At 42.7% G+C, this 144,179-nt stretch overlaps 2 protein-coding genes and 1 pseudogene across 2 annotated transcripts in view; all 3 read right to left on the minus strand.

The window, feature by feature from the left end:
• CDH17 (cadherin 17) overlaps positions 1 to 13,961 on the minus strand; it is a 53,075-nt gene extending 39,114 nt beyond the window's left edge. Inside the window, exons 1-4 of the mRNA XM_032421997.1 lie at positions 13,914 to 13,961; positions 8,281 to 8,379; positions 1,125 to 1,259; positions 59 to 197 (exon numbers count right to left, since the gene is read on the minus strand). Coding sequence (XP_032277888.1) covers positions 59 to 197; positions 1,125 to 1,259; positions 8,281 to 8,379; positions 13,914 to 13,961 — 421 coding nt within the window. The remainder of the gene's footprint in view (positions 1 to 58; positions 198 to 1,124; positions 1,260 to 8,280; positions 8,380 to 13,913) is intronic.
• Positions 13,962 to 61,188: 47,227 nt separating this feature from the next.
• On the minus strand, positions 61,189 to 73,037 carry GEM (GTP binding protein overexpressed in skeletal muscle). Its single transcript, XM_032421968.1, has 5 exons — positions 72,938 to 73,037; positions 71,252 to 71,588; positions 64,832 to 64,908; positions 63,955 to 64,159; positions 61,189 to 62,543 (listed from the first exon to the last, which is right to left on the minus strand). Exons 2-5 carry the CDS (start codon positions 71,577 to 71,579, stop codon positions 62,266 to 62,268), a joined length of 888 nt encoding a protein of 295 aa, XP_032277859.1. The 5' UTR covers positions 71,580 to 71,588; positions 72,938 to 73,037; the 3' UTR covers positions 61,189 to 62,265.
• A 15,967-nt stretch (positions 73,038 to 89,004) lies between these two features.
• LOC116642922 lies at positions 89,005 to 89,266 on the minus strand (annotated as a pseudogene).
• Positions 89,267 to 144,179: the final 54,913 nt, after the last annotated feature.

Genomic DNA, 144,179 nt, shown 5'->3' on the forward strand with positions numbered 1-144,179 from the left:
CCCTTCTGCCTGATATTCTTCACCTTTCCATAAATATCTCCGGACTCCTGCCTTTTACCTGGACGAGAATTCTGTCTTACTGAGCCTTCATACTTTTTCTGGAGAAATGTGGGTCGATTGTCATTGATGTCCTTCACTTCTATGGTGATGGGAACTGGGCCCTCCACTATAGCTCCTTGAGCATCCAGGGCTGAGACCTGATGAAGAAAGGAAAAGGAAACCACCTTGATGAGTCTGATCTTCATATCACACACCCAAAAGTCAGTTGAAGGAAATTAGAGCTCAAAGACCCAATAACCTGGTGACTGTAAGGGAGAAAGACACCCATAAAAGCCCCATACTGTGAGCTACTAAAATAGGGACCCAATCAGTTAAACTCTGCTAATCACGTCTGTGTTCTCCAAGCAGTAAGGTATGCTGGACACTGGACATGCTTCTTTTCTAAATATAAGTCAATGAAATAAGAACATTTTGACCCTTAAGGCTATGGAGGTGCCATGTGCTCTGACAGAGCATTTTAGTAGTCAACCTGCAAAGCCAATAGAAGTTACCAGATGGGAAGTTTTGCTTGCCATTTTTTCTACAATTAGCTCTCTACCATTCCTATGTATTCAGATGCCAACCATAAAAAACTAAGGAGGACAAAGAGGGAGAAGGGTCTCTTTAGTCAGAGCCTCTGAACATTGGTTACTTCTGCTTCTTTCAAGGCCCACAGGAGTTCCATCCCCGCACTGATGCTGCCTTCTCTGTGGGTCCAAAACCCACACAACAGCCACAGGCAGATACCACTGAAATATCAGAGAAGCACTGGCTTGTTTTGATCCAGGTGTTTGAGCATGGCCAGACTTGAACAAGTAATGCCATCTGAGGGCTTTGGCAATTCAAATTGAGTTACTCTGGTTAAAAGGCCTGAGGAAGAGGGTATCTTTGCTATACCCAAAGGGGTATCCCTTCGTAGTTGGTAAAAAATGGACAAATGAGATTTGCAAAGCATGCCATTAACGTCAAGAGAGCTGTAACAGGATTCTACGGAAGAGATGAAGGTGCCAGTGATACTTCTAGGACAAAGCTAAAGGATGCTCAGAGAGGTTGGAGTTAGGTTCCTTTGACTCTTCTCAAGTCACCTGGAGTTTGTGAACAGCTCTTCTTTCTCTGTCCAAGGCTCCGTTATAATATAGAAGTCCATCTGGTTGTATCTGAAATATGCCATCTGTCTCTCCAGTTAGATTGAAAGTCACAGCAGGAGGACTGGCCTTAAACTGGGAAAAGGCAAAAATCAGATTAGGCTGTAAGGAAACACAATGTTGTAGAATTTGTAGAAAGTCGCCAATTTCAGGTAACATTTTCATTTGTATAATCACTAAATAAGATCTGAGCTTTTAAAGTGATACATTCTAGGGGGCCTGGGTGGTTCATTCGTTAAGCGTCTGCCTTCGGCTCAGGTCATGATCCCAGGGTACTGGGATCGAGCCCCGCATCGGGCTCCCTGCTCCACGGGAAGCCTGCTTCTCCCTCTCTCACTCCCCCTGCTTGTGTTCCCTCTCTCACTGTGTCTCTCTCTGTCAAATAAATAAATAAAATCTTTTAAAAATAAATAAATAAAATTAAGTGATACATTCTAGGGGCGCCTGGGTGGCTCAGTCAGTTAAGCGCCTGCCTTCTGCTCGGGTCATGATCTCAGGGTCCTGGGATTGAGCCCCACATCAGGCTCCCTGCTCAGCGGGGAGTCTGCTTCTCCCTCTCCCTCTGCCCCGCTGCCCCCCATCCTCTCTCTCTCTCTCTCTTTCTCTCTCTCTCTCTGTGTCTCTCAAATAAATAAATAAAATCTTAAAAAAAAATAAAATGATACATTCTAAAAATTTGCTTGAACATTAACTATTTAACCTTTAAAATACATTTCCTTCAAGAAACAATGTATGATATAATTTAATACATTGACAAAAGCCAATTGATGCTTTAAATTGTAGCTGGAGTTAGATGAGATTTTTTTCTGAGAATATCTGAGAGCTTTAACATTGCTAGCTTCTAAGAAACATTAAAAGAAATAACTTTATTGCTAGGATAAAAAAAGATGTCATCTGGTACTTCTAAACATTGTGACAAAGGTCAAGAGACATTTTAATATTAAAGAAAACAATTCCGAAGTGGCTTTAACTTGATAAAATTCTATATGACAATCTCTTAATTACGTTTTCAGAAGTGAAGAAAATATCAATAATTATTCATGGAAGAGTTATAGCACTTTTAAGACCACAAGGATAGAAAATTCACATAAAATAAAGCAGACATAAAAGTTTGTTCAACCTCATTAATAATTTTAATACACATTTATAATTTTTATTAACATTAAAAATCAATAACAGCCAATGTTGTACAGGACATAAAGAAACACATATATTATTGATGGAAGTGTAAATTAGCACAAATTTCCCTTTGGAAATCACCTGAGGCATAGAATGTAGTCTTTGATAGCAAACATCACTTAACAGAATTTATCCTAAGGAAATATTTCTCCAACAATAAACTACATGCTTGTAGTATAAGTAGCCTTATTTACAATGCTGGAAAGTTGAAAACTCCTAATGAACAAAAACTAAAGATGATAATATTATTACAGCACATAAAGTTGATAAAACATTAACCATTAAAATGTTCATTCTACAAATTATGAAGCAGCATAAGAAAAAATGATATTATGGAAAGTAACAAAAGGAGACTATAAGAGTAAATCTAAACTATGATTGTAACAGTACCAAAAGCATTCATGTCAGTGGGCAAGATATGGGAAAAAAACTAGTTAATGTGCTAAGTGGGTAGAACTGTGAGTGAATACTTTTTTGTGTTTGCTTGTTGATATTATGTTGTTTATATAATAAAGAAAAGTGTTACTATTTTAAGGATATCAGTGTTTTAAGTATATCAATGGGAAAGATGGAATAAGGATCTGAAAAAAAACTTTTCCTCCATAAAAGCAATGAGAAACTGGAAAAAAAATTATAAATAAATATCAACTTTTTCAGAACCTTGGAAATTAACCAAATGCTTGCAAGATCCAAGAAGTGTTTAATTAAGAAAATTACTATCAATAAGAACCAAGTTTTGTTATTACTTTGACTTGCCCTAATTCCATTGTCTTTTCTCAAGATATGCATTAACCTTGAAATCCAACAGCCTCACAGCCTCAGTACTATGGAGGGGGCAGAAAGGGTTTGGAGTTTCCCAAAATCCCCATTCCCAGACAACTGCTGTTATCTGACCTATCTGGAGTTCCCTGGAAACACCTACTCAAAGGGCTTGTCTTTATCTGACCTCAGAGTTCACTCACTGCAAATGGTTTTTCTCTTGGGGAATTTGTCAAAAATAATCATCAGCAATTGTTTAACATTGCAGCTACCTGAGGCAGTGATAACAGTTGATACAAACAAGAAGCTGACCAAAATACTTAAAAAGTTCATCTGGGAAGTAAGATGACCCTAGGGGGCATTGAAAATCTCCAATATAGGGGTGCCTGGGTGGCTCAGTTGGTTAAGCATCCAGCTCTTGATTTCAGCTCAGGTCATGATCTCAGTCCCAAGATTGAACCCTGCATCAGGCTCTGCACTCAGCGAGGAGTCTGTTTCACTCTCCCTCTCCCTCTGCCTATCCCCCTGCTTGCGCTCGCTCTCTCTATATAAAATAAATTAATAAATCTTTAACAATAATTAAAAATAAGAAAAAAACAAGATTGAAATAACTGAAATCAGGAATGTAAAAGGGAACATTGCTACCAACCTTACAGAGATAAAAAGGGTTAATGAGAATATGATAAGTAATTATTTCCCCCATGAATTAGACAACCTCAGTGAAATGGATGAATTCTTACACAGGCGGAAACTGTCAAAACTAACTAAAAAACAAATAGGAAATCTGAATAAAACTATAACAAGTAAAGAGATTGAATTAGTAATTAAAAACTTACAAAAGGAAAGCTCAGTACCAGTTGGCTTTACTGGTAAATTCTACTTAACACATAAAGAAAAAATAACACCAAATCTTCACAGATGCTACCAAAAAGTAGAGTAGGGAATACTTCCCAATTCATTCCAGGAGGATAGTATCATCCTGACATGCAAATCAGAAGAGACAACCCAATAAAACTGCAGACCACTATTTCTTATGAATATAGATGCAAAAACCTTCAACAAAATACTAGCAAACTGAATCTAGCCACATATAAAAACAATTATATGCCATGACCACGTAGAATTTATACCAGAATATGAGGCTGGTTCAATATACGAAAATCAATTAATTTAATACCCTATGTTGATAGAATAAAGGACAAAACCAAATGAATATCTCAATAGAGGCAGGAAATCATTTGACAAAATCCAACATTCTTTCTTGATTAAAAAAGAATACTCAACAAACTAGGAATAAAAGGTAATTTCCTCTGTATCTTTGGGTTAAATAACTAGTAGTGCAAAAATACAGATGTAGTGGGGCGCCTGGGTGGCTCAGTTGGTTAAGCGACTGCCTTCGGCTCAGGTCATGATCCTGGAGTCCCTGGATCGAGTCCCGCATCGGGCTCCCTGCTCGGCAGGGAGCCTGCTTCTCCCTCTGACCCTCCCCCATCTCATGTGCTCTCTCTCTCTCATTCTCTCTGTCTCAAATAAATAAATAAAATCTTTAAAAAAAAAAAAAAAATACAGATGTAGTGAAAAGAAGGGGCACATGCACCCCAATGTTCATAGCAGCAATGTCCACAATAGCCAAACTGTGGAAGGAACCAGGAGGCCCTTCAACAGATGAATGGATAAAGATGCGATACATATATATAATGAAATATTACTCAGCCATCAGAAAGGATGAATACCCACCATCTGCATCGACATGCATGGAACTGGAGGGGATTATGCTAAGTGAAATAAGTCAATCAGAGAAAGATAATTATCATATGGTTTCACTCATATGTGGAACATAAAGAATAGTGCAGAGGACCACAGGGGAAGGGAGGGAAAACTGAATGGGAAGAAATCAAAGAGGGAGACAAACCATGAGAGTCTCTGGATTCTGGGAAACAAACTGAGGGTTACAGAAGGGAGGCCGGTGGGGGAATGGGGTAACCGGGTGATGGGTATTAAGGAGGGCACGTGTGGGATGAGCACTGGGTGTTATATGTGACTAATGAATCATTGAACACTACAACAAAAATTTATGATGTACTACTATATGCTGGCTAACTGAACATAATAAAAAAAAAAAAAGAAGGTAATTTCCTCCACCTGATAAAGGGCATCTAAGAAAAACCCACACCTAACCTTATAATTAATGGTGAAAGAATAAAAGCTTTCCCCCAAAAGATTAGAAACAAGAAAAGATTTCCCAATCTTGCCACTGTATTCAAGGTCCTAGGCAAGAAAAAGAAATAAAAAGCATCCAGATTAGAAAGAAAGAAGTAAAACTATCCTATTCACAGATGACATGATTTTATATATGGAAAATCCTAAGGAATCTAAAAAATATATTACTGCTAATAAACAAGTCCAATAAGGTTGCAGAATAAAATATCAATATAAAAAATCAATTGTATTTCTACATGCAAGCAAAGAACAATCTAAAAATGATATTAAGAAAACAATTTCATTTATAACCCGATTGAAAAGAATAACATACTTCAGGATAAATTTAACCGAAGAAATATAAGATTTGTAAAGCGAAAACTATAAAACATTGTTGAAAAAAATTAAAGAAGATCTAAATAAATGGAAAAACATCCCATCAAAATTAAAAGCCTTTGTGCTTCAAATGGCACTATCAAGAAAATGAGACGAAAATCCATAGAATGTGAGAAAATATTTGCAAATCATATATCTGATAAGGAGCTTGTATGCAGAATATATAAAGAGCTCTAACAACCCAATTAAAAAATAGGCAAAAGATTTCTCCAAAGAAGATATACAAATAGCCAATAAGCACATGAGAAGATACTCAACATCATTAGTCATTAGGGAAATGCAAACCCAAACCACAAAGAAAAAAATAATACCATTTCACCCCCATGAGGATAGCTGTAATAAAAAACACAGATAATAACAAGCATTGGCAAGGATGTAGAGAAATTGGAACCCGTATACAATGCTGGTAAGATTGTAAAATAGTTTAGTTGCTTTGAAGAACAGTTTTACGGTTCTTCAACAAGTTAAGCACTGAATTAACTATGACCCAGCAATTCCACTCCTAGGTATATATCCAAAAGAGTTGAAAACATATGTCCTCACAAAAAGTTGTACATGATTGTCCATAATAGCATTATTCATCATAGCCATAAATGTCCATCAGTTGATAAATGGCTATTGAAAATGTGGTATATACCCATACAATGGAATATTATTCAGCTACAAAAAGGGAATAAAGTATTAATACCTGCTACAATACAGATGAACTTTGAAAACATGCTAAGTAAAAGAAACCACACACAAAAGCCCACATGTATGACTCTATTTACATTAAATGCCCAGATAGGCAAATCTACAGATACTGAAAGTAGATTTGTGTTTACCAGGGGCTGGGAAGAGAGAATGGGGACTGTTAATAGATACAGGGTTTCTTTGAGGCTCGTGAAAATGTTCTGGAACTCGATAGTGGTGATAGTTGCACATCTTTGTGATATATTAAAAATCCATGATTTGTACATTTTAAAAGAGTAGACTTTATGGTGTGTAAGCTAAATCTCATTAGAAAGGGAAAAACTGACCTAGCTCAGATTTGTATCATACTATCTTATGATCTGGAAACCCCTAGGGTACTGAGCTAGTTGTAAATCCTCAATGAAAGAAGTCTGTGGCTGTTTAATTCTTTTTTTTTTTTTCTTTGTTCTGTTTTTTAAGATCTCTTACCAACCCAAGGACCAGTCTCATGGGGCAATGAGCTCGCTTTGTGTCTCCCAAACTCCAGGCAAGAATACGTCAAGTGGTGCTAAAGGAAGGGATCTGTACAACTCCTCCCACCACTGTAATGAAGAGTTCAAAGTGCATCTTACTACTAAGTTTGCTGCATCCTCTCCACATACAAAGATGGAGAAGGCATGGTATGCTTGACTAGGAGTCACGAGACCTGTTTTCTAATCTCAGCTCTGCTATTAACTTATTTAAGCCTCAGTGTCCTTATCTGTAAAACAAGTGGTTGGTACCAAAAGTCTCCTAGGTCTACAGAGATTCTGAGATCTTAGGAAGGAAATCCCCTTCATCTCCCACTCCTCTACTCCAACACACTCACCCATAAATAAGAAATGTTCAGCCATGACAACTGGCCAAAAAGAGATAGGCTTTGTAGGGTGGTTAATGGAAAAAGAACAGAAAAAGAAGTAAAGCAACTCAAGGAATGGGACCCTCAGAGACTGAAATCATCCTATCCAGCCAGTTTCTAGGTCTGTGAGGTGTGCAACTTTGGGATTGCCTCTATGTGGTCCTGATTCCATTCACTGGAATGTGGACCTGTGCTCACAGAAAACCTATTCGATACTGCCCATCCTTGGTACATGCTTTTCCCTCTGGCAGCACAGGGCAGGTGTTCAGCAACCCTCCATTGCTCCCACAGTACATGGGGTGGGGGTCATGGGCACACCCCAAAGGCTCATCAAACCATCCTCAACCACTCCAAGGCCAAGTGGGCTCCCCCAGAAGATTTCTGGTAAATGCAGGAGTATGTTTTTCTCCCTCCCCATTATATTTCCAGGATTTTTTCAGTGTCCTTTATAGCTGGAGTCTCTTATTCCCATCTAGAGGCCACCCCTCAGTCTGATGCTTTCTCAGTTATCTAACTACAGAAGATGACCACCTCCCAGCATGGCCAACCCATAGGCAAGGGCCCAGGGATGGGTTCAGAGGAGGTACTAAGGAAAAGCACACCATTCCAGTGCTACTCCAAAGAACCTGCATCTTCCAATGCTTCAAGCAGCATACTCATTGGACGGACAGTCAGGTGGCCATTCCACTCCAGAGGCTTGTTCTCTTCCCACCCTGGGGGAGAAGCAGAACCTATAGGTACCAAGCTCCCCACCCCAGGGAAGGGAGCACTCCCCCCAGACACAGTTGAAGAAGTCTGAATGAGAATGTCATGCACAAGCCCTCACAAGACCGAGGCACCCATCTCTCTGTTTAACTTAGCTTCTGAAATCATTCTTGATAATGAGATCTGCCATGCCTCTATTTTATTTCCTTCTATACAGTTGATTAAGGAGTAAAGTCCACTGCAAGAGCCTGTAAAATCAAGATAACAGTGATCAAGAAGAGCCATTACCTGGAATATGACTTGACTCACTTCTTGGCCTTCAAAAATAGAAAATGTCTTGGGTTCCAGGGGTCCACTAAACTTCCCCTCTTGGCTATATCCAATTGTCTGTTAAAAAAGGAAAGACAAAGAGAAAAATTGGCATACCCATCATTATGAATATATACGTGCCTCTCGCTGATTTTATTAAGGCTTCCAGGACTGATATATGAAACACAAGATTCTAAACTAGCTCAAAACAATGCAAAATGTAGTCAAAACAGGTGGAAAGAGATTTTTGATATTCTTGAGCTTCTACTATGTCAAGATGGCTTGCCATGAGCCTTACACTTTCTCATTTGACCATTCCAGCAATCACCGTATGGGGAGAATATTAACACTGCCATGTTACAAGTGAGGCTCACAGAGGTGAAGCTACTTGCGCAGAGTAAATTCCACAAGTGGCTGACAGGGCACACACAGGGGGGTCTGACTGAACCAGTTTCTATCTTCCCACAGTGCCACTCTGCCTTCTAAATACCACACAGTTTTATACCAGCTTCTTAAAACACCTCTCCTCTACTCCAGTTAGTTTATAAGAACATTTCTGGCAGATTGCCAGCACCCCACAGTTTAGTCACTTCAAGGACAACTGAATTTATAAGGGAGAGAAATATGTGGATGTGTTGAGTCCAGTGCTTACTCTGCACACCATTACATGGTACATTTTAGTCAAATCTGAATCTGAATTTGAACTGTGACTTCAAGAAACACTTCCTGTTTTAACATTTGATTAGCAATCTATACTCATGTAGGAAAAAAAAAAAAAGAACAAAATGTTTACTTTAAGCAGTAGCCCTACGATGTTTCTAAAGCCCAAAGCCCCTGAACTTGAGAGGCAAGCAGCCTCTGCAGACCCCCAAATCCAGGGAAAAGAGAAATCAGTATGTGCTGAGCTCAGTCCTGAGCAGTTAATCCTGACAACAACTTGGGGACAAATTCTTACAGTTAGCTCCGTTTTACAGGCAATGAGACTAAGATGCTGAGAGGTGAAGCAATTTGCCCAGGTTGGGACGGGAAGCAGGATTCGAACCTACGACTGCGATGGGTGCTCTCAGCCACTGTGCCCCACTACCCACCAGAGGGAGCAAAAATGGCCAGGACAATCTGGCAGGAAGACAGGAGCATCAAGGATGTGCAGGAGGGTGTGACTCCCACTGTCCCCAGCCCAGGAGGATGAGGAGCCTACTGCAGCCCCTGCCATCCCTCCATCTTCCACCATGACTGTGCCTCTAAAGGAAGCTGAGCACAACGTGCGGCACACACAGCGACAGCCAGCCATCAGCCCACCCACAAAGGGCACCCTCTAGAACGAGGGACTTAGCACCCATACCCAAAGCTGGTGTCCCCTCCTTCTTGTGTGATTCTTCAGGTCTCCAACTTGTGCAGAAACCAGGGGTGGGATAGGTTAGGATCAGAAGTATAATATGAGAAGTAGATGGTTCGGGAGCTAGAGAGGTAAAACCAAGAAAGTAAGAAGAACTAGGGGGAAGAGAACTTGGTTTTTTCCACTTCTTTAGGGAGAGCAAGTACACTCTTGGGATGGACATACTGAGAATAATAATCGGGATAAGAGTATGGGGGAAAAGCTTCCACTATGCCCCTTGGTTCACTGAATCTCGATTAACTTGATACCAGTTATCTGGCAAATGAAAACACAGAGGGCTTTGGAATCTGGTCTCCTCACCCTCAGAGTTGTAGCAGGCCCATGGACTAGCTGCCCCCAGCCATCGCCCACCTCTCTCCCTTGGGAAGGCAAGATGTCTCTTTCCCAGACTCCCCTGCAGCCATCAGGGCAGCCAAGTGACCCAGTTTTGGCTCATGAAACAAAAGGTGAAATCTGCTGGGGGAGTCCTGGTCAAGCTTTTATTTTCCCAATGAAAAAAGACAGATGTGGCTGGATTTGCCACCCCCTTCTCTGTTGTTCTTGCTCAGACAATAGACCTCATGTCTATGGCTGTGGTTGTTGTCATGAAACCATGAAGGGACAAACCAACTCAAATAATGGGGGAGCAAAGAGAAAGAAGCTCAAGTCTCTGGTCACATCACAGAAATGCAAAACCTGCCTTGGGATGCCCACTTCGGGCTTCTTGTTATCTGAGGAAAAGAAACCTCTCCTTACTAAGCTGCTCCAAAGTTGAACTTCCTGTTGCCTATACTGAAAGCACTCTTAACTGACACAATAATTTTATAGACTTCTAGCTCATCAATTCCTTTTAAGGACTATCTTCCTCTGGGAGCTCTTTCTCCCTCATACTCCTTTTCCACATCTTCTCTGGAGGACGGGACACAAGAACTGGAGGTAGACGTCCAGGCACTGCCATGGTCGGTACAGGACAAGGGTGGTGCTTTTCTGTGAGGCCGCTACTTAACAGCAAACTGCCTTCGTCAACTTTGTGCTCACGTCAGCAGGGGCCAGTCTTTCAGCAGTTCACACCAGTGATGGCATCCAGAAGAAACCCCCATTAGTCAGTCTATCTCAGTGGCAAGGTTCAAAGTTGGGTTCTCATAACAGGACAGCAAATCTCCCTTTGTGTCATTAACATGGTTATCGAGGCTATAAAGATTTCAAAGTGCTTGTGCATGTCATGAGTCATCAAGCCATACCGCCAGAACTGGGAAAGACAGTGTGGGGGAACTGGTGAAACGAAAAGAGGGTCCATGCAGGAGTTGGAGGGATAATGCCCACCATCATGCACAAAGAGGTAAAAGGAAGGGAAGGGAACTGTCATTTTTTAATGTTTCCTGTGCAACAGCTGTGGGACTAGACCCCCACACCCACACACACCTATCATTTCTTCTGATCCTCAACAAGATCAGGAAAGTGTCTCCAGAGAAGTCCCACAGCTGAGACAGAGAATGTGGGATGAAGCCAGCTCTGTTGGACCACCAAGCCCCAATTCCGAGCCACACTGCTACCCTGCCTTCCAGGCCAGCAAAGGACACATGCAGCTGCCAGATGTGCCTGCCTGGTAGCCGTCCTCATCATACTTTCCAGCAAGACTTCTCTGCAGGGATAGATAGTATTTATGCCAAACTCTTATTCCTTTCCAGCAAGACTTCTCTGCAGGGATAGATAGTATTTATGCCAAACTCTTATTCCTTTCCAGCAAGACTTCTCTGCAGGGATAGATAGTATTTATGCCAAACTCTTATTCCTTCTAGAAAAAGTATAATCCCAGGCAAAACTCTAGAGTAGGTGGCTTCTCCTTGATTTCTCTGCCTCCCTATTCAGCACACTTTCCCAAACCCAGATCATTCACTTGCTTTCTCTTCAGGGCCCTTGCAATATATTCATGCAATGTTTCTCACTCTCTCTGGGAACCAGTGCTCAGAAAAGAACAGGAGAACCACTGGCAGTATGGGATAAATGACTGGCAATCACTTCACATCGCTATCTCTGCTGAATAAAGCCTTATGCTGAAGGAAAGCTTCAACTAAACTTCCAGTCTTCACAGGAGAGGGTCTGGAAGCAGGGGTGGGTGGAGGCAGGAGAGAGAAGTGGCTCCATCCTAATGCCCCTGCAATCCCACCACACAGGTAGCAACCCGCCCCCGCAACCAGACACAGCTGTGCACGTGGCTATCTCCTGGACAAGGCTCTTGCTGCCAGCAGGGGTTTGGGCATTATTTCTTACTCTAGGTAGAAGTCCCACTGGGCTGCGATTAGAGAGAAGGAAAAATTATATCCCACCTTTTATCCAGAAAAAAAACTATGCATTTCCCATTCTCAGACAAGATAAGCCCACTAATATCAAATTATCATGACAGAATCTTCTCTTAAATCTTGTTGTCTCCTAATATAAGTCCATAATTATATATTTAATTTCCACCCTACTCCTAGCATGGTGCTATGTGCTGAGGCCACAGACATGACTAAAAGATAGTCCTCCTCATGGAAGTCAAAGTCCATATGAGCGTAGACACTGAATATTTAAAATGCTATAGTAAGGGGTGCCTGGGTGACTCAGTCAGTTAAGTGTCTGACTCTTGACTTCAGCTCAGGTCTTAATCTCAGGGTCGTGAGTTCAAGTCCCACATTGGGCTCCAGGCTGGGCCCAATATATGCAGTAGTAATAACAGCCAATAATAAGAATAGCCAATAGACTGTGCCTGTCACCGATCCCAGGGCTCTATAAATGCATTATCTCACTTAATTGCCACAACTACCAAAAAGGCAAGTACTCTTATGAGATCCATTCCACAGGGCAAAAAACTGAGGTTCAGAGCTTAAGTAACTCACCCAAGCTCCTATCACTAGGAAGTGGCAGTGCCAGTTTTGTACCCAGGTCTGACTTCACTACCAGCCTGTGATAATATAGATAGCAAAGGGCATTTGAAGGATGAGAAGAGGAGAGAAGTCAAGAGGAGATGTCTGACCTAGTCCTTACACAGTCCTAGTGACAAGTTTTGAGCCCCAGGTCTGTGCAGAGGCACCTTGCTCATAAAATCTGAACTGTAGCTTCCCCTCCTCCCCCAAGAAGAAGGCTCTGGTTAGGTTTACAAGTCTGGCTCTATTTCATTCTGTAAATATTCTGAACTGTGAGGGTTCTAGAGGGCTCTCAGGAACTCAGAATTTGATGTTATTTTGGGGTCCCAGAAGAAAGGAACCAAGATCTGAGGTGTGAAGATCTAGTAACGTCCTTCTAAGGAGAAAACAAATGCTTCCCCATAATCTTGCTTCATAATACAACAGATTGTTGGGTCAGTATATGATCTTTTATGAGCCTCATGAATAAAACAACATTGGCACCCCACTATCTACCCAAGATCGAGGGCTGGGTCTCTCCAGGTTCCATCCAGCTCCAACTTGTAGAAGCCTGTCAATTGAGAGGGTTGGCTTAACAAATGGCTAAAGACAACTCTGACCAGAAAACTCCAAACCATATATGGGAAGAAAAGCACAGAGCAGAGCAGGGTTGAAAATAGAGAAAATGCTTTTCTTAATATTTCGGTGGTAATTTTTCACGGTCAAAGTAAAAAAAAAAAAAAAGCCAAGATTAAGGGACATAAACTAATATATACACATATACCTAGACTATATATACATATATACCGTATACAAAGACCAATATAGGCTTCAGTCTACTTTTCTTTCCAGATTTCCTGAGCTATACATGAAGGTCTAAATATGAATAGACAGATTTGTTTTAAACCTTGTCCATTAAGTGGTACTGGCTTTTAAGAGCTGAGAAAAAGTACTTCCCTGGTTGCAGGATAGACATATGACTTGTAGCCATTTCACTGGGCAAACTATGGGTCCTTTGTATACAATTTAATTTTGATAGACCTTTTTTAAGTCATGGTAATCATTGTTTCCCTGGTATGAGGTAGAAAATGTCAGAAAATATTCTAGTAAATAAATAAAGAACATCCTCGGGGCACCTGGGTGGCTCAGTCGTTGGGCGTCTGCCTTCAGCTCAGGTCGTGATCCCGGGGTCCTGGGATCGAGCCCCACATCGGGCTCCCTGCTCCTCGGGAAGCCTGCTTCTCCCTCTCCCACCCCCCCTGCTTGTGTTCCCTCTCTCGCTGTGTCTCTCTCTGTCAAATAAACAAATAAAATCTTAAAAAAAAAATAAAATAAAATAAAGAACATCCTCTTACCAAATACAGTATAAGGAGACACAAGCAATGCAGTTGGGCTTGCATCATTGCTGTTTTCTATATTGAAACTCCTGTGAATAAACCAGAGAATAAAAGTGATTAGTTACCAGTATGTTAAAATCCTGTCTTTCCAGCCAGAAAGGATCATTGGACAATATCCAGTTATAAGCCTAGTAGAATGGGATCACTAAAGGCCAGCTTCTTCTCTTTAGGGAACAACCCAGTCTTCCAGAAGCTTCATGATACCTCATCCAGAGGAACACACAAGTCAACATCTCAAAAGAAGCTCATGGTAATTCTATTTCTTTAACTGCTTCGCTTTATTATAATCTTCTCCACTTATAGGTCTTAAATGATAGAAAAGAAGTATAGTTTTCACTTTTATTATATGCATGGGAAAGATATGTTTGGGCAAATGCCAGGATAACTAGATATTAACATTTTAATGGTTCTGATTCAAAGCAGCAAATACATGAGATTCCTCAAACAGAAAGAACTCAAGAATGTTCACAGTCCTTCATTCAAAGACCTCACCAGCCAAACTTTGGTCTTCTAAACATTGTTGTTAACTAGGCAATATGCCTAAGGAAAAGGTATACTTTTTATTACTCCAAAAGCAACCAAATAAGAATACGAACTCTGTCCTTATTCTCTTCTGTTTGGTATTATTTTTCCTTTCTTTCTTGTGGCTTCACATTTTTTAGAAATTATAACTTTCACCCTGAGACACATCATGACTAACTGATTTTAAGATCTGATATAAATTTTCCACATGGCCTGTAAGGCAAGGCTGTTGCCTGTCATAATACTGGACTGCCAACCAAAAGATCAACAAAATGAAAAATGCACTCATTTCACTAAAATTCCAATCGCTTCATTATCTCTAGGGACTAAGGGTGATCCTGGTTTACCGTTTCATCTTTTTCTTTCTTTCTTTTTCTTTTTTTTTCTTTTTTCTACATTGCATTTATCCCACTAATATACTCAGCATGAAAAAAATGGTTACTGAAATTCTAACCACTCTAAAAATGTAGTCCCTGAAATTTTTTAATTCCTTACATTTGGATAGCTTATATTAGAACTTTAAAAAGGTAAAAGCACTATCCCATTTTAGCCTCACAAATGCTACAAATGCCCTGGGAGATAAAGATAGAAATAAGCATTTATTAAGTATCATCTATGAGGTAGATTTGGGGAGGGGCTTTTACCAACAGCGTAACAGTGGTGTAGACAATGGATTCTGAGTCAGAAAGCCTGGACCAGAAACCCAGCTCTACCTTTCACTAGCTGTGCGGGTATTACCACTTAATTTCCCTGCGCCTCAGTTTCCTCAAACAGAAAATACACCACAATTGGGGCGCCTGGGTGGCTCAGTTGGTTAAGCAACTGCCTTCAGCTTGGGTCATGATTCTGGAGTCCCGGGATAGAGTCCCACGTCGGGCTCCCTGCTCAGCGGGGGGTCTGCTTCTCCCTCTGACCCTTCCCCTCTCATGCTCTCTGTCTCCCATTCTCTCTCAGATAAATAAATAAAATCTTTAAAAAAAAAAAAAAAAAGAAAATACACCACAATTGCTCAATAATAAACATGTGAGTTTCTCACGGACAGGATGAGTTAGGAAACGTTATACTAATTTTATATAGGAGGACACGGAGATTCGAAGTTAAGCAATTCGCCTAGTACATAGGTAGGAAGGGACATTGCCATGCTTCCAGCCAGATCTGTCAGAGCCCAAAGACCCAGACCTCTTTTAACTCTTTCTACGGTACCGTAGGTAGCGTGGGAGCTGCTGAGATACGGATGTAGGCACAGAGAAACCGAGATATGAAAAATGTATATGTTGTTTCTACATGCTAAAGCCGGGAAGCAACCTTTCCCAAGGTTCTATAGCTATTTGAAGGAAGAGCTAGGATTAAAACCCTTCAGGACAGTCAGAGTCATAAACTCGGTGAATGTTTAAAAGTTAGCTTTTGCAACAGAGTTAATTTGGTCGTTGTGTATAAACATCATTTTAGAATTGGCTCATTATCCTAAACACAAGACATTTTTCTATGGCTTTCAACTGCTTATGTGGTGTGGAGACCCATGGAAATAAATAACAATGGCGGGCTCTAGCATACTGCAATATCAAATAGGTAAATGAATAAATTATTAAGTCTAACTCGGTTTTTTTTTTTTTTTTTTAATCTAGCGAAATGCACATGATCAGCTTGTAAGAGGAGAAATACAGACGATAATGGCGCATTTGGGGATCATTCTCCTCAAGCTCTTCAGCATTCAAGAGTTTTCAAGTACTGGTCCCCAACTTACTCTTCCAGCCTTATCTCCCACTCCCTTCCCACACTCAGTAACGCTGTCTACCCGGACGGACTCTGTACCCTGAGCCTTCCTGCCTCCACTCTTTGGCACTTGCTGCCCACCCCACCCAGCATGAGGCCAGCTGTTGGACAGTCAATATTTGCACCAGGAAGTTGGATGGAGGTTGTCCTTCCTCACCTCTACATGTACTACGGGTCATACCTTACCTTCTAGGTCCAAATTGTTCATTGATTTTAAAAGCACTGAATTACTATAAAAAGCTTCTCTCATATGACAGATCCTGTGCTAAGAAGCGGGATAACCAAATAAGGGGTAGAGAGTCTGCCTTCATGGAGTTAGAGCCCAAATCCTACTTCCTTCATGAAATCTTTCCTAATTTCCAGCCAGAAGTGTCTTCCTCTCAAAGCCCCTCCTGACTGCATTTTTTAAAATCATTTATTTATATATCTGTGTTATTGCCTGTACTAGAAAACAAAATCCTTCAAGGCAGAGGCCTTATTTTTAAAAGTTTTTTGAACCTCTCACAGTTTGTCAGGCGATGCTTTGCATATATTAATCCCTCAACAGATGTTTGTTAAATTCTAAAACATTTTAATTATCTAACAGTGATATCCTATGAATTTGTCCAATCTATAAGAGCTTTCGGAATAAACATAATATGTTCAAGGAAACTAATTTGAGATTTAAAGATTTGTTTTGATGCAAAGTAATAAATTTTTATTGTCGATGAAAAGGGTCTCTTCTCTTTTAAATACACTAACAGATTTCTGCTCAGTAAATAGGTTAAAAACTGGCTGATACATATCATCTCTTCTTAAACTGATTTTTTAGTGCTTTTAATCTCCCAAAGACATATACACTGAATGATAGAAAAACAAATAAAAATAAGATAAATGACTTATTTTAGTCAGATGCTCAGACAGGCCACCATCTGGGATGTTTTAAGGAATCTGAAAAGTGAAAGTAGCAATGCACTTATCCTTTATTTTGTCATTTACACTTAGTCTTATCCCTCACAGAGAGGTTTCCAGTGGGAAGTAGAAGTAATTGCTTTTTCCACCGCCATGCCTAGGGTTCCATGACTCATTTGCAGACCGATCTACCCCACGGTGCGGCTGTTGGGAGCACGGACCCCGGAGTTCAACCAGCTGGCTCCCCCACCGACCTGTGTCTACTCAACCACAAAGCAAGGATGATCAGAGAACTTACCTGTGAGATTTAGGAGGTTCAATGAGTTCATATTTTGAACAGTGTTTGTTAAATAAAAATTCATCCAGCCACCCCCATGTGCATCGTCTGAACTTTGAACATTGTCCTACAGGACATCTCCTTTCATAGTCCCTGGCTTTCAGTGGCCCCGATAACGAGACTGCTCAAGAAGCAGCCTTCCCAGCAACGTCCTCACGACCAAGTGAAGCGGTGAGGCAAAGCCTTTATACCCGTGCGTCCAGGCAAACCGCACTACTGCAGGGATTATGCCAGAAGGGGACTTTAGCCTCTCAAACAAGTCTTGCTTCTATTTCCTTTTTGCATGGACATAATTCCACTAATGACTATCACATCCTGGATCATACTATTGCTGGAGGGAAAGCATAGTTTATAACTGAAACTGCCTAAAACCACCAAGCCACACACACTTGATAGATTTCCTCATGAACACTACTTAGAAAAGGATTGGAGCACATTTCTAGATAATTCAGTGACATTCTACCTGAACTACCTGAAAAGGTTGAATACAACCATGTGCTTGGAATTTGTGCTATTTGTTGGGGTTTCCCTCAGGCACAAGGACTAAATTCAGACCGTTTCTATGGCAACTATCTGAGAGGCCAAGCACATCCTTAGCAACACAGGTCAAAGGTTTTTTGAGGGGCGGGGGGTAGGATTTTTGAAAAGCCACCACCACTTGCTTTTAACCGTGAACCACTGACAAATACAGAATCCGGGCTGCTGGCCTTGTTGCTTCGGGCTGATTCACCACAGCCCACAAAACACACCTCCCCCCGCACCCTGCATCTGTGTCCAGCTGGAACAACAATGCAAAGGCAGCTAACGCTTACTGAAAACAATTTGCCACACACCTGTTAAGACTTCTATATGCATTACCTTATTGATTTCTCATAAGAACCCTATGAAGCAGGTACTATTAAAATCTACCTCTTAGCAAAATTCAAAAGGTGAGGGTCAGAGAAGTCGAGAGATTTGCCCAAGATCACACTGCCTGGCTCATTCCATACTTATGCTCTTATTCATAAACATAATAAGACATCTAGTATCACTTCATCCATTACACATCTTCCCAAAAATTCAAAAAAGTTTTTCTTTTTTCTTTTTCTTTTTTTGAAAGAGAGAGACAAAGATAACGAGAGTAGGGGAGGGGCAGAGAGAGAGGGAGAGAATCTCAAGCAGACTCCACGTTCATGGCAGAGCCCAACACGGTGCTCAATTTCACGACCCTGAGATCATGACCTAAGCAAAAATTAAGAGCGAGATGTTTAACCAACTGAGCTACCCAGGGGCCCCATTTTTTAATTTTATTTATTTATTTATTTATTTGAGAGCGCAAGAGAGCACGAGCAGTGGGGCAGAGGGAGAGGGACAAGCTGACTCCCCACTGAGGAGGGGAAATTTGAATACTGAGACACACAGGGAGGGAAGACAATGTGGACACATGGGACAAGATGGCCATCTACAAGCAGAATGGAGGGGCCCCAAACAGACCCTTATGGCCTTCTGAAGGAACCAACCCCACGGACACCTTGACTTTGGATGTCCAGCCTCCAGAACTATGAGACAATACATTTCTGTTGTTCAAGCAACCCCATCTGTGGTGCTTTGTTATGCCAGCCCATCAATTTAAATACCCCAAGGAACACTGGTTTTGACTGAGAAAGGCACCGCCATTCCAGAATAGAGGTGGCCTCCAACAAGGCTATGTTCAGTTATTACACATGCAGTGCCCACAGCATCTCAGGGGTCCACTCGAAGCTTGATTAATTCTCCTGCTGGGTTCCATTTCCTCCAAGAGGCATTTTTAGACACTCCTGTCATTTCCCCATTTATCTGAGTAAGGACATGTAATTTCTAGGTCCCAGGTCTCCAAACCTTCAATAACTCAACACACAAGCATCGATTTCTCCCCCTTGCAAAAAGCTCAGTGATAGGCAAACCTTAAATAGAGTTAGTCATCTCTCATCCTTTAAAAAAAAAAAAAGGCATTAAGGTCTTTGAATTCAAATAATTTTCCCTGCTCAAAGGTTGAACTATGCACTTCCAAAGAACAAAGAAAGTGCAGGAGGAGAGGACTAGAAAATTTGTTTTCAAATATCATAGGTGATGTGGGCAGGAAAGGATGTGACTAGAATTCATAATACCGCCAGGACCAAACAGCGCTACATACCCTGTGTGCCCTTAATCATGCCTCTGCACTGTATATTGCTAAGAGCAGCATAAATTATAAAGCAAGGCCAGATATGAATAAAGATCAGATTAAAAGCCTGCTCGCACCATTGCTCAGCAAGTAATGTTCAGATCAATCATGCCCATCTTTTTGGTCTCGCTCGCAAATCTCTGGCACCAATTACATCTCTTCAGGTTTAGAAAAATCACAGGAAGATCTGACCGATTTGCAATCTTGACAGATTAGGGACCCAATTAAAGTGGCCATTAGTAAGCTAGAAATAAACAGGCAGGCATAAAAGCAAGGCTGCTGCCTCGTATTTCAGACTGATTTAGGAGGAAGGAAGGAAGACAAGGAGGGATGGATGTCCCCGACTCCAACACACAAATATAAGCACTCTGGTCTCTCACTAAGCTTTTGTAATGTAGATATGCCGATCTTTCAGTATATGCAAATCTGGATTTACACACATACAAAACTGAGGGTGATTATTTGTTGTATCGATGGGTTCATGGTCAGATGAATGGGCTCATGAGAGATACATGCCCCCCCCCACAGGACTTAAAAAGTTTTAAGTCTATATGATCAATTTAAATACAAATTACTACCGTAATTATTCTTATTAAAGAAAAAATGAGCTCTAAGGAATATTTTGAGACCTGTGTTTAAGCTTATTCCTGGCTAGCCTTCATTCCGCCCAACACTCCCCGGAAGTGAGTAAAGGAAGGGGGAGCTCCCCTCAGAGCCACACACAGTGCCCAGCCCTGAATGAAAAGGGGGGGCGGGGGGAGGTGACAGGGAAGGGAGGCCTCCTCATGAAGCAGGTGGCTATCTAGCCAGGGTGCTTCCCTGACGTCTGGAGCAGGCAGGCAGCAAGGACGTCAGCGCTGAATGCCCTGTGGTATCCAGGTTTACACCTCAGAAACCCCAGGAGGAAGGGAGAGAAGAGTTTGCTTTCGTTCATATCTGTCAAACATCATAAGGGCCTTCGCTGGCCTAAAGAGGAGCATAGGAATCACTATTTCTCATAAAAGATGGCTTAATTATTTTTGACAAAGTGTTTCCTCCTGTATTATACAACAGTTATCTGTGTCTTATAAAGCATACAGATCAGCATTTTGTCAAGATAATAAAATCACACATTCTGTCCTTAGAAATTCAGTATGAGGTAAATCTGAATTAGATTTCATCCCATCGGGTTTAGACACAGAGATTAAAACAAAACAAAACAAAAATCCCCCAAACACTTGCTGTAATACTAGCTCATTTATAAAGTAGCCTGGAGGCAAGGATTCTCATGACAAAAATGTACAGTTATGCAGTGTGGCAGGTTCACTTCTAATCCCTGTAGTAAGATCATAATTGACAATTGTGGCGGGCAAGCGAGTCAAAGAAAAATTAATTTAATTCTATCTTCATAAAGAATACCATGCCACTATGATATCTCACTCATGAGTTAGTTTTCTTTAGTTGAAAAAAAAAAATTTTTTTTAATTAGCTAGTATTTTATGAGCATTTACTAAGTTAAGCACTCTGGACAACTTATTTCATTTAAATAGCACGGCAGTCGTGTAAGGTAGGTCCTGTCGTCATCCTACAGGGAAGGAAACGGAGCTCAGAGAGGTTCAGGATGGGGTGCCTATCTGACTGCAGAGACCATGCACAGAACCCTCCCTGTGAGGAAGAGGTGTTCATCCTTAGTTTAAACATTCTTAAAGAGCACAAATCTACCATTTTGACTTCTCTTTGTCTCTTCCGCAAGAACACAAGTCTTAATGTTTGAAGATAATTAAAATATGGTAAGAAATTATTGATTCAGACTATCAGAGAACAGAGAATTCAGTATGTTAGTCTTCCAGAATCTTCTAAGAGAAATTGAGTTTTCTTTGTGCCATATACACAATAACCAGGTATAGCTTGGGCTGTTATATACGTTTAAGTGAAAAATCAACTTTTTAAAATATGTCAACCACCAAGTAAATATGTTTTTATTACATTTATATTTAATGTACCTCTGTAAACATTTCTGTTTGTTCTCCCATGTAACAGACAGATATTCCTGTAACAAACTAAGCTACTTTTCTCTTGTTGAATCAATGAGTAGACCACAGAATGAGCCCCAATCTAGGTTCGAGACCAGGGATTTCTGAATGAATCCAATTTTATGCCAACAATTAAATCTCTTTATGCCTATCCATGTAAACTAAGACCCATAAAAGCACTTGTTTGTTGGCCTTTGGAGAGACGGGCCTGATGATTCATGCTCAGCTCTCCTTCTCAGAGTCATCTCTCTTAATGTGGAAGAAAAGTGGGGGCACATTCTCCTTTCCAGAGAGTTCTTTTGACAACTGAATAGGAAGTTGAGTTTCTGCCACCATATATTTTGCTTTTTATAAAAGAAGGGAGGAGGGGGTGCCTGGATGGCTCAGTTAGTTGAGCGTCCCACTCTTAATTTGGGCTCAGGTGATGATTTCAGGGTGCTGGAATTGGTCGGACTCCATGCTCAGCAGGGAGTCTGCTTGAAGATTCCCAACTCTCCCTCTGCCCCTCTTCCCATTCTCATGCTCTCTGTCTCTCTAAAGTAAATGAATAAAATTTTTAAGAAGAAGAAGAGGAGGAGGAGGAAGAAGAAGAAGGGAGGAGGCACAGGAAATGCAAACTTCACCTGGAACAACAATGACTTTTCCCAGGGGTCATCTAGGCAAGTTTCAAAGGATGCCACACCCACACCTCACCAGAAGACTTATCCAGTTGTCCCTTAAACAACTCAAGGGTTAGGGGCACTAAAGCCCTGTGCAGTCAAAAATCCGCATACAACTTCTGACTCTCCGAAACCTTAACAACTAATAGCCAGCCTGCTGTTGACAGGCAGTCCTACTAATAACATAACCAGTCAGTTAACACATATTTTCTGTTATATGTATTATATATTGTATTCTTACAACAACGTAAGCTGGAGAAAAGAAAATCTCCATCTCCCTCACGACCCTGAGATCATGACCTGAGCTGAAATCAAGAGTGTGACACTTAACCAACTGAGCCACCCAGTTACCCCTAACACTTGAACTTTCTAAAGGAGAGAGCTAACATTCATTGAACATCTACCACATGGCAAGCAATATTCCGAACTTTTTACAAGCGTGTCTAATTTAGTCTCACAACTACTTGGTTAGGCAAGTATCTCCATTTTATAGATGAGAAAATTAAGGTTCAGGGAGCTTAAGCAATCTGCTCAGTGCTCGCTGGCTGGTAAGTGATGAAACTGGCCTAACCCATCTGCCCAACCCTGAAGACTCATAAACTCTACACCCTGCAATCTGCAATAAACCCTCACTCAGCAAAAGACACTTCGTTTCCTGGTGAGAGCTGAATATTGTCCATTTTCCTTGTCACCTAAATGTGCTTTCTTTTTCTTTTAAACTATTTTTCACTTGCTATCTAAGTTTTTAAAGAAAAATAAAAAGAAGAAAATATCAGAGGATGCACTGCCTTCCTAATCTCCTCCTGAGCATCCCCCATCACAGAGAGCATCTGTCCCCAAAAAGTCACCCATAATAAAGAAAAAACCAAGACCAAGGCAGAGACTGGACCTTTGAAGACACAATAAACTGTACACAACTTGACATCTCAAAATGATCACTTGTTAGCAAACGGCACATCCACCAACAAGCTGGAAAGAAGCACCAAAAGCTGACCAACACACACAGCAAGGCTTGCTCTCCCAATTGGGAAGGCAGGTCTGTCTCTCAGTTTTCAAGTCTTATATTCAATACTTTTAAGAAAGGGTTTCTTTTCTCCTATGCATTTCCCCTCCCCCACTGTGTCCCAGACAGTCCTAACAATCCTAAATTGAATCTCATTCTCTGAGAAATAGATAGAATGTTCATTTGTTGAAGACCACATCTGAGAGATGACACTTTGTAAGAATGAGATTCCAACTCTGATTTTTAGAATACAGAGCCCCAGAGCATCTTAGGACTAGGCACTTTTATATTTTAATCACAAAGAGTGGGTATAACACTCATTGAAACAACCCCAACTCCATCATTCCTTTATTTCCACTGTCAACCTTGATCCAACCGAAGTCACTTCGTTAAATAAATTTATAGAATGGGGAGTCTAGTGAAAAGAAACCAAAAAAGAAACTATGCTCCATAAGCAAATCTTATCACACCGAGAATAAACTTCCCTCCCCTTCCCAGCCACATAGCACCCTTCAAGGAATAAATTTGTCCAGCAACTTCTTAAGTACTCCCCCTCCACCATCTATTTTGTCATTCTTGAAGAAGTACATTATCAACATGGTTAAGACATGTCAACCCTTACCTTTCCGTAAGTAAATAACAAAATGGTTGTTAAAAGTTATTTTCTCCCATTCAGCTGTTGAGACTCTTGCTGGGGCCTGAGAATCTCCCCGGAGAACACTCCCTTTGCACTGCTCTGCTTCCCCAGCCTCTCCCTTCACCTTCAGTCAAACATTAACCATCAACTGGTTTTATTGATTCTCAGGAGCCATCAGATGTCATAAAAGGTATCATTATAATCACTACAGAAAAGAAGTGGGTTTGTACCAAAAGAAGCTAATTCACACCCAATACATCTCCAATCAGGTGTCTGAATTTTTGAATGCAGAGAAGTAAATTAGAGGACAAAAGGAAGTTATAGTGGGAAAACGTTCTATGTATTCACCTGCCTCTAGAGTTTTAGCTCCATGACATCAAGACAGTTTGTCCATATTTTGTACACCTGACATTTAGCATAGTGTCTGCATAGAAGACACAATTAACAAATATTTGTAAATTCCATCTCAAACACAGAGTGCAGGGCACGACGTCTGAGCAATGACGCAGTTCACTGATAACGACTGGAGAGACGTAAGAAATAACTCAGAAGGTGTAGCCAAAGATGCAAACTGGGGGTGCCTGCTTCTGAAGTTCAAGGGTCCTCTTCAAAGTCTGCATGAAACAACTAGTTGTCGCCTTCCCCGCAAACACACACAAGTCCTTCACAATTCTGAGAATAGATTTACCTATAAAGCAAGTTACTTACACTCAAAATGAGGTTTCCAATTAAACAAAGCCAATAGCCCCAGATTTCTGAAGTCAAGGTGTCCTTGAGACTGATTTCTGATTCCCATCTCTCAGTCACTCTGGAAATCCACACTGGAGAATCAATGGTACTTTTGTGTCAAATGTGTCACACTTCATCCTGTTTCTGTTGACCTTCTGATATTCATTTCTGGGCTCCTCCTGAGCTGTGTTGTGCTTTCCATTTGTCTCTAGGTGTGCATCTAGCATAGTGAAAGAACAAGAGCACAACCCACTGTCTAGATGGACTTCTTCCTTCTCAGATCCCTTAAGAAGACCAGGATTGCTCTAAGCCTCATTTATCTTGAGAACCTTGAAAGTGAAACCATCTCATCATATGCCAGTGGTTTAGCATACTCAGTGGATCAGCAGGGCTAGGAAAAATCATTCTCCTTTGTCTGACAGCCAACATAACTGTTTAAGGAAATGAGGTCAGTGAGGCTAAGCAATTCTCAAATTCACAACACCTCTGCCCTCCCATTAGTTAAATAAAAGGACCTTGTTCTATAAAATCAAATAGCTTCCCTTGTATGTTTCACTTCCTGAAATCAATGGCAAGACTCTCACCGACATTGTTCTAAAAGGAGTTTGCTTCTTTAGAAACTTTTAAATAATGTATGTAAAAAAGAACTTTTAAATCTATCAAGTGTTTTTTTAAAGATTTGTTTATTTGAAAGAGAGAAAGAGAGCGCACGGGCACACATGAGCAGGGGCGGCGGGGTGGGAGTGGGGGGGTAGCAGCAGACTCCCTGCTGAGCAGGAGCACAATGGGGGGGGTGGGCTTGATCCCAGGACCCTGGGATCATGACCTGAGTCAAAAGCAGATGCTTAACCAACTGAGCCACCCAGGCGTCCCTCTATAAAGTGTTTTTTTAAAGTATATATACATATGTATCACTTTTAGTCATCCTTTCTCAGCAGTAATATACAACTATGGTCATGACATATTGCTTTATTAGTTTAAAAATATGTTTTCTCATTTAATCTTTACAACATGTTCACAAAATAGATTCCATCTTATAGAGAGAAAACAAAAGTTTTACCTTTTGCCCAAGTCACACAGCCTGTGATTACAGAATTAGGACTCCAACCCTAGTCTGTCTGATTCAAAGTCCAACCTATTCACCACAACCATAGAATCTGCCAAATTATTGTCCTTCTAGTTCCATGTGAGTAATAAGGAAATCCATAGGAAGAAAGGCCCCTGTATGACACCTTTCCTGATGGAAGACAGCAAAGATCCTAAACTGGGTTTCCCTATACATTTTATGCTACTTCTAGCCTCTAGCTTCCAAGTCAGAGAAGCAGGTTGATTAAACTCTAAAAGGCCAAAACCACCCATCAGAAAAATCAACAGGTGATCGCATCTCTAAATTATAAAGGCTTTTCCTGTGCTCTCCAGGATAATGGTTTAGCATGGTCTGAGAGCTGTGTGTTTCATCATTATAAATTATATATATTTATAATTTATAAAATTGCCTGGATTTTATCATTCCATATGTTCTGCCTTTTGTTTCAGGATGAACACCACCGCATCTTAGGAATTCATTTTCATGCAAAAATGAAACATTGCTAGTTCAATAGTTTAATACTGACTCAGTAATAATGGGAATAAAGAAAATTTAATTGGTAAATTACTGATTCCCTTTATCAAAGCAAAGGAGATATAAATGATTTATATGACAGAAACAAATGAAGTATTGAAAAGATTTGGGCAGATACTTCTAACTAACAGATTCATGGTGTTTAAAACATTTTAGCACTTTTGTCTAATGTTTTAGCCATTCCTTGGACATTAGCCCTAGAAAATGTATCAGTAATGTTGCAATTTATCAACAATGCGAGTTAGCAAGGAATAAAGTTAGGATTGCCTCCCAGATAAAAACTCCATGAAAATTTGGAATTATTCTTAAAATTCTAAGTATGTTACATTTCTAATATTTTTACTCTTGACAACTCAAAGTAAATGAAATCTATGAATGCTAAGTTTTTCCATCTTTCATGCACTTGCATTTTAACATCTACTTTGTGTGTTACATAGCATGTATTTTGAGAGCATTTTATCATGAGTTTATCAACACACAAGCCTCACCAAAGAGAAGTGTACAAAAATATTTTTTAATTACTTATTTAATATCTGTCTTGCTCTTGTTAATGATGGCACAAACTTTGTCTTCCATGAGCACTCAGTAAATACTTTTTAGAATCGAACTCATTTCAGTTGCTTAATTCAATAATTCCAAATAGTCAGACTACATGCAGCCTCCACCAACGCTCACAGGAACCCAAACAAGTAAAGGATTTCACACCCTCTCACACCAATATTTTGCACCTTTTGTTTCAAATTCATTTAGTGAAACGAGGAGAAATTAATTTTCTGCTAGTGAATGTTTTAGGCAGAAGCAAGATTTTCCCTGGTTACTTTCACTGGCCAGGACAGTGTCCATTTTCTGATAAATTTAAGCAACACAGCTCTCTTTTATGTAGCTCGATCCTTGTCTCTGGGTTTGTTTGAGCCCGGGTTTTTGTGTTGTTGCTGTTGTTTACAGAGCCGGTGGAGGGGGGCAATTTTCCAAAGCAGAACACTTTCAGGAACTATTAAATGATTTAAGACTCAGCTCAAATAAATCACTAATTCCAAGTAGGAAACACTAAACCATACATCATGCTGTTGAAAAACTTAGCTGACAGCCACCTGTGCTCATCCTAAAAGTATTCAAAAAAGACAGTTTGAGGCTAACAAAGGTTGGTGTATTTCCCCTCACTACTTAGACAGATGTGGACCCAGTTTGCGGTTGTTTCTTTCAAGAATACTTTAACTCCATCTGTAGCTGGTTGCTCCAGGCAACGGCCCAATAGAAGAGGTCCTTAATCTGGCTCTAGTTACCGTGTTGTGAAACTGCTGACGAATCCTATGAATGGAATGGTTAGTAAATATCCCCATCATCAGCCATACAGTGGACAAATGTCTTATAGAGCTTTCTAAACCTGGAGAGCTTATTAAAACTGGGCCTTACACAATGAGATCCTAGTTCGGTAGGTCTAGGATGCATCCCAGGAATGAACACTTTTTAAAGCACTCTGGAATTCTGATGCAAGTGATCACAAGAACCCTTGTGTGAGAAACACAAGCTTAGGGATCCTGTGCTTTATCTGTTAGTAAATATTCTTTAGCAAAGCCCACAATTGAGATTAATTTTCCCCCATTATTTAGGATCCATTTCTGCAGGATCTGTCTCAGACAACAATGCCGTTGGTTTGATATTGTACCTGCAGATCGGATCCAGCAGATCCAAATATGCACATCTTCCCTCAGATACTTTTTCTCGATCTATGGAACTTTTTGTTTGACCTCAGATTTTCTTTAAATTCCAAGAAATTACAATAATCTTGTCGGTTTTCTGAGACCTAGCTCTATCTCCCTTATCAGATTTCACCAGTGTGAGTCTTTGCACATATCCAGTTCACCCTTCAGACTGTAGCGTCTGGCTTCCAGCTCCTCTACCCCACTCTAGCCCACCTCTATCGCCATTCTCTGTTGGTGGGTCTCTCATTAGACACCAAAGTGTTGGGACTGCCTCTGAAAATTTTGTCCTTAGGAAGTATTTCCTGGGGGTGGGGAGAGTAGTCTTTTTTATGGTAATCAAACAACTGGATATCCACATGCAAAAGAGTGAAGTTGGACCCCTACCTCACACCAAGTCAGAAAGACTAACTCAAAATAGATCAAAACACTAAATGTAAGAGCTAAAACTATAAAAGTCTTAGAAGGAAACAGTGGTAAATCTTCATGACCTTGGGTTTGTCAATGGTTTCTTCAAATAACAATAGAAATAAACAAATTGAACTTACTGAAAATTAAGAACTTTTGCTTCAAAGAACAGTATTAAGAAAGTGAAAAGAACTCACAGAATGGGAGAAAATATAGCAAATCTCTTATTTAAGAAGGAATTGTATCTAGAACATGCTAAAAAGATCTTTTTTCAAAAAAAAAGATTTTATTTATTTATTTGACAGAAAGAGCACAAGCACGGGGAGCTGCAGGCAGAGAGAGAGGGAGAAGCCAGCTACCTGCCAAGCAAGGAGCCCAGTGCAAGGCTCGACCCCAGGATCATGACCTGAGCTGAAGGCAGACACTTAACAACTGAGCCACCCAGGCGCCCCAAGAATATGCTAAAAAAAAAAATCTTACAATAAAAACCCAATCAACCATCAACAGATGAAGAGATAAAGAAGATGTGGTATATATATACCATGGAATATTATGCAGCCATCAAAAAGACGAAATCTTCCCATTTGCAATGATGTGGATGGAACAAGAGGGTATTATGCTAAGCAAAATAAGCAAATCAGAGAAAGATATGTATCATATAATCTCACTGATACGAGGAAATTCTTAATCTCAGGAAACAAACTGAGGGTTGCTGGAGTGGTGGGGGGTGGGAGGGATGGGGTGGCTGGAGGATGGACATTGGGGAGGATATGTGCTGTGGTGAGTGCTGTGAATTGTGTAAGACTGATGAATCACAGACCTGTACCTCTGGAACAAATAATACATTATGTGTTTAAAAAAAAAAAAAAGATAGTAGGAAGGGAAAAATGAAGGGGGGTGGAATCGGAGGGGGAGACAAACCATGAGAGACTATGGACTCTGAGAAACAAACTGAGGGTTCTAGAGGGGAGGGGGGTGGGGGGATGGGTTAGCCTGGTGATGGGTATTAAAGAGGGCACGTATTGAATGGAGCAATGGGTATTATATGCAAACAATGAATCATGGAACACTACATCAACAACTAATGATGTAATGTATGGTGATTAACATAACATAATAAAATAAAATAAAAAAAACAATCAAAATGGACAAAGGATTGGAACAGATATTTTTTTAAGAAGGTATACAAATAGCCAACATGCACATGAATTGAGGCTCCACATCACTCTGCATCAGCAAAATGGAAATCAAAACCACAGTAAGATACTACTTCACACCTGTTAGGATAGCTATAATAACAAAGGCAGACGATAACAAGTATTGGAAAGGAAACAGAGAAGTCAGAATCCTCATACACTTCTGGGGGGAATGTAAAATGATACAGCAACTTTGGGAAATAATAATGAATGTTTCCTCAAAAACTTAAACATAATGTTACCATATGACCCAGCAATTTCACCCCTAGGTATCTATCCAAGAGAGATGAAAACGTATGTCCACACAAAATCTGGTACATGAATGTTCACAGCAGCATTTTTCATAATAGCCAAAAGTGAAAATAACCCAGATGTCCATCAACTGATGACTGGTTCAAAAAAATGTGGTTCATCCAGACAATAGAATATTATTCATCCACAAAAAGGAATGAAGTAGTGATATGGGCTACAACATGGATCACCATTAAAAACATAATGCTAAAGTAAAAGAAGCCAAACCTATGAGACCAAATACTGTGTGAATCTATTCATATGAAATGTCCAGAAGAGGCAAATTCATAGAGGTAGAAAGTACATTAATGGTTGCCTGGGGCCAGGGGTCAGGGCATGAGGTTGGCGGGTTATAACTAAAGGATTTGGGGTTTCTTTTACTGGGGATAAAAATGTTCTAAAATTCTTTCCAGCGATGGCTTCACAACTCTGTGGATATACTAAAAACTATTGAATTCTATGCTTTAAATGTGAACTTTATATGAACTTTATCTCAATAAATATGTTACCAAAAAAGGGAAGTATTCCCTGCAACCAATCCCACCCTGATAGGAATAATCAAGACATGGGCTAAACATTTTCTGTCACCTCAATCCAGTCCCTTAGAAACAGATCATTTGGGTTCTACTATTGCAGATACTTTGGGATATTTTAAATAAAATTTTATTTTCATTTAAATATATCTGTTTTACTTATTATTTTATCCCCCCTCTTATCTCCCCCACAGGGCCCTTGGGTCGGTCTCCTAGTGTTTCGGCTCAGCCAGTTCAAGACTGGATAAACCTCCGACCTCACCACTGCCTTTCTACTAAGCTAGTAACTCCAGAGAGGAAGAGGAGAAAATTCTCCCTTCTTTGGTCTTCCCGCTCAGGATGACATTAAGCCTAGTCTCACTAACAACTCAGGAGAATTGCTGGAAAAAAACCCTATTATCTTAAGCCTGAAATTTTCCAGTTGCTATATGAGAAAATACAGGAACTGAAATCTCACATCTGTGAATCACTGAATGCCCCTGCGGAGAGCTGGGCACGCAGGAGTGGCCCACAGTGCAGAGGAAGGGCATGGAGGGGAGGAGGGAAGGATGGAATCTACTGGAGAGTCTCCGGCCTCATCAGCAAGTGCTCAGGGTGCCAGATCGCCCTTCTAGCAAAGCATGGAGGAGGCCCAGCAGAGCATCCTAAATGGCTGGAGCCTGCTTATCCACCTGCCCCTGGTTGAAATCTGAATGGCTTGACCACTCTGGGCGGGCTTTTCTACTCCTGGATCTCCCCAGTGCGGCTCCCTAAGCATGAGAAACAGGGAGAATTGCCTGGAACCAGGACTACAGCCAAGCAGATTTACGAGACGTAGCTGTACCTTCCGTAAGTGGCCACTTTATGCAAAAGAAAACCAGGAACAGTTAACAACACAGGGCTTGACATAAAGTCAACCAAAACCCATCATTCTTTTTTTTTAATCTCCCAACAGAGTTTTCTGAATACAAATAATAAATTTTAGGGTGCCTGGGTGGCTCAGTCAGTTAAGTGTCCCACTCTTGATTTTGGCTCAGATCATGATCTCAGGGTCCTGGGATGGAGCCCCGCATCAGGCCTTGCACTCAGCGTGGAGTCTGTTTGTCCTCCTCCCTCTGCCCCTCCCCCCACTCTCTTTCTCTGTCTCTCTCTCAAAGACGATTTTTTTAAAAAGAAAAAATAATCATAAATTTTTAGTGCAGGGGTTCTCACACCTAGCTGCAGAGAACCGCAGGGATTCTGATCGGTGGGTCTTTGGCGAGAGCTACCAGCGATCATTCTGGAAGTCGTCCTTGGTGCCAGGGCCCAGCTGAGGTGAAGCCCGCTGGCCTTACGTTTGCATGCCAGGCCCTGTTCTAAGTGCTCCCGCTCTCTATTAGCTCGCTTAATCTTCACAACAACCCTGAGGTGGCTATTACTATTACTTTACAAATAAAAAGATTGAGGAACAAAGAAGGTAAAAATAGATTCTCCACGGTTTGAATCCAGGTAAGAATAGAAGAAAAAATCCAAGCGCTTAACAGCTACCCTCGGCTGCCGGTTCCCACCTGCAGACCACGTCTCGGCACAGCTCTACTTACCCACAAGGTACAGCACTCAGACAGGTTCAAGTTCACCAAGCAGCCAGATCAGCTCACAAATCCACAGCCAAAATAGCAGCCCTTGCACCCCGATACAGTTCCCACCAGCTGTCCATCCCTTGCCACCTTTCCTGAGAGTTACTTCACAGGGAATCCTGTCCCAGCTGAGCAACCTGCCCAGGGGCCATTCCCATTAAGGGTAACACCGACCACTGTATCCCATAGAGCGTTTTCCACCTGAATCTTCTCCCTGCTGATGGCCTCTCAGGGTTCCTCCTGACCTCCCTTGTCGTGGAGCGCTAGTATCCCCTGGCTGACTCGGATTCAGTGGCTCTCTGTCAACTGCTCTGCAGGAAGGTCCCGCTCTCCCAGAACTAATCAGGAAGTGGTTAGCTTTTACTGTAGCTCAGCTCAGACAAGCCAGGCGTAGTGACCAATATTGCTCAGAGTCATACGTAACGCCAGGCCCACCTTGCCCCCAGCAATAACTGAATTATCCCTGATTCGGTGGGCTTTCTAAAATGTACCCTCCCTTCAGTGACTGAATATTCACGTGGCTCCCAATTCAACAATGCTGACTTGTGGACCTTCGTTCTGGAATCTAACATGAGTCTACAGGGACTATGGGCTCTGAAAATTAATTTTCTTCTACTTTGGAATACAAAGCTCTTTGGTTCTTTTCCTTTTTTGGTCATGAAGCAAAGGAATGTGGGGAGAATTCCCGGAGACCCATCCTGGGGTCACAGTGCCAGTGGCACATTTCCCAAGCCTGACACAGACAGTGAGAACTTACTTCTCATCTTTATCCAGCTCCATGATAAATTAGTGTACCATTCTTTAAGGCAGAGTGCTCAAGACTACAGACTTTGGAAACTGGCAATTTGGGATCTGAATCCCAATTCTAATGCTATTCTTTGACTTCTATATGTATCACCAGCATGAATTTGGAAATCTTAGACTAGACCCTTGATACCACACCCCCCACTCTGTGCTCATCACTGCAACGGCCCAATCAAGGGAGTAAAATGCTAAGGTGCACTAGGGGTCTTTGTAGAGAGCTCCAAACTGTCTAAAAATGGTACCACGATATTTAACTGTATATGGAAGGTGGAAAGAGGAGTTTCCCAATGTTTTCCATTAATTACTTTTCTAAGGAAGTTTTCAACTCCACCTGCCGTAAGTATCTGCTCCTCCCAACCAAACTTAGACCAGAAACTAAGAGCAATTAGCCCATCTGTCACAAACCTAAGTAACTAGGAGGCTAGTCACCGTGTCTCGTGGTAATAGAGGCTGCTAGACAACTAAAATTAAAATCTGGTGTCTTTACCACACCAAACCAAATACAAAGGAAGTCACAGAAAGTTAAGTTCAAATCTTCGTGTAAGTTTCAATTTTAACAGCTAATCTACAAAAAAAAAAAAAAAAGCTAAACTATAGCAAACATCAGTGAGAAAGCTTGAGATGAATCATTAGACATCAGATTGGACACGATTTGGACATAGCATTTCTCACCAAATGACTTCTGGAAGTATGGCAGGAACTTGGTTTCTATCGGTAGCTGATTGGATAGTTGCCGTGACTTGATGGCCCTGGAGCAACATCTTCATCTTTTGTGGAGCCTACAATTCTCCCCTTGAGGAACTTTGCACAATTTTCCCATGTAACCCATCTGATTAGTCCACAAGTTATTTGCCACCTGTTCATCTACTGAATTTAAATATGTTCATCTATTGGATTTAAGGATGAGTCCCAATTCTTGTTTAACTATTTACTCTGAGAAATAAACAGTTACTTTGATTATCTCTATATAGAGAATTATCCATTCTGTGCCAGGCATTGGACAAAGTGCTTGGCTTATGTTATTCTAATGTGCACAAGTCTGAAAAATAGATCACAGTCTCCAAGCCCTATCTACAACAAAGGAAATGGAAGCTCAGAGGAGTCAAATATCTTGTTCCAGGGCACATAGCTAGGTAGATGACCCAGCTAGGATTTGAACTCGGATGTGGTAACTCAAGATCTTTGCCACTGCGTACACTACTCCTGATTTATAGGGACGTCCTAGTCACAGCTTCTACTCTGGACACCATGACCACTCCCTTTCTCTTATCACCTGGCCTCGAAGTAGCTTTACTGCCATTAACCGGAAGAGGCCTTAGTATACAACCAACTCTGTTTTATAACAGTCTAAAAAGCAGCTCTGGGAAATTTATGCCAAAACTAGAATTGTTGCTTTTGGCAAACTCTCTGATGTTTAAGTAGGCAATGTTAAACCAGTCCTATTTATTCATATGTTGCTATATTCTGTCCAGGACATATTTATATAAGTTCACCCAGAGTACTCTGTCCAAATTCAGAGCTCTCCATTTCAGAAGCCTCCTGGGCTCACTAAGATCCTCCTGAGGTGGTAGCAACTGGTGGTCACTTCCTTTAGAGTTTTCCAAGCTTAAGTCATGTCTGCCATGCTGTGCAGAGAAGAACTCTAGGATCACAGGGAAAAGTTTCTCTTATAGACGTCTTTCAATAAATAAATGAAGTGAGAATGATAGAATTCAAATATCACCATTTTGCCAACCCTACTGAAATAATAAGTATAGGCAAATCACAATTAACTGGTCACTATATGCCTCTTGGTAGATCTGTCTACGCAGGATTCATGTTGAAAAAAAAAATGTACTTGAATCAGATCAAACCTCCAACTTTAGAGTGTATATCCAACAATGTAAGATCTCTTTGCATTGATTGTATAGAAGATGCAGAAACATTCTCTATAAAGACCTTTTTTATTTTATTTTTTTTTTTTTAAAGATTTTTTATTTATTTATTTGAGAGAGAGAGAATGAGAGAGAGAGAGCACATGAGAGGGGGGAGGGTCAGAGGGAGAAGCAGACTCCCTGCCGAGCAGGGAGCCCGATGCGGGACTCGATCCAGGGACTCCAGGATCATGACCTGAGCCGAAGGCAGTCGCTTAACCAACTGAGCCACCCAGGCGCCCCTATAAAGACCTTTTTTACATCCACCATTGATAAAAGCAAAGGATATGGCATTAAAATGTAACTTAATAAAGGCTTTCCTGCAGAGGTTTAAATTAATGAAATCCATCTAGGATCATCTTTCTGCTAGGATCATCTTTCTGCAATTAATTTGATTCACAGAGGGATGCAGAAGGCCCACAGGAGTATCTGTAGTCTATAGTCAGATACCAAACGCTTCATCCTGGCTGTGTGTGTGTGACATGAATTTTCTCATTTTAACATTTTGTAATAGAAAATTTCAAACATAAACAGAAGTAGAGAGAATAATGTAATGAACCCCATGTACCACCACCCAGCTTCAGCAATGATCAGCACATGTCCAATCTTGTTTCTTCTATGCCTCCCTTGAACCACATGATCCCCCCACCCCAGAGCACCCAAACTGGCTTCTTAGAAAAAGAAAATGATGGTCTTGTCTGGAAGCAGCCCTCTGGTCAACTCTGCTGAAGGTAGAATGGTCCTCCCTTACCTGGAATACAGGTCAGGCTTGTTAATTCATAAAATCATGTCAGCTTTGCCCTCTGCCTGACTACTGGCATCTGAAGTATAGAAGCTCTTTTGCTTATGGACAGGTTGGATTCTTGGAGGCTTTTTCCACCTCTGTTTTTGCTCAACACCATAAAAATTATTTTTAGCATCTCTAGTTTGCGGTAGACAATTTTGAGGAACTTTCGCTCTCTTAACTGCAGACATTGGTGAGTTTGGCTCTTAACCACCGAAGTTTGTGAGTTCTCGCTCTGAACCACAGAAGTTCCTGAGTAGAAAAGGCTGTATCAACAGCTCAGAATAACCACCTTCCAGGTCCTAACCAAATAGCTGAGTCTTTGCCTGGTGGCTGCTACGCACTTCTGATCAAAAATCTGCATAATGTGAGAAAGATCCATTCCTCACACCACCCAGCAGAATACATTTCAAGTAGATCAGAACTTTTTTTAAAAAAAAAATTTTTAAGGGAACCATACAAGTACTAGAAGGTGAATTCCTGTATGACCAGGAAATGGAAAAACTTTCCTAACTCAAAACCAGAAGAAACACTGAAAACACTGAGAAACTTAATAATATTAATTTATTAAAAAATTTTGCATGTACATGAACACCAAGAGGAAATTAAAAAGAAATGATAGATTAGGAAAAAACATATGCAACAATAATGGAGAGAAGGTTGATATATTTAATGTATAAGATCTGTTAAAAATAGAAACAAAAAAGACCCCCAAAAAGTAGACAAATGGACAAGCAATATGAACAACAGTTCATTAAAAAGGAATGCAAGTGGCCCTAAAACATATGAATAAAAAAACACTGTACCTCATTAAAAATGAGAAAAATGTAAATTAAAAACTATTACTTATCTGATTAACAAAAACCCAAATACAAGTCTTGTTGGAGATGCTATGGGGAAACAGTTACTCTCACACATTCCTAGTGGGGATGCAAAATGATACAACCCCATGGGTGGGAATTTGGCGATATTAGCAAAATTGCACTTACCCTTTGTCTTAGAAATCTCACCCCTAGGAATTATCCCATCAAGACACTGAAAAATTTTTCCAAAAATAAATGTACAAGGTTATTCACTGCAACACTAGTTATTACTAAAAACTGAAAGCAACCAAAATGTCAACCAATAAGGTTCTGGTTAAATAAAATGTGGTACATCCATTCAATGAACAGTTTGCAGCTATTAAAAGGAATGGGGATGATTTCTACGGAAACCATATAGAGCAAGCTCTAGGATATACTAAGTGAAAGAAGCAACATCTTTAAAAAATATATAGTATGCTACCTCTCATCTAATGTCTAAGAAGATACAAATATATATATTTGTGTGTAAAATTATGTACATATGTAAAAACATACATGCAAGCATTTGCTTATAGAGATCTTCCTTGATTTATGATATGGTTATGTCCTGATAAACCCATCATAAACTGAAAATATTATAAGTAGAAAATGCATTTAATACATGTAACCCACTGAACATCATAGCTTAGCCCAGCCAACCTTAAACACACTCAGAACACTGACATTAGCTTACGGTTGGGCAAAATCATCTCACACAAAGCCTATTTTGTAATAAAGTGTTAATATCTCATGTAATTTATTGAATATTGTACTGAAAATGAAAAACAGAAGGGTTGAATGGTTGCAGAATGGTTGTGAGTATATTGGTTGTTTACCTTCATGATCTCCAGGCTGACTAGGAGCTGTGACTTCCCCAGCCCAGCATCACGAGAGGATTGAACTGCATATCAGGAAAAAAATCCAAATTCAAAATTTGAAGTACAGTGTCTACTGAATGTGTATCACTTTTGCACCATTGTAAAGTTGAAAAAGCATTAAGTGGAACCACCATAAGTCTGGAACCATCTGTACTTTAGAAAATAGAAGAATAAACCACATTTGTTTAGTAGTTACCATGGCATGGGGGTACACCTGGCTGGCTTAGTCGGAAGAGCATGGGACTCTTGATCTCAGGGTCATGAGTTCGAGTCGTACATGAGGTGTAGAGATTACTTATAAAAGATTTTTTAAAAACTTAAAAAAATAGTTACCATTGGGGAAGAGGGGGATCAAAGTGGAGAGGACAAGAACAAGAGCTAGAAATTCTCTCAATGTAACTTAGTGTATAGATTTGACATCAGAACCACATCAATTCTTTACACAGTTAAAAAACAATCTTAAATCAAAATGAAAAGAAAGCAATTCCTAAACGTTGAAAACAAATGAAACAAATAAACCTCACTATGTATTGAGTTGGCAGCATAAACGCTGAGAGGAATTAATCCAAGTAACTTTAAAACGGTAATTTGAGTGTGTATCCCTAGTGGGATAGATCCTAAGGACAAAAATAACTTTAAAGAATCTTAAACTGTTTCAGATATCATACTGTTAGTAATGATATTATTATCATTATTCTGAAACATAGTAAAGCAGAAAGTAATTATGTTAATATTGTTTGGAACCAGGATTTTAGGCAGAAGAGAGAAACTATGCAAATACCAAATCAAAGAAGTTAAATAAAAAACTTTACATCACTAAATCCAAATTCAAAATATTAGCTGGAACTCATGATGTACTTTATCCTAATATTTTTTATCATTCTGTCCACTGAAACAGCCTGGGAACAATGACCAACTTGTAAGCAACGGCCAGCCCTACATCCAGTTTGTGATCTTTAAATATCATTTTTCACAAAAGGAATTACGCCTCCTTGGAGAAATTGCTGATTCTAGGTCTGCAGCAGGAAATCTACAAAATGTGCCTAGAACATCTGTCATAGCGGACAGCAGGGAAGTTATCAAAAACTACTGTGGTTGTATCAAAGATTGAGAAGCCAACAGGAAGAGGCTCTCACAGGCAAAAGATGGAAATTTTTGAGAACCAATAAGAATAATGACCACGATATGAAACACACAAAATATGTAAGATCCGTGAGATCACAACAAAAACGTATTCATCACCTTCAGAAGATGTAAAGAACCAATGTATTATTCTGAAAACATGTAAATACAGGGCAAGAATCAAGGATTGAACCTGCCCTTCCTATACAAATGAATCTCAGGGTAACCAAATAATTTTTAAGGAAAAGTTTCTCTTTAGAGAAGTCTTCCAGCTAATAAATGAAAGAATATTACCATTTTGCAAGCCCTACTGAAATAATGGATCTCCACAAAGATGATGAACTAGAACAGACAGATAACTGTTCTCTATGTGCCTCCTGAGGGAAGTTCTACAATACCACTTATGAAGACTTCTTTTATGAAAATGTGGCCCTGCGTCAGATCAAATCTCCAATTCTAGAATGTAAGTCTAACAACTCGTTTGTGGGAAATGCTGGTCAGAAGAGCAGGTTATGGATGAAATGACACCTCAGTTTGCAAAATACGAAATGTGAGAAACTACAGGACAAATGACTCTGGTTCTTCCATATATAAATTAAAAAGGGGATGGGGAGGAGGGAGAAGAAGCCTATAGATTAAAACAAATTTAAGAGAATTTTTGGACCTGGTTGAAACAACCAGTTCTTTCTAAAGAGTGGGGATAGGGGAATGGAACAATTAGGAAAATTCCAATGTTGTCCATTTTTAGGTTTGATAACAGTTATGTGGTTTCAGTTCTTAATGAGTCCTTATCATGTAGAGATACATACAGAAAGAGTTATGGATTAAGTGGTTTACTGTCTGGGGCTTGCATCAAAAGAATCCATTTGGGCTGTGAGGGTGGGTAGTGAGGGGGACAGAGGTGAAACAAGATCAGACATGAGCTGGTAACAGCTGGAGCTGGATGATGGTACATGGGAGTTCATTATGCTGTTCTCTCTACTTTTGTTTGCATTTGTAATTTTCTATTAGGAAATGTTAAGATGAAGCGCGCCTGGGTGGCTCAGTCGGTTAAGCATCTGTCTTCAGCTCAGGTCATGATCTCAGGGTCATGGGATCGAGCCCCGCATCGGGCTCCCTGCTCAGCAGGGAGTCTGCTTCTCCCTCTCCCTCTGTCTTTGCTCCCGCTCTCGCGTGCATGTGCACTCTCTCTCTAATAAATAAATAAAATCTTTAAAAAAAAAGAAAGAAAATGTTAAGATGAGGAAATTCAAGTCACACACAAACACACACACACACACACACACACACACACACACATACATCCTGACCTTCCCTAACTTCTTATTCTTGAGCAGAGGATCTGAGTCAATAATGGGTGAGTGGTGGGGTTTTTGTTCATTAAATAATCAAGACATTTCCTTCTTTAAAGAGAGTCATGAGCACATTCTAATTGGAAAGCTGCCTGAGAAGAGACTATTCAACCCTAACACCATGTGCTGAATCCTCTTGCTTCACATTCTGGATCTGGCCTTTTGGAAAATTTAAATGAAGACTCCTGAATTAGAAGGTAAATTTGGAGGTCAAAGTCTTAAAATACTAGTATCGAAACATAAAAACTGTTCTCCTTTGTTAGCATCTAAATGCAAAGCCTCTCGCGGGAGCCAGGATTCGTGGCCTAGTGGGTGCAGAGTGAAACAGAGCATGTGCAAACACAGGAGCCCGTGACCTGGGAGTGAGGGGAATGTAGCGGGGGCAAGAGGTAGACTGCCCACTGGAGACTAAGCCCCAGGAATCTGCAGCCACTGTGGGAATGTCTTTAGCCTTTCCCAGCATGATTTGGTGTTCCGTGTCTCCAGTGGTCAGAGAAATCAGAGCTGATGATAGGGAGGTTCAGAGAGGTCAAATAATTTTCTCAGGGTCACACAGCTGGTAAGTGACCTGGTCTGTCCTCTAACCCAGGGAAGTCTGCCTGCAAAACCCTTTCTCCACTGTCTGGGTCTGGCAGGTCCCTGGGCAGCACTTGGGGGATACTGATGGCTGGTGTCCCTGCAGGGGTCATTCACAGAGCATTTCCTGGGTAAAAATCCTAACCCTTGAAATAAAGGTAACAGCACCGTCTGGGACAGGATGAATACCTTGTTACAGAAGGCAAGTGAGTTCAGAAGACGGCTCATGCCTCGGCCATTTATCTAGGCAGCAAATGCAGGACAAAGGTGTTCCAAAAGCCTGGCAGGTGCTGGTGGGCAATGAGTAAAAAGGAAGTGTATCTCACAGCTCCTTTTTCCCATTGCCTTATATCACTTTTAAATAGATCATGAGTGATATTTTTATAGACAGATGCAGTCCCTTTTCCCCTGTGGCAAGTAACTCAATGAGAGCTCATTTGTTTAGCATTCTCTTGATTAGAAAGTAGTGATACAATACAATGAGTATCGATGGCTGTAAAGATGACCTAGAGGCAGCGAGATGTCCTGAAGAGGTTTATGACTCATCAAAATGCAATTATATTCCAGAGAGGCAGAGCTTTAAATATCTCTTATTGAATTACATTTATCTGATAAATGTTCAGCTGCATATGGCTATGTGAAATCTATATAACCAGAATCTTTGCTTCCCCAGAAAAAACATTCTCTGACCACGCTGGCTCTCCTGCCATTGGATCTAGCTAAATATGACCTCCGCCAAAATATTTACTCCATCACACGAAGGTTTTGTAGAAAACAGACTTAAAACTGAATTGGAAAGAATATGGTAGAAAATGATTGCCCTGTACATTGGGGGAGGTTCCCAAATCTGCTATCACGTGTAAGGAAATAACATACATAAAGTCCTATGTATGCCCATAATCGGTAAGGGCTCCTGGGTGGCACCTATTGTTATTATTGTCATATTGGAATTATTAATATCATACTCCATGCCCTGTAGGTCCTTAAAATAGAACTACATTGATGCAAACTGGGTTGTATCCTTAGAAGAGGAGTGAGTGTGTGTCTTCGGTCTTAGCTTGAGCTCAGATTCACTTGAACACAGTGCAATCTAATAACCACCGTGCTATTCCTCATTTACGGCTTTTAATTTATCCCAAATAAGCAAATACATATAAAGCAGGTACAAGACAAAAAAGACTATTCCTAAAATGCAAAATTTTCCTGGAAACATGCTGTGAGCTGGGTTGTCGAGTGAAGTCCCTCAGCTGATATAAAGCAGCAGAGAACACTGATGTTTTCATTGTCTCTCCACCCCTGTATTAGTCGGGGTCCTCCAGAGAAGCAGAACCAATATGATGTGTGTCTATACAGAAAGAGATTTCTTTTTAAAGAATTGGCTCATGCAATGATGGAAGCTAACATATCCAAAATCCTCAGGGGGAGCCAAAAGGCTTAGTACCAGGAAGAGCCAATGTTACAGTTCAAGTCCAAAGACCATCTGCTGACAAAATTCACTCTTGCTTGGGGTGAAGGGGGTGGGGGGGAATCAGTCTTTTGTTCTATTCAAACCTTCAACTGATTGAGCGAGGCCCACCCGCATTATGGAGCGCAATCTGCTTTATTCAAGTCCACTGATCTAAATGTTCATTTCACCCAAAAACACCCTCACAGAAATATCCAGAATATTGTTTGACCATATATCTGGGCATCATGCCCAGCCAAGTTGACACATAAAATTAATGCTCACAGTCTCTTTCTCTCTTACACATACATTTCTCATACATCTTGAGCAAGATTCATCCCAAAGTGAGGAAGGAAGCATCTAGGTTGTGATGCCAAGCACCAGGGTTCTTGTAGAAACCTCCAAAGAGGCCACAGGCCTGATGAGAGCATCAGTGCATCAATTCCAAGGTACGATTTTATCTCTTCTTTTCTAGTGAGAAAAATAATCCATTGATTGAGAAAATAGGCATTTTTTAAATCTAAGATGCTATTTTTCCAACCTGTGAGCTAAATACTGTTATGGTCCCATTTACAGATGGGGAACCTCTTTTCAGTTAAGTGATTTGCCTTAGCATCTGTCAGCTAATAGAAGAATCTAAATCTGAACACAGATCTTCAAATTTCATATGACTTGTGACTTCTCTTTATGCTGTGCCAGAAGTAAGGAAAGCATGCAGTGCAGACAAAATGCCTGTAACAGAAGGAACCTGTGACAGTCAGTCTGTCATACGACATGTGGTTCCACGGTTTCATCTGTGACTAGGGGAGCTGTGGGGAGGAACACTCATGTAGATATACATCCAAGCCGACAGATGGCAAACCATACCTCCTCTTCTAAAGAGATTTGGGGTTGCTTCTGGTAGCAAGACACACCCATATTTCTCAATCCATCACACCCTCTTGACGATCATCCTTGTTGCAGAGTCTCACTGAAGCCCTGGAAAGGCTCTCACCAGGCCATCTGCTGGGTCTCTTATCTCCTCCAACCCCAAACTTAGACTAATGGCGGCTCATAGTTTGGGCGGAACGATTCCAAAGAGCTGCTGAGAGGCCGGCAGCCAGGGGCAAGGCTGCACTTTGATCTCTTGCTGGCCCCTGCCTGCCTTTCCTTCCACGGTGCCTCTTGCAGCAAACCGTGGGCCAGTCCGTGCACATTTGCCAAAGCTCTGAAAATCATGGCTAAGGTGAAAAACAATGCAAGAGCGGGTAGTCCACACCAGGGCAGCCATGCGCAAGTAGGAAATTAGAGGAGATGAGAGGTAACGCCAGACTGTCCAATGCAATGATAATGACCAGAAACCAGGAAAGTAGTTGCCTTCTTTCAAAAAACATGTCACTAGCAATAAGGTAATACCCAGAGAGGATTTCTGTGAAGAGAAGAAAATAATACATTCACACATTCAGATCTCAAAAGACACTATGAGGTACATCCCACAGTCTTTATGACAATTTTTCTAGGTAAGGCAGTGGACCCAGAGCAGTTAAGTAAACTTGCACAAAGTAACACAACTAGTAAAGTGGTCCCACCAGGGTTCAAAACCAGGAAGTTTGATTCCCAACTTGAAAACCATAACCGACCAGTCTACTACACCACATTCTAGCTTTGTAATTGTTTTGTGTTGACAAGACAGTTATCAGGACTGTTGAGATTTATCATTTTTTAAATTCTCACAGTTTATTTTGCATGATAATATCACATACATGGGTTTCTAATAGAGACCATAATAAAATTGTGTATTTTCTAAATATTTCCTAATTTGGACTTTTTTACCACCAAATAAGATCTCGTCCATGCCATTCCTCCAGCATTTTCCATATATGTGGTGGGCCAAGTTTTAAGCCAAATTGTTTATGTAAAATGTGAGGATCATTCCACCATACTACATTGTTTCATTCAGGTCACATTATATTTTAGCTTCTTTCAAGAATGATTCCATTTTATCAGGAATTAAAACCTTAAATTGAGCTCTAATTTCTTTTTCACGTATCCATGAGTAAGACGGCAGGAAACTGAAGTGAGATTTGGGTTTTCTGATTTCACTTTTTGGAAAGTTTGTGGGTTTTGGTTTTTTGTTTTTGTTTTTGTTTTTTACTTAGGGTCTTCCTAAAACCATACCATGGAGATAATGTCATTTGGCATCTGGTGACAGGTGAGCAATCTGTTTCAAAGTGATAAAAATGTTATAGGAGTGTTTTAAAATGTTATTCCAGTGCCTTAAACTGTTTTTGTGGTGTCTGTCACAGGTTGTGCTGTGATCTCACTTCTTAGTTGCTGTGACATCTTAACTTCTTGAAGACTCTGTTCTCTCAGCTGCAAAAAGGAGCCAATAATCCCTACTTCTTGGAGTTACGAGATATAAGTAGTAAAGATAAAGCCCCAACACAAGCCCAGCACGAGGAGGGACACAATGACAGTTAAAATCCCCATGGTTCTCCCTGGTCTAAGCTCTACCAGTCACCAGTCATGTGACTTTGGATACGCCTGGTTCTTCTAGAATTCTATTTCCTTGTATGTGGGTCTAGATATCAAAGGGTCCCGTTGACTCTGACTCTGTGATTCCAAGATGTCCTTTGTCCCACCCATGCCCCTCATTGTGCTGTCTGCCCCCCACCGCACCCAGGCTGGCACTTGGACCCAGCCCAGACTGCTCCCAGATTTTCACATCCCTGCTCATACCTATTATCTCCAGGACATCCAAATTGAGCTAAATGTGCCAATTATGCTCTCCTCAAGTAATTGCACAAATTTGAGGCTGCCTCCGTTAAAATGAATGTTTGGGCTGAAGAAAACTCAGCTTGGAAAAGAAAAAAGATACCCAAGTTTGCCAGAGAATTTTCTTAATGCTTTTAATAATCTGGAGTTGGCAGAGCCGAGCGCTCCTCCAAGCAATGGAAATGTCTCTTTGCCTTCTCCCAACACGAGTATGCTCTAGTTAGTGCGCGAGCACCTCTCACTATCCATTGTCATCACATTTGATTTGGAAACTGGATCAAAGAGAAAGCAAACTGAGGTGAGTTTAGTAAACTATGGGGTGCTGAATAAATCCAATGATGATTACAGACTATCTGCCATTTATTGAACACTTACTTTGTGCCTGAGTATAATCATTAAGACATATTAAGCAATACCCACAATCATACTGAGAAATAAGTATCATTTATGAAGCAGGAATTTTAATTATCCTCATTTTACAGATAGGAAAACTGAGGCAGAGAGGTGAAGTGCTCTGACTTAGAGCCCCCATTCCTTACCACCACACTATGGTGCCCATGACGGCAACAGTCACAGTGGTGATAGCTTACATTTAGTGAGTGTGTGCAATGCACTGGACACTTTACAAATGTAATACAAAGGGGGAATTCGCTCATTAAAAAACAAACAAACAAACAGCCTTTTGGAATGCCTAGGTGGCTCAGTCGGTTAAGCATCTGCCTTCAGCTCAGGTCATGATCCCGGGGCCCTGGGATCAAGTCCCGCATCGGGCTCCCTGCTCAGCAGGGAGCCTGCTTCTCCCTCTGCCTCTGCCACTCCCCCTGCTTGTGCTCACTCTCTCTCTCTCCAATAAATGAATAAAATCTTAAAAAAAAAAAAAAAAAACAGCTTCTAAAATGTCCACATTTTAAGGAAGGAGCAAAATTTATCTCAGAGATACATGGTATTTTTGTTTATTCCAGTGGTTTTCTACCCTCATTATGTATTAGAACCACCTGGAAGCTTTTTAAAAATACCAATATCCAGGGGCGCCCGGCTGGCTCAGTCGGTAAAGCACGTGACTCTTGACCTCAGGGTTGTGAGTTCAAGTTCCACAGTGGGCATGGAGCCTACTTAAAATTTGAAAAGAAAAAGACTCACAATATCCAAAACATACCCCCAGTCCTGGGGGTGGGACTCAGGCATCACTCATTTTTTTTAAAAGAAAGGTAGGCTGCCACATGAAACACCTTATTTGGAAGCATCTGGAGTCTTGGAAGCTTGACTACCCTACATTCTCCTATGAATGGACCCTGAGAGCTTGTTTAGAGTTTCTAGCTGGGGAGCACCAGCTACTCATATACCCTTGACAGAAGAACAATCTTCTTCTATTGGGGAAGGTCATCCTCTTGGACCAAGCATGCAGCTTCTGGAGGGATGTACAAGGAGCCATGAGGGAGGAAGGGGACATCCACCTGGCCAGCCAAATCAACCATGGTGATCAATGGACTGACAGATGTCACAGCCAGATCACCCTCACATCCAGGCATCAGTCATTTTTAAGAGCTTTGCCAGTGAGTCTGATGCCCAGGCAGGTTGAGAACCACTGGTTTACTTTAATCCACACACTTAGGACCATTTTTGGTGTGAATTTGACTGGGAAGGAAAAAGATGTCAACAAAAAAAAACATTCTGCATAATAAAGGCAGGAGACTTTGGAGTCGTCTTCAGGTAGGAAGAAGAGTTGGGAACCCTAGAACAGGCAGAAGAGAATATTTAGAAGGAGCTCTAGACAGCTCAGGAGGAAAGACTAAAGATCCACCCACAAGACAGCAGGCAAGACCCTGAGGGAAAAGGTGGTGTGCTGGGTTACAACAAACTGAAACAACACTTCACTCTTCCCCAGATGCATACCCTTTGCAATATGATTTTGCAACTCCCCTCATCCAAAAGTAGAGTCCTTTCCCCAGGCTCTTGAGTCTGCACTGGTCCTATGGCTTGTGTGGAGCCGCACCGTGCAGCAGAAGTGACACAGTGCCCGCTGTGAGCCTAGATCTCAGAGACCTTGCGTGCTTCTACTCACCCCCACGCGCACAAGCCTAGTGTAATCTGCTGCAAGTTGAGAGACCACATGAAACAGAGCCTACATGTCCCAGCTCAGCTGAGATCAGCAAAATGACCCACAGCTAATTCAAGATCCACATGAGAATCCCGCTGAAACCAGAAGAACCACCTCATTGATCCTCACCTGCTAATGCACAGAATAGTGACCACAACGTTTCGGGATGATTTGTTATGTAGCAATAGCTAACTAATACAGATGACTAGGGGTATGGCCCACAGAACAGGGAAGGGCCACTAATCCTCAGTTTTAAGCTGTTGTCTGGTCTGTGCTGTAAACCCTCTTGCACCGGCCCAGCGAGGCCCGCATTTGCAGTAGACACCAGCACCTTGGTTAATGACACTCTTCCTAGTGAGTAAAGGGGCGGGGGTGGTGAGTAACAGGACAGTCACAGCAGGGGGGGTGCAAAGGAAATCAGAGTGGGGGGCCATTAGGAGAAAAACACCCCCCACCCCACCAAGAGCTCAAAGCTATGAAGGAGGAAGATGGGACAATGTGGAACGGGCCTCAGGTGAGCCTCCAGGGCTATCAGAGGAAAAGGTGAGTCCGTTAGGCTGGCGGGCTCAGGAGCATGCCTGCAGCAGACCCAGGGGTCCGTTGCTATTATTTCATCACATCACCCTACCGGGAGATGGTTGTGACCTTCGTATTGTAAGGGTAAGGATTACAAGGTTAAATAACCTCCCCAAGATGACTCAACAGGAAAGAGGTGGAACCGGTCTGCCTGACTTGAGAGCTCTCTGGGTAATTAGGTGGTGAGAACTCTGAACGCTTATTCCTAAAACTCCAAGCCTCCAGGCCGCCTGGGGTGTGGCCGATCATGGCCCACTGGCCTTATTTGAAGACGGGGTAAAGTGACCCCAAACCCCAGATTTAAATCCTCCTGTCCCACGCAAAGGCCACCCCAAGCAGTCCCCTGGGACTTTTCACTCCAGTGAATGGTTCCATTGGCTTCCCCCACCCTGTTCCCCCTATTTACAGCCAGAGCCAGTGTTTTGGGGTCCCTGTGACCACTTGGGGGGACCGGGCGCTCAGATCGGGAGCTGGGACCAGCCTGAAGTCACATCGGCATTCCCCGCTCACCCAGTCTTCTAATTCCGTCCCAAGGTGCGGCACTTCTTCCCCAGAGCCTGTCTGTGACTGTGACCCTGGGACCAAGCCTCAAGCACCCGGCGTGTTCACGGACCCTCCGCATTTTCCGGGGGGAAAAACCAAGACGTGGGCCATGCTAAAGCCAGGGGGTCACAGGGACTATCGGGCACCCAGAAAGAGCCCCATCCACGGCTTGTGTTTCTCTCTCTCTCTCTCTCCCTCTCTCTCTCTCTCTCTGCCAGTGCAGGGTCAAAATCATCTGTGTAGACTTGAAATTTCCCCCTTCAAGAAGTATGCTTTCTTGAGAAAAAATTGTGCCACATGACTTCTCTTTCAAATTCCAAAAGGACAGGCTAGATTTTACCTCCCTGGGTCTCCAGGGGGTGAGAAAGAAGACAGTTAAGCTCATTAGACCCCCAAGGGCTCAGCTTGCCCATCTCACAAATAAGACTCTCCAGTCTGGAGGGATCCAGAGCTGCAATCCCCTCAGTCCCGGGCAGAGAATGTCATCCTTTCAGCAGGAGCAGAGCCTTGCCTTAGGAGATCAGACACGTCAGATAAAAATTAATTGAATGTGAAGCACCTTCTCCTCATGCTAATTGCAAAACCAGTTTCAAGCCTCACATTTCTAAGAGGCTTTTATCATAATTAATCATGTATTTTATGGGAGGGCAACTGTGGAGAGAGCTTGTTTAGGATCCTGGGTTTCAGAGCAGACCTGTGAGTCTTTCCTGAGGTGACTCACACAAGCATGCCTCACACCCATCTCTGCAAAGGCCATGACTTTCGTCCATTAGCATCTGTCACCGGAGGGTGACTTCACCCAGAGCCCCCTTTCCTGGGGCCCTACCGCTTGTGGATTCATCTCCGGACTGCTCTGCTTACCCTACCCATAACTGTTCCCAAGCTGCAGGCTACCTTAAAAGGTCCCTAGGAGCCTCTGCACCTCCCACACACTTCCTGTTGCTAACAAATGAGTCTAAGCTTATCAGAACAGCCTGCAAGATAATTAAAATCCAGGGCCTGGAGGGTCAGCTATTGATGGGCAATTAGGACCCCAATTACCAGCCACCAACCATAAAGAACCAGCTGTGCTTCACTCACATCCAGGGAACTCAGCCTTCCTTTGAACCCTACATGTCTGGAGAATCACAGGTGGGAGAAGGGAGAAAAGGTACAGTGGGACGCAGTGGAGGGAACGAAAAGGTCTTGACTCTGAATCCTGCCCTGTGGCCCTCTGGCTGACTGGCCTTAGGCAAGTTACTTAACCACCGAGCTTGAGGCTCCTCCTCTGTAGAATGGAGACGGGCCTGCCTGCCTTGCAGGGTTGTAGTAGATAAGATAAAGTGCCTAAAAGCAAACACAGGTGGGAGCCATGTGTTGCTGGGCCAGCTCGGCATCCTGCCCTTGGAAACTGTAAGGTCAAGGCTTCAGGCCCAGTTCCCTCTATCAGTGATTCGTGAGGTGACCAAGTTCTCTCCCCTTTAAACCTACACTCCCCATCTGTGTACTGGGGTGCACCCCACTAGTTTTCAGCCTTCCCACAATGGCATGAAGCTGGGCAGAAGCCCCGAGGTGATGGCACTGCCCAGCGACAGGTTAATTTGTTTTCAGACTTCCAAGAGCTGGGGACAGGGAGCACCACTGGCAGGCTTTAGGAAGAGGAACGTCCTTGCAGTTGGCCTGAGGGTGGGAGCAGGGAGAACAGGATGGCAGGCATGCACCCCCAGAAGCAGCTTCCCCAGCCAGGGCATACCATCTCTTCTGGAAAATGACAGGGTGCTCGTGCCTTCCAGCTGACTCCTACTAGGACATCTAGATCTGTGGGACCTGGGATGTCTCTGAGGCTTTGAAGTCTGTCATATTTCCCCCACAAAGACTCCAAATGTAGGCCCTGGCCAAGGCCTCGTCACAACCAGCTCCCTGGAGCCTTCTGGCTCTCTCCCCATCCTCCAGTGGGAGCCCAGGAAGGATCCTACCAGCCTTCAGCTCTGCAAGAGAGAACAGAGCCCGCTCCCAGTCATCTCCCTCCACAATCCCAGAAGTCAGGACAGCACGGCAGCCCCAGAACAGACCTAGGATCAAACACCACTGACACGCTACTTGATGTCAAGGCCCTCAGCCTCCTTGACCCGGCTTCCTCCTCTGTAAGATGATAATAACAACAGAACCTAATGAGGTTGCTGTGAGATTTCCATGAGAACGCAGGGAGCAAGACCTAAAGTAAGTGCTTGGCAAATGAGAGCTATTTGTCCCCTGGGTGGAAAAATCTGGAAGCTGAGAGCATCATACCCAGTAAGGAAAGTCATAGACAGCAAGTTACAGAGCAGAGAGCCCAGGACTGAGAATCAGATCTGGATTCATCGTCCAGTTCTGCTGCTTCATAGCCGTGTGACCTTAGACCAGTCACTTGACACCCACGCGGTGGGAAGGACAGCCATCACACAGTGCGGTCATGATAACGCACGTGAAAGCACAGTGTGTGAGGACTGCTGTGGGCCAGACGTTATTTTAGAGACTCGGATGAGAGACCTTGGAAATCATCTTCACGATGGCATGTATCATGCTTTATTTAATGTCACATCCCTCTAGCAGAGCCTGGTGCCTAGTCAAAGCTCAGTAAATGTTTATTTTTGAATTAATAGATTTAGCCCAACCCTCTTCACTTGACCAAAGAAAAAATCCTGAAGCACAGAGGTGACCAGACATTCGTGGAAGAACTGAGGCAGGTCCCGTGTCTCCAGTGTCCTGCCACCAGGTTCACATTGTAAAGAATACCATTCTCAGCACCGGGAACATTCCCACTGCCCATTCTCATTGGTCCTTGCTTACTGCCCTCAGCATGCAGGCCCTTCATCCCCAAACCTGACCCTCTGGAAAGAGAGGCCAGTCAGAGCCTTGAGAGGATCCTACCAAAGCCCCAACCGCTCCTTCCTGAAACCTGTCTTCAGAGGGCCCCAAATCACCCTGCCAATTGGCCCTCAGTTTTGGAATTAAAAACCAGCCATTCCCACCTTACCTGGAGCTGATGGGGTTGCTGCAGTCCCGGTGAAGAGCTGCTCATTTCTGGAACACTAGGGTCTGTGACAGACTGAAATATGGATGCGTGCATGGAATCTGGGGAAGCAACAGAAAATGGCAGGCACTGCTTCTGAAAGTCATCAAGGATTCCCGAATCGGTGACTGCATTCCCAGCTATGCCCTGGGGAAGACAAGCCCCTGCAGCCCCCATATCTGTCTGCCCCGAATCACTTCAAGCCACAAGCCTGTCAGAAACCAAGAGTTAGCAAGCCAGGAGCCTGGCCAAGGTCATGGCCATGCCTGCGCGGCCACAATAGCCAGACTCTCCCCTCTGTGTTTACAGGGACTTCCAGAACACCACTCCCCGGGGGTGAGGCATGGCAAATCAATCAGAAGATGAAAATGGAAGCGTATTGGTTGTATGCTGTTGCCCCTTCAGAAGAAAGCCACTCTCCGTTTTTGGAAGCTGGGAGACCAGCGGTGGAGTTTCAAAGACCCGAGCTCTTTCTACCCCCAGGAGACTTGTCAGGCCTTTGTCACCAGGTCTAGGCCAGCGCTCATCAAAGTGTGGTCAGAAGACGTGCTGTATAAGCTGGGAGCTGGATCTGGGCCCCATTCTGGTACTGAAGCAGAACCTCCGGGGTCAGGGCCCTGGGATGTCTAAAACCCCCTGGGGGAACTGAAGTTTGACTAGCGGTCTGCAGCCCTCTGACCCCAAGGGTTGGTGCTGAGTCGCTATGTTCCACAGGAGGGGATAGAGGCATTGATGCTTTGAGGTAAGAAGCAGAAATGACTCGCTGTCTAATGGAATTGGAGTTCCAGAGCTTGTGGAGGAGATGGGGCTCCTGCAAGACGATCCCAGCCTTCCCCCGCGCCACCCCACAGGGTGGCGGACTTCAGTGGGGGTTTGGCTTCATGGATGTCTGCAGAGGCAGGATGCTAAGAGGTCTGGGGAGCCGCACAAAGGGCCCTGTGCCGAGCCTGAAGTCAGGGGAGAAGAATACAGAGGAGGGCATCTCAGGAACACACCCGGAGTGTCAGGGGAGAAGAATACAGAGGAGGGCATCTCAGGAACACACCCGGAGTGTCAGGGGAGAAGAATACAGAGGAGGTCATCTCAGGAACACACCCAGAGTGTCAGTGCTCAACACACGGTGGGACCAGCACCCAGGGGGGTACTGAGTAGCAGAAAGGACAATAGTGATAAAGGGAACCATTCCCTTAGGGCCAGGTCTTTTGGCCTCAAATAAATCCCATGGTGTCATGAATAGTCCAAAAGAGTGGAGGTCTCCCCAAAAAGACCAGCCCTGCTGAGGAATGTTACAGAGAAATTTGTACCCATCACACAGATAATATGTCCACCAAAATTCATAAACTATATTTCTGTGTAGCTTCTGTGAGGTCATCACCCAAGCTGCGAGTTTATGGGAGGATTCTCAAGTCTGACTCTAGCTTCCCAGCATGCACTTGGGAAGTCAAAACCCACCACAGCTCAGCGCCGGCACGTATGTGATGCGTGTTCTTGCCTTTTGCATAAGGTGGGTCTAATATACACACTGAAGGGCGCCTACGTGTCTCAGTCAGTTAAGAGTCTGCCTTCGGCTCAGGTCATGATCCCAGAGTCCTGGGATCGAGTCCCGTGTCTGGCTCCCTGCTCAGCGGGGAGTCTGCTTCTCCCTCTCGCTCTGCTGTGCTCTCTCTCTCTCTCTGTCAAATAAATAAATAAATAAAATCTTTAAAAATAATAATAATAATGTACACACTGAAGAAAAGACTCAACCAGGACTGAACTTGCTCTTGTACAAGTACAGAGTTCTTTTTATTAGCATATGAGAGCATTTCCCAAAACATGTTCTGTGGAACACTAATTCTGTAGGATGCACCAGAGTTGTCTTGGGCAAACAGGTATGAGAAACGTCACATACTCTGGTCCTCCCGACCTGAGATTCACAATGCAATATCAACAGCTCTGAGTAAGTTTTCTGTGAAGAAGAGTAGTGGGCACTTACTGTTTGGCCTGCCCAGTAGCCCTCCCCCACTCTCATAACAACACTCTAGTTTACCTTTGGGGAAACACTCCCTCCCTCCCACTTGCCCCACCCCAACCCTGCCTTTCATGTCATCTTGTTTACTGAAACCTTTCAGTGACAATGCTGCCTCATCTTCAACACACACACACACAAGATTGTTGGAGCTGAGACATATTCTGTATTTCCAGAGATTTTACCCTCAGATTTTCCCTTAATTCCTATGAACTATCCAGAATTATTCCAATTATGAGCCTATCTCGGTTTCTGTTGCTTGCAACCAATCAACTCTAGGTGATGCAAGAGACCTGTTCTCCACATGCAAAAACATGAAATTGGACCCTTACCTTACACCATATACAAAAATTAACTCAAAATAGATCAAAGGCCTAAACATAAAAGTTAAAACTATGAAACTCTAGAAGACACTTCTAGAGCATTGGATTGAGCAATGATTTCTTAGCTATAAAACCAAAAGCACAAGCAACAAAGAAAAAAATATTAGACTTCATCAAAATGAAAAATGTGCAGCAGACGACACCATAAGCAAAATGAGAAGGCAACCCACAGAATGGGGGAAGGGAGCGTGGCATGTCATTGCGCAATGTGGACAGGTCTCAGTGGGGGAAGATGAAAAAGTTCTGGGGATGGGTGGTGGTGATGGTTGCACAACCATGTGAATGTACTTCATGCCATTGAACTACACTTAAAAGTGGTTAGAATGGTAAATTTCATCTTGTGTATATTTTATCCCAATAGAAAAGAAGCCTATTTCACTTCCTAGAACCAAATTTTCCCTGGATATATGTGACCCTGGAATTCTCCCTTTCACCAGAACTCACATGAACACCACAGAAAGCAAGGGTCCCAGAGAACATACTTGGGGAAAGGTTGGCTCACAGTGTAGCTGGACCTTCAAGGATAAAATCCCACGGTGGAGTAGGGCAAGGGTCTCCCCTAATGCAGGGAAGAAACGTGGGCCAGTCATCTAGGGAAGGAAGATGCCCGCATGTCAGTAAACTAGGATTAAGAGGGAGAGCAGCCAGCTGCAGACTGCAGAGGAGGCATCCGTTCTCTGGGTCCTGAAATCAGGTTATCTATGAGGCAGTTCCCAAGTGGGAGAACTTAGAGGAACACTCTTCTGGAGGCAGGCGTGGAAGGCTGGAAACAAGAGAGCCAGGCAAGAAGCCTGAGATAATGCACCCCAACCTGCACCCCCAGGGACTAGGGGCTAATTATCTCCACCATTCTAGACTGTACTGTTTATGTGCGGAACACAGGTTGCTTAGCAACCTCAGGACTTAAAAAAGGCTTTTGGAAATTTTAGCCTGTTCTCAGCTGCTAAGTGGAACTCCCTTGGCAGGGAGTTTGGGCCACCCCTTGGCCAGGGCATTTGGGTGGAATTACCCACCAGAATGGCATTGAGACTGCCCAAGGGAAAGATGATAATTTAGGATACCAGGGTAGAAGAGTCTCTTGTTAAATAGCCCCTCCCTCGCTCCAGGCTTCCTCCTAAAACAAGTATTTGAAGGCTCTTGGTTTTCGTTTGAATAAAGAAAATAACAAAACATAGCTAAAACCTTTTGAGCTTTCATCACAGGCCAGTGACTGGGCTTTGTGTGCATTCTCCCATTTCCTGTAAAAAAAAAAAAAAAAAACAACTAAGAAGTAAATAACTTTTTAATTCATTTATTCGATTTCTTCATTCAGATGAAAAACCTGAGCCTACAAAGGATTAAGTTACTTGTCCAGGTTACCCAGCTGGGAATAGGTGAAGCCAGGATTTAAACCCAGGCAACTGGACTCCAGAACCCACCCTTTTCTCAGCCACTTCATCCTCTTTCCAGCCACCTGCGCACAGGGCTGCTCGGTCTGCATCTTCCCGCTCAGGCACAAAGGAAGCGGATTCTTTGTGTCCACTTCCGTCTTCTTTCTCATATGCCCAAGTACAACCGGAAGCACCTGTGAAACCCTCAAGTCCCCTTTATCTGTTGAATGCAGCACTTGTCTGCATAAAAGCAGGGGAACGGACAAGGTCACCATCAACCCGATTTTTTTATGAGTCAAACGTCCTCATCTTCAACACCTAAAATAGCATGTCTCATTGCCCAGTGTCTGTACAGAGACTCTCAAAGACACAATTAAGGAAATCACATTAAGAGTTCCCTTCTTTTGCTGCCAGAAGAAGTAGCATTGGCATTTTCCCAACTGCTAATGCTTTTTAACTGGCTTTATACATTCCAAGAGACAGGGATCAGGGCCAGTCCAATATATCAGCAAAGTAGGCGAGTGTCTACATGCTGGGATCCAAGAGGGAAGCCGGGAAGGAGGGCATTGAGAGACCCACCTACTTTAAAAGACCTTTCCCCGTGCCAGTCACTCTGTAATTCTCCCTCAAACACTGTCGAAGTAATTGATGGGCAAACAAGTCCTAATACCACCTCATTCGTGCATAACAATTTAATAATCCTGTGGAGATTTGAATATTCTTTAGGATTAAAAATCACTTTTACTTACCACATTTTGTCATCTTAAAAACCCTGTGAGGTTGGTATCACTTTTCTTATTTTATATGTGAGGATTTTAAAGCTCACTAGTAATTAGCAAAGGCAGGACTAGTACCTAAACCTTTAATACCAAGGCGTAAGATATTTACACTTACCAACACAATTACTCTTACACAATTCCTTCACCTGCCAGAAGCCTGAGCCTAAGACAAGTTTTCATAGGTGTCCTGAGAAGAGCCAAGTCTGGTTTGAATCGACCAATTCAGCCTTAGTCTGGGAACCCCAGCGCTCGAATGCTAATAAAGGCATATGCCCTGGGGCCTCCCTCTCTTTCCGTCTGCACCTGCCTTGAGCTCCCCGTGCACCTCCTCGAGGCCTCTGTGCTATGTACTTGGTCCAGGACTTGTGCAAAACTCCGTTTCAATTTCTCTTGTGGTCTCTTTTTGATCTGTGGCTCCCTACCCGGCACCCTGTACTCCACTTAACAAATGTTAACTTAGAAAGTGGTAACAAGGGGCACCTGGGTGGCTCAGTCGTTAAGCGTCTGCCTTCAGCTCAGGTCATGATCCCAGGGTCCTGGGATCGAGCCCCACATCGGGCTCCCTGCTAAGCGGGAAGCCTGCTTCTCCCTCTCCCACTCCCCCTGCTTGTGTTCCCTCTCTCGCTGTCTCTGTGAAATAAATAAAATCTTTAAAAAAAAAAAAAGTGGTAACAATTAGCACCAGCATCCTTATCGACACTAATCTGGGCTGTGACTCAGAGAATTCAGTTCGTAGTGACAGCTCAAATGGGCCCCTCTCGGGGTGCTCAGGGAAGGTACCCCCGGGCCGACTACCTAGCCCGCTCGCTTGCGTCGCATATTCATGGCGCTGCAGGTCTCGTCCAGAAGACATCTGTATGGCCTGGTTTCGCTTATTTTTTTCCCACCTCGGCTCAGAACTACTTTTGCCCAATCATCCCTCAGATAACCCAAGAGCCTCACGCTGCCATTTCCAAGTCGTGAAACACATCCAGGCAGGCCACCAGCTCCCTCTTATAATCAAATAGATGAATCACAAGGAGATTTCCTCTGGATTTTTTTAATAGGACTTAATAGGCTGTAATTCCCTCATCAGATTTTTATTCTCCAACACCTGCCCTCTGTGCTACGAGCACTCCCTGCCTTCAAACGAGGCTGGTGTAAATGTGTGTGTGTGAACCCACCCACGTGCATCTGTAGGTCTGGTCGTATATGCATCCATGTCTGTGTGTGCAGATGGGTATAAAATTGCGAACGCCTTTCCAGAAAGCGCCTTCCAAAGCTTTCAAATTCCCCACAAGGCAGCCGATTTCTCCAAGTCAAACAGCTGCCCTCGGGCCTCTGGGTGATACAGTAAGACACGGGGCACTTCTCAGTGCCCCCACATTTCCATGTTTCTAAATGCTGACCGTAAGGGGTTAGCTTCTCTACTTCGATTCAAGTAGTTAAAAACAGCACAGCCGAAGGCACGGACACATTATTTTTAAAAGATTTTATTTATTTATTTGTCAGAGAGAGAGCACAAGTTGGGGGGAGTGGCAGGCAGAGGGAGAAGCAGGCTCCCCGCTGAGCAGGGAGCCCAACGCGGGACTCCATCCCAGGACCCTGAGATCATGACCTGAGTCGAAGGCAGACGCTTAACAGACTGAGCCACCCAGGTGCCCTGGCACATTTTTGTCTGACTTCTTTGACCACAATCCCAGCAAACTTAAATGACAACTCGTCCTGAGTTTCAGAAAGGACATGCACCTCTCGAATACTCCATTCCCTTGGTGGACGCTGCTATAGTAAGACCGCCCAGCCCCATTTTTGGCATATACTGAAAAGTGGAGCAAGATGAGAGTCTAGTTGATGTTTGAAGTTCCTCTAATTGCAGTACTCTACTTCTCCTTTAACTGTGAGACCTCTCTTTCCCACCTGTACCCCCGAACATGCACGCGCGCACACACACTCAACGCATGCACTCGCGTGCACACGTGCAAGCCTCCACGTGCACACCCACGCAGAGCCACCTGTGCGCCCTGCCGGCCTTCGCCAAAAGCCTCCAGCCCTTGTTTGCATACATTTGTGCCTAGCCGTATTATAAGAAAAGCAGGTGTGCCGTGTTCCCTTCCTCGTTTCCCAGGAAGTGAAGCCGCACAAGGACTGATGGTTTAGGGTCTCTTGCCCCGGGACTGTTTTCCAGACAGTCGCAAAGTCAGAAGCCGAGCCCTGACTCCAGGGCGATCTTACTCCTGCGTTTGCCCCCCTCAGCGGCTGTCCCCCCGCTCTCTGTGGCATCCGCACCGCTGTCTGCTGTGGCCGGCGTCGGGCCTCAGTGCTCTGCGAGCCCTCCCCGTACAAAACCTGAACGCTGCCAGACGCTTGCGCCCCGGAAGCCCATCCTGGACTTTCTGGGGGGCTGCTGCCTCCGATGAACAGCGCCCTCGCTCTGCCTGCAGCGCATTCCCGCCTGCACCAGGCTCCGTGCCCGGTGGCTTCCTCACCGAGCTCCTCACAGGGCCATCTCATGCCTTCTGGTTCCTGCCAGTCAGCTCCCCTGGGCCATGTCCTGAAGCAGCGCCACTTGGCCCGTCACATCCTTGTTTGGAAACATTCGAGCGCCGGCATCGTCTTCTGAACCAAGTCGAACCTCTCAGTCTGGAAATCGACATATTCTGCAACTGCTCCCCATCTTCCCTTGCAGATTGCTCACTTCCCACCTCCTGGACAGATGATACATTAAACGCTTTCCAATTAATCCTCACAATAATCCTTTGAGATGGGTATTATCCTTGTTTTCCAGATGAAGAAATTGAGGCTTACAGCTGCTAAGTAAGTTGCCCTAAATAACCCAAAGTATTTCGTTTCCTAGGGCTGCTGAGCTTACCATAAACTTGGTGGCTTAAAAAACAACAGAAATGTATTCTCTTGCAGTTCTGGAGGCTAAACATCTAGAATCATGATGTGGGCAGGGCCATACTCACTTGGAAGACATTAGGGGAGAATCCTTGCTTCCCTTTCCAGCTCCTGGTGGTCCCGGGCATTCCTCGGTACTTAGTGGCTTACAGCTGTATCACTCCTGTCTCTGCCCCATCTTCACGCGGGCCTCTTCCCTGTGTGTCTCTTCTGTGTCCAAGTCTCTCTCTCTCTCCTTTGTGCATTCATTGGATTGAGGGCCTACCCTAACTCCAGAAAGATTTCATCTTGAGATCCTTAACTAATTGCATTTTACCTGTGGAAATCTTGAATAGCCTTCAAGATCAAGCTCAATGGCACTTCCTCCAAGAAGACATTCATGATTACACTGGCCAAGGAAGGAATTCTTTCTCCCACCCAAGCTCCAACTACCTTACTTCACGTCTCTGCTGCTCCTGCTTATCTTCTACATCCTATTCTGGGTTTTTGTGCAGTTGTCCTTGTTCACCACTGTGCCCACTTCCCACTAATGTATCACAACCTCCTTCTCGTACCATGTATTCTCCACAGCCCCTTGCACGGCAAGAGCTCCACAGATTTAGCCAAGTGAACTCATAATCATCTGCCTCTCCCTGTACTGAATAGTTCACGTATTAGCGAGCAACAATGTAGGATGCTTAAAAACCAACTCTTCCCCAATGTTCCCACTTCCCCAAAATGGAAATTTTTTAAATAGCCCAATTTACTTTCCCACATCAAATCCAATCATTTTATTAATAATGTTTTCCTTCATTTGAATCTTATCTAATGGCAGCAAATCCAGACCCTTCCTGGTATAACCCTACCATGGTTTTTTCAGTTTCTTCCCACCGCCAAAGCCACCTTCTCTAGCTTCTTGGGACAGGCAAATATACAATTTTGGGGGGCTCTGAGGACCTGGATAATGTCTTTGTCATTATATTCCCAGCACCCAGCGGTGCCCGGGTGCCCCATACTGTTGAAGGATGCACGAGGGAATGAAGGCATAAACGTCTCATTAGAAGTCCTCACGGGATGATAACCTTTGCAGGTCTCCACCATCCTCACCACAACCCTGTGAAGCGGGTGTCATTGTTATTCCCACGTCACAGATGGGAAACTGAGGCTGAGAGGATAAAGAAGTTCCTCCTGGTCACACATCTAAGTGATGAAACCAGAGTGAAACCAAGTCTGTCTGACTCCAGAGCTGTAGCTCTTCCCCAGAAAGCCTCTAAGACTGGAATGCACCCTGTATTGTCCTGCCCTGGTTCAAACTGAGGGAGGCCCCGTGGGACAATCCTCAACAGGCCCTTCAGCTTGAGTCTTGGCAACTGTTGGCCATTTGGCTGGGAAGGTTAGAAGTAAGTGACTAGGATGGTTGAATCTAGAATAGATAATAGCCTAAAGAATGTATGTTTAGGGTGTGTGTGTGTGTGTGTGTGTGTGTGTGGTGTTGTGTATGTGGGATGCGGGGTGAGTGGTGTGGGATATATGTGCTGTGTTTGCTGTATGTACATGTTTATGTGTGTGCTCTGTGGAGGGGTGTGTGCGGTGTGGGGGGTGTGGGTGGGGTATGGGATGTGTGGTGTGTGTGTATGGTGTGCATGTGTGTGGTGCATAGTGTGTGGGGGGGTGTGGTATTGTGTGGAGTGTGTGCTATGTATGGGGGGGGTGATGTGTGGAGGTGGTATCATGTGGTGTGTGTTGGTGGCACCTGGGGATGAAAAGAGCTGTGTCTATAGGAAACAGTTTGGGATCCTGAAAGATGCAAAGGACTCCGAGTCACATCTGGACTCTACTCCAAGCCCAGACACAACATCTGAACTGGGACAAGCCACCTATCCCCCTGAACTTGCTTGCTGTAAAATGGCCTGTCAACTTCATGGGCCATTTGGAAAGTCTATTCACAAAGAAACAGATAAAGGCCCCATATACACGAGGGACTGCATTGAAGAGTATAGCGATAAAAGGGAGAAATAGCCGTCCCTGATTTTAAGGAGTTTCCATTCCATCTGGGGGAAGGCAAACTTATAAAACTGATTTATGCAGAATGGAAGGTGTATGACGATGAAAACAGACGTCTCTTGAGCTCTTCACGTTTAGCAGATTAAAAGATGTTCATCTCACAATCTTACAGGTAGGTATTAGTAACAACCCCATTTTGCAGAGGAGAAAACTGATGGTCACAAAGGTTTCGCCTTTGCTCCAAAGACACACTGATGTTAAATGGCAGTGACATTGCCTGAATGTTCACTCTTATCCTCTCCCTGTACTGTTTCCTCGAGCACTGCGAAGAGGCCAAGCGCACAGAGATGGGCACCTCGTGCTCAATTTGGATTTGGAAAAAGGAGAGCGGGCCAGCAGAACTGCGTTCTAAGGCTGTGGCTTTAGGCGATATTCAGAAACATAGGGAGGGGAGGTGCCAGAAGGTACACGCAGGGGCCACTGATGTGAAAGGGGGACACCGGGTCATCCCACTCCAGCAAGGGGTCACACACAGCCACGGGCAGGTCAAACTGTATTAATGCCATCAGGGAGAATTTGGTTACAATCATGCTGGCTAGATTGCAGGCTGAAAACCACCTTTTTTTTTTTTTTCTTCTTTGCCCCCTAATCTAATTTCCTCTAATGCTTTAGTCAAGCTTAGGGGCATAAGCCTTTGGGGAGCAAAGGTCCATCTGTTCAGTCAGGAATTTGCCAAAGTAAAAGATCAATCTGGCTTTTATTGTGCTTAGCATTTAGAGGACCCCAAATACTTCCCAACTGTATTAGCCAAAAATAACTCTGCATTATTGTGAGTCATGGTTCTGAAGGAGAGATGTCAGGGATAGTCTTTGAAACAAATAACAATGGGGATACCACCAATGAAAAGAAGAAATAAAATAACAGGTATGTTTCTGTAGAGTGTGCTTGCTCTCAAAACAAATGGAAAGAATCATAATCGTCTTATTTGGGGAGGAAAAAACATTTAAGAATGCCTTTTTTTCCCAAAGATTTTATTTCTTTTATTGTAAGATATATAGGTAAAAACTTGCATATTCTGAAAAAGATAGAAAATGGTAATAAAATGGACATTTTTCCTATTAAGAAATATGTTCATAAATATGCTTTATCAAATGTTAAAATGGTTATTATTTTGCAAAATAACAATAAATAGAGCAGAGCTGTGGCATATAAGGGTCAACCCAAAGTACTGAAGTATTTATGTTTTGTGTTTTATAAAAATTCAGACCTTTGATTATATTTCAAAATTTGGCATTTTGCACTCCAGGTTATCAATAATTCAGATTTTTAAAATATATTCATGATGGCCCTAAGACTTTGAAAACAATGAAAACACAAAAGGTGGTTTGACTAAGTAGAATTTAAGTAATTTTCCCCTCAACAAAAAATTTAAGACACAAAAGCCAAGATATGATTTTTGATCCCGTAAGTGGTACCCCTATCAGTTCCCAATTCTACAAATTTCTGGATCCCCAACTATGGGCATGGAACAAAAATTGTTCGCTAAGCTTTAGTTTCCAGGAAGGTCCATCATTTCTTTTCACAGCTTGATGGAGCAATAATAGTCATGATTATGATGAGCCCGGTTCTACAATCCTAGCTCCACGAATATAAGGTACAGAGAAAGAAATTCTCCCTCCTTTGGATAAATCCTTTGACGGCTTTCCTGTATTTGTCTATGGCCCACTGGCCTCAAATTCATGTATCAGAACACTGGGTGACATTTTAATAACAAAAAGTTCTTGTTCTGAGCATTCTTTTGTAGGCTTCAATTCTCTACTATCCAGAGGAGAGAGCAAACGCATGTGAACCCCAAACATATCCTCTGATGAGTCTTGGGTGTTCAAGTAGCAAGGTCAGGCTTTTCCTGTAAATAAATACTGATTTTACAAAGATCTTTCGTTTCCCATGCATGATGTTGCCCTTGAGGCTAACAAGCTAATTCCCAGCTACAATGGGGGAAGCCTTATCTAATAATACTTAAGGATCCAATCTAATATAGATTATCAGTCCCAATGGTGTTCAACGATGTCCATAGGGGGACACCTGGGGTGACTGTGGGGGCCTAGAGCACAGAGAGGTCATGGCAGGATTTGGACTTGAGCTTGAAGGCCATATTCTTGTTGTTTTTGGCCACGATCTTGCCCCAGAAGCGCCGGGCTTTCCTGGGGATGCTCTCCCTCCTTTTCTGGTAGGCCAGACGCCGCTCGTTCTTTTCCTTGCTGTCCCGTCGGAGGCGGACCTGCCGCACGATGCCCTCAAACAGCTCCTTCACGTTGTGCTGGACGGCCGCCGACGTCTCGATGAACTTGCAGTCAAACACCACAGCACACGCTCTCCCTTCTGGGGAGGAAAGGGGGGGAGAAGAAAGTCAGAGGGGCTCCGTGGCCCAGGCCAAGCTAGCGGGCTCCGTACTCGGAGCTGTCGCCGGGCAACTCTAGGTCAGGCGGCCACGTGGTGGTGACGGTGTCCTCCCAGCACACAGGGAGGCGGTCACAGGAAGCTTCCCGCAAGCAGGAGAGGTGGGCTCTAGAGCTGGGCCACCACAGATGCACTGTGTGGAGTGCCACGGTAACACCAACTCAGTAAAAACCGCAGCCTTCACTTACTGCACTTACCATGTTACTGGGAAAACACATTCTCCCTCCCAGACAGATGAAGAAACTGAGGTCGGGGGTGACCTTTAAAAACACGAGGGAGTTCGCACAGCCTGTAAGCGGCAGAAGCGAATCCAGGCCTGCTTCATCCTCACGCTCGGATTCTTAACGCTGTCTGCTGACTCGGTTTCCCCGAATTGAAAAACAATCCTACTCTTTGACTTTCCTCTCTTAAAAAACGATGTTAAAGCTCTGATGAGGTTATTTTGAAAAAATGTTGATGATTTCACAAATGTACAATACAGTCTCCAGCAAACTGTATAAACAAGCTTTTCTGGAGTGGCCTCCGTGTCAAAAGTTCCGTTGTGTTCACTGACCACGTATCCAAGTTTGGCTTAGAAAAAAATGATCAGTGTAGACAGTCGTCTCCTAAGAGTAAGACATTCCCAAGCTAGTTGTAGACATTAAGTCTTCATCAGGTTTCTTTCCTCCCGAGTGGGGCCTGGCAATGCAGGGTTTTAATTTTTACCATTGTACCAGGAACCAAATCTGTATGTGGACAATAAAATCTCAAGGGCCCCCGCCCCCAGCAAATAGGCGATATCCCTGAACTAAGCATGAAGATGTCTAGGTGACACCATCAGATTGATGCCTTCACGGAAACTTAGGAAGCAAAAGGCAAGGGGCGGGACGGTGTTCCTAGGGTCTCCGGGAACCAGAGGCAGCCAGAGTGGAATTCTTATTCTCACTGAAACACCCACAGTGCCCCCACATCAGAGTTCCCATCCTTCTTACATAAAGACACTACTTCTATTTCCCTGAACTCCTAAGAGCTCCCCAGAGAAGAGAAAAGGACAAGGAGAAAAGGTTGGGGAGTGCCAGTAAATCCAACCCCCCCAGCATAATCTTTTCCCTCAAGCAATTCCAGGCTGGGGAAAACGGGAATCCAGCAAGTCGCCCAGATGGACAAGGGGGCGGCCATCAGCACAGGGATCATCTGCTGGGAACGCTGGCATCTTCTACACGATACTCCACAGAGCATTTTAATAATGAGTCCCTGGTGCCAGCTTCACGAAAGAAGAAAAAAAGAGGGCCCAGGTGAAGGAAAAGGAGGTGACCCCGAGAGGGTGTCCGTGGTGGGGCACCACCCCTCTCACCTGATACGGACACTTCCCGGCACCGCACCAGGTCACTTTTGTTGCCCACCAAAATGATAGGAATGTCCTCGGTCTGCCGGGCCCTGCGGAGCTGGATCCGCAGCTCAGACGCCTTCTCGAAGCTGGCATGGTCTGTGATGGAGTAGACAATCAGGTAGGCATCCCCGACTTGCATGCAGTGGTCCTGGAGCCATTCATTCTCCCCCTGAAAAAACGAGAAGAAACTCCTTGAGCTCGGGCGTGCCTGGGAAATGAAGCGTCCTTCGCAAAGAAGCGATCTGTGTATCCTAAGGTTTTTACTATCCAGTTCCTCCTACAGCTTGAGTTGATAAATTATACAACGACTTTGCCAAACCACATTTCCAATTTCTAGCTAATCTACCAAAAATGAGCCCTCTCTGACTTCCAACAACTCCCTTTTGCCTTTTCCCAACTGATGAAATTTCAAATCCTTCTGTGAGAAGAGGGTTCCCAACCAAGAGAAGGTCTAGCATAGAGGCTCAGAAGCCCCAAATCTTTAAAAAGCAAACGTTGAAGATGAGTATTAAGAATGTCAACTTCATATAATCTGGTTTTATATAGCTTTAAATGATCATCCATCCTTGGCACTTTCCCTAAAGCAGATAGACGTTTTTGTCTTTTTTTTAATAGAATTAAGGGCAAATCACTGCAACTTACTTATTATTCAGAGCTCATTTGTGAATGGCCTTTTCTTGAGAACAGTCTCCTACTTCAGAAAAAAAAAAAAAAAAGCTAATCAAGAAAATGAGCCCACCTCACCTAGAACACTGAAAAGGACAAGGTCACCCTTGCACCAAACAGCCTGTTGGAAGGCAAGCCCTGAAGGAATTTACGGAGAGCTACGGGCTCTGCGTACCTTATTTTCCCACATGTCCAGGAGTATAATTGTTGCACTCTCCCCATCAACAATCAGTGTTCGCTCGTACGTATCTTCTGGAAAAGAAAGAACAGTAATACTGGAGTCAGGAAAATAGGCAACACTTTTACCTGAGTGTCATGTAGGAAATTATGTTACAAAGAAAGCCTACTAAATATGCAATTAATTATGCAAATATGCAGATACTCACAAAGGCAAATTACTATTTCTTAATCACCTTCCACAACGTTCTACGTATGTTCCTCAAGTACTTCCTGAGCAGAACACCTATGTCTTCTGAATGTGTCTCACTGAGCCACTTGAAATGAAGACTTTCATTTTCATCATTCCTAGACCTTTGCTCTAGGGAAACCATCTATAAGGATAAACTCACTGAGAGCTTTTGACTCTGATTCAATGGATGATGGCTTGAGAATCACCCAAGGGAACCATAAGCCTCATTCGTAAGCCTTACATGGAAATCCACTGTACCTTTCAGTGGGGGGATTACTGGACATTCACTGGCAATTTCAGGAGCTCTGGGCTCAGAGACATTTTTCCTGTTTTGAGACACGCAAGAAAAAAACCTTGAGACTGTCCCTGTCTTGGCTGAGGTTTTCTCCCTTAAAAAAGTACAGTTCCCTAGGAATAAACAGGCTTTTCTTTTTCCATCTTAAGTAGAGCCTTAAGTGCAGCCTCCAGCTCCACTTGGTAATGGAAACTTTCCTCCCTGCACTTGAGCCCAGTCTGAGTATAGGTGAAGGGTGAGCAGTACGAGGGGCCAGAGCTGCTCCAGCCCACAGAAATCATTTGGGGGGTAGGGTTGGCTGAGTTAACTGGGATTTTGCAGAAGTGATTCCCATCAACTGCATACAAAGAAGCCCATCCCCACTCTATTTTCACAGTAAGGTTTCCTGTTTTGAGTTTCATCATTTGAAAATTATGATTTTCATAATGATTTTTTTTTTTTTTTTTTTACCATTTTTCTTGCTGCTCCTCTTGCCTTAAATCTGTTCCCTGGAAAATCCAAAAGGCTTGCGCCCTTACCTCCTTCCAGAAGCGCTCCCTCACCATCTACTTAAAATTGCAATACATTTTCCCTACCAATATTTTACTCCCTTCCAGTTTTTCTTCATCGTACTTAAAAGTACCTAACATGCAATCCATTTATTATTTTCTGTCCCTCTCACCCCCAGAACGTGAAGGCAGAGATCTGCATCTGTGATGTTTACTGCTATACCCCCGACCCCCCATGTAGGGCAGTGCTCAGCATACTTCAGGTGGGCAGCAAATGCTTATGGAATGAATGAATGAATGAGAACTATAGCACTGGGGATATAAGCACAAGCACACCTGATTAGAATCTGGATGCCATCCCTTTTTAACTATGTGCCTCTGGACCATTGAAGTGCTCTGGGCCTCAATTTCTCCATCTACGAAATGGGACTGATAACCGTATTCATGCCTTAAGGCCGCATGACCATTACCTATGTTAAGCCTGGGCACAAAGTAGAAAGGCAATAAATATTAGCTGCTGTCCTCACTTGTTCGGATGGAGGAAGCTGGTTCTTGCCACACGTGGCATTTCCTACCATAGCTAAAAGCCAGCTTAAAAGTGCCACTTGGGGAAACCAGAGCATTTCTTATTTTATAGGAATAAGGGGTTTATTAAAAGTAATGCTCCTGTTTAAATGTTTCTTCATCTAGGAAATGGAATCAGGGGAGGGAAAGGAAGGAAAACACAGACAAATGAGAAGAAAGTTAACCAGGGATGGGATGGCTCTGTCTTTCTGTCAGTCTCCCTGCCTCCACAAGGTATCATTCTAAGCAATGGTAACGGTGTCCCCACTGGGGGATTAAAAGTCTTTTATGCCCATCCTGTCTGCCATGCACAACTTGCAGCATGAATGGGATCACAGTGCGATGCACAATCTGGCTTACTGCACAGTATGACAGAGTATGACTCAACAGGCATATTTATACAGCCAAATGGAAATGGTCAGAGCCTGAGCAGCACAGAAGGGGGGCCGGCTGACTGCCCCTTGCTACCTTGGGCTTCTTCTCTTTTCTTTAAAAGCTTTCCCTGTGCTCAGGAAATCCAAAACAGCACTTTCTCTGTCCTCAGCCTACCACTCACCATCCAAAAGCAGGTACAAGGGATTCACCAGGGTCCCCAGCAGTTCAAAGAGAAACATACCTACCACACTGTTTTCCCCTAGCAATAGCTAGGGGAAAAAGCAAACCCAAACTTTCCCTTCGTTCACGAGGTATCAGAACATCAGCCTAGAGAAAAAGTGGTTTAAGGATTACACCTTAAAAAGTAGATGCCTAACTGCTTTGCTGTTCTGCCAAGATTCCTGGACTTACCCTTGCCTGAAAATCGTGCTGCAAACCCAGGAGCCGAAAACGTGTCTCCACCCTGCTTCACTGCGTGTGACCCACACCTAGGTTTACATACTGCCTCTGGCTACCAGGCCCACGGATTCTTCAGACACACTAAGCATCCTGCTTCCTGGCCCTCAGCTAACCAGGAGAGGGCCCTGCCTGCACCCGAAGCTCTAGTTTCTCTTCCTCCCCTTGTCACTCACTTTTTAGCCTTCTCAAGAGCTAATCAGGTGGGGAGAGGGGAGATAAAAGAATATGAATTCTAGGGGTGCCTGAGTGGCTCAGTCGGTTAAGCATCGAGTCCTTTGAAATTTGCCCTGGGTTGAGGTGTGTGGAGAAAGGGTTGAGGCCTATTGGCTTGTAGGGCTTTTCAGGATCCTGGGTCTGGGGAAGTCCTCTTTTCTCCCGTGCTCTGGGGGTGCACTTGCACACTCTGTGTAATGAGAGATCATCCTCGGGGGTAGGATGGAGCTTCGATGACTGGGTGACCGTCGCTATCGTCCCTGGACTAGCACACCTTAACCTTTCATTTGACCCCCACTGTGCGTGGAGGGCCCCCCGGCCCAGGACTGGTTCCAGTGCCGTGTGGGACCTGCACAGGCATTCTCTCCCACGCTGCAACGGGCTCCTGCAGCCTCTCAAAAGCTCTGAGGCTCCAACATCCCTCTCCCCCAAAACTCTCAATGGCTCTCAGCTTTCCTAGCCCAGGAGATGCCAAGGGGCCCTGAAGGAACACCTGCTCTAGGAACACTGTCCTCGCCTCCTGCAGCGTCTCACAGGACCCTGGCCAGGAGTAGGACGAGAGTGGATGGGGACCAGAGGTGACTGAAGCGCCAGTTTGAGAAGGTAAGTCCAGGGAAAGGAACGGTAGATTCAGAATCGGCTCTTTCATTCATTCCGTACTTCTACATGCCAGGCACTGGGCTACATGCTTAGTATATGTTCTCTCCTTGACTCCTCTAATGTCCTGTGAAGCAGGAATTGTCCGTTTCAATAACGGGGAAGTCTGAGGAGGGTCCGTCCCTTGTGCGAGAGCGCTCAGCTACGTCCGTATCCAAGCTGGGCTCCCAACCCACACCGACAGCCTGAAGCCCAGTGCTCCTTCCAGACTCTCCGTGGGCAGGTGCCGTACCTTCCCACCCACCTCAGGCCTTCCAAACCCCAGGCCGTTCTTAGGGTCCAGCTCAGAGACCGCCTCTTCCATGAACCCCTTCCTGATTTCCACAGCCAGAAGTAATCTTTCCTCCTCTGACTTCCCACAGCACTGTCCTTGTACCCCTTTCAAAACACCCATCACACCCGATCTTGGTGCACAGACGGGGTACATCCGTCTCTATCGCACATACTGTAAGCGTCTTTGGGGGGAAGCCCTAGGACTCTTTGCACGTCCCCGTAGTGATTCACTGAATTACATGGTGTATGTTCAGTAACTATTTAGGAATGAATGAAGGGATGAATAAATGAATGGCATTAAATGTGTAGAGAGAGTCATAAGATTATTGCAATATAGCTGTAACAACATCCATCTTTATTAGAAGAAAATCTGATGAGAGTATTGTATAGAGGATTTTTTTTTTTTTTTTATGGTTAATGCTGAAAAAAGAACAATGTGGGGGCATGCCTTGGAAAACCTTCTTCTTTGGAAACGTGAGGCCCCTAGTGATTCCAACAGCTGCCTACAGGTAAGAGATATTGTAATCCTAGACAGTATAAATTAAGTTATTCAAATAGGACACATTAGATAGGATGGGTCAATGGAGAAGCTTCTTGCCCAAGATTCTCTGAGGAGGTAAGCATTCTCCCTCTCCCTCCCCACTTTAAATAGAGTTCTCCCAAATACCGAAGCCTGCCTTCCCAGGTTCCAGGTATGAGTCGGTCTTCTTAACACTCTATGCCTATGGGGATGCCACCCCCCGAGAGGTACCACTCCACTCGAATGGACATTTTTGAAAGTCTGCTACCCACTAACTTTTTCAAGACCTCCCTCAAAAAACAAGACTCCTGGTTGATCTTTCTTCTGTCAATCTCCCGGAACACTTTCCTGTTACTTCTTACGGTATTCACCAATTTCACCCTGCTCTGAATTACAGCCACTGACACTTCACTCGTTCCTGAGAGGGTGTCCTGCATCTTACACGTCACTGGGTACCCCGGAGCCTGGCACAGAGCCAGGCGTGCACCTGACACTACCAGCATGTGGACGCTAAAGCCAGGGGTTGCTGGGCACAGTGAATGCACACAACCAGGTCCGGCTCCCGGCCAGACCACGGGCTAGCTTTATCACCCTGGGAAAGTGACGTCATGTCGTAAGCCTCCATTTCTTCACCTGTAAAATAGGGATTTTTTTTTTTTTTTTTTAAGATTTTATTTATTTGACGGAGAGAGAGATAGCGAGAGCAGGAACACAAGCAGGGGGAATGGGAGAGGGAGAAGCAGGCTTCCTGCCGAGCAGGGAGCCCGATGTGGGACTCGATCCCAGGACCCTGGGATCATGACCTGAGCCGAAGGCAGACACTTAATGACTGAGCCACCTAGGCGCCCAAAACAGGGATATTAATACAAAATTGGCTCGATTTTTGTTTTATCAGAAAAAACTCAGGAGAAGTACTTCGTAGAGTGTCCAGCACAGAGCAGGTCCCCTGTCAGTGGCAGTGTAAGGACACCACGGAACTGAGATGACAAAGGCCTGAGCTCTGATTCCAGCTACCCCACTGATTCTAGGGAAGCTACTTGGTATCCCTGAGACTCAGTTTACTCCTATGAGTACAGGAATTTTATAAGTACCAAAATTAACAGTAGCAGATAAAAGGTACCCAATAAAGCGCCTCTCCCATTGCAAACGTGCATTCTAGATATTCGTTCCTCCCTCCCTTTCTCCTATACCCACAGTCACCCACCAGCCTTTACAGAGAAAGAGAGAATCAGCCTTCCAATACTGACCCTATTTCTCCTTGACTCTCATTTAGCTATCCCTGAGATTCCAGAAGTGAGGAGAGAACTCAACGTTCTATCAATGAGTCATCATTTACAGTCCAGATCAGGAGCTGCCACGTGAAGCAGTGAACTCCCTGACCTTGGAGACAATCAAGAAGAAACGGTTGGCCAAAATGGGCTGACAGGAGGGAGGAAGGAGCAGGACTCCTGTGCGTCAAGCAGAGGGCAGAACCAACTCATCACTAAGGCAGTTCCCTACCCTGGGAGTCTGTGATTCAGCTGTGAGTTGCAAGTAAGAGTACAGACCATGCCACTCGGGCAAGCACTGGAAGGTTCTTCCTTTATGTCTACAGCTGCAGATAAGGATCTGTAGCTCCCCTTGTCACGTACGCTAAGATGGAAGCTGTGGCTGAAAGTCACTGTATGAATACCACTGATGATCAGGATCCTCATACATGTATCTGAGGAACACATGCATTTTTGTGACTACGTCACCTCAAATCCGTTTTGCAAACAGGCGAGTCTTAAATATTTTAAGTGAGATTGTACATGGAACATTGTCTTGAAAACCTGTACATATACAAACACATGTATCACCACTGTTATACTTAAAAAAATTTAATATTGCACTATTTCAAATATAGATATTAAACTATTTTATGCCCTCAAAAGCCTCTAATAATGGTGGAAACTGATGAACCTACCCTAATAGTTTTTCAAATCTGTTTGGTTTTAGGTATAACCGTGCAAAAAAGCTGTGTCCATACTGAGCTCTTGAAAAGTCCAGGTCAGAGTTGGCAAAAGCCAGAAGTGGGATCCTGACCCTCTGACTCTGCCCTCTTTAATTAGTCTACCCCCCCAGTCCCCACGGCGCTGGTATCTAAGAAATTCCCTTTCTGGCCCGGGTTCCATCTAGGAGCATTTTCATTTTCTCGTCCTAAGGGCCCATGCCAGGGCTCTTCTGGGGACTCAGCTTCCCCAGCCAGTGCCAGGGACGCATAATCACCGCTCCCAACTCTGCAGATAAACGACCCACCCCCTCGCTCTTTCGGACTGGACCACCGCTGATGGACAGAAGCCCACTGGGGCTGGGCCACCTACCTCCCAGGACCTCGCAGTCGCTGTCCATGCTGTCATGTACACCTGCAAAAATGTTGGCCAGAGTGGACTTGCCCACCCCCTGCTCCCCTATGAGCACCACCCGGTAGTAGGTGCTCCCCGACTCGGAGGAGATGACGGAGTCTGTGGAGTCAGAGGACCAGCTCCGGCGGCAGTGGTCCTCGGGGGCAGCGGAGTGGCGGCTGCGCTGGCTGCACTGGTGGGGCTCCTTCTGGACCATCAGGTGCCTGCCGTCGGCCGGGATACTCCAGCGCTGCTGCGGCCGCATGCCCACAGTGCCCTGGCGCATGGCGACATTGTTCAGGGTCATCGCTGGGTCCTGCAGAGCAGAGCAGCCGAGAGGCACGCATCAGTGAGCGGGAGCCTGGGGGGCTCACCACACAGTCATCAGTGGCATCTCAGCAGATGGGGTGACACCCAAGTAACCCTGACATCGGAACCCCAAGGAAACTGTCCCCAAATCCAAGAGGCTTTCAATTAGTAACCAGCTCCTCAGGCAGACTGTCGTTCACAAAAAGAAAGAAGTACCGTGAACAACACCCACGGCCCCCCTGCTTCCTCCATCCTTGAGCGAGCCTTCAGGAAGCCCACTCGGCACGGACACACAGGCAGCCCGAGCAAACCAGCAGCCTTCGGAGATGGCTGGAAAAGCAACAAGTTAATGGAGCTGGGGACCAGCCGGCCAGTTAGCTGCTCTTGTCTAAACATGGCTCTTCATTGCACCAGCGTCCAGCGGGCTTCCGTGCCTGGGTGGCAAACACGTGGCAATGACCTCACTCCCTCTGGCTGCACTGGACAAGCACTTATTGGAACTTCCATGTTTAGTAAAGTTGCCCTGATGCTCTCCAGCTGCCCGAATAAGCTATTATTTGGGGGCAAAAAAGAATTTCTATCTGAGGTTCATGCCTCAGCTCTGCCCTCTTGCCCACAGACATCATGTTTCAAAAATCCCAGCCCCAAGCCCTGTTGTTCCCGCAGGGAAATGACCTGCTCACGTTCGGACCTATCAAATTGGCAGAGAAAATGCTTCACTCTCACTAAACCACGTCCACTCCGAGAGTTCTTCAACCTTCCTGAGGAAAATCAGAAGGCCAAAGACCCTCCTAAATGCCATGGAACAACTTTGCTCCAACTTTCCCTTTGCAAGCCTCCATCCCCTTGCACGGAGATTTGTTCTCTCAGGCTACTTGAGATAAAGTAGAAGCCTTCTCATTTTTCATAAGCAAGATCATTCGTGAGAGTGAGAAATGCACACTCCTCTTCCCAAACTCACACCCACACTCCACACCCCAACACGCCCGGCCACTAACGGGGATGACCGGCCGGTTTTTCAATCTCATTAAGCCGTGCCTCAGTTGGCCGGCTGGCATTCGAACAACAAAAGCATGACGTATCAAGTGAGAGCTGCCCTCTGACCACAGAGTCTGCAGGAGGAGGTGACCCTCCTACTGAACTGAACTAAGGAACCTGATGACAAATGGCATCCTTTGCACCTTAAACTCTGCCCCCCGCCCCCGAACAGAAAACCACAGCGCGCACGGCAAGTTCCAGGGCCTCTTTTCTCAACTTAGAAAGTTGTGCGGGCCGGGAACGCCCACTCCGTGCCCGCGCACTCCACCCCCCCCACCCGGCGTCGGGGGGTAGCCCCTTCCCAAACCGCCCGCTTACTTCGCTCGGCCGGGTGGGCGCCCGCGAGGCCGCGTGTGCTGCGTGGGTGCGCGCTACGATGCCGGGGCCGCCGAGCGCTGGGTGCTCGCGCCGTGCCCGCCGTCCGTGCCGCCGCCCGCAGCCGCCGCGGCCCCGCCGTTTATAGCGCGCCGGCCGGCCCGCGCCGGGGCTTTTCCGTGACGTCAGCGCCCCCGCCGGGAGGGGGCGGCTCTGCAGCAAACTCAGACTTGCGGCCACTTCGCTGAAACGGTTACTCGCAGTCATGTGACCCCCCCTCCCCGACCTTTTGAAAAATAACGACGGTTCCATCCCGGGCTCCTTTATTTATTTTATTTTATTTTTACCAGGTGGGTCTAAGAAGCTGGAAAAATACACGGAGTGCCACTTTTTTTTTTTTTTAAGATTTTTTATTTATTGATTTGACAGAGAGAGACACAGCGAGAGAGGGAACACAAGCAGGGGGAGTGGGAGAGGGAGAAGCAGGCTCTCGGCCGAGCAGGGAGCCCGATGTGGGGCTCGATCCAGAACCCTGGGATCATGACCTGAGCGGAAGGCCAGACGCTTAACGACTGAGCCACCCAGGCGCCCCCACGGAGTGCCACTTTAATCGCGCTTCCCGGCAGAGCGCTGCCGAGCTGTCGGGACACAGGATGGAGAAAGAGGCAGGTTTGAGTTGGGACCCCGGCTTGGCCAGAAAAACGGGGATCGGCCGGGCGCCCGCGGAGACTTTAGCCTCCCGGAGGGGGCTGCAGCCGCCTTGCGTGGCCAGGGCTTGTGTGAGCCGCATCTGCTGCCCGGAAAGCTGCCTCTACCTGCCTCCTGTCTCCCTCTCTCTGGAGGACGAGGGAGGAAAGCCCGGCATCGCTTTACTTCCCTTCTCTGGCACGGGCCCACAGAGACGGGGCCGAAGAGAGGTGACGGAAGGGGACAAGACCTTGAAAAGGGCAGTTCTTTTCTTTTCTTTTTTCTTTTTCTTTTTTTTCTTTTTTTTTTTTTTTTTTTTCTTTGACAGAAACAGCGAGAGAGGGAACACAAGCAGGGGGAGTGGGAGAGGGAGAAGCAGGCTTCCCGCGGAGCAGGGAGTCCGATGCGGGGCTGGATCCCAGGACCCAGACGCTTAAGGACTGAGCCACCCAGGCGCCCGAAAAGGGCAGTTCTAAAAAACAACTTGATGAGGGGTCCAAGCAGATTGTGCTAAATGCTGCTGGCGCTGCTGTGGGCCAGGATGCCCAGGCTCCTCAATCAGGGGATTTAATCAGCGCTCCAATCAGCAGCATCGCTGGGCCGTGGCACGTGGCACGGAGCCAATGCCTCCCAGCCGTGGGGGGAGGAGCCCTGAGCCAGACACGGTGGGGGGGGGGGGGGGGGGGCGCCGCGCTCCTCCACCTCCACGCCAGACTCCCGTGAATGAAGGGCACAGGAAAAATTATAACTATTACTACCACCATTTACTAAGTCCCTCTGAGCACCTGTACTGAGTAGGTAGTGTTAGGCCTCCGCAGTACCTCAATCCTACTACAATTCTGCAAGGTAGATATACTGCTACCCCCATTCTATGGAGAAGAAGAACACTTGGCCAGAGAGCTTGCCCAAGGTCATGCAGCTGGTGTAAGTGGCAAAGTCAGGGTTCAAAACCTGGTTTGCCTGACTCTTTGCACTGCACCACCAGCTGAAGGGTTTCGGGGACCTCTTTCGGGGACATGGGCATTTCCCAGACACTGTGTTTGGAGATGACACGGGCCTTTCCGACACATCCATCCACTTTTCCAGCCAGCTTCATCTCTGGGTTGGCTGGTGACTCCGAGAAGCAGCCAAAGGCCCCAGCATCTATTTGAGTGGCTGGCCTCTGCTGTGATTATAGTCCATTCTCAGTTATCCCGCATGCAGTTATCTGCTTTGGGGATTATCCAAGTGACCAGCTGCTGAGACCTGCCAGGCCCCAAGCTGGCAAGGGTGGGATTCACGGAGTAATAAAAATTTAGAGCTCATTTAGTCCCAGGTGCCTTGGCCCCAGTCTCCTACTTTCTACATAAGGAAGTTGAGACCCAGAGGGATGACTACCCCTCAGTTGGTAGTAACTAGAGCCGGAACTAGAACCTGGGTATCATAATTTCCTGGATGGTACCCTTCATTACCATCGAGTTTTCCTTCCGGGTTTAGGCAGGAGAGGATGGCCACAGATGTGGGGAAAGGAGAAGTTTGGGGGAGGGTGGGGGGTTGTCTGGGGGAGGGAAAGAGATCATCCAAGAATATATAGCTGACTCCATAGTAGAACACGTATAGGGGCGCCTGGGTGGCTGAGTCGTTAAGCGTCTGCCTCTGCTCAGGTCATGGTCCCGGGGTCCTGGGATCGAGCCCCGCATCGGGCTCCCTGCTCCACGGGAAGCCTGCTTCTCCCTCTCCCACTCCCCCTGCTTGTGTTCCCTCTCTCGCTGTGTCTCTCTCTGTCAAATAACTAAATAAAATCTTTGAAAAAAAAAATAATAAAACACCTGTAATTTGTGAATTATCTGCATTTCAGAATTTACCATGCTTTTTCCATGCTGAACCTCCTACTCTGTCAACTGGTCTCAACAGACACATTATGTGGCTAAAAACTAAGAATAAATCAGAGTCTATAAGCATTTCATACAGTCTCTCAATGCTACTTTTGCCACTGATAAGAACCTAATTCTTCACATTAACAAGAACCTGATTCTATGCCTAGGCAATATCCACTATGAACTGTTTTTTATTAGTAGAAGTGAGGCACACCAAAGAAAACAAATTCTAAAGACTGGTGGGGGCTGGGGAGGGGGAATTTCAGTCCACTATTGATTGGGTAAGTACAGCAATGTTGCGTTTGAATAAAAGAATCTACCTTCTTAAATTTTCTGTCCCACGAAAGCCAGATGGGAAAACAACTACTTCGCAAAAGTTTCAACTGAACAACAGTTAAGTTGGAGTATTTGGGCAAAAATCAGTTACACCTCACAAAAAGTGCATTTGAGAGCCGAATCTTAGCCAGCGGAACCCCAGCTACCTTGCCCAGGATTCCAGCTCACTGGGACCATCTACGGGTATGGAACTGGAGGAAAGAAAGGTAGAATCAGGGCATTTGGACAAGTGGCAAGTTCTGAAGAGGAAAATATTGGCAGAATATTGTAGTTTCTTATTCTATGAATTATTCTTTCCATATTCCTTCTGGCAGCATTTGAAGGCGTCCTTGGGTTCTAACTAACATGAAGATGAGTATCGCTAGAAGGCAGAACTCAAAACAAAAATAACATTTACTGATATGCACGACTTATCTCAGTTAATCCTCATCACCACTGCACTTCCCCAAGTTTTATGGATGAAGATGATGAGGAAAGAGGTGAAATCACCCGGCCAAGGTCACAAAGCTAGTAGGCAGCAGAGCTGCTCTCTCTGGAGCCACGATCTTAACCTGTTCTACTCAGAGTAGGGGATACACTTGAGCCCCGGTCCCACGCTGGCGCCTCAGGCCATGCCCTCTCCCTAACTCCCCTCAAAAGAGGAGTTTTTATCTGATTGGCCAAAGCCCATGACCTTCACTGGGCCACATTTTACCGATGGGCAGGCTTTCTTTACTTAAAGGCACGAGCCATCTTCTTCCTCTCTATTCTCTGGGTCCCATGCACTGGATTAGAACATGAACTTTGGGTTCCTTTAAGGCCCTGACTACCTCTGTCTCTGTCACTGTCACTCTTTCTCTCAGAATATAGACCTGAGCAACCAAGTCCCATGATTTCAAAAAGGGATGAGAGCAGGCAGAAAGAAGTGGGGAAGGAGTAGAACCTTTGACAAGGGCTGTGGGTTGGGGCATCAGGGACCCGCACAACCATTAATAAAATATTACTTTGAATCTCATCCCTTGAAAACTCTGGAGGGAGGGGAGATGATGGGTAGACCAAGATCCATACATCCTTCAGTCGGTAATATGACCCTAAAAGTAAGCGACTCACTCGGGTCTACAGTACCAGACTGCCTCATTGACACTGGACACCTACTGCAACCAAGGGGCGCTTACCCATGCCACCAAGTCACGCTACTCAGTGGCAAAGGGGACACTGTCCATATGCTCTCCCTTTTCCACCAGCAGAAGGTAGATTGCAGACTGGGCATCGAGTAGGTGATAAAATGGGTTTTTAAATTGCTTTTTAAACATATTGCGTTTCGACGCCTTTAGGCAAGGCATGTTCTCCAATTCCCCATAGTCCTCACTAGCCCCTACCATTTTCTCCCCCAGCCAACTTCCCTCATTTGATTATTTCCCTGGCCCCAAGGGCATCTGACTTTGTAACCCCCGTAAGAGCTGTAACAAACAGTAAGGAGGGGATTTAGCATCAGAAAAGCCAGTTCAAACCCAGGCCTTTCTTCTTAGGCACACAGATGCTGGGGATGTCACCAGACCCCAGAGGCCTTGACTTCTGTCATTCTGGAGAGCTACTGAGTGTGGAAGTGCTTTGTCAACCACAGAGCACCATGTCAATGCCAGGGATTATGATTATGACGCAGGAACCAAAGATTGGAGCTCGGCCACCTGCCCTCGGCTTTGCTGCCTCTTAAGGCTCAAGTTAAATTAATCCAGCAGAATTCAGGACACATGAGGCACCAGGGAGGAAGGGCGGGAAATGTACTCACATTGATGTTACTAGGAAAAAATAATTAGCAAGGAGAATGCTGTGCTTAAGTTCTCTGGAAACAAACAAGGAGATGGGGTCAAATACTCAGCTCACATAATAGGTCTCCACCAGCCACAAAAGCACTCGTGGGGAGCTGGGTGGGAGGCAATGTGCAAAGTGTCTGAGCACAAAAAGAACCACCCACCCCCTCCGGGAAGTCTAAAGAAGGAAAGAATTACTATATGGAAAATCATTGCTTTACAGAAGGGAGAGAAAAAGGCTCCAATTGCAAAATCAAGAGAGCCCTGATTAAGAGAAAATAAAGACTGAAGAGAAGATGGCTAAGAATAACCTCTCAACACCCAGAGGCCTGTGGGATCCAGATGGACACTCTTTCCAGCTGCATCCTCCTTGCTGGCCCCAGCGCCTCATCAGACTCCTGCTGAGCAGATTCCATTTTCCATTGAAAAATTCTTAGCTTTCACCCTTCCTCCACTGTTAGCTCAGCCTCAGCCTGCAGGCGTTACCATTCCAATGGCAGAGCTTGCTAAGCGCCCCTCCTTCTAAAATCCTGCCAGGTGAGTGAGGAAATGCAGAGTGTAGCTCAGAAAGCCAAGAGGAGGCTCCTGTTCTCTGTTCTCTGCCCAGCTTCCTCCATTCATTCATTCATTCAACAATAAATAACTACCGAGCATCTACCTTATGCCAGGACCTGTTCTTAAGGGCTAGGAATAGGTACTTATAACTCATGGAACTTAAGTTCCAGTGGGAGAAATAATAAACAAACAAAATATCACCATATCATTCATTCATTCATTCGTTCATTCATTCATTCATTCTCAGAGCATTCCACTCGTTAGCCTCAGTTTTCTCATCCATAAAAGGGAATGATAATCCTGGAGAAGATGTGTAAAGTAGGGTCAAGTACATACCCATTCAGAAATCTGACAATGCCAACGTTGATGAAAATGTAAGGGAGGTTCCTTTGCCTTACTGGTGGGAGTGTCTCCACCAGTCTCCACCATTGGAGATCAACCATCAACATCTAAGATGTGCATACCCTTTGCAACCTAGCAATTCTACTCATAATTGTGCTTCCTCTGTACTATACAAGAAGATGGACATGAGAATGCTCATCAAAGCATTGTTTGTGGAAGCAACCACCTAATGATCATTGATGAATAAACACATGGTGGCATATTTATACAATGAAATAGTATGCAGCAGTGCAAATGAATGACATAGATCTACTTGTATAACATGGATAAATATCAAGATCATAACAGTAATTTGAAAGAGCAAACTGCAGTTTACCTACAGGACAATAATTTATATATACTATATATATATAGATATAGTATATATCTATAATATATAAAAAATATATATAATTTTATAATTAACTCCACACTAATATTTTATAGTTAAATACATTTAGTAAAAGTATACGAGCATGGGTGAGAAAAATACGCACCAACTACAGAATAAAGACTACCTCTAAGAAAGAGAGGAATGACAGTTAGATGGACAGCAGACTTCTCAAAGCCATCCTAGAGGTCAGTAGACAGTTACTTATAAGATCAAAGTGCTTAGTGAAAAAAACTGCCAACCTGGAATTTTATGTTGACCTTAACTGTCATTCAACAGTGTGAGTTAAACAAATATTTACTGAGCACATATTATTACAAGCAATATCCCAAGTCCCAGGGACACAGAGTTATATAAGACCACATTCCTAGCCTCAAAGAGCATAAAGTCCAGTGTTCCTTTCCCCAGCAACTACCAAATCCATCAAGGGATCATCCAAGAGTTGCCCAAAGTAATCTGGTTTCCCAACCAACACAACGTTTTCCCTGGAGTTCCTTTCTACAGCAACAGAAAAATCAATGAGACTATTTAGCCCAAGCAGTCAAAACCAGCCTAAGGCAAAGGCCTTGATTTAACCAATTACAGCGACACAAGAATTCTTTAATGATATACTTAAAAAGGCCAAAAGAATGAATAGTTGGGTTGAGGACATGCACAGTTAACACCTTTCATATGTGGGTGTAAGTATTCCCATTTTCCTGCTTTGTTTTTCTAATTGCATGTTTTCCTGATTCCCTATGTGTCTTTAACAATTGGATGGTTTCTCCAACACTTAAAAGGCAGTGAGACATTTTGGCTTTGGTAGAAAGCATTTAGCTTAGCCCTGCAATGAATATCATCCAGATTTTTCTTTAATGAATCAAGCCCTTAATTGATGAAAATTTATAAGTCTAAGTTACTGTTATTTTTAAAAGATTCCTTCACAAGCAATTTAAAAATCTGACAAAAATCTTTGACTAACAAACATATGCTTTGTTCTCTACATAAGCAAGTTGTATTATTTTGAACCCAGCACGTGCCTTTCCCGGAAGTGTGAAGCTAATAACAGCACAATGAACAGTGACCGGCACGTCTGCCAGGCACGGACACGCATTATCTGACTTAGTCTTCGCCACAACTCTATAAAGTACATACTGCTATTATTCCCATTTTACAGTTTGGGCAACTGAGATTAGGGAAAAGGTTTTATAGCTTGGAACTGGCAGATTCAATCTGTCTGAATCTCATCCACCACTCTGGCCTATGTGAGGAGATTCTCCGCAGCTCCTAAGGACAGACCCTGGCGCTGCTCCCACCCCCTGGGGTGGCAGGAAGTGGGTGAACAGAATTGGATAATGTCACCTTGGCAGATACAGAAGTGTCACCCTCACGAGAGTGGGAGTTGTTCAAAGGCAGGAGAATATCATGTCCACCTGTTTATCCCAGCTGCTAACAGTAAACCTGGCACACAGTAAGGCCCCAGTATGTGTCTGCTGAATAGCAAAACAGATGAACACCAGGCCCCACCATCTTATCTGGTCTGTTATTTCAAACTCCCTAATTATGACATCTCACGGTGACCCTTCTGCCGACCAGCCTCCATCAACAGGCTTGAATGCAGTGAGCCGCCCTCCGAGGCAACCAGGTGCCGGGCCCTCACTATGTGCAAGGACATATGGGAGACGCTGTGCAGGGTACACAGACAAGCATGCGGGGCCACACAGTCAAGGAGGTCAGGACCCAGAGGGAGGGGAGCCAGGGAGCATGATCTGATGCAGACGGTGGTGAGAGGCTATGAGGGATGTGCACACAAGGACCCAGACGGGGACCACACTGTCTCTGGTGCAGGAGAATCTTCCCTACCGCTCCCAGCTTGCCTGCCTGGGCTCACGCAGCACAAGAGCCTAATTTAGTCTCTTCTCCCTTGGGAAAAACAGCCTTGGGAAGCACCTCTGCCCTGGACTCCTCGCAATGGAGAGGGAATGACCTTGCTATTGGTAAGATCAGGGAAGAAACTGAGCATGTGACATCAGGCCTCCTCATTGCTTGCTCACTGGGGCCAGGCCACCTGCTGTGCATCCCACTTTCTCCCCCTGCGTCCTGCAAAGGGCACCCAGGCTGTGGTAGGGAAGGCCGTAGCTGTGCTCTACGTGAACGGTGCGGCAGTCACTGGGATGGCCTTCCAGCAGTTCTTTCTTCCCTCTTCCCACTAGCACAGGATCCCCTGCACCCGAGAATGAAGAGCTCTAAGCTGGGCAAGGTAAGCTCACCTCTTTTGCAGAGGATTGGGCATGGGATCCTGTCCTGGCCAATGCGATGTAAAAGGATGTCTGTTTGAAAGCTCCTGAGAAAGGATTTCCTCACTAATAGAAAGAAAGTCTTCCTCGCCATCTTGCACTTCCTTCCCCCTGGAATGCAGATATGAGAATAGCTCCAACCTGGAGCTGGAGTTACCCATCTTGAGACGGTAACGCATGGATGCCGGGAACAAGGTAACACGTGGATGATGAAAAGCAAGAGCTGGGTCTTAAATGATACCACTGAGCTGCAACCTGGAGTCACCCTCCTCCAGGTTTTTCATCAGGTAATAAGCCACCAGTACTTAAGTTTTCTGTTAATTACAGCCCAAACTAACTGATAGACATATGAGTTTAATTCTGTAAGGAGAGTCATAGAAAAACTAAATTTGGCTGACTACATCATATTCTCCAATCCAGCAAAATCGGCTATAAAGCTGATAGTTTGATCCCCATCTGTCTGTCTCCTGAATCAATATCTCAATGGATTTAGAACTTTGAGAACAGGTTGAGGTTTATCACTCCCTCAAACCTGAACTTACACCAAAGTGGAGATCCTCTCTGATGTATTTACCACTACACAGCTGGTCTCTAGCCTGGTGCCTGGCTTCTGGTTGGCATTTAATAATCATATTGGATGTCTGAATAAAGAATGAGATCATGTCCAGCTAGAGTGACTGAGAAAGACTTGATTAGTCTTAAGTAGTGATACTTAAGATGAGCCTTTAAATGAAATAATACCCAACACATTGAGAATAATATCAACTAACATTTACTGAGACCTTTCCATATGCCAGGCACTGTGAATGTGGTATTATCTCTTTTAATCCTCCCAACTACCCTATGAGGTAGATACAATCCTAATGACCATTTTGCAGATGAAGAAACTGAAACATAGAAAGTTTAATTAACTTGCCCAAGGGTCCACAGCTAGAAACTGGTAAAATTAAGATTTGAACCCCAACTTCTGATTTTAGAGAACACGGACTTAAGCCAATAAGTTATCGGGAACCACTGGGACAATTTAACTCAACAAACAGATTTGAAATATCTATTACATGCTGGTCTCTAGGAACAGAGGCTGTGTAAGAGACAGTCCCTGTACATGGCTGGGGGGAAAAAAACTGAGGAGGGGCACCTGGGTGGCTCAGTCGCTTAAGCGTCTGCCTTCGGCTCAGGTCATGATCCCGGGGTCCTGGGGTTGAGCCCCATGTCGGGCTCCCTGCTCAGTAGGGAGTCTGCTTCTCCCTCTGCCCCTCCCCCCCTCTTGTGCTCTCTCTCTCTCTCTCTCTCTTTCAAATAAATAAACAAAATCTTTTTTAAAAAACCTGAGGAGTTAATAGTATTAATAGCTGCCCTTTATTGACGCAAATATTTTGCTAAGTGATTTGCACATATCATCTCACGTACTTTTCCCAACATCCCTATCCCCATTTTACAAATCAGGAAACTGAGGCCTAGAGAGATTAAGTAACTTGCCCAGGATCACACAGCCCAGTGATGGAGCTATGATTTGTAGCAACTTGCAATCAGAGCCAGAGCTCTCCTATCCAAAACTGTCCTTGAGAAGGGACATGACAGACACTGTCACAGAGCACGTGTGCAGAATCCTGGGGCAGCAAGATGGAGGTGATAAACTATCCAGTGGGTCAGAGAACACCTCACAGAGAAAACTTCGAGTCTGAGTTCTACAGTATGCGGGGGAAGTTGGCAGGGTGGTGTATGTATGTGTTCACATGCATGCTCTGCGCATGTGCACACTCCACTAAGTGAATAGGGGACAGAAGCAGGAAGCATTCCAGATTAAAAAAAAATATATAGCAGATGCACAGGCTCAGAAGTATGGGCATTTGGGGGACCACAAGTAATTTGGGGTGGCTGGAGAACGTGGAAAGTGTGGGAGGGATGAAAGATAGGGCCAGAAAGGGGTCAGGGGGTCCTCTGCAAATTCTGAGCTATGGAGGGACAAGCCCAGCGCTCTGTTTCGTGCAACCTGAGGAGCCAAACTTTCAGCAGGAGCTCAGGTCATGAGAGGCAGAGAGAAAGCTCTCAAAGTACAGGAACGGACAAGGAGTGGCCAGCCCTGTCAGCATCAAAGGCCAATGGGTACGAAAGCCACAGCATGTAGGCGCACATCCACCCTTTCCCATACAAGGGGCAAGGGGCCCCCACCATTTTTGTGAGGGAGCAGCTCCATAAAATGGAGCTAAGAGATTCACGAGTCCCATTGACTGTGCTCACAGAGGAAGGAGGGTGGCCTGGGATCCACTGGGACCACCCACAACACCCAGGAGGGACAGGTCAACACACAGCACCACCCACTGGGACAGGGAAGGGCTTCCTGCCCAAACACCCACCTTCTCCTCCCCACTCCCTTCTTCACTCCTCCCCACTTCTTTGTCCTTGGTCTATGTGATTTTTCTGAGGATCCAATAAACAGCAAATATAGTACGTACTCAGCCAGATTCTCATCTATACCCAATGCGAACATCACGGTTGGATGGGCAACAGATGTTTCCACCCATTAAAATTTATATGAAAACTATAAACGTTCCTCTGACAAGCAAAATAAGTAGAAGCCTCCAAGACACTGTGAAGCCTTCCCCCTGGGGAATTCAGCAGGAGTGATGCACGACTTGGTGGCAACTGGGCTTGCAATTTTTCTTTCAAAATTAAAGCACAGTCTGGGGTTGAGAAAAGCAAGCTCCTTGCAAATGACACATAGACCTAATATTCTTATCAATGTTTCCATACTAGGGAATTCACACTTTGAGGGTTAAGAAATTGCATAGCAAAGATACCATCATCATAATTAATACCTTAAAGAATTTTATTAGGCATCAATTCATTTGTATGCTCAGGTTATATAATTTAGTGAGTGGCTTGGTTTCAGATTTTATATTCTGTTTTTTGTATCTTCAAATTGCCACTGGTAAAAATGATTTATTTAGTCTTTCACTCAATAAATTTTGATGAAAGGCCTATTAGGTATTGGGCCAAGTGCTAGGCTCCAGGGTACACAAATGAAAGCAACACAATCCTTGTACTCGATAAAGTCACAATCATTGAGCCCACATTCAATACTGAAGCCGCTGTTCACCAAGAATCCCAAATCCTGCCCATCTGTTCTGACAGAAGGAAGGAAGACTTCAAATGGGGAATCCCTGAACCTGAGAAATTCAGCATGGGTCCCCCCATTCCTACTGCACTGAGATAGTCTCTGCTCTCCCCAAACAAACATATACAAAGTAAGGGGTAATGAGAAGAGAAAATTGCAGAAATATTCTCAAACAGAAATTGGTATTTGGCGTTTGAAGATCTAACTCCATTTAGTTCCACACCCCATTCTTACGTCAGATTCTCCAGGTATGCCTGTTAGTCCCCTCTAGATTGCAAGAATATGAGATACTTTGCTGGGAGCTTACAGGAAGAGACACAAGAAACCATCTTGACAGATGCCCTGCTGGACTTCAGAGAGAACACAAATTTCATACAGGTTACCACACCGGCTCTATGTTCTCATGGAGACTCTTCATTGACAGCACTGGACACTACGCCAAACCACCTTAATTAAAAAAAAAAAAAAAAATGGTGGTATACATTGTAAAAATACAAGGATCTTGAGGCCCTAAGGAACTTCTTTGCGGGATCAGAACCAGGAAATGGAAAGCTAGCAGAAGCCAAGACTCCCGTACTGTCTCCCTCCCTCTCTCCACGTGGCCTCTCCATATCTACTTCTCACTACCCATCTGTTTCTCTCTTTTCTCTCCACATACCAGCTTCGTCTTCTCATGCCATAGCTCTATGTCCCCTTGCTCCAGCCACAGGCTGAGACAGACGGACGATCTCTGAGTCCCAATTCTGAAGTGCCAGGAAAGACCGTTTGATTGGTTCAGCTTGGACGAAACTACCACCCGTGGCCCAATCCAGTGAGGCCTGGAAGGCGGGGCTAAGGAGCACGAGCCTGACTGCCACAGGAGAGTGGTAAGAGTGTGAAAGAAGGTCATTCTCAAACGAAAGGGGCTGCTGCGAACTGCGCGACACTGCAGAAAGTGTCTACTAATCCTCTACTAGTCCCTGGCTATCCTGTCATCTCTCCACAAGAGGCTTCCCTTGGGCCTTGTCCTGGGGCACTGGTTTATAGTGACCCAGGCTGATAATGTCTACATTCACTAAGTTTCTCCCCTCCCTTATTTTCTACCTCATGGCTTCTGCTCACCTCTAGCTAACTGTTCTGTGTCTTCTCCTGACTGCCTGTCTCCATGTCTCTTGGCTTCTGTCCCACTTTACCGCCATCATCTCTCTGAGTGAATGGGATTTCCTCTCCCCAAAAGTATATTGGATTGGATCTCAACTGACATGTAACTCTCTTTGGGTCAGTTGTCAACCCATCAGTCCATCAATCCCTGGTCCCATCAGAGTGGCCAGGGTAGTAGGGTTACAGGCTACAGAATAGAAACCAAAAATAAGGAACTGTCTGCTTCTGCTTTTCCCAGAAAAGAGCTCTGGGCCTGTCAGTTTTCCTCAAAAAATGTCATGAACTTCTAGCACTGAAATCATAAAAGACATATCCTGTCTCCGAATACTCTCTGGACATAAAATGAGCTCCTTTGGCATTTCTTAGATATTTAATAAAATCAACCTTCTATTCAGTGTACTATTGTATCCTCAACTGGTATTTTAATAAGCCTTCTTCTCCTCAGATACCTACTTCTGAGAACCTGAAAGTGTAATAGGGTAAGTAATTGATAGATTAGAGCAAAAAACTCTCACATTGCAAAATCATTTAAGACTGCTACATAGCTTCTCGGTGACTAAGGCCTCATGATCTTGGTGGTAAGATTGCAATTCTTCTTGTAAAATCCTCTGTAAACTGCTTATTTAAACAAGTACAGACAAGCAGTATTTCTCTCTCCTGCCCTGTACTGAGAAATATGAGCCAATTAATATTAAATGTTACAGTGCCTCAATTCTTGTCATAAATTAGGGGGAAATGTATCATGCAAACATGAAGTAAGAGGAAAGAATATATCACTGAGAACCAATTGGAAATTAAGAAAAAGACACCTCATGTTGCATAAAAGATCCTAAATATTTTGATCTCCTAGATACAAGCTCAGCTTCCCATTCATTTATAACCTAAAGCATCCAGTCACTGATGAGCGCATCTCTATACCAAAGAAGGGATGCCCTACCAACAGGAAGTTCTCTTACCTACCACTAGAGACAAACTCACATGCCAGCCCAGATGGGGTTTCTTACTAGGGAAAACTCCCTTAGGGTATGGTGAGTTTTAGTGACTGACAACCACAGCAGAACAATCTCTCCTCCATGTCGGGCAAACTTAAGATTTGTTTGGGGTGGGGGGAGCTCATTTGCATCCCTGAAATGTAAAGTACTATTTTAACTGGTAGTGGAGCACAAGAGCAAGATCCAGCTTCATACACTCTTTCCATAAGGAGGTCAGAATTACTCTCATGCTCAAGCCCCGAGGAAGGACTCTAGAATACTCAGGCTCAGAAGGCAAGAGAAGTGACCTATCCAAGAACTACAGCCCTGTTTCTTGCAATGAACCCAAATCCAGTTTAGATATTCCCTCCCTGACACAGTTCCCTCCCTCTCGGTTTAGTATAAAACAAATTTTGCCAAGGAGTCCAACGTAATTTCCCTTAAGACAGTGGATCCAAAATTGAATAAATCCTTATTAACAAAATCCAAATGTAGCACATGATATCCAGACAATCTGGACTAAAGGACAAAGAGACAACATATAATATGTGAATGTAAGAAACCCAATGAGTGGAATTACCACAAACCTAAATATACATTTCCTAGGTAAATCTTTTAGAATGAAAAAAACCATTGGAAATACACTCACTAGACAGTGAGCCCCTCAATGGCAGTTATATATTATGATGTTACAAACCACCTCAAAACTTTAGTGGCTTAAAACAACTATAATTTATAGCTCACTATACTTTGGGTCTTCAGCTTGGGCTAGAATCAGATGGGTGATTCTTTTCTTGGCCTCATTTGGGCTTACTCATGTCACAACTATCAGCTGGCAATTCAGCCAGGACTAGATGATCCAAAATGGCCTCCCTCATATGACTGGAAGTTAGTGTTGGCTCTCAGCTGGGCTACTCTCTGTCTCCATGTGGTATCTCACTACCAAGGAGGCTGGCGTTGGCTTCTTCCCATAGCAGGAGCACAATTCCAAGAAAGCAAGACCAGAGGCTGCAAGACCTGGAATTCTCATAGCTGAGAACTCCCACAAATGTCTCTCTTGCCACATTCCACTGGAGAAAGTGAGGAACAAGATCAAGCCACATTCAAAATGGTGGAAAATAGACTTCACCTATTGAAGAAAGGAGAGGCAAAGTCACCTTGCTAAGGGAAAAGGACACAGAGATGGGAGGAATTTGTAGCTATTTATTACAGTTTGCACAAGAGGGACATATCTTATGCGCTCTAGCCTCCCCAGCACCTAGTATGAAGTTTGGCAGACACAGAAGATATTTCAAGTCTGCTGTTCAATGAATACACAAGTCTTTGGAAATACAGCCCATCAGTTGCCAGCTAGGTGAAAGAAAAGTTCAAAATGAAAACTGCCAGTACTTTTTAAAACTATGGTACTAACATCTTGATCAACTCTATTCTTAAGCCATTGTATTTCCCTTTTTTCTACTTCCATTGGCATGAAAACTTGTTTCCTGCAAATAACTAAGCTTGGATGAGGCTAATTTTGACATCTCCTTGAAAAAATGTGCTCGTTCTCCATACCAGTTTCTAGCACCATCAAAATAACACGAATCCTTCTAGATATGATTATATAAACTGCTTGTAAATATAACTGATGTTCTGTTTTACAACATCTGGAAGCACCATATGACCACAATCCAGTACCAAAAGAATGCAGGCGTCAATCCATTACCAGAAGAATGCAGGCGTACTTGGAGCTCTTCACACTCGAAGTCTGTCTAGGAAAGGAACTCAGATCCTTCTACGTGCCCTTCCCTTTTCTTGAAAGGCAATCCGTGTTTACAGTTGAGTAGTTTTGTTTTAGAGAGAGAGATGGAGTGGGGGAGGGGCAGAGGGAGAGGAAGAGGGAGAATCCCAAGCTGGCTCCACGCCCAGCAGGGAGCCCTATACGGGGCTCAATCTCACAACCCTGAGATCATGACCTGAGTTGAAATCAAGAGTCGATGCTTAACTGAGTCACCCAGGCGCCCCTGCAGCTGAGTGGTTTTATCAGCCTGTTTCCCACCTCTAGCATCTTGGGGGTCCAACAGCCTTGTCTCATTTGCATTCTGTCCCTTTCAGTCCCAGCCGACAGTACCTCGACAGGCATGAAATTGCCAAGAACAATGGGAGTCTCCCGTATCTGTCGCTGGGATTCACTCTGTTAGGCAAGAGGCTCGTCCACAGATCTTTGCTAGATAATCCCATCTCTGTTTTTGCTTTCACTGAAATGGCTGAGGGACATTCCTCTTAAGCCTTTTGTGTGACTGAATACTCCGACTTTTTGATCTTTCTGAGGTATGAACAAAGGGTCATATAACCACACCCTCAGCTTGTTCTTAAGAGCACGCTTTCCAAACAATCAATCTCTCAATTTTAGCACTCATTTGCAATCTGGATAAGAAGAAAAGTTCCCTTTTATTTTTTATTTATTTATTTATTTTTTTGCACATACGTGATTGAATTTATTATAAGAAAGGTAAGAGAAAATGGGATTGGAGAAAGAAAGGAGACAGCTGGATAGGGATTTTCATACTGGGCCTACTATCCACAGGCCTCAGCAGGCCTGCCATGGATCCAGCCGATTCTTTCGCATCAAGAAGTTGATCTTGCGAGCCATTTCCATGTTGTAGATCCACCGACAGATTTCGTAGCTTTCCTGTCGTCGTTGGCGACAAGGTTTTTATAGTACCGCCGTCGCTTAATGTCCTCGATGAGCCCATCCATGGTGAGGATTCTGTTTAGGGTCCTGTATGCACCTTCTATGTTCCCTTCTGTACCATCACAGTCCTGGCAATGAACTTCAGATGTTTTGCCATGACCTTGGAATTTAAATCTTCACTCTGCTGGACCCAACTCCCTCAGGAACCAGCTGCCACAAAGCTCGAAAAGTTCCCTTTTAAAACATCAAGTCTTGGGGGCTTTTCTGTTTAACCATTATCTCTCTCTTCTTGCATTTTACTATCAGCAGCAAAAAGAAACTAGGCTGCACCTTCAACACTCTGCAGAAAAATCTCCTCAGCTAAATATCCAAGTTCATCATTTACAAGTTCTGCTTTCCACAGAAATGCAGGTCACGGTCCTGCTAACCTCCCTGCTACTAGATAACAGGGATCCGCTTTCCTCCAGTTTCCAACAACGTGTTCTTCAGCCTCCCTCTGAATCCTCACCAGAAGTGTCCTTTAAGTCCAGATTCCTATTAGCAGTCTGTTTACAACCATGCAGGTATTCTCTAAGATGATTCTCCTGAGCCCTCATCAGCAGAGACTTTAGCATCCGTATTCCTACCATCAGTACGTCTAAAGCAATCCCAGCCGCCTCAATATTCTTCCCGCCTCTGCCCTCTGCTCAATTCCAAAGCTATTTCCACATTTTTAGGTATTGGTTCCAGCAGCATCCCACTCTCAGGTACCAAAATCTTTACTAGTGCCCTACTGCTGCTGAATATTAACACAAATTAAGTGGCTTAAGACAACACAAGTTTATTATCTTCAGGTTCTACGGGTCAGAAGTGGGGCACAGGTCTCAGGGGCTAAAGCTGAAATGCTGACAGGCCTCGTTCCTTCCTGGACGTTCGTGGGGAGAATCTGTTTTCTTGCCCTTTGCAGCTTCTGGAGGCTCCCCGGTTCCTTGGCCTGTGGTTCCCTTCTTCTATTTTCAAAGCCGGCAGCGGCAGCAGGTCGAGTCTTCCTCAGAACCGTCTCTCCGACGCTCTTTCACCACCGTCCGCCACAAAAACGTCCCTCTCGTCAAAGCCACTGGTACTTGGCCTTTGCCACAGCAACCAAGCTAGGCCCCTAACTGGTAACAATCTTCCTGCCCAGTTTCAAGGTTCTGAGTAGTTATTTCCTGCCCTTTTCCAAGTGTTGCCTGGAAGGCAGAACAAGGTAACAGTCCACGGAGAAGAAATAATAAACAATGCCCTGTGTAATCTAAATGTACCTCACTTTATGTAAGAGTTACCTGAAATCTTATTTATGGTTGCTATAAACTGAATCATGTTTTTGTTTTTTGTTTCTTTTAAAGATTTTATTTGTTTATTTGACAGAGAGAGACACAGCGAGAGAGGGAACACAAGCAGGGGGAGTGGGAGAGGGAGAAGCAGGCTTCCCGCCGAGCAGGGAGCCCGATGCGGGGCTCGATCCCAGGACCCCGGGATCATGACCTGAGCCGAAGGCAGACGCTTAACGATTGAGCCACCAGGCATCCCTGAATCATGTTTTAAATACACTAAGAGAACTTACTATAGAGAATCATTTATAAAGGGAAACGTTCTGTTAAGAGACTAATCATTACCTAATACCTTGGGAAGCCAGATTTTTACATATTTTGTTTGGTTAAACTGATGAAGGCTAGCTGAAGACAAAGCATCAGCTGACACCCTGCAACCTCCATCCCACCCCCCACCCGCCACCCCTGGGTGGGACATGTGTGACATTCTTCCAGGAATCTCCCAACTAAATGTTCATGCCTTGCTAGAGGGGAAAACAACCTTAACTTGACAATGGCAAGACCCCTGGTATCTTGTAGGATCTTGTAGGTCGGTCCTCTTCAGCATATGAAAGTTCTTTTGAAACCTCCCTTTTCCTTACTTCCCTAACCACTGCTCCTGAAGACCGTGGGGCAGCAGCTCTTTCTGCCCATGGGTCCTGTCCCACCCTGTGCTTTAATAAACCTCCATTTTGCACCAAAGACATCTCAAGAATTCCTTCTTGGTCGTCGGCTCCGGACCTCACCCCACTGAACCTCACCTATATTCCAAAACCACATCAAAAGTAGCACATACCATACCTACTTATAAGATACAAACATGTTGGGGGCGCCTGGGTGGTTCAGTTGGTTAACGTCTGTCTGCCTCTTGACTTTGGCTCAGGTCCGATCTCAGAGTCGTGAGGTTGGGCTCTGCCCTGGGCATGGAGCCTGCTTAAGATTCTCTTTCCCTCTCCCTCTGCCCCTCCCCCCTGCACCCACACTCTCTCTTTTAAAAAAAAAATTATAAACATGTTACAGAGCTACTCTTTCTTTTTGGATGCCTATAAGGACACAGAGAAGATGCTTAGTGAATATTCACTGAACAAATAAATGCACCTTAAAGCCAACACTCCCTATAGCACAGAGCATATCTTATCACTAAAATGTAGTTCCTGTCCCAGGATCAGTTTTTCTAGAGGCCACAGGCTTAAGGCCATTTTAAGTTTTGCTTCAACAGTGCTGACCCTTCTGAATCATAGCTTTCATTTATATGATTGTGTACAAAGTATTTTTTTAATATTGTCTTTATGACAGCCAGCTGAAGAAAGCAAAGCAGTGTTCCTAGCCCCATTTTTCAGATGCTGAAACTAAGGCTCAAAGACCTCCCGGAGGTCACACACTAGTAAGTGACAAGGCTGGGACTAAAATTTCAGGCCTCCTCACTTCTATATTAATATATATATAAAGTTACTATTAAGTTATTACTAGGTTATTATATTAAGTTATTATTATTCTAAGTCCCCTCCCTTTCCTAAAGCTAAAAGGTCACTCAGCTGGCAGGTTACCAGAATAGAGGGAACCTCAGCTTTTGAGAATTTAACAGATTCTTACTTGTTTCTTTGGGTAGATGAGGGAAGGAAGTTTTCCTTAAAATTTAGCATCCAAGCAAACATAAGTCAAGGGAGAAGATGAACGTGGAGAGGTCTGTCAGCCGTGAGCTCAGCCCAGTTGGCAGGGACAGCTAGGATACCATGGCCCCTTGTGCCTGGATCAACAGAATGTCAGCTGATAAAATCTGAACATAGCATTACATAAATAGTAAATCTTCTTTCCATTTTGAGCAAAGAAAAGGCTAGGGGCTTGCCATCTAATGTTCAACAAATGTGGGTTATTTGCCAAGAACAAGGAAGCCCTTAAAATCAACCATCCATGGAAATAGTCAAAAAAATCAAGAGATTAATCTATCCACCAAAACATCTGATACAAGATGGCAGACTGAATGCCTTTACCACCCCTCTTCCTAAAATCACATTGACATGACAGTGAAGAAGAAGAAAAGGGAATATAGCACATAAAGGAAGCCTGTAGAAGGTCAGAAATTTGATAGATTTCTGAGCATAAAGAGCGCAGATGAGATTGTACTAGCTAATAAAAGAGAGGAAGCAGCAACAGGCCAGAATGCAAAGCAAAGAAAGTTGTAGCTAGGGTTGGAGCCATTCTGGGGGGGAGCCTCTGAGTTCAAGATCAGCAGGAATAGAGAATGGGAGTGGGGACTAGAACAGAAATCAGAATGATGAACTGAAGGCCTGTCCCTGGAATGACTGAGAGTAAGGTGCATTCCCATCTTTACATTTGGAGAACAATGGTCAGCTGAGAAATTACTTTTTGGGGAAAAAAACAAAAAAACAAAAAACAAGACACAATAAAGAGTGTGAATGATTTTTTAGGGAGGAACAAGCTTACTGGTTCTTTGTGGATGGTTCATGGGCTAGAACCTGCAATGGGCACGAATCATTTGCCTGTCCTGCACTTATTCCTCTTTCTTTTAGAACCCAGATTTTGCTTTGGGGAACCACTCATCTTGCACTGCTGATAGCCGGTTGGCTCCTAAACCCTGGTTTTTGCCTAGAGGTAAATCCCTGGAAATGTTCTGGTTCCTGTGGGTCCCCGCTCCTGTCCTGCCCTGATCCTGGTTCTTTCCAGTTACCCTAGACTTTATACGCTACCCCATATCTTTCCTGTAGGTTTCCCTTGCATCCAAAGAACCATGACTAATATATAAACCCAGAATCAAGCCCTTCTCAATTAGCATTTGCCTCCTCACCCACCCACCCTATAAGCAAGGCTGCCAGTCCACACACACTAGTTCCAGACTGACCATGAGACCTTCCAGTTAAGGGAGTGGCAGACCTACACAATAGAGAAAAACCAACAGCACAAAATAGAAGGACACACCTAGATGATCCAGTATCTGACCCCAAAAGAAACAGCTAATTAAGTGACAAGAAGACAACCTAAAACTAATTTTCATCCGTATACCCAGAGAGATTTAAGACAACTATGCCTAGAAAACCTAGAGCAGGGGCGCCTGGGTGGCTCAGTTGGTTAAGCTGTCCAACTCTTGGTTTCCGATCAGGTTGTGATCCCAGGGTCGTGATCTCAGGGTCATGAGACTGAGCCCCATGAGGGCTCCGCACTCAGCACAGAGTGTCCTTGAGATTCTTTCTCTCCCTCTCCCTTGCCCCCCCCCCACTGTCGCAAATAAAGCTCTCTCTCTCTCAAATAAATCTTTAAAAAAAAAAAAACTTAGAGCAGACTTCTGTAATAAAGGAACAATAAAAAAATAACTAAATATTTTTAAGTTACTAGAAAGGCTACCAGAAAAAGTCACAGCGATCTGGAATATAGAGCAAAAGTCAAAGAAATGGAAAATACAAGCAGAATGTTAAGCATCATATAGAGGACTTGTGCAGAGTTTCAGAAAGAGAACATAGTGTAAATACAGGAGAGGAAAATAGAAAATAAATAACAGAAGAAAATTCCTCAGAGCTGAAGAAAGATATACGGCTTCAGATTACAATGGCTCAGCAAGTACAGAAGAGAGAAATAAAAAAGGCCCACACAAGGGTACATCACTGTGAAATTTCTGAACACTGAGGACAAAGAGAAGATCCTTTTGTCCTGAGACAAAAACAAATGAAGGCTAACTATAAAAGAATGAGAACCAGACCAGTGTCATATGCATCAGCAACAATAGATGGTAGAAAATAGTTCTCAAAGTTCTAAGGGAAATATTATTTTGAACCTAATACTCTGTACATAGCCAAACTCCCAATGAAATGTGAGGTGAAAATAATGACATTGTTTCCCATACAAGAACTCAAAAAAAAAAAAAAAAAATGACCTCCCACACCATCTTTTTGGAAAATAAATTCTCTTCAAAGTAACCAGCAAATCAATAAAAACAACAACAACAAAAAGGAATCCAAGAGAAAAGGAAAACATGGGACGCAGTAAATAGAGGACCCAACACAGTAGCTCATTAAAAAAAGAAAAAAGAAAAAAAAAAAAGGCCAGGATAACAGTTGTCAATTGTGCAGCAGTAATCAGTCCCAATTAAAATAAGAAATCGGAGAGCTCTGAGAATAAGCCTTCAAAAAGGAATGAATTCACATAAATATTCTGATTAAGCCGCCCGACAGTCTTGGTGATAACGTGAAGGTATGTGCTTCTTTTGTCCGCAGGAAAAAAAGACAAACAGAAATTCGGGGTTGCAGGGGGGAGCATGAAAGCAAGAAAGCCACAACCTACACATGAAGCTAACTAAAATGCAGCATGATTTTGAGTCATTTTGAAAGTGAACAGACAATCCATGTGATGCTGATGTTTGGAACAGTCTACTTTGTGAAGCTCGGTTTTTGTGACATATGATTCCATTTCCTTCCAATTGCACATCAATATTCTACATGAAATAATATTTACATGAATCATAATATTATAAACACCTTTTACTAGTGCCCCATTTTTATTGAAAAATAAAATAAAGATACAGAAAACCCACAAAACAACAGGAGAGCTTAACGAATTACCATGAGGAGAACATTCATTTAACCATCACCGGCTCAAGGAACAGAACTTTGTCACCCCCCCAGAAACTCCCCTATTCTTACCATCCCAATCTCAACCCTCCCTGCCATGATACATAATCATTTCCTTGGCTACTGATCATTTTATCACCAAACATGCATCCCTAAACGTTATACAGTTGATCTTGAACAATGCAGGGTTTAGTGGGGGCTGACGCTGTACAGTTGAAAATCCAAGTATAACTTTTTAAAAATATTTTATTTATTTGTGAGAGAGAGATAGAGATACAGAGAGAGAGAGTAGCAGAGGGAAAGGGACGAGCAGACTCTGTGCTTAGCGCAGAGCCCAACACGGGGCCCAATCCCACAACCCCAAGATCATGACCTTAGCTGAAACCAAGAGTTGGATACCCAACCAAGTGAGCCACCCAGAAAATCCAAGTAGAACTTTTGACTCCTCAAAAATATAATGACTAACACATATTTTCTATGTTATATGTATTATATACTGTAATCTTACAATAAAGTAAGCTACAGAAAAGTAGATGTTATAAAGAAAGTAATAAGGGGGAGCCTGGGTGGCTCAGCTGGTTAAGCATCCAACTCTTGATTTCGGCTCAGGTCACGATCTCGGGGTCGTGGGATGGAGCCCCGTCTCAGGCTCCACGCTCCGTGGGGAGTCTGCTGGAGATTGTGTCTCTCTCCCTCTCCCTCTGCCCCTCCCCACCTCAAATGAATAAATAAATCTTTAAAAAAAAAAAAAAGAAAGTCATAAGGAAGAGGAATACATTTACAGTATTGCACTGTATTTATAAAAAAAAAAAAAATCTGCATATAGGTGGACCCACAGAGTTCAAACCTGTGTTGTTCAAGGGTCCACTGTACAAGGCAGCAGCTGAAACTTCAGGCTGTGAGGCCAGAAAAATATAGGTTTGAGTCCTGGCTGTGTGACCTAGGCCAGCGACTGCAACCTCTGTTCCCAGGTTTCCCATCCGTAAAGGGGGCACAATAAGACGACCGCTTCCCAGGGTCGTGTGAGAAGGAAATTAAATAATGCGTGTAAAATGCTCAGTACATCGCCCGGCACACCATAAGCCACCTGCTATTACCCTCATTACATGGAGGGCAAGGCCCTCACATTACATTTCATGTCCCTGCAAAGGGCCTGGTAGTCACTCCTGGTAAAATCTTAATGAACTGAACCAGCAGGAGCTTCTGGAGAGAAGAAAAAAGGCAGGAGGCGGAGGAGGACCTAAGTAAAAACAGTCAATATGTTGCAAGGGAAGCAATTAAGGAAAATAGCCCCGGCTAATATGAACCAGCTACGAAGATGTGCAATGTACCTACAGATTTCCTAACAATTAATCCCTTATGAAAAGTTTGGTTTGTTCCCTAGGAGGATTCTGAGATTTTATTTAATTACCTTGATTTGGGTCCCAAGTCCTGGCAATATTCTTCTGGCATTCTCTACTCCGTGGGGCTTCAATTCAGGATGGGCAAGTAGAAGCACAGCCCTCGAGGATTTTTGTCCTTCCCCCAAAGGAAACCCAGCAGTAGCCTCTCCATTGTTAATTATTCCGAGGTTTTTAAAGAAGTGATTGTTTAAGGGATAATCCTCCTTGGCTCTGTAAGCAGTCCTTAGACAGTGGATGCAGAACCTGGCAGGTGTCAGGAACCAGGTCAGGAAGGAATCAGCCCTACAGCTGGGGAGACTCCCAGAACGACCAACCTTTATGATTGCCTCTGGAAACCCAAATGTTTGATGGACCCAGAAGAGAGCACACAGGGCTTGAACTCCTGGGGATGCAAATTCTGATCCTAATTCAGGCACCCAAAGCATCTTCAGGGAACCTTCCTCCCTCCCTCCTTCCATTCTTTCCCTCCTACCTGCCCTCTTCTCTTCCCTCATTATCTGTTGCTCACCGACCATGGTAAGTACCGGAAATACAGAGATGAATAAAAACAGTTCTTTCTAGATTATATAGATCCAGATGTTAGAGCTACAGATGACAGGGGCGCCTGGGTGGCTCAGTCGTTAAGCGTCTGCCTTCGGCTCAGGTCATGATCCCAGGGTCTTGGGATCGAGCCCCGCATCGGGCTCCCTGCTCGGCGGGAAGCCTGCTTCTCCCTCTCCCACTCCCCCTGTTTGTGTTCCCTCTCTGGCTGTCTTTCTCTCTGTCAAATAAATAAAAAACCTTAAAAAAAAAAAAAAAAAAAAAGAGCTACAGATGACAGCATTCTCCCAATACGTGAAAAGCGAATGGTACAAAAGATCTTTTATGCTTTGCACTCACATGATTAAATGACCCTCAATCAGAGGGAAAGGGAGGAAATCTCTTTTCAGATCCCTTTCAAGCCTTCTGATTATATCAAGGAGAAAGTTTCCGTTTGGTGCCAGCCTTAAACAAGCCTCTACCATTTGCTAATATCCTTTTTTAACTAATGAAGAGCAGGCCTCCAGCTCACAGTTTTCTGCAGATAACAAGAGCTAAAAGTTTTAAATGTTTTATTCTTTACGCTAGCAGAAGACACGAGACTCTTTGCTCAGATACAAAAAACTTTATTACTCACCATGAAGCAAGCAGCCTGAGCATCAGCACATTCTGTGCTGGTTCCCCAAACTCCAGTCCCCCACAGGGCAACACGAAGAGGGCCAGTGAAAACCTGCTCAGAGAGGAGGTTGCACTACGGGATAGGAACCCAATGCTTAGAGAACCGGAATCTTTTCTAATGAGGATGCCTATCCCTTGTTCTTTTTTTTTTTTTTTAAGATTTTATTAATTTTTTGACAGAGAGATAGACAGCACAAGGAAGCAGAGCAGCAGGTAGAGGGAGAGGGAGAAGCAGGCTCTCCGCTGAGCAGGGAGCCCGATGCGGGGCTCGATCCCAGGACCCTGGGACCATGACCTGAGCTGAAGGCAGACGCTTAACCGACTGAGCCACCCAGGCGCCCCTACCTATCCCTTGTTCTGAAAGGAAACATCATTGCTATCTTCCAAGGCTGTTTGCTGTGCAAACAACTTTGAAAAGATAATACCAAAGAGGAGCCAGAATCCACTCCCAAGACATGCAGAAACACAGAGACACATGGAGAATGGTCTCCCAACAGCCACCAGAAGATAAAAATGGAGACTCTGGAGCTAGACACACTTCCGTTCAAATCCTAATGCCCCTCTTACTAGTTGTGTGACTTTGGACATGTTTCTTAATTTCTCTAAACTAGTTATAGCGACATTCACCATAAAGTTGTTGTAGATTAAATTAATATCTGTGTAACACTGAGCAGCAGAGAGCTACTAAGAGCTCACTAAATGGCCAGCATCATTATTACTACTAGTCTCCATCTGTCCAAATTCCGTAAGTCTTTAAAGCCCAGCATGGTGGATCCCTTCGTGGATGCCCTCCAATGAGATTCCAAGTGCGTCTCCCTATTCTACCTTCCTATTTCCCATCAACCACAGGAAGCTCAGCCCCCCTTCTCAAGTCACCAGCCTCTCCTCACTTCAGTGTGTTCCAATGGGAGATGACTCTTGTTTTGTTGTTTAAGTCTTGTCATTTCACTGTACATGTGTATGTCTTGTCTTCCCAACTGGATTATTCTATTCCAGAGGGCAGGGATTCTGTCTTCTACCTCTTAGTATCCCCCACAGCATACAGCTTGTCCATTATACCTAGTACACACTCTAGAAAACATTGACACGGAGATTTTCCAGCCCAAGGAAACTGAGAAATATCACAATCTTGGGCAATTAGGCCCCTCTTCACTACACAAAAGCAGTGTATCTGGGAAAAGAAAAAAAAACACAAGACAGAGGCCCTTCTCAGCAGCACAGAGGGTGAAGCCTGGCCTGTCGCCTGGGATCTGCCAGCCCAGCTCTAGCACCACATAGCCCCTCTGCCTCCCGGCCCTGGAACCAGACCCTCTCCATGACTCATCTCCAGCACTCACAGGAGAGGCCTGTCAGGGACCCTGGGAGGAGTTGTTCCCTTGGCAAAGGGAGAGAAATCCTGGCTACAAGAAGGAATTCTCTGAAAAAAATCAGTCGATTCAAAGTCAAAAAAATGTTATCCCCTGAAAAGCCAACTTCCAGCCAATCTGTGGAATGAAAAACAAACCCCCTCTGATTAAACGCCATGCCCTGGGGTGGCAAAACACATGTACCTCTAACCCAGCTATAAACTGGCAAGCCAAAGTCATCTTCTGGGGGTATTTTAGTATTTAGTAACCACCAGACAGCTGATTAAACCCAGATGTGCACTGCAGTCTTCTCAGTCAGCAAAGAACAAACAGGCCTTCCCAGCCATGCCAACCCCCATTGGGCCAGGCCTCGGAGCTGCCGCACTCAGGCTACAGCAGGATCCGGGGCTCCGTGTCACGGGCTCTCATCCTGTCCCCTGAAAGCAATCACCACACCTAGCCAGGGGCATTTCTGAGAAGAGATGCCTCACTGCAAAATTCTGACAAATCGCTTGTCACCTACCTGGAAAACACCCTCTCTTTTAAAAGTCAAAGTACTGAAAACTAATGGTAATAGATGCTGCAAAACGTATTGATAGGGACGGCGCTGGCCTGTGGTTTCCCACAAGAAGTGCTGCAGAGCTGGAGCATTCCCCCTCCTCTCTTCTCTCCCTGCAGCTCTGGTGCGTGCAGCAGAGGGAGGGCAGACGGGAAAGGGGAGCATGACACCTCTCCCTCTGCCCCCAGGTCATATACAAGGCCTCTCTACTCCCTTGTGAAACCAGAGTCATACCACAGGCTGTCTTAGTGTGTGTGTGGGGGGGGGAGGGGAGGGATAGAGGGTGCACACAAGCAAAATACAAGCAAACCAGGAGAGACCACATGGTGACCATTCCAACATGGAAGCCACAGATCCACTGTGGGAAGCTGAGGAAGAGGTGGGAGGCTCTGAGAGAGAAGGGCATGGGGCTCACTTCACACAGCTGCTGGAGGCTCCTCATAGTGGATCAAAAAGCTCTCGAGTCAGACTTAGGGTCCCGTTCTAGCTCTAGGGTCACTTATAAGCTGAGTGACCTGGGTCAGGTTGCTTACCTCAGTTAGCTTCAAATCTCCTCCTCACATGAAATGGGAAAGGAATGTTAATATTTACTCACAAGACTGTTGTGAAGATTAAGTGCATGATGAGCGCTCAGTACAGAGCCTGGGACATGGTGAGGGCTCAATAGAAGAGAGTGATTTTTAAATCTCCTTCAGCTGACTCCATTGCCAGATGGCTACCAAGTAAGCTTCTATTGGCACAGAGTCCCCTTTCCCAGAGATTATGTGAAGGGCACTATCTCTGCTCATCACCTGGGGCAGGGAGCAGGCACAGGGCATGGTGGTTCACTGGACATCACATCCTAGCCAAGGACTGCCCGTGCCTATCGCTCTCTCCAACCCAATAAAGTCCTGCCCCTGCTGCCATTCCATACCTTCCACCTCCACCTCCACCCAAGGAGCTTGGAACCTAGAATCTGGGGCTTCCCAGGTTTCTGTTGGAATCCCTCCATTTTTCAAAAAGCTTTTCAGTGAATGCTGCAAAAGTATATTCTCTCTGGATTTTTTCAACCAGGGTCCTAATGGACCTACTGTCATGGAAGCTATAGGCTACACTGGATATCTTCCCAAAGCATCAATTTCACTGGATGGTATTAATATAATACATTTTACTCCAAAAAGAAACATGGGCTTGTCATGGAAGAGACATGGAAGGATGGGGTTGGTGTGCTGATGTGAGAAGTCTGGGCCAAGGCCACCCCAGTGTTGGTAAGGCAGATGGCACAGATGGCCCACCACACAGCCATGCTCCTACTCCAGAGCTACAGCTGAAGTTTCCAGACACCAACACAGCCTCCCTCGGAGAGAAAGCACTGGCTTGTGACCCAATCCTGGCCAAGGGGTCCTGAAGAAGGCTGCTGGGGGACATGGGGTTCAAGGGGCTTTAGGGGAGAGTGTTTACTCCCCCCAGAAAAGAGATCCATGGGAAGAAATGCCCTCTCTTCATGCAGGTGACCCTCCACACCTGATGCCTAAAGTGGCAGCAGCCATCTTCCAACCCAAAAGAGACAAGCTCATGAATGAGCCAATGGCCAAGGACCCCCGAGAGGATGGATGAAAGAGACCAGCTCATGGTTAGCCCCATCAAGCTCTCAATTAACCAGCCCTGGAATCACCAACTCCAGACATCTTGTTGTGTGAGATACTAAATGGTCTTACCATATAAGCAGTTTTTTGTTGGGTCTTTCAATACTTGCAGCTGAGAGAGTCGGTATGGAGGTAACAATTTTAGATTCATTCTCCATGTCTCTAAGTTCAGGAGTCTTTCCCCAGTCTAGGAGACAGAAAAGCAACACACGGGGTTGCTTTAATGTTGATGCTCACTCCTGTTTATTGAGCTCTTGTATATTGAGCTCTTACTATTGCCAGACCAGGGGTTTCATCTTACTTACTTCTCCTAACAACTCCATCAGATCAATCAGTGGTGCTTCTACCCTCAATAGTTTACAAATGGGGATACTGAAGCACATAGAGGTTAAGTAATTTGCCCAGGATCATTCAGCCAATTTGTGGCAGAGGCAGCCTTTGCACCCCCATGGCGTAACCCCAGAGCCCACGTTTCCACAGCTCCTCTACACTGCCACTCAGCTTCTCAGAGAATTACAAGAGCCCTGGAAGGAAAAGCAGCTCCCCAAACATAAAAGTAGAAAGGAGTCTGTTAAACATTTCCCAGGGGGTTACTTTCCGAGAGTAAGTAAATACTCCTATGCCCTCTCTCGGCTTTGAGGAGGTGTCAGCGTTCCACAAACACAGTCAAATTCATTGACCTCCACGGCCCTTGTGTCAAGCCATTGGAAATTCACCAGGTGTTGCCAAATGCTATGGGAGTCCCCTGAAATTATATACAAAATGTTGGGTGGCTTAAGGACATTTTTCTTGGGAGAAAGTCAACAGTTTTCAAAGGGATCTGGTTATCCAAAAAAATTAAGAATCAGCCTCCTCATACCTGTGTTCATTGCAGCATTATTCACAATAGCCAAGATATAGAAACAACCTAAATGCCCTTCGATGGATGAATAGAAAAAGAAAATGTGATACACACACACAGAGAAATATTATTCAGCCATATAAAAGAAGGACCTCCTGTCATTTGCTACAACATGGATGAACTTGGAGGACATTATGCTAAGTGAAATAAGCCAGACAGAGAGATAAATAATGTTATGATATTACTTACATGTGGAATCCTAAAGAAACAAACAAGCCCATTTCATTGAAACAAAGAATAGAATGGCAGTTGCCAGGAGCTGGAGAGAGGGGGAAATGGTATGATATAGATCAAAGGGTACAAACATTCAGTTAAAAGAAGAGTAAGTTCTGAGGATCTAATGAATGATGGTGACTATAATTCACAATACAGTATTGTGTACTTCATAATTGCTGAGAGTAGATCTTAAGCATTCTCACTACAAAAAAAGGGGGGAGTGGTTAACTATGCAAGGTGATGAATGTGTTAATTAATTTGATCTGGTAATCATTCCACAGTGTCTATATATATATTTATATACATATACATATATATAAAATCATCATGTTGCACATTTTAAATATGTACAATTATAGTTGTCAATTACTCCTCAATTAAAAAATTAAATTTTAGAAGAATCAGTGTCCTGAAGAAACATCAAATGCAGCCGGTCTTCACCAAATGTTTTAGCATTCAAAGGGAACTTAGACACCATCAAGACCAATGTCCTGATTGTACTGAGAAGGAAAACAAGGCCAAGAAGTAAACTGACTTGAGAAAGTCACTTGGTTCATTAGGACCAAGGCTGGGACTGGGGCCCAGAGCTCACAGCACTAACCTCTCCAATGTAGTCTGTTGCATCACCCGAGACTCCACCATCAGAGTCCCCTTCTGAATTAAGAAGCCCTGATTCCACCTGTAAGCAACCAGAGGCTCCTGCCATATGCTCTGAGGTCCACTGTCCTTCCCCTCTCATACTGTCTTGTTATTGCCTATTTAACTGTCTGTCCTGCCCTAGAAATGGACCCTCTTATGAGCACCATCAGTGTGAAGAACAGGTGTTATTTGCTTGCCATTACCCAGGGATCTAGCACATGGTGGAATCTTAATAAATACTCACGGTTTGAAAAAAATGACTGAATCCATGGATGTACGAATCATTATCACCTCCTTATAGAATGGCCTTCGTAAGGCTACACGGGGCTTGGTATCACCAGCTACTTTCCTCCTCAGTGCTAGCCGAGACAAGGCTCACAGAGGAACAAGGATGGTTTGATGAGGAGGGGAGAAAACAAATCCACAATAGCATTTTAAAGAGGGCAGGTTGAGTCAAGAATCCCAATAGATGTGTTATGGTCCAGAAAACCTGACTCAGATCGAGAGATGCAAGTTCAAGGAAATGGAGGAGTCCCTGAGACACTCACACAAACAGCTTGGCCCTTGATGCCAAGGAGACTCAGCAGTCCTGCCGAACCAGGTAGGAGCAGGTGTTCCCAGCCAGGAACGTCCCAAGTAGCAGCAGGTGTTCCCAGCCAGGAACTTTGCAGTCATTGCTTGTGTCCTTCTTCTTCACCAAACACAACTTCTGAGTCATTAATTTTCTTTCAGCGTGCAGAGCGCATGCCAAGAACTTCCTGCAGCTTATGAGTCATGGTCTCTGAGCACAGAACATCTCCCAAGGGAAGCAAGGGTTGCAGAGCCCCAAGCCCCAAGGTGAGCTCTGCCCAAGGGTGCACTGCCCCAAAAGCACCCCGGAAAGGCCCCGTCAGAGATGCTGGTATAAATCGTTCAGGGTGCCATGGAAACCTCACTGGGTGGCCGGGGCTGAAAGAACTCAGAGCAGACAGGAAACCAGGCACTGACCTGGGCTGGGCAGCCTGATGTTTGTTCTCAGGAGCCCCAGGCTCGACAGGGTTATTGAAGTAACCAAATGAGAAAATGTATGTGATATTGTTCTGCAAGTTTTATGCACTGTTACTACTAGTTGCTATGATTAAACAAAAATCAGACATCAGACCTACAAGACAGACATAATGTTCCCTGTCTCTCCTTTATATTCCCTTTGAATTCCATTCTCCAGGAAAGACTAATAAGGAGGGAGCACTTAGAATGTCTTGACTGTGAAATTGAATTCAACTGGATTTGCGGCAGGTGAAGGTGTCTCTTCACTTATGGGGGGCTTCACAGACCAGTACAAGGGACAGGAGAAGAAAGGGTGACATTCATGACCGGGGTTGGTATCTATAGAGACCTGCAAACCAAATGCAGAAATCGCAGCCTGTTAAATAAGAACCTACTTACTGGGGGAGGGGGGGCGGCGGGAGAAAATAATAATTAAATTAAATTAAATTAAATTAAATCATTTAAAAAAGCAGCACGTACTTAGCAAGGTCGCCTTTATGTGGTGGAGCATGCCTACTTGAATCAATCAACAAATATTTATTGAGCACCTGCCATGTGCCAGAATGGCACTGGATACATGGTTTCCAGAAGCTCTCCAGAATCTTTTTCCCCTTAAAACTCTAACACTTCCCCACCTAATGCCAGCACTGCACATTAATATTCTCATCACTCCTTTGAACTGGACGATGAGGGCAACCGAGACAATTTGGGAATTTACTTTCAACTCAAATGCTATTGTTTTCCCAGTTTGCGATATATTTTTCTGCTCTCTACTTTCTATGGAATCTGTTCTCTTTTGCTTCTTCCCTTCTGTTTCTCACACAGCTAGATCACACACAAGGAGCTAAAATGCTGACAACAACTGCAAGACGCTTCTCTCCTGAGGGTCTCAGTTTCCCCACCTGAAAATTGGGTGTGTTGAAGAAGATACACTTGAAGAACCCTTCCAGGTCTATCCTTCTGAGATCCTGAGGTTCCAAGCAGGCAGGTCTTCATTTTTCAATGAGGAAAGGAAGCCCAAGGCAGGGAGAAGCACCCAGGTCATCGGCAAAGTCAAGATCAGAGATGCTAAAATTGTTGAGTTGCTAAGTTGCTCTGCTCCATGCCCAGCATGTAACAGCCTGAATTGCAAGAGACATTGTGCACAATTCAGCCATGTCCAGAACAAGAGGGCAACTGTTAGATTGGGAAGAAGGAAGGCTATTAAGTGATAAAAGGATTGAAGTTCTTTAGGTAGCTGTTTTTCATTAGGTCTTTACCAAGAAGGTTGACTTTGGCCTGAAACTGGGGCTAAGAGCCCTGGGATAGCAGCAAGGCAAGAAGAAGGATGGCTTCTTATCCCTCTTTTGACTGGACATCAGCCAGGCAGCCAGCCAGGCAGCACAGATGCCTGGCCCCTTGGCAGGCATCTTCCAAAGATAGACTGTGGTAGCCCAGAACACAACCCACCTCCAACACTTGTAGAACAGCACAGAAAATATTCCAAACTGGGGCGCCTGGATGCCTCAGTCAGTAAAGCATCAGACTCTTGGCTTCTGCTCAGGTTGTGATCTCATGGGTCGTGGGATTGACCCTCGTCAGGCTCTGCACTCAGTGGAGAGTCCGCTTGAGATTCTCTCGCTCTGCCCCTCCCCCAACTTGAGCTCTCCCTCTCTCAAAAAAAGAAATAAATCTTTTTTTTTTTAAGATTTTTTATTTATTTGATAGAGAGAGACACAGCGAGAGAGGGAACACAAGCAGGGGGAGTGGGAGAGGGAGAAGCAGGCTTCCTGCAGAGCAGGGAGCCCGATGCGGGGCTCGATCCCAGGACCCTGGGACCATGACCTGAGCCGAGGCAGGCGCTTAACGACTGAGCCACCCAGGCGCCCCTCAAAAAAAGAAATAAATCTTAAAAAAAAAATAAGAAAAAGAAAATATTCCAAACTGGTCATAGCTTTCTCCAACCTCACCAGTCCTTAGAATGCCACCCTGAGAAATGGATAAAGGTATAAAGAGAGAAGGGACAGAATGATGAAGTTGATTTGCATTAAAGGGCAAACACTAAGTACCAAAGAAAATAACTCCTTCCTGGAGGAGGAAGCAGAAGAAAACCCAGCCAACACAAGGTGGAGTTAGAGGGAAAAGCCCGAAAGAGAGAGAGAGAGAGAGCACTCGCAAAAAAAAAAAAAAAAAAAGAGGGATACCCCAGGAGGGGACAGCTGCTGTACTCGGTGCAATATGGAGATGTGACACTCAAGAAGGATTATTTTGCTGTGCATCATGAAGTGTAATGTGTCTCTTCCAGGGATCTCAATAAAGACTCAAAAGGCTTTACAGGATTTTCTTGAAGTTGGAAACGTTTCTTTGAATGCTACCCTTTGCTAAGACTGTTGCAGAGGCATCCGGGTTGCATTCTGGTGAGCACGCTGTGGAAGCGCCCTTTCTGCCTGAGGTGACCTCAGATCTGTTATCTGCTGGGTTCACAGACACTGCAGCAAGGAAAGGACCGTGGGTTTGAAGTCAAAAGACACTGGTTTCAATTACTAATTGCATAAAGGAATTGTTTGGCCTCTCTGCTTCCTCATTTTGAAAATGAAAAAGATGATGATTTCTAAACTGATAAGAGTTTGTAGATGGTGGTCCTCAACCAGGAAGCCATGGAACCACCCTGAGCTTTTTGCAAACACACGTGTCCAAGAAAAGGAACAGAGCACTGACACACACTACAACATGGAGGAACCTCAAAAACATGAGGCTAAGTGAAAGGAGCCAGACACAAAGACCACATATTGGGTGATTCTGTCCATATGAAACGTCCAGAAAAGGCAAATCTATACAAATAGGGAGTCGATTAGTAGTTGCCTAGAGTTGGGAGGTGAGTGTGGGGAATAACGGGACAGGAATGAGGTTTCTTTATGGGGTGAGGGAAAGGATTTAAACTAAGATTGTGGTGAAGGCTGCACAGCTAATACTAATAACCATTGAACTGTACAATTAAAATGGGTGGATTTTATGCCATGTAACTTATGTCTCAATAATGCTTTTGGGGGCGCCTGGGTGGCTCAGTCGTTAAGCGTCTGCCTTCGGCTCAGGTCATGATCTCAGGGTCCTGGGATCGAGCCCCACATTGGGCTCCCTGCTCCGCGAGAAGCCTGCTTCTCCCTCTCCCACTCCCCTTGCTTATGTTCCCTCTCTCGCTGTGTCTCTTTCTGTCAAATAAATAAAATCTTTAAAAAAAAAATAATGCTTTTTAAAAGCACATATGCCCCTCATCACCCCCACTTCAACAGTCCTTGTGGGGGGGAAAAGGGAATGTGTATTCTGAAAGAATTTCCTTCAGGTGGTTCTTCTACCTACCTTCCCTACCTCCACATAGGAATCACTGACACAAGCCTTTGCCCCTCCCAGAGGGGTCCGTAGGACCCGCATCACTGGCCATCCCCTAAAGAGCTGGTTGGAAATTCTGAATCAGAGGCCCCACTGCAAAAGCATGATTGTGGGCTTGAAATTGGTGAACATATTAAAGTCTGAGAAGCAACTGCCGTCCCTGCAAACAACCAGAGTCGTGCCCTTGCAAGGTCTTTTCTCTTGTCACGACTTCATCCTTTATGAATCCGACATTTGCTAAGAAAAGTCCTTTCTCTGAGAACATTGTTACCTTTCAGAAACCAGGTAATGTGGGGGGTAGGGGGGGTGCAAAGACTCTTTTCAAATTAAGGTAATTCACTATTGGTTATCAACACCACTAACCAATGCTGCCTGCCTGCCTCAAAGCCTTGACCAGATGTCTGCCTGAGGTTACGGCCAAGGGTGAACTACCAGGCATCTGAGGAATGCAGATCCCCCCTTTCTGGGTCTCCCTTTCTGGATGTACGTTAGGGAATCCAAATGCCCATTTGCTGTAGTGGAGAGTCCTTCCCACAATCTGTCATGTTGGTAAGCTGCCCCACTGGTGTTTCTCTCAGTAATCCCACTTAGCACAAATATCAGATGGCTGGCATTGCGCACTGGAAAACAACCTGAACGTGAGCAACATTTCCATATTTTGATGCTGCAAAGTGAATGATACAGCAGGGGCCTGGTTTCTAATTGCTCTGCTTCTGGCCTGGAGGACAAGCCGAAATTGGGTTTTGGAAGCTGCTTTGGGCACTGTTAGTTGCAGAAGCTAAAGGCTGCCCCATCCCCCAAAAGATATTGGCATAGAATGTTAACCTCAAATATCTACATAACAGAGACTTTTCCTTGCAATTTTTACTTTTAAAAACATGAGAGACATTATTAGTTATGTTAGAGATTTTGATAATCGCTAAACAACAAAACTGTTTAGAAGGCATTCTGTTCTTTACTCATGATCCTGTCATGTCAGGCAAGGCATTTAAAGAGTCCTGTCCTGCTCTGTTATGCAAGGTGGCAATCCAGCCCAAGGTTCACTCCTGGTTTTCTTTGGTCCCGTGGGTACCTTCATTTTGACCAGTTTTTTCCTCATCAACACTATCTCCAAAAGAGGAGTGGGAGACAGGAAAGGTTACCAAAGCTGGGTTCGTTAAGTCTCTGTTCTTTTGGAGGTCTGGGGACAACAGTGGACAGTATTTCCATTTTCCCTGTGATGCTCCTCAATTCAGAGAAGTCAAAAATCACAAGAGAATTCAGTATAAGATGACAGAAGAATTTTGAGCCAAATTTCTTAAAATATAAAACACTTTAGAAATTGATACAAAAGTACATTGACACTCTTTCCAATAGTGAGAAGTGTAAAGAATTTTCTAAACTCTGCCAAAGTGCAAAAAGCTTTTTTCATGTATTGCCTTACTTATGATTGATGTGGGAGGAGAAAGAAGAATGCAATAATGGCTTCTGCAGCTCTCGGGACAAGGATGTAAAGAGGAAAGGTGAAGAGAGGGGGGAGACAGTTTAGAACTGGGGCAGGCCAACCATGTCTGACCATCTGTGGACATCGGATGAGGCTGCTCCAAGTAGAGCAGCCAGAGAGCAGCTTGATGATTTAAGACCCTTGTGGTGTCTCCTGCACACCATGAAAAGGACATAGTGTGCCTCTCATGGCCCCAGTTTTATTTCCCAAGATTTGAAGAGATACACAATTGTATGATGATGTTGGATGAGTGAGAGTTCTAGCAGCCCCAACTCCCAGCCCTAAGAGCCGTTTATTTTTTATTCTTTTAGCATTTTTATTCTTTTTTTATTTTTCAATTTCAGTGTAGTTAGCATACAGTGTAATATTAGTTTCATTCGTACAAGATAGTGATTCAACAATTCTATGTATTACTCAGTGCTTATCATGATAAGTGTGCTCTTAATCTCCGTCACCTATTGGACCCATCACCTTACTCACCTCCCCTCTGGTAACCACTAGTTTGTTCTCTAAAGAGTCTGTTTATGGTTTGTCTCTTTTTTTCTTTGTTTTGTTTCTTAAATTCCATTTATGAGTGAAATCTTATATTTGTCTTTCTTGGACTTATTTTGCTTAACATTATGCCCTCTAGATCCATCCATGTTGTTGCAAATGGCAAGATTTCATTCTTTTTTATGGCTAATACTCCACATCTATCTATCTATCCCACATCTTCTTTATCCATTCATCTATCAGTGGACACTTGGGCTGCTTCAATAGTTTGACTATTGTAAATAATGCTGCAATAAACATAGGGGTTCATATATCTTTTTGAATTAGTGTTTTCATATTCTTTGGGTAAATATACAGTAGTGGAATTACTGGATCATATGAAATTCTATTTTTGATTTTTTGAGGAAACTTCATACTGTCTTCCAGAGTGGCTGCACCAGTTTGCATTCCCACCAACAGTGCACAAGGGTTCCTTTTTCCCCACATCCTCACCAATACTTGTTGCTTCTTGTATTTTTTATTTTAGCCATTCTAACAGGTGTGAGGTGACATCTCATGGTGGTTTTGATTTGGATTTCTCTGATGATTAGTGATGATGAGCATTTTTTCATTTGTCTATTAGCCATCTGTATGTCTATCTTTGGAGAAATGTCTGTTTGTGTCTTCTGCCCTGTTTTTTTTAATTGGATTATTTGATTTTTTGTGTGGAGTTGTATAAGTTCTTTATATATTTTGGGTACTAACCCTGTATCGAATATGTCATTTGCAAATATCTTCTCCCATTCAGTAGGTTGTCTTTTAGTTTTGTTGGTCATTTCCTTTGCTGTGCAGAAGCTTTTAATTTTGATGTAGTCCCAATAATTTATTTTTGCTTTTGTTTCCCTTGCCTTAGGAGGCTTATCCACCTAAGAGCCATTTCTAGCAGAGTCTGACTCTACCATCACCTATGTATCATTATGAACACAGTATTAAACCTATCAAATTGATCCCAGAGATCACAACAATTACCAAAAATTTAAAAATAACTACATCCAAACCAGGGCAGCCTTGAGTAATAAAAAAAAAAAAAAAATGTTCAACTACATACCATCAAGACCACATACCATCATAAACCAGGTTTAGGTGATAGGTCCCACTTTAGGTTTATTTTCCTGTAAGAAAGATGGTACATTACCATCTGTACCTATTTATTATTATATATTTGGTAACCGAAACCCATAACTCTGAAGCAAGACAACAGCTTGGTAATTTATTTGCACATTGTCATTTCTCCAAGGTTAAGTGGGTTTGGTGGCACATAATGCAGCTGAAAAAATCATGGGGAAACATCTGCTGTATTCTCCATGATGAAGGCAGGGAAAGAGTATATTGATTAGTGACTACGTTGTTTGTATTGGAAGTTTGATCCTTCCAACTTGGCCCAGAAACAGAGTTCAGATTCCAATTGGTCAGAACCAGACACACCTGAAACCTGGCTCTAACCAGAGGTAATATAGCTGGGGACCACATCAGCAGCACTTGGCAACTGACAGAGCCTTTGGCAGGTCTTGAGAGTCTCCTCTGAGCAACTCAGAATAGAAATGAAGTATTTAACATATTGGAATGTGGGGAGAGATAATAAATTAAATGTCAGTATGATGGAGTAAGTAAAGGAACTGGAGAAGTAGTTACTGAATATAACTAGAGACGTGGGGAGAAAACAAATTGCATTTAGCAGCATGACGAGAAATGACTATATGTGTCAAGGTTAAAGAAAAATCTGTTTGATGTGGGGACTTGCACTGGAACCTAAAGGGGGGCTACTATCTGGGCAGGAAAGAGAGAAGAACATTCTGAACTTAGAGTAGAGAATGATCGATCCCAGCTGAAAAAGAGAGTTAATGTTGGAAATAATGAGAAAGTGGCTACGCAAGTGGGACCAGACTGAGGAGGTTGGCTTTTTATCTTCTGGTTATGATGATGTGAAAAATTTTATCTTGCAGGCCAACTTCATTTGATAGGGAACATCTGCCTGGAATGCTAGGTCAAGGATTCTAAGGCAGTGTTTGGGCTTTTGAGAGAGGAGCCATGATCAGGAGGTAGTGTCTTCCCCGGGAGTTGGATGTGATGCACAAGCTTCACGTCTGCTGGCTTGGTCCTGTAAGGAGCACCATGAGAGGTTTGAAAGCAAAACTAACTCAGTTAAACCAAGAGACAGTGTTGATATCAATATGCCTATTACAAGAGAAAATTTGCCCCTAAAGTCTTAAATTTCAAACTTTGTGTTGAAAAAAGGATGCAATAATGATTACTATCTTGGATTTAACTTGTTTATTGATTCATTCAATATGTATCTTTGTGTGCCTACCAGAAGCTTGGCACCAGGAATAAATGATAGGCAAGATGAATGTTTCTCAGATCCAGGAGTTCACGGTCTAGTAAGGGAGACAGACGAGTAAACCGATCTGAACTACAGAGGGGTAAACTGAGGGTACTGTGCAATAGGTTGAAAATGGCCACCAAAAGATATCCACAACCCAATACCTGGAACCTGTGAATGTTTATATGACCAAAAAAAGGGGGCGGGTCTTTGTGGATATAATTAAGTTAATGATCTTGAGATGGGGAAATTATTATGGATTATCTGGGTGGGCCCTAAATGCAATCACACATATCCTTATAAAAGACAGGCAGAGGGAGATTTAACACACAGAGAAGAGGAGAAGACAATGTGGCCACAGAGACAGAGACTGGAGTGAGCAGCCACAGGCCACAAGCCATGGGATGATGGCAGCCACCAGAAGCTGGAAGCTGGAAGAGGCAAGGAAGGGATTTTCCCTTTCTGAGGCAGCATGGCCCTGCCAATACTTTGATTTTGGCTCATTGACACTGACTTTGGACTTCTGGCCTCTAGAATTGTGAGAAAATAAATTTCTGTTGTTTTAATCCACAAAATTCATAATTTGTCAGGAGAGCCATAACAAACTAATACAGATACCCTGGGAGCTCATGAGAGAGTGGCTCATCCAGGGTTCCTGGGTCAAGTTTGGGAGTTAATCTGGCTGATTTAGGCAAAGAAAAAGATTCCTTGAAAGGCTGTGGGGGGCTTTTTAGGGGACTTATAAGATCTGAAAAACTGGATGAAGAAGCTCATTAAATGGGGAGCACCTCCGAAGGCTTCAAACACCACGTGGGAGGAACAATCCTTCCAAGAGGCAACTATCCCTGCCCCTGGAAATAGGAAATGATTTCTAGCCTCTCTTTTGTCTCTGTGTCAGTCACTCACAATCCAAAATTCCAGAAAATAGGATCTGATTGGATGAGACTTGGACTGCCAGGGGGTAGGAGAGAAATCTGCCCCCATCCAGCTTCCTCCATGAGAAGAGGAAGGGATCCCACAAATACTACACATTCGGGGAACTTTTCCCCAAATTCAGTAGGGGTTTTGGATATTAACAACCAGGAACAACAACAAATATTCATACCAGGAGACACCTAATTCACTCTTGGGAGGCTTTTGGGGAAAAGTGATATTTAAGCTGAAACCTAAAGAACCAGTAGACGTTAGTCATTACGTTTGTAGAGCTAAATTATTTCTCTCCCCTCCACCACACACACAGCCCAGATATGTTGATATCTCAGGTAACAGACATACTAAGCACTAAACAGCTCATCAGCACCCTCTCTGATTCTTACTTCTATTTCACTCCTGATTACAAAGGAATTTGGGAAGGAGAAAGGAAAACCTGGGGCTCAAACCAAAGGACACCACGTCTGGACCTTCTGGACCTCACTATACCTGTGTCCTCAGGATGTTAGCTTGGAATCCCCCATATATCACGGCGCTGAGAGCAAACAACACCATTGCTGCTACAATGAAGTGTGTATTACATTGCTTAGCAACCCCTCACTGTTTGTGTGACAAACTCTTTGCCCAGACAGATATGAATAAAAGTTTGGCTCTCTGGAGAATGTAACTGAGTCACAATTCTACTTTTATGAGATCAGGAAAGAATAAAAACATTATTTGCCTACGTGGTTGCCCACAGCACCTCAAATGAAGCACAGCTCTAAGACCTTCAGGTGAGATGACTCAGAAGACTGCAAGAAGGATAATGAGAATGAATGTGGATGACAAGTTTTAAGAACAGGCTAGAAATAAATTTGATTAACATCATCCTTCTAAGGAGGCAGAATAAATCCAATAGGGGGTTTCTGTCAGCCAGGGCACCAGTGATCTGGGCACCAGGGTGGAGACGGTCAGTAGAGTCAATAAAATTTGTATCAGACACTATCTCTTGCCATTGTTCTTAAATTGGGCCTTTATACCTAGAAGTTTCCTGGGAAGATGTAATACTCATGACCTATGGGTAAGATTAAAAACGAATTTACTGAACATTTAGCTAAAGCATGTACAACTACTTACATACATCCTATAGTGCTTTTGCTATAAATGAGCCTCTAAGCAAGCAATTCCCATTTAGAGCACTCCCTTCACACCACAGGCTGCTCCTTGGCTTCTGGGTCTGTCTCAGCCTTGCCCTGGCACCTTGTTTCATCACCAAAAGAAGCAAAATCAAAGAAAGGGGTCAAATGATCATTGTGCCACTAGGTGGTTGTGCACCATGAGCAGCTCTCCAAATCCCAGATTCCTTATCTGTAAACTGGGCAAAATAATAGCAATTCATAGGGTTGTTCTGGCAACGTAATAAGATAATACAAATAAAACACTCATCACTGCCTGAAACACTCAATAAATGGTAACTATATCAGCTTGGAATCCTAGATATTCCACTTATCGGCTATTGACCTTATACAAACTACTTCATCTATCGAGCTTGCCCTTTCTCCTCTGTAAAACAGTGAGAGCAATGCCTATCTTACAGAATTCCTGAGAGTATCAAAGGCGATGACATGTATAAAAGAGCCGGCACAGAATAGTCAACTAATATTCCTTAATCTGTGGTAATAACTTTTCTGTTTCTACCCATTTTGTTCCCTTTCATGTGGATTTAGCTAATGCTTAAATGGCTGGGGTTATCTGGCTCTTTCCTCCAAAAAAGATAAATTTCTCTAAGTTACTAAGACTTTTGTAAGCAACTTAAAGAGAAAGACCATTTCCTCTATAGCTTTGTGTCCCTGATTTCTGACACAAGGTAGATGCACAATAAAATTAAAATTAAATTTAAAAAGAATTTTTCCTCTATCCCTGACTTCTTGCCTTACACCACCTCGCAACAGAAAGAACCCCCTATTCCACCTCACTGTTTCTTGAGATTTTATTTATTGGTTTTATGAGATCAGGGGTAGGCTCAGAAAGCACAATATTGGTAACAAACATTAAATTCTGAAAATCATAGATCATTTCTTCTCCCATGATTAGGATTAAGAAAAAAAATTTTTTTTAACTTTTCTTTAAACTAGTTAACTATTCAAACCATTATGTGAAGCTGGTGGGATTGGTGGGGGAGGGGATTCGTGTATCCCTAAAATATGTAAGTTGATCCATTAGAGTATGGAAAAAAAATATAAGAAAGAACTTCAATTAGTACAGTAGTAAATGTACATAGTGCATAAATAAATAAATTCCTTATAGTGGGGGTGCATACTCAAAAATTGTGATGGAGTTACAACTTACATAATCAAAAATCTTCAGAGATCATTGCCTTAAACCGTGTGTTTAATGTCATAGTTTGCCATTAATCTTATATCCAAAACTTACCATGACATTTTAACTTCATTACTTTGGACGTGTAATTAGAGTTAGCCACATGAAAACTACATATACAGCTTTAAAAGTTCCACTATTTTTATTATACTTATGGTGGGGAGAGAGGGAAAGGGAAGGGAAGGGGAGGGGAGGGGAGGGGAGGGCTGGGAAGGGAAGAGAAGGGGAAGGAAGGGGAGGGCAGGAGAGGGGAGGGGAGGGGAAGGGAGGGAAGCGAAGGGGAGGGCAGGGGAGGGCAGGGGAGGGAAGGGACCAGAACAGAAAGGAAGGGAAGGGACCAGGGGATTAAAAATTTTTTTTATCTCAAGAGAATAACTTAAGCACTTCATGCATCCTGCTAGCATTTCTAACTATAACCCAAGTGCTAGCCTTTGTAGAACAATACACAAACAAAACCCAAGTTTTGTCAGCCAGGGTAGAACAATACACAAATACTTGGTCCAAACTGAGTCACCAGAGACCAGCTTTCTCCCACAGTAACACAAACCTCAATTGCTCCTGGCCAGATGTCTGATTTGCCACACTCTGCCTGCTGGCCTCTCCTGGACTCTAATCTGTCCATGGTTCTTGGCTCTTGGCTCCTGAAGTTGTTTGTAATGATCTGCCCTGTTGCTCTCTGATGTCCATTCTTTAAAGTGGTGTTAAATCATGGGTGCCCAAGACTGCCCCAGGCTTATGTTGGACAGGAGGCCATTAATTCAAACTCCCTAAACAGAGCAGCTACATGAAACTCTCTTCTTAAAGGAATGTTTTTGTTCAATATTAAATATTTTAAAACTTCCTCCATTTCATTATTGAAGCTTCTCATTCCCATGTCTAGCCATACAAGCACAAATTTCAGTGCAATATCTATTGTCTACAGATACTGCCTAGAGTGTGGTAGACACCCCCCACTCCCGTGGGCAATTCTTGCCCCAACATTCAACCCACAGCCTATTAAGTTGGTTTCTAGGCATACTCATCATCTGGGAAGTATTCCCTGTTAGTTGAATAACCATTTATTAATAAAACAGACCACTAATGAGTCAGCCCTAGTCTTAATTGTTTGGGCAAGTCATGACTGACCAAGTCACTTCTCAGACTTGTGACCCCAGGGTTCAGTGCCAACATGGAATAATTGCTTTCTCTATTTTGTCACTTCAGGGCCAAAGGCTTAGCCATCTGGAATATAAAATTAACTAGTAACAGAGATAAAATATAACATCATTTTTCAATATAAATAAGGTTTTTCATTTAAATGAAATTTCAAATTTTATGTTATTGTTCAAATGCTCTTATGACTCTTCAACACTTCACTGAGGCTCTTCTTAAGGATCTTCTTATGTTCCCCTACCCAACCTCTTACACTTGGATTCTCACTCTTCTAGAACATTTCCCCTTTCCTCTGACATCTTGAATCCCGAGACATCTGATCCACTTGTCCAAACCTACCCAATCGCCAAGGTCTAATTCACATCACACATCCCCCTGAAGCTTTCACTGATGTTTGCAGCACACATTGATCTTCATATTTGTAACAGCCTCATGCACAGCCTGTCATTTATGTCACTCTGTGTTGTTCTCCAATGATACAGGGAAATCTTGGAGGAATTGAATAATTATAAGCACATTTGCTTTCATCATACTATAAAACTCAACATTCAATATCATACTGTTTATGAAGCTACATTCAATCAGCATATTTAAAACTTTGACCTTGAGGTTGCCTGTTTCTGTGATAATTAGAGGAGATGTATTCCCAAGCAAAGAGCCTTGGTATGAAGGAAAGACATTGTTCCTAGAAACAAAGCATGCCAGATTATTGGGTTACTAACCTAAATCTCCCTATATATATTTCTTTATTTTTAAGTTTTTATTTTAATTCCAGTTAGTTAATAAACAGTGTTATATTACTTTCAGGTGTACAATATAGTGATTCAACATTTCCATACATCACCCTGTGCTCATCACATTGCCCTCCGTAATCTCCATCACCTATTTCACCCATCCCCCACCCACCTCCCCTTTGATGAACATCAGTGTGTTCTCTATAGTTAAGAGTCTGTTTCTTGATTTGTCTCTATTTTTCCCTTCGCTTATTTCTTAAATTTCACATGAATGACACATATATTTGTCTTTATTATTTCACTTAGCATTATCTCTAGCTCCATCCATGTTGTTGCAAATGGCAAGATTTCATTCTTTATGATGCTGAGTAATATTCCATTATATAGATCTAAATTATATATATATTACATATATATAATATATATCAGATATATATTATATCACATCTTCTTTATCCACTCATCCACTTGGGCTGCTTCCATATCTTGGCTATTGTAAATAATGCTGCTATGAACTAAACATAGGGTGCAGGTATTCCTTTGAATTAGTGGTCTTGTAATTCTTTGGGTAAATATCCTGTAGTGTGCTTGCTGGATTATAAGGTAGTCCTATTTTTAACTTTTTTTTTTTTTTAAACTTTTCCCCTATTTTATTTTTTTTTTAGATTTTATTTATTTATTTGACAGAGAGATAGAGAGCACAAGTAAGCAGAGAGGCAAGCAGACGGAGAGGGAGAAGCAGACTCTCCACTGAGCAGGGAGCCCGATGTGGGACTCGATCCCAGGACCCTGGGATCATGACCTGAGCCGAAGGCAGCCGCTTAACCGACTGAGCCACCCAGGTGCCCCTATTTTTTTTTTTTTTTAAAGATTTTATTTATTTATTCATGACAGAGACAGAGAGAGAGAGAGAGAGAGGCAGAGGGAGAAGCAGGCTCCCAAGGAGCAGGGAGCCTGATGCGGGACTCGATCCCAGGACTCTGGGATCATGACCTGAGCTGAAGGCAGACGCTTAACCATCTGAGCCACCCAGGTGCCCGCCCCTATTTTTAACTTTTTGAGGAACCTCCATACTGTTTTCCACAGTGGCTGCACTAGTTTGCATCCCCACCAACAGTATACAAGGCTTCCTTTTTCTCCACGTTCTCGCCAACACCTGTTGTTTCTTGTATTGTGTTTCTAGCCATTCTGACAGGTGTGAGGTGATATCTCATTGTAGTTTTTATTTGCATTTCTCTGATAAGTGATGTTGAGCATCTTTTCATGTGTCTGTTGGCCATCTGTATGTCTCCTTTGGAGAAATGTCTGTTCGTGTCTTCTGCCTATTTTTTCATTGGATATTTGTTTTGGGGGTGGTGAGTTGTATCAATTCTTTATAAATTTTGGATACTAACCTTTTATTGGATATGTCATTTGCAAATATCTTATCCCATTCCACAGGTTGCCTTTTAGATTTATTGTTTCCTTTGCTGTGTAGAAGCTTTTTATTTTGATGTAGTCCTAATAGTTTTTGTTTCCCTTGCTTCAAGAGACCTATCTAGAAAAAAGTTGCTATGGCCAATGTCAGAGAAATTACTGCCTGTGTTCTCTTCTAGGATTTTTATGGTTTCAGGTCCCACATTTAGGTCTTTAATCCATTTTGAATTTATTTTTGTGTTTGCTGTAAGAAAATGGTCCAGTTTCATTCTTCAGCATGTTGCTGTCCAGTTTTCCCAATACCATCTGTTGAAGAGACTATGTTTTTCCCATTGGATATTCCTTCCTGCTTTGTCAAAGATTAATTGACCATATAGTTGTGGGTTTATTTCTGGATTTTTTATTCTGTTGCATTGATCTACATGCCTATTTTTGTGCCAATACCATACTGCTTTGATTATTGCAACTTTGTAATAAAACTTGAAGTCTGGAATTGTGATGCCTCTAGCTTTGCTTTTCTTTTTCAAGATTGCTTTGGCTATTTAGGATCTTTTGTGGTTCCATACAAATTTTAGGATTGTTTGTTCTACTTCTGTGAAAAATGCTGTCAGTATTTTGATAGGGATTGCACTAAACGTGTAGATTGCCTTGGGTAATATAGACATTTTAACTATATTTGTTCTTCCAATCCATGAGCATGGAATGTCTTTCCATTTCTTTGTGTTGTCTTCAATTTCTTTCATCAGTGTTTTATAATTTTCAGAGTATAGGGGCGCCTGGGTGGCTCAGTCATTGGGCATCTGCCTTCGGCTCAGGTCATGATCCCAGGGTCCTGGGATCGAGCCCCGCATCAGGCTCCCTGCTCAGTGGGAAGCCTGCTTCTCCCTCTCCCACTCCCACTGCTTCTGTTCCCTCTCTCGTTGTGTCTCTCTCTGTCAAATAAATAAATAAAATCTTTTTAAAAAAAATTTTTTTTTCAGAGTATAGGTCTTTCACCCCTTTGGTTAGATTTATTCTTAGGTATCTTATTATTTTGGGTGCAATTGTAAATAGGACTGTTTTCTTAATTTCTCTTTCTGCTGCTTCATTATTGGTGTATAGAAATGCAACAGATTTCTGTACATTGATTTTTTATCCTGCAACTTTACTGAATTCACTAAACCTCCCTATAAATTAATAATAACTACAGTTTATTGAACTTTTTAGTTTAAAAAAGAAGTATGAAGGGTTATGTTATAATACCTACTGTCGTGTTTATTTCAGATTGAATTTTAGAGAATTACAATGTTATGGGGTACTGGAAATTCTTTTTTCCCCAGTCCCATTACTCTCCCTTCCAGGCCATTGGCAACTAATATTATAAATTTGTGTGTATCCTGACTACATTATGTTCATTACACACACACACACACACACACACACACACACACACACACTGTGGTGCTCTGTTACATTAGCTGCTTCCAATGAGCCACACCTCCCAGAATTCACATCATTCAGTAGACACCCTCCCTAGAGCCTGAGCTGGTCTGTGAGTGATGGGATGGACACTGGGCCAGTTCCATGCCTAGGCTTTAAGAATTCTTGTCTGCTTCTACTTTTGCACTGTGGGAACCCTGATCTGCCATGTAAGAAACAGTCTATGTGACAGACCATATGTAGAGTCCACATGTAAAGGCTACACAGGAATGAGAAATCCCAAAACTACATGGAGAAAGAGAAAAATCCAGCTGTCCTAGGTGGCACTGACCCCAGCTCTAGATGACTGCCAGCCACTAAGTGACTAGTAAAACCAGCAGAACTACCCAGCTGACTTGAGCCCAGACTGCAGAATTTTAGGCCAAAAATACTTTTTCTTGATTTAAGCCATAAGTTTTAGGGTGGTCTGTTATGAAGCAATAGATAATCAAAACATATATATTCTTAAACAATATATGGTAATATTTTATGTGAGTTTTTGAAATTTAACATGAGTGTCATCAGTGTACATAACATGGTATAATTTTTTTCTTAGTCAATACTATGCTTTTAGGTTTATTATTATTAAAACCATAAATCTAGTTCATTCATTTTAATTCCTGTATATTCCATTGTATGAGTAATACAACTTGTTTTAAAAATTGGGTTATGTTTCCAATTTTTCTCCACTGCAAACAGAGAAGCAATAGACATTCTCATGAAGCTCTCTTACTTATGTGAGAGAATTTCTCTAATTTAAATACTTTAATGTTATTAAAGATTTTTCATGCACCAATATTATCCCCATTTTACCAATGAGGAACTTGAGGCTCAGAGAATTTAAGTGACTGGCTTAAGGTCACACAGCAAATTTGTCACAGAACTAGGATTTAAATAGGTTTACTTGACTCTAGAGCCCATATATTCAACCTCTATACTGTTCTGTATACAAGTGTCCTATGGACCTATGTCTGCTGATTTTGTTTCTCCACCAAAATTATAAATCCTTTGAGGGTTTATAATTATAATTTATAATAATAATAGCTTATTGTTATAACTTAATAGCTTAATAACCACTTACTATGTAACCACTTACTATGTGCCAGATGTTGTACATAACATTTAAAATATTATTTAACTTAATTTAATCCTCACACAACCTGATGATTACCATTTTATAAACAAGGAAACTGAAGCACAGTGAATTTCAATAGCTTATCCAGAGTCATACAGATTGACAATGACCAAGATAGGAACAAACCCAAGTTTTGCAAGGCTTAAAGCTTATCCAAGTTGGAGTAGGGAGGGTCTCAAAGAAATAGAATTCAAATGTACAAATACAAAAGTAGGTATGAAAGTGAATATTCCAAATAAAATAGAAACCACCACTGATTACTTGACTCTTAGATATGCAAGTCCCTTTCTTCTGAGATAGATTTAGACAATTCCCCTGGAAAGCTTACACAGAAAATGCGTCCTGGTTGCTGCTGGTTTTCCCTCACCATCCAGAACACTGCAACTCCCTTCACTCACAGGGGCTATGCAAGGGATGGGCTCTGAGGCTGAAGCAACATTAACTCATGGATTAAATCCTAGGTCTGCCCTTCTCCAAAGCCCATCTTAGGCACCATTTTGGATTCACGTAGTCTGAAGGGCCTGGCATTGGTCCTCAGTATGTATTAGGGAGCCATGCTCTCGTATGCTGCCCACCTCAGTCATTCTTCCTCTTCTTACACAATTAATTTTCTTCACAGTATCTATTATTACCTGCAATTATCTTACTTGTGTATTTGTGTGTTTACTGTCTGTTTATCCCACTAGAACATACAGCCCATAAGATGAGAGACCTTGTCTGTATTTGTTCCACATTGTATCCTCAATATCTACAACAGTGCCTAGGCCTCATTTATAGCATCAATGAACATCTACTGAATAAATGAGTAAACAAATGCTAGCTGAATGAAGAAATTAAAATACTTTTGGATTAAGATAGCTCAAAGCTTAGAGAAGTCATACAGAAAAAAATTTATAACGGAGTTTGCAGTATTTGAAACGAGTTCATGTAATCTTCTTAAAAGCAAATTTATATTTTGCACAAATCATGCATTATATTAAGTTCATTTTCTTATGAAAATGTTAAATATTTAAATCCCAGGTACAATCCACAGTTCTTGAGCAAGAGTTATATTTCCTCTATAGTAATTATAATAAGGTTGCAAGAGAAAATAACAATATCCAAGAACTATCTTAATATGGTAGTCAAAAAGTTCACACCACATATACTGGGAATAAAATCTAAAAGAACTAACAGTAGCAGCTCCTTTTTCCAGTGAAGAAATGCAAATTTTGCCACTTCGTGGATGATTTATTTTAACTTGGGAAAATATCAGGAAATCAAAAAAGAGAAATGTTTGTTTCTAAACTATGAATCATATGAGAGAATTGCAGCAAGTCTGTGTTTTATACACTTTCACACTGATCTACTTGAAAGACTATTTCATTTTTTAATCCCCATTTCACATCTAACATGATTAAAATTCAAAATAACAACTTTGTTTTCTTAAATTTCATAATTGTTATTGAGGAAAAAGTACAGACTACATAAAGTTATTGTCTGAGATAAATATTTGAGGTTAAAATGTCTTTTGTTTTCTGTTCTTCTATTAAGTATGGCAAAAAATATCCTCAAAATAACCATAATTAATGTTTCATTTGGGAATGGTTCACTTCCTTGTTGCCTTTCCAAACATCCCACAAACCTCTGTTTCTGTTTATTTTGGTTAACAAGATTTCCAAATCTTCTTCCAGTATTCTAATGAGTTTTAAAAGTACATGTTCAGTATCAATTTATTTACATTACTGCCAAATGTATGGGATTAATGGTATTGGGACAACTGACCAACCATCTAGGGAAAAGTAAGTTAGATACCTCACTCCTTATACCAAAAGAAACTCCAGTGGGATCAGAAACTTAAAAAGAAAAAAAAAAGAAAGAAAGAAAGAAAAAGAAAACAAAACAAAAAAAGAAACCACAAACATACAAGAAAAAAATATAGGGAACTTCTACTTCTTATAATAATAACTTAAGTAATACAACTGACTACACTGCTGAGAGCAACAAGGCAAAATAATTTTAAACACACCCCTCCCACAGGACCCAACTATTCCATGCCTAAATATTTGCCCTAGACAAATAGAAGTATATGTCTACACAAAAGACTTTTACGTAAATATTCATAGCAGTTTTATTTGTAAGAGCCCGAAACTGGAAATAATCCAACACCCATCAATAGGGGAATGGATAAACAAACTGTGGTTGTGTGTATGTGTGTGTGTGTATAATGGGAGTACTGCTCAGTTTTAAAAAGTGAACTATTGATAGATGTAACAACACAGACAAATCTTAAGATAATTATGCTGAGTGAAAGAATCCAGAAAAAAAAAAAGTAAATATGTCCACGCTTTCATTTATATAAAGTTCTTAAAAATGCAAACTAGTTTACAGTGACAGAAGGTAGATCAGTGGTTGTCTGAAGATGGGGAGCTGGGATGAGGCAGAGGGTAGGGAAGGAGGGATTAATAAGGGACACAAGGAAACCTTTGGGAGTGATAAATATGTTTATTATTTTGACTTTGGTAATGGTTTCAAGGTTATATACATATATCAAACTGTACATTTTACATATATGCAGTTTACTGTATATGGATTATACCTCAATAATTACCTCAACAGTATTTACAACAACAACTTCAACAATATACCTCAACAAAGTAAGCCTACTTGAATGGTTTGGAGATTGTAAGGAGGCCGTGAAGACTGACACAGCCAAGACCCGGAAAAGGAACTCCAGAAGGTGAGCCTGGTATTTGGGGTCATTTCTTCCTTTGGGAAGCCCTATAAATGTTTGCCTTAAAAAACAAGAAATACTGAAAATGAATGGACAAAGTATTCAACTTAAACAGTTAGAAAAAGAACAGACCAAGCCCAAAGAAACATAAAGAATAAGAAGTAAAATAAGAACAGAAATTAATGAATCAGAAAACAAGAAGTTAATAGCATAACCAACAAAACCAAATGTTGAGTTCTTTTTGTTTTTTTTTAAGACTAATAAAATAGACAAGGGGTGCCTGGGTGGCTCAGTCAGTTGGACGTCCAACTCTTGGTTTCAGCTCAGGTCATGATCTCAGGGTCATGAGATGGAGCCTCACTTTGGGCTCCATGCTCAGTGGGGAGTCCACTTGAGGATTCTCTCTTTCCTTCTCCCTCTCCCCCACCCCCTGCTCACATGCTCTGTGTCTCTAAAAGAAATAAACCTTAAAAAAAAAAAAATAGACAGTGGCAAGATTTATTAGGAAAAAAAAAGCAAACATACTAGGAATAAAAAAGGGGACACAACTACAGAAGAAGTAGATATTAAAAAGCATAAGAAATATATAATTTCTTGCCAATTATTTGAAAATGATATATATTTGAAAATGAATTGTAGAAAACTATTACTTACCAAAACTGACTGAAGGAGAAATTTTCTAAACCTAAATAAACCAATAACCATTAAAGAAAGTGTTTCAATGTTTTAAAAAATCTACCCCTCTTAAACACACACATGCACACACACATGTGCCATAAACATCAAACCTGAGTTTCACAGGCAAATTCTAGCAAATACTCAAAGAAGGCAATCTCAATCTTATGTTCCAGAGCATATAAAAGTAAGACAAATTCTACAGTTCATTTAATGAAGCTAATATAACCATTATACCAAAACCAAAGGAAAATTATAGACTAATCTCATTTATGAACATAAATACAAAAGTCTTAAAAAAAATGTTTCTTACAAACTGAGGGTTGTGGAAAGGGAGGGAGATGGGGGGATGGGCATTAAGGAGGGCACTGGGTGTTATACACAAAGAATCGTTGAACACTACATCAAAAACTAGTGATGTACGGGCGCCTGGGTGGCTCAGTCGTTAAGCGTCTGTCTTCGGCTCAGGTCATGATCCCAGGGTCCTGGGATCGAGTCCCACATCGGGCTCCCCGCTCTGCGGGAAGCCTGCTTCTCCCTCTCCCACTCCCCCTGCTTGTGTTCCTGCTCTCGCTATGTCTCTCTCTGTCAAGAAAATAAATAAAATCTTTAAAAAAAAAAAAAACTAGTGATGTACTATATGTTGGCTAATTGAATTTAAATTTAAAAAAAAGTTTCTTAAAATCTGAGTATGTACAGGGGCGCCTAGCTGGCTCTGTCGATTAAGCATCCACTCTTGGTTTTGGCTCAGGTTATGATCTCAGAGTGGTGAGATCAAGCCCTGTGTGGGGCTCCATGCTCAGCAGAGTCTGCTTGAGATTCTCTCCCTCTCCCTCTGCCCTTCACCCCCCCCAAATAAATAAAAAATAAAATCTTTAAAATCTGAATATATAAAAAATTCCTCTTGACTAAACTGGGTTTATTCTAGAGATACAAACATGGTATAATATTAGAAAATTTATTAATGTAATTTACCTCATTAACAAAGCAAAGAAAGTTACACGATTCTTTCAATAGTTGCAGAAAATGCATTTGCTACAACTGAAAATACATTCATCATTTTTTAATCGGATTAATAAGAATAGAAAAGAATGTCCTTAATCTGAGAATGGGAATCAACCAAATACCTACAGCAAATATCTTATTCAATGATAAATATTAGATCCATTCTCTTTAAAGTAGAAAAAGTAAAGGATGCCCACTATCACTGATTCTATCCAACACTGTATTGGAAGACCCTGCTAACAGTGAAAACAAGAAAAAAATGATATAAGAGTTACAAATGAATAACAAAACTGTCATTACTCATGGATATAACAACACAGATAACCCCAGAGAATTATAAACTATTAGAATTCAACAAGTTATTGGGATACAAGATCAATAGGCACAGATCAACTACTTTTCGATGCAACAGCAAAAAACAAGTAGCAAACAGTAATTTTTTTAAATTTTATTATGTTATGTTAATCACCATACATTACATCATTAGTTTTTGATGTAGTGTTCCATGATTCATTGTCTGCTTACAACGCCCAGTGCTCCATTCAATACGTGCCCTCCTTAATACCCATCACCAGGCTAACCCATCCCCCCACCCCCCTCCCCTCTAGAACCCTCAGTCTGTTTCTGAGTCCATAATCTCTCATGGTTCGCCTCCCACTCCGATTTCCCCCCCCTTCATTTTTCCCTTTCTACTATCTTTTTTTTTTAACATATAATGTATTATTTGCTTCAGAGGTACAGGTCTGTGATTCATCAGTCTTACACAATTCACAGTGCTCACCATAGCACATACCCTCCCCAATGGCTATCACCCAGCCACCACATCCTTCCCACCCCCTACCACTCCAGCAACTCTCAGTTTGTTTCCTGAGATTAAGAATTCCTCATATCAGTGAGATCATATGATACATGTCTTTCTCTGATTGACTTATTTTGCTAGCATAATACCCTCTGGTTCCATCCACATCGTTGCAAATGGCAAGATTTCAGGTTTTTTTGATGGCTGCATAATATCCCATTGTATATATATATACCACTTCTTTATCCATTCATCTGTTGATGGACATCTTGGCTCTTTCCATAGCTTGGCTATTGTGGACATTGCTGCTATAAACATTGGGGTGCACGTACCCCTTTGGATCACTATGTTTGTATCTTTGGGGTAAATACCCAGTAGTGCAATTGCTGGGTCATAGGGTAGCTCTATTTTCAACTTTTTGAGGAACCTCCATACTATTTCCAGAGTGGCTGTACCAGCTTGCATTCCCACCAACAGTGTAGGAGGGTTCCCCTTTCTCCGCATCCTCGCCAACATCTGTCATTTCCTCCCTTGTTAATTTTAGCCATTCTAACTGGTGTGAGGTGGTATCTCATTGAGGTTTTTTTTTTTTTTTTTTTAAGATTTTATTTATTTATTTGACAGAGAGAGACACAGTGAGAGAGGGAACACAAGCAGGGGAAGTGAGAGAGGGAGAAGCAGGCTTCCCGCGGAGCAGGGAGCCCGATGCGGGGCTCGATCCCAGGACACCGGGATCACGACCTGAGCCGAAGGCAGACGCTTAACGACTGAGCCACCCAGGTGCCCCTCATTGAGGTTTTGATTTGGATTTCCCTGGTGCAGAGAGATGTTGAGCACTTTTTCATGTGTCTGTTGGTCATTTGGATGTCTTCTTTGGAAAAATGTCTGTTCATGTCTTCTGCCCATTTCTTGATTGGATTATTTGTTCTTTGGGTGTTGAGTTTGATTAGTTCTTTATAGATTTTGGATACTAGCCCTTTATCCGATATGTCATTTGCAAATATCTTCTCCCATTCTGTCAGTTGTCTTTTGGTTTTGTTGACTGTTTCCTTTGCTGTGCAAAAATTTTTTATCTTGATGAAGTCCCAATAGTTCATTTTTGCCCTTGCTTCCCTTGCCTTTGTAGATGTTTCTAGGAAGAAGTTGCTGCGGCTGAGGTCGAAGAGGTTGCTGTCTGTGTTCTCCTCCAGGATTTTGATGGACTCCTGTCTCACATTTAGGTCTTTCATCCATTTTGAGTCTATTTTTGTGTGTGGTGTAAGGTAATGGTCCAGTTTCATTCTTCTGCATGTGGCTGTCCAATTTTCCCAACACCATTTGTTGAAGAGACTGTCTTTTTTCCATTGGACATTCTTTCCTGCTTTGTCGAAGATTAGCTGACCATAGAGTTGAGGGTCCATTCTGGGCTCTCTATTCTGTTCCATTGATCCATTTTGTGCCAGTACCATACTGTCTTCATGAGTACAGCTTTGTAAGAGAGGTTGAAGTCCGGAATTGTGATGCCACCAGCTTTGCTTTTCTTTTTCAACATTCCTCTGGCTATTTGGGGTCTTTTCTGGTTCCATACAAATTTTAAGATTATTTGTTCCATTTCTTTGAAAAAAGTTGATGGTATTTTGATAGGGATTGCATTAAATGTGTAGATTGCTCTAGGTAGCATTGACATCTTCACAATATTTGTTCTTCCAATCCACGAGCATGGAAAGTTTTTCCATTTCTTTGTGTCTTCCTCAATTTCTTTCATGAGTATTTTATAGTTTTCTGAGTACAGATTCTTTGCCTCTTTGGTTAGGTTTATTCCTAGGTATCTTATGGTTTTGGGTGCAGTTGTAAATGGGATCGACTCCTTAATTTCTCTCTCTTCTGTCTTGTTGTTGGTGTATAGGAATGCCACTGATTTCTGTTCATTGATTTTATATCCTACCACTTTACTGAGTTCCTGTATGAGTTCTAGCAGTTTTGGGGTGGAGTCTTTTGGGTTTTCCACATAAAGTGTCATATCATCTGCAGAGTGAGAGCTTAACTTCTTTGCCGATTCAGATGTCTTTATTTCTTTTGCAAACAGTAATTTCTAACATCATGTCTTTCACAAACAATAAATACTACCTGGTGCCAAGGGCTAAATCTATAATTTATGTGCAATATTTTTATGGAAGAAAAGTCACAAAACATTATTGAAGGAGTAAATAAATGGAGAAGTATGTGATGTTTATAGATGGGGAGCCCCAATATCACTGAGACAGCAAGTCTCCCAAAATGAATCCAGAAAAGTTGGTGCAAAGGCAAAATACCAAGAATGTTCTTTGTTGCAACTTCACAGTCTAATTCTCAAATTTATATGTAAATGCAAAAAGCCAAAAAATAGCCAATACATTTTGAAGAAGAACACATTTGGACATTAAGCTATAGTGACTAATAACAGCATGGGACTGGAACAGGGATAGCCAAATATATCAATGAGAGGTAACAGAGAGCCTAGGAACAGAAACATAAATATAAAAATTTTATATTTGTCAAAGATAACACTAAAAAGTCATGGGAAGAGAATCAACTAGTCAATAAATGGTGCTGGAATAAATGGTGATCCATAAAGGAAAAAGGAAAAATCAGATCCCAATTAAACAACATGTATGAAAATAAATTTCAGGTAGATTAAATCCTTAAATGTAAAAAGGAAAACACTAACATATAGAAAAATGTATTTATGACTTTAGTGTAGGAAATAATTTTTTAACCAAAATACAAGAAGTAAAACCATAAGAAAAGTCTAAATTTAAAAACCTCTGTATATCAAAAGATACTAGTAACAAAGTGAAAATACAAGTCACTTGAAAGAAGATATTTGCCATTACAAAAGATTAGTATTCAGAATATGTAAAGAATTCAGACCAAAAAAATTTTTAAAGGAGAAAGTCCAACCCAATTTTAAGTTTAAAATTTAAGTGGATTTGAAGTTTAAAGTGGATAATTCTCTGAGGAAAAAGTCTGAACACTCAATAAAAATATAACACACTCAGTTCCACTTGTAGTTAAAGGAATACAAAATTAAATAACAATAAGAACAATTTCACTCCCATATAGATTGACAAAAACCTCTCTGGAGAGTCATTTAACCATAAAGATGGACATATCTTATGGCTGAGTGATTCCACTTTGAGAGAAAGTCTTGTTAATGTGTACAAGGAGACATGGACAAAAATAAATTTGGGAGTATTGCTTATAATAGCAAAAAAAAAAATTGGAAACCTAAATGTCCATCAATAGGAGACATAATGAATTGCGGTATATTCACACAATTGAATACTACTCAGCAATTAAAATGAAAAACTAGTGCTACTTGTGTGAGCATGTATAACTTTTTTTTAATATGTAGAGTAGAAAGATTAGGTTGATATAAAGTTATATAAAGTTTTATTATAAAACAACACTATGAAAACTTCATGGACAAATACATGTATGGTCAAAATATAAAAATATGTATGGGGATGGTCAGCACCAAATTCAGGATATTAATTCTTTCTGGGAAGAGGAATGAGGTCAGAAGAGGGTTTACCATATTTGTTAGGTTTTATTTCTTAATGAAAAAAGATTTAAACAAACACAGCAAGATGTAATGACTGTGTAAAGTTGTATGAGATGTACAGATGTAGTTATTACAATGTTGTATTATATACTTTTTTGTATGTTTTAAAGTATTTCACAATTTTATAAAGAAAAAATTGTATACACAGATGCTGAATACTAGAAATAGTATTACATTTAAATCCCATTCTTTGTATTCATGGGAGAGGTCTCTCCAGTCCTAGTACCATCAAAGGTCTTTACACAGGAATCATTCATCAGCTCTGTGAGCTTGGAACCCAAATAAAAAGTCTCTGTTGACCAAGATTTTTGCTCATGGCCACAGGGCATGGCAGTGCTTCTCAAAATGGGGTTGATGGCACAGAACTCTAAAATTTCCGACCTGAGACAGTGGTGAAGGAACACAATGTGGCAATGCTACAAGAAGGAGAAAACTGGATTCTGTTCTGGCTCCAATGGAATTCATTCCAAGGGAGACACCAAAATCCTCTCTGAGAGGGAACGTAGCTGAGCCAATCTGATTATCAGAGCACTGAGAGTTCCCAGTAGAAACAAGTGAAGCTGAGTCCCAGCAGAAGAGCTCATCTCCAGCAGAGAACCACCACCCCCCAAATTTGAATTTGGTATTCTTCTAGAAACATCTTGCCAGAACTTGTTTGTTTCCAGGTTTCCATGGATTTTATCCACATTATAAAGTACACTCTAAACATCAATTAAAATTGCATTTTTTTATTCACAGAAGGGAGAAGATACTGACACTGACCTGGACAGAAACTCCTAGAACACAAAATGACCCCATCAGCACTTTAAGCAAAGTAGAAGTTTTAAGCTTTTCTCTGGCATTTTATGGTGTGTCCAGCTAGCAGGCTTACTAACAGTCAAAGAGACAACAGAATTACAGCATCTTAGGGTATGGAAAAACTTACCTTCCTGCCCAGAGAAAATGACGAAATGTTCATCCTAGATGGTAGGTATCTCAGAACCACTGACATTGTTTCACTCAAGATTTGAGAAAGACTTAGGCTAGAAAACACTAGGTGGAAAGATTACGTCGTATGTCAGCTCAAAAGAATAAAACATCACAACATGGTTTCAACTATTAAGATCTGGGGATGAAGATCAATGTGAGCTATTTTTAGAAAATCTGTATTTAAATAGCTGTAAACTTGGATTATAATTCATAACGTGGTGGGGCTGAGCTGTTAGATGTTCAAAGATTGAAGCAGAAAGAAGATGTTCAAAGACTGACTGAAGCAGAAAGAAGGAGCAGGGAGAAGAAACTGTCTCAGCCAAGAAGAGATTACCAGATGTATTATTAAAAAATTAAGATTTAGTATAGAAAACAGAATCCAAGAAAATATACAACCACATAGTGGTTTTCTGGGGTGATAAGATATTCTTTTCAAATTTTTCTTAATACATTTGTATCACTATTAAAATGGACTAAAGAGAGAATGAGTGACCAAAGAACAAGTCAATATCTCTATAAAGCTTTACAAGCTGAAACTAAAATTCATGGAAAAGAGCAAAATATCAAGAACAAGTCAGTACAAATTTTAAGCCTAACAGGTGAGGTTTTCCCTTCCTATGTCAAGACTTATTACAAACTTACACTAATGAAGAGAATGTGATATTTCTTCAGGGTTAGGCTAACAAACTAATATAAAAGAATACAAAATGCAGAACTTATGCATGCAACTGTGGAAACTTGAACTGTGTGTGGCATTACATTCCAGTTGGAAGGGATGAATTTGTTAATAATTATTGGGACAATTAATTATGCAAGCAGAAAAAATACATATGGATTCCCATTCACATCACTTGCAAAATTAAATTCCAGATGAATTAAAGACTTAAGTAGTGAAACATAAAACTTAAAACTTTTAGAAGAAACTGTAAAACCTCTTTATGACTTCAGGGCAAGAAAGAATTTCTTCAATAAATGAGCAAATAGGGGCGTCTGGGTGGCTCAGTCGTTAAGTGTCTGCCTTCAGCTCAGGTCATGATCCCAGGGTCCTGGGGTCGAGCCCCGCATCAGGCTCCCTGCTCAGCGGGAAGCCTGCTTCTCCCTCTCCCACTCCCCCTGCTTGTGTTCCCTCTCTTGCTGTGTCTTTCTCTGTCAAATAAATAAATAAAATCTTTTAATAAATAAATAAATAAATAAATGACCAAATAAGCAAACAAAAAAAATCACATATTCAAAAAGAAAATACACATTTGGCTACATTAAAATTTAAGAATTCTATATATAAAGAAATACAAATTGCTGGAAGAAGATACATTTGTAACTCATGCAACTGACAAAGGATTACTAGCCATCTAAAATATTAAATATTATTAGATAAATATTAATTAAATCAATATCAATAAAAATTAAATTTAATTGTTAATTAAAATATTTATTAGAACAATTAAATCAATATTAATCAATAATAAACCAGTAAATATTTAAAGTCTTATCTATCAGTAACAGAAAGAAAAACAAGGAAATGGACAACATGAATGAACAGGCAATTTACAGAAGAGGAAATCCAAACATCCTACTTAACACAAGAAAATACACCTATCCTGCCTACACTTGGTGGGAATGCAAGCTGGTACAGCCACTCTGGAAAACAGTATGGAGGTTCCTCAAAAAGTTGAAAATTGAGCTACCCTACAACCCAGCAATTCCATTACTGGGTATTTACCCCCAGAGATACCAGTGTAGTGATCTGAAGGAGCACATGCACCCCAGTGTTTATAGCAGCAATGTCCACAATAGCCAAACTATGGAAAAAGCCAAGATGTCCATCAACAGATGAATGGATAAAGAAGTGGTATATATATACAATGGAATATCATGCAGCCATCCAAAAAAAAAAAAAACAAAACAAAATCTTGCCATTTGCAAGGACTAGATGGAACAAGAGGGTATTATGCTAACGAAATAAGTCAATCAGAGAAAGAAAATAATCATATGATCTCACTGATATGAGGTTTGAGAAACAAGACAGGATCATAGGGGAAGGGAGGGAAAAATGAAACAAGAAACCAGAGAGGGAGACAAACCATAAGAGACTCTTAATCTCAGGAAACAAACTGAGGGTTGCTGGAGTGGAGGCGGGTGGGAGGGATGGGGTGGCTGGGTGATGGACATTGGGGAGGATATGTGCTATGGTGAGTGCTGTGAATTGTGTAAGACTGATGAATTACAGACTTATACCCCTGAAATAAATAATACATTATATGTTACTTAAAAAAAAAGAAAAAGAAAATATACCTATCCTGATTGGTAATCAGGAAAATTCAAAAATAAAAAAAAGATTTCAGTTAAAACCTGTTACACTGGAAACTTCAAAGTCTATGCTATTAACTGAATGTTCATACCCCCCAAATTCATATGTTGAAATCCTAACCCCCATGTTAAGGGGTGGAGCCTTTGAGAGGTGATTAGGTCATGAGGGTGGAGCCCTCATAAATGGGATTAGTGCCCTTATCGAAGAGACCCCAGAGAGTTTTCTGCTCTCCACCCTTTGAGGTTACAATGAGAAGTCAGTAGTCCATAACCCCAAAGAGGACCTTCACCAGAAACTGACCATGCTGCACCCTGATCTCAGACTTCCAGCCTCCAGAACAGTGAGAAATAAATTTGTTTAGGAGCCATCCAATCTTGCTATGGCAGCCTGAACAGACAAAGATAGTCTCTCAGCACTAAGTGTTGGCAAGGATGTGGAGCAAGAAAAGTTCTCAGACCTTGTTGGGGTACACCTACTCCACAGAGCAATTTGGCAACACCTAACAAGATAAAGATACACAGCCAATCCACTTCCAACATATACTAGTATTTTCAGTGCAGCAATGTATGTAATTGCAGAAGAATTGGCAACAACCTAAAAGTTCACCAATAGGTGGGGTGCCTGGGTGGCTCAGTTGGTTAAGCAACTGCCTTTGGCTCAGGTCCTGGGATCGAGCCCCACATTGGGCTCCCTGCTCGACAGGGGACCTGTTTCTCCCTCTCCCTGTGCCGCTTCCACTGCTTGTGCTCACCTGCTCTCTCTTTCTGCCAAATAAATTAAATAAATAAAATTATAAATAAATAAATAAAATAAAGTTCACCAATAGGAGAACAGATAAACAAATTGTGTTTTATTAACCCAATATTAAAATGAAAGAACTAGAGATACATATGTCAGCCTGGGTAAATCCCTAGAACTTAATGCTGAGTGAAAAAAGACAATTTGTAAGCATATATATGCAGACATAGTCACACACATATATACATTTACTGATATTCTTACATACACATTCTCCATGAAATTAAAAAACAAGAGCAAACACACCTGAAACTAATGTAACATTGTGTGTCAACTATACTTCAATAGAAAATAATAAAGTAAGAGCAAACATTTCTATATAGTGTTGTGCTGATATTACATAAATATGAAGCAAAAACACATGAACATTTATTTAAAAAAAAAAGACAACTTTGAATTTTGACTCAAAGAGAGAAGAGGAAGAATAGGATTGGGGATAAATACAAAGCAGCCTTCAACTCTATCTATGTTGTTTTATTTCTTTAAAAACAAATCTGTAACAAATATGGCAAAATGCTAAAATTGGAAAGGGATGGGTGGTAGATACAATTCAGCCAACAAACATTCACACTAGAACGTGCCAGGCAGTGTTGGGAGCTGAAGATACAATAGTGAATAGGACATCCCGTCTCCTCCCACACAAAGCTTACATTCTACCAGGGGAGGAAGATCATATACAATGTAAAACAAATATTTATGTCAGGGAGTAAGTGCTATAAAGAAAAACAAAGGAAAATAAAGAATTATGGGGAAGGAGGGGGACATGCTACTTAAATAGCAAGGTTAGGAAGGCCTCTCTAAGGAGTGAGGACTGAGGAGAGATATGAACTGCTAAGGGAGCCAGCAATGTTCAAAGTTTTCTTCCACATAAACAACACACTTCCTAGGAACAAAAAAGAAGACATGAATATCTAGAGAGACAGCCCATATTCCTGAACTGTAATACTGTAAAGATATCATTTTTCCCCAAAATCAATTGGCAAAATAATTTTAGCTCATCCAAAAAAATAATTGGTATAGAATAACCAATGAAATATTGAGAAAGAAGAGTACTATAGGGAAATTTGATCTTCTAAATACCAATAAACTTTGTAAATACATAGTAATTAAAAAGAAAACATAAGAAGTCCAGAAATAAACCTACAGGATATGGGTGACATAGCACATCAATGGAGAAAGAATGGATTATTTAAGTGTTGTCACAACTGGCCAACTATTTTCTAAAACTTAGATTCCACACTCATTCCTCACATCAAAATTACATATGGCAGAACCTGCAGAAATGAGAATAAGCATCTCTGAATCTAGGTGTTCAACAAAAAAACCTAGACTATCATAAGTTTTCAAACACTGTATGGAAAATGAATGAATAAATGAATGAAATAAGACATAGAGCACCTTGCTGAAAAAATGAAAGGAGTTCTTTTGTATTATATTATTTGCCTTATTCATTCATTTCTTCATTTCATTCACACGTGTTGAGCACTTGCCTGGTGCCATAAACATCTCAGGGTATAGGAATGATTGAAGGCTCAACATGAAATGCCAGGTCGATCACATTTTTCCTGTCAAATGGCTCATTCCAGATCCAATTCACGCAGATCCTTTTTGCCTACAAGGTACTCACATCCTCTAAGCCTCAGTGTGTGTTTCTCCCATCAAAGGAGCCTAGATGTGGTCTGCTGACTCAGTACTAATAAAAAAGTGGCTCTTCTAGGACTTCTTCCTCAGCAGCACTAGAATCAGAAAACAGGCTCCGAGATAGGGAAGCTTACAGGGCAAAGTCACCCAGAGAGGAAGCAACACCCAGGTCAAAGCTTCACCATCTGATCATGTGAACCTTCTGCACCTGGGCATCTGAGGACATTGAAGGGAGACAGCTCCTGCCCTGACCTGAGGCTGGCCTTCATTAAGGCTTAGAAACGTCAAATTTTTCCATTTCTCTTTGTGAGCACTTCTTCAGGCATCAATAGAAAAACCAAAACATTCATTTATCTTCTAGTACTTATGGAACAAACATTAATGTTTCCATGTTTTCAAAGTCATCTGAAAGTCAAAGAATTCCTAAATAATGTTTATGGAGGAAAACTGAAAAATCATTCTTGGAGGTCTCTCAACACACTCTCAATAAAACAACAAACCTTTCATCCTGTGCAAAAGTCAGTTTATGAAACCTATCTTCATCTTACAACAAAATCATAAGTTAAAAACTAAAGTGGTGTTACTGATTTCAATGGTCTATTCCATCAGTTTTTAAAAGGCTTGCTCGTTTCTCATTTAATTAATAACTGAATACCCACCCCTTTTTACCTCTTCTACCCACCCCTTTCTAACCCATGGGGGAAAAAAATGAATGTAAAACTCTGGTAATATAAAATGTTCTGGAAAATGGGCGCCTGGGTGGCTCAGTCGTTAAGCGTCTGCCTTCCACTCAGGTCATGATCTCAGGGTCCTGGGATCGAGCCTCACATCGGGGTCCCTGCTCGGCGGGAAGCCTGCTTCTCCCTCTCCCACTCCCCCTGCTTGTGTTCCCTCTCTCGCTGTGTCTCTCTCTGTCAAGGAAATAAATAAAATCTTTAAAAAAAAAAAAAAAAAAAAATGTTCTGGAAAATAATCCTGTCAGTAATATTGATAGCTAGAATGATTTGCCAATTTTTATAGCTATCATAACAGCAGCCTGTGATTTGAAATCTTACAAAAAACAGGAAGCTCTGTGCTCTAAAGACGTGCCTGGAATTCCGAACGCAGTAAGGGACAATTCCTGTGATCTGTTGCTGCCACCAGCAGGTCGTGCTCACAGAATGACATTTTCCCCTTTGTTTCATTCTCAACTCATCTATAGATATTTCTTGACCACCAAATGCTTTAAGGACAAATGATTAGATAAAATAACAAATCTCATCATGGATATCCTCGGTAACAATACTTTTTAAAAATCTATGATACATAACCTTTTTCTTCTTTAGAAATAGCCCTAATCTTTTTCCTTGTCTTCAATTCCTACTTGCATTTTTCTACATAACTCTCGCTTTTTGAGATCATTTTTCTGGTAAATGTATCTTAATCTGAGAATAAGTGATCCCTGGCATGAAAGGTAGAGGCCCACAGTCCATCACACTGATTACTACAAGATATTCCTTAGATTTTCATTTAGCTTACAAGTTGAAGGCTGGCACATACAAGTGAGTTCTAAGGCCACACTGACCTGGGATGAGATCCAGCTTCTACCACTTACCAGCACTGTGCTCTTGGGAAGTATTTAACTTTTGTAGGACTATGTCCCCCCTCCCCATAAAATGGGGTAATATATTCATCTTAGGATGGTCAAGAGGAATGAATAATGTATATAGAGCATTTAGTAAAATTTCTGGCCATAGTAAGCAATCAATAAATGATTCGTTATTATTATTACGAGAGAGTGCAAAAATTAAGTGACTTCCATACCACCAGAAGCCAAATCAATAGGAACATCTAACTAGAATCTCTAGATTGCTGATTCCCAAGCCAGAGCTCTGAGTGACACTACAGTAATGCTGACTTAATATTAAGGCTCTAATCCCCTTGGGATAGGCACAAATGTACTGCAAGCATCATTTTTAAAAAGTGAAATCCTTCATAAGCCCAGAATTATACTAGCCATTAGGTCCACTGGACGTCCCCTTAACACCTGACAACAGCTTTCTTCCCGATGGATGACAGAAGTGGTGTTTCCATGGTAATAGTTCTCGTAAGAAGCAATTACATGTGATTTCTCCCTAAGCTCTGAAATTTCCTTCCTTTGTGGAGCTTCAGAGAAAAAAAGCAGCCATCCACTATTTGTTTCTCTCAGATGACACTATTAAATATATCCATGGTGGAGTGTCACCATGAGGGTTGTTCCCCAATGCAATTACTGGAAATGGTGTCTAGTCTAGGCCAAGACAGTAACCAAAGCCATTGAGTCTCCTTGCTTAACACTGATTAGAACTGATTCCTTGGATATCTCGCTGAGGAGCTTCTGTGCAGCACAAGGCAGGACAATATGAATTCTCATCAAGCCTTGCTGCTAAAGATTTGTGAATTCAGGAGCTGGGGAACCAGAAATGCCAAAGAAGGTTTACTCTGCTATGGAGAGAACGAGTGGAGGGTTTGTGCCTCAATGATAAGTCTCATGTAGGTATCTTTAAAACATTTTCCTATAATTAGATTCTCATTATTTCTCCCTACTTGAATAGTAACATTCTGGATTTGTTGTCTCATCAAATGTTAAATTATTCCTATATCTGCAAATACTTTCTTTTTTTTTAAGATTTTACTTACTTGAGAGAGAGAGAGAGAGTTAGTGAGCAAGTGGGGGAGGGGCAGAGGAAGAAGGAAAGAGAGACTCTCAAGCAGACTCCCTACTGAGCACAGAGCCCAACGCGGGACTCCCATCTCACGACCCATGAGATCATGATCTGAGCTGAAATCAAGAGTCGACGCTTAACCAAATGAGCCACCCACGCGCCCCTGCAAATACTTTCTAACCGCAGATCTCCAAAGGATTTTCCACACTTTGGAGATTAGCTTACTGCACGGAAACTAAATATGGAGGTGAGTGAGTTCAAGGAATAGGGAGGGAATTAACAGGGTTTGCTTCTCAAACTAAGTTCATTAGACTAGAGAGTTTTATAAAGGGTCATGAATCCTTAGCAAGTGGTAGAAAACTCTGGCTATTGACCTCAATCCCATCTCAGCACACAGGCAACAGAGCCTTCTTGGTTGCTCAGTATGTTTTTTTAAGGTTCTAGTTCTCCACCGTTAATAGTGGGTCCTAGAGTATGGGAACAGATGAACATCAATGCTCTTTGGCATCTGGTCAACCCTCTCAATCATATAGTGCTTTCTTAATTACCTTTTAAGAGTATAACCACACTTACGAATTTTATCTCCAGTAACAATATGGCAATCTGTATAACTGACCACGAAAGCCATTTTTCCAGCACCTTCACTACAAAGAGTCTTAGAACTCATCAAATGGCTTTTTCCTGTCCTACTTGTCCCCTTGTTTCCATAGAAAATGTTAGGTACCATTGGCCACTCCTTCCTTCAAGTTCCCAACCAGTCACTGAAAATCTACAGGCCAGACCCCAGGGCACCAGGACAGAAGCATGCTTAGCATTCAAGGAACAGCAAGGGGGACAGTGGGAATGAAGTGTAGTTGGTGAGTGAGAGATGAGGTCATAAAGGTAATGGGGCCAGAGTATGTCAGACTATAGGCCATTGTTAGGACTTTGACTTCTATTCTCAGAGAAGAATGATAAGGTTTAGAGAGAAAAGGTAGTAATTTTTTTTCCTTTGGTGAGAAGAGCTAAATTACCAAATGATTAAAAATGGATGCCCCAGTATTAACTCCCATGTCTCCATCACCCTGGGTATTGTCACAGGGACTTCCACAGACACCACCTAGGACCACAGGATTAAGTCAAAGGTTCAGAGAGGCCCAGAGACTGCGCTTATAAATTAGCCCGTAAACTGGAATCTGAACAGGAGCTTTGGCATCAGACATGCCTCACACACCACCTCCTTCTTGCTTTCTTAGACTTGCCCATTCGTCCTTCATTCCCTAATCTCATTTCCATGGACTTCTCATCAACTATGACAGGGAGCACAATAGGGGCTGCTCTGCGGGATGAGCAAAGTTCCTTAGTTGAGCTGAAATGCCAGAGCCCCAGGCCCCTTCTCACAGCCTATAGACCCTGGTGTCCCTGTGAGCTGTCTTAACCTAACTCTGTCTCTGAGTAGAAGAGAGCATAAAGGTCAGGAAGAAAGAAAAACATGGCACCCACAGCAGCCTTAGTGCTACCTTTCTTGCTAGTGCCTGAATTAGAGACTGATTTCCAAAGCCAGTCCAGGAGGAAAGGATGGCTACATCTCCCTCCTGACCATGTTTAATGAGGCTTTATGAAGAAAACACGAAGCTTCTCCTTAATGGTTTCCCCCTATGGGAGAGGATCTGAATGAATAAAGGGAGAAAGATGAAAGCAACTGGTTTCATATAATAAAGCTAGCAGTGTCTGCTCGGGCAGTGATTGAATTTTAAAATATGAACAGGATTCAGAAGATAAAGGTTAATGTGACACCCTATTGTGAGGGTTATTGCTAACAGTGGAAAACAGTCATTACTGTGTTAACATTTCCAAGTGCTGGTACAAGCCACAGGCTATTAGTATCACTGCTGCTCTCATTATGACAGATTAAATAGCAATCATATAAATAATCACACTGTCCAAAACTTGAAAATAAATTCAACAATGCCTAAAAAAAAAAAAATCTTAGCTTATATGTACATCATGATTTTTTTACAAAGTCCTCTTATAAGCTACTTTTCCACACTTTATTGGATACCCCATTTCCCACCCTCCCCAATTACTTACTGAATGGCTCTACATCTGTTGATGTTCGTTAAGATTGTGCAGACTGCCCATGATTAAGGGGCTGTGCTTCCTCCCCATCACTCCAGCGAAGAGAGCCCAATTAATGTATCCCACCGCCTCCCCTTGCCCCTTCACTCACCAGAGTCCTTGGGAGAAGGAGTGACTTATCCTGATTGGTACATTTGTCAGGAATAGCTCCACCTTGGCATGTGACTAGTTCTAGCCAATGGGATGGAAGTGAAAGTGGGTGTGCAATTAAGGACAGGCCCTTAAGCAAAGGCTTGCCTCTCTCCTTCCTGTCTGCTGAAACGCAGAGAGGATTGCTAGAGCCAGTCTGGACTGCAAGGTGGAAGCTACACAGTAAGAGCAGAGGAGCAGCAGAAAAGCTGGGAGCCTAGGTCGCTGACGACTACAATTACCACACCAGCTTGGACTGCCAACCCAGACTTTTACTTAAGAAATAAAGCTAAGCCAGGGCACTTGGGTGGCTCAGTCGGTTAAGTGTCAGGTGTCAGACTCTTGATTTCGGCTCAGGTCATGATCTCAGGGTTGTTGAGATCAGGCCCCACACTGGGCTCCACGCTCTAGCATAGAGTCTGCTTGAGATTCTCTCTCTCCCTCTACTTCTGCCCCTCCCCCTGGCTTGGACTCGATAAATAAATAAATAAATAAATAAATAATCAGAAAGCAAGCAAGCAAGCTATACCTCATTTCAGCCCCTGCTATTTTGGACTCTCTGACAATCACAACCACAGAATGGCAACGGAGAGTCTAGGAGTGCAGGGACAGAGGGAGGAACAGCTGAAGAAAAGGACACTCTGGACAGGTAAGTCCAAATGAAAGACGGAAGTAATTAAAGGTGAACAGAAAGTAGATTAATTGGGGGGGGGGGACAATCTTACAAGTCCTGATCTATAGTCATACACTAAGATTTGTATTCATGTACTCATATAATGCATCCTCATTAGTAAGCATAAATACATTAAAGGAGTTAATATTTGTGAAGCACTTAGAAAAGTCCCTGGCACAGTAAATGTTCTGGAATAAGAGAGTGCTGGTGGCTAAGCAACACTGTGAATATACTAAATGCCACTGAATTGTTCATTTTAAAGCGATTAATTTTATATTATGTGAGTTTCACCTCAATAAATTGTGTTTCAATAGGAAATGCTATGTGAATTTTGCTTCAATAAAAAAAAAATGCAAACAAACAAACAAAAAGGGAAATATCTTTACCTCCTTCCTTCTCAGAAGGAGCTTTAAGCCTGCTTATAGAAAGCACAAGCTCTGCTCTGTGCCTCCACATCATAAAACTTATCCGGGGAAAGCATTTCCTCATGGGCTAGACAGAGCTCTCAGTATTAAGCCCACTTGGGTAACAGACCTCAAGCCAGTCCATCAATTATCATCAACAATGAAAGGGATATTTTGGCCTCCATATCTACTCTTTATTTCCCAACCTTAGCAAGGTATAAAGACTGGAGGACCCCAAAGCTGATGGCTCCCAGTAACTGAGGTTGCCCATACCCCCTTGGTTCCTGTCTCACAAGACCACAGGTATCCCAGGGGCACAGTGACATTTGGAAGCCTTGCCTAAGTCATGAAGCTTCTGCTCTGCTCTTCTAATACATGCTTTCTTGGTACCTGTGCTGTATGGTTTCCCAAAGAAAAATAAACCTAAAAATGGATGCAGCCTTTTATGTCTTACAAATTTGATTGACAGGGCACCTGTGTAGTTCAGTCGGTTAAGCGTCTGCCTTCGGCTCAGGTCACGATCCCAGGGTCCTGGGATCGAGTCCCACATCGGGCTCCTTGCTCAACGAGGAGCCTGCTTCTCCCTCTGCCTGCAGCTTCCCCTGCTTGTGCTCTCTCTCTCTCTGACAAATAAATAAATAAAATCTTTATTAAAAAATTTGATTGTTAATCTAAGCAGAATGGGTGGTACAATCAAATCAACTGAAACAATTATAAAATATCATTTCTATTGTTCTGAGGCAGTATAAACACCAATATGTACCAAATATTTCTAATCAGATAAAAATGAAGATAACAACAAATATGAGGGATGACATGCTGAAAAGGGCTTCTACTCCCACCCCCTGCTATGTCCCTACCTGTAACATTTTACATATTTAAAACTACTCAGGGGGCGCCTGGGTGGCTCACTTGATTAAGCATCTGACTCTTTATTTTGGCTCAGGTTATGATCTCAGGGTCAGGGAATCGAGCCCTGCATCAGGCTCTGTGCTCAGCGCAGAGTTGGCTCATCCCTCTCCCTCTGCTCCTCTCCCCACTCTCTCTCTCTCCCCATCTCTCAAATAAATAAATAAATAAATAAAATCTTAAAAAAAACTAGTCAGAAAATGTCTTCGGTATTTTGCTGACATTTTCTCAAAAAAAATAAAGGAATTGTTTGTTTTTGTCTTTGTTGAATTTTCATTTCTTTGTACTCAAAAAGGGATTTACAGGTTTTTTTTAGTAATCTAAAAAAAAAATTGTTATAAAGATTAAATTACACCTAACACTTCAGGTTTTCAAGTAAGTGTAACAAACTCCAATAAACCATTCCAGGTCAGTAAGGGTTCTTCTTTCACGGTTTTTTTTTAACCATGAAAGCTATATTCTGAATTGGTATTGATTTTGTGGACAACAAAGGATCTCAGGGATGGAAGTTTGTAATGGCTTGAAGTAACAGGCCAGCTACAGAAGAATGCCACAGGAAACTAGTCTAAACCAAAAAAACCTATATCGTACTAGGTAAAAAGAAAATAATATCCCTTTGTTGAGTCCTTCAACAACAAGAGTAGCCATGTCTACAAACCCCTCTAGGACCCAGTATCTTAATTTGGGACCAACTCAGAGAAACAGTGCCACCTGCTGATTACACATACTATTTGCTACAAGTCACAGAATTTCAATCTTGCCCATATATTACAATCCTAAATTGCCCAGGCAATGTGACGTACCCGGGACTGCACCACTCAGAGAACAACGGCAGGGTTTTTTGACTTGCTCTATTTTCGCACACCCTGTTAAATGGACAAACAGACTGTTGGGAAGTTGAATTCTGCTGATGCGGAGCTGTTTGCATTTTAATTCATCGGCGGTGATTTGATCCTAATGAGAGTGTGATTAAAATGTATTCATATTGCCATTTAAAGCAAGAACATTTTCACATGAAGATGTGTCAAAGGTGTGCCTGTGTAATTGGAAATGACTTAAATATGTGACTCAAACCATACCCATCGCACAGAGAGCTTCTGTCAGCTCATGCAGCAGTTAGAAATCATGGAAGCAAAAAAAAAATCACGGAAGCAAAAACAGAAGTCTATTGCTGCCAGAAGGCAAGAAGAACTGCTGGCTCTGCTTTCATCAGGATCCAGCATGGCTCCATGCTCAGTTTAATAAATACCTTGAAACTGAGATCTAAGAGCAAGGAACCTGATCATGGCAGTTAAGGAAGAAAAAGAAGTAAAATATCTCATTCATTCATTCTATTTAAAAGTAGCTGTTTTAGGGGCGTCTGGGTGGCTCAGTCTGTTAAGCATCCTGGGGTCAAGTCCTGCATCAGGCTCCCTGCTCAGTGGGGAGTTTGCTTCTCCCTCTCCCTCCGCCCCTCCTCCTGCTTGTGTACTCTCTCAAATAAATAAATAAAATCTTAAAAATAATAATAAAAAATAAAAGTAGCTGTTTTGTAAAAAAAAAAAAATACACAAAATAGTAATTTTATGACAGTTCAGAAAATTAGTAAAGTCAGGGATAAGGGAGGTATGTGTTCCTTTTATAAATAGCAGGGCTTTAAGTTTATATCACTTTTATTTGCAAATCAATTTAAGTTTGAATATAATATGCAAATTGAAAATACAGGTAGCCCAGAGAGATTATATCCTTGAGTTTTTATCACATAATAAATCCCTTCTAAATCCTCCCTAAATAAAAAAAAAAAAAAAGTAGCTGTTTTGTGCCAGAGACCATACAAGGTAATGTGATCCTAGGATGAGTAAAATAAATCCCAAAGAATTCAGCCTAGTGGAAGAAGGAGCCAGGTAAATAGTTACAGACGGTATGTTAAGTGCTCTATCACAGAGCTATGGGCAGGGAACACAGAGAAGGGGAAAAGAA

The sequence above is a fragment of the Phoca vitulina genome, unplaced genomic scaffold (assembly GCF_004348235.1).
Source record: "Phoca vitulina isolate PV1807 unplaced genomic scaffold, GSC_HSeal_1.0 scaffold25, whole genome shotgun sequence".
NCBI classification, from domain to species: domain Eukaryota; kingdom Metazoa; phylum Chordata; class Mammalia; order Carnivora; family Phocidae; genus Phoca; species Phoca vitulina.

What these genes read in the sequence shown, in the direction of transcription:
- GEM (XM_032421968.1), bottom strand. Translation starts at nt 71,579, where the DNA reads ATGACCCTGAACAATGTCGCCATGCGCCAGGGCACTGTGGGCATGCGG. An exon ending in CGACTGCGAGGTCCTGGGAG is followed by an intron (nt 64,909 to 71,251) that starts GTAGGTGGCCCA and finishes TTTCTTTTCCAG; the next exon opens with AAGATACGTACGAGCGAACA. An exon ending in CCGGGAAGTGTCCGTATCAG is followed by an intron (nt 62,544 to 63,954) that starts GTGAGAGGGGTG and finishes TTTCCTCCCCAG; the next exon opens with AAGGGAGAGCGTGTGCTGTG.